The sequence below is a fragment of the Saccopteryx bilineata genome, chromosome 5 (genome assembly GCF_036850765.1).
Source record: "Saccopteryx bilineata isolate mSacBil1 chromosome 5, mSacBil1_pri_phased_curated, whole genome shotgun sequence".
Classification (NCBI taxonomy): Eukaryota; Metazoa; Chordata; class Mammalia; order Chiroptera; family Emballonuridae; genus Saccopteryx; species Saccopteryx bilineata.
The window spans coordinates 62,336,916-62,481,094 of NC_089494.1; the positions used below are offsets into that span (position 1 = coordinate 62,336,916).

Below are 144,179 nucleotides of genomic sequence, written 5' to 3' on the forward strand. Positions count from 1 at the left end.
GATTAAGAGCTGAGGGAGTGGGCTGTTCTTAGGGACACAGCCCTCAGACAAGGGAAGCTGGCTCTCCTATGTGCATTTGCTCCGCAGGTGTTTCTGTTCAGGACTCTACCAGTCACGGAGAACAGAGCACCAACTTGCTTGCATTGTGGTAGAGAAGCACTGACAAATTATTAGTCACTGATTTTCCTTTCCTAGACTTCATCTCAAATCCATGCACATCCCTGCCAGTGCACCCTTTCCAGGGAAACAGGGCTTGTGCTCTCCTCCTGACGAGGAAAGAGCTTAGCCGACATCGGTGGAACTCCAGAGCCAATGTTCTTTCATTTAGCATGTTGCTAGTTTCTGCCACTCAACTAAAATGATGAGAGACTCATATACTACTGTATAGAGGATGGTAAAACAACTTCTTAATCTCTCCCAATTTCGTATACATCAGACTCTGAGAATTAATCATTCTTCTGGAACGACTTCTCCCAGTATTCTCTGCCTACTCCTTTAGATCTGTCTCTTACCGTCTCCACTTCCCACCTCCAGCCTTGACGGAGTTTGTGGTCGGAACTAGGGAGCACGCACTGCCTGTGGCCATGGACTCCCTTCTGGCCCCGGAACCAGACTGGGCTAGAGCCGGGCTCAGCACTGGGCTGCCTCCAGGCCCGCAGAGAGAATGTATCCTGTTCCCAGGCAGTGATTCCACTGGCGGCATTCAACTGCCAGTACTTCCCTGGATCCATCAGGGAGGGGTAAGTCATCCCTTAGGCCGCTTGACAATGCCTGCCTGTTCTTTAGTATGGTCAGAATGGAGGAAGCGGGGTGCAGGCCAACTTAGAAAGGAGAGGATTCCCAGGGAGCATTCCTTGAACTCTAGGGATCACTCACTACTCATAGCAGGTGGTGGCTGCCCAGCCCTCCCTTCGCTGTGTGCCACCTGCTGGGTGCTGACGCCTTCACGTGTGCCTCTGGGTAGGCTGACGACAGCTGATGCCTTTATCTGCCTGACCATTTCTTACCCGCGTGTGCTGCTTCTCTTCTTCCCACAGCCCAGAGAGCTGGTGCCTTTTAGCTCTTCTTCAGAACAAAATCTTCCCCACCCCCTTTAAAGGCCCAGCTGAAAGGAGCCTTCCTGAAAGCCATCTCTGAGCCTCCCCCCGGGAAGGATCCCTCCTGTTTTTGTCTGCCATGCCCATTTTCCTGGGCCTGTTGTAAAACGCAGACAACTTTCTGGTATCTTGTGTAGCTACTGAGGTACATTACTTACCTATCCTATCCGGAAGTAAGTTAAGACATGAAGGCATGTCTGACTACCTTTATTTTTCCAGTAAGGTCCAGCAAATGGTAGGTATTTAATATTTGTTAGTGTATGATAAGTTGGAAGTTCTGTATATGTGTACAAATTTCAAAAGCCTGAATCTTTTACAAGTTTCTCTTCCAAAGCTGTCCCTAAGCAGAGCTTTCCTGAGATCCCTCTGATTCCACCCCACCCCCCAGCCAAAATGGCCTACTGCACAGGGAGGGAGCCCCCAGGTCCTTGACCCAGCAGTGGGCCAGTGTTCCTTCTGATTGGTCAGTGCTTAGGTCATACCAGTTGTGAAATATATATATATATATTTCACAATATAAAATATATATATATATATTTCACAATATAAAATATATATATATTTATTTATATAAAAAAAATATATATATATATATTTTTGTATTTTTCTGAAGCTGGAAACGGGGAGAAACAGTCAGACAGACTCCCACATGCGCCCGACTGGGATCCACCCGGCACGCCCACCAGGGGGCGACGCTCTGCCCACCAGGGGTCGATGCTCTGCCCCTCCAGGGCGTCGCTCTGTTGCGACCAGAGCCACTCTAGCGCCTGGGGCAGAGGCCAAGGAGCCATCCGCAGTGCCCAGGCCATCTTTGCTCCAATGGAGCTTCGGCTGCGGGAGGGGAAGAGAGAGACAGAGAGGAAGGAGAGGGGGAGGGGTGGAGAAGCAGATGGGCGCTTCTCCTGTGTGCCCTGGCTGGGAATCGAACCCGGGACCTCCGCACGCCAGGCCGACGCTCCACCACTGAGCCAACCGGCCAGGGCCAGTTGTAAAATATTTTGACTATCAGTTCTGCGTCTAAGACAAGTAGCACTCAATCAAAAGACTTACAAGAGACACTGGATCCAAATGCATGTTTACAGAAGTAAGATGTTCCCATTGGGTGTGAGGCCCAGGCTAGGCGTGATGAGGGGGGCGAGAGAGAGTGGGAAGTTGGGTATTGCTGGAAGCTGGAAAGCAGAGGCTTATTTTACCTTCTGTTAATTACATGTTGTCACCTTGGGCAAAAGAGCACAAGGAGCAGTCAGGAGACCTGAGTTCTAGGGCTGGTGCTGTGGCTGCACCAGGATCTTGGGCATGTTGCATCCTCTTGTCACAGTTAATTCCTTGACACAGTAGGGGGGTGGTTGAGGTTATAGTGAGATACACGTTTGCTCTGTCAATGTGGAAAGTCATGAGTGGAGCCATGAGAATGGATAAGTCAAAGAGAAAATATTTATATAGTGAATCTTCCTGTGGAAGAAAACATCCATTTTCTTCCTGTGCTTTAAACAGGAAATATTTATTGGTTCTACACCAAGCCTTGGAATTGAGTGTCTGTCAAAGGATGGAGAAAATAAACAGGGATAGTCAACATCAACCTGACAATGTGTCCAGTGATCTGAAATATTTTCGCTCAAAGCAGGAAGTGTTTCTTGTCAGGTCAAATCACAATGAAGCCATACTTTTTTTTGTTTTTTCGTTTTTGTCATTTAAGTTCTTTGTTATTTCCCCTCTGAAAGGGCTCACAACACACTGCCAGATGTGCTCAGTGACCATGGGTACTTTATGTAAATGTCTGGCATAGTTCAATTTATCATTACTTTAAGTACTTTGTTAAAAAAAAAAATCACTTGTTGGTTATATTTTTCTCTGCAAATAGAATTGCTTAATAGAAGAAAAGGAAATAGAGCAACTGTTACTAAATGATCCAAAAGCAGAAGTTAAGTTCCTTTCACATGAATATTCAAAAGTGTCTCAGCTGGGCATTCTGGTCTTGGCAGCTCAGAATAGGGGAAGGCCTGGCCTGTGATGAGCAGAGTCAGAACTGAAGATACATGAGCTGCTAGGGAAAGGCAGGCAGAAGGTGGATGCGTGGAGGTGGTGGTGTTGAGGATGAGTCTATGGGCAGAGCCACTCACAAACCCAGTTATAACCATGTAACACAAACACACACTATGGACTTTCTAATTTCTCAGACACGCATTGTGTTTCAGGAATCGTGAAAGCTTCCTACAGGAACGTTGTCTAAATTGGTTCTGGTTAACCTCAAACCCCTGACCAATAAGATAATTTTCTAGATTTGGGAACCATTTGGAATCTGAAAAGTCTTGAAAATAAGCATATTACAATAGCTTACAATCTGGAACAGAAGTTACAGTTTTTTTTTTGTTCTTTTGTTTTTTTTTAAAATTTTATTTATTCATTTTTTAGAGAGGAGAAAGAGAGACAGAGAGAGAGAGAGAGAGAGAGAGAGAGAGAGAGAGAAGGGGGGAGGAGCTGGAAGCATCAACTCCCATATGTGCCTTGACCAGGCAAGCCCAGGGTTTCAAACCGGCGATCTCAGCATTTCCAAGTCGATACTTTATCCACTGCGCCACCACAGGTCAGGCAGAAGTTACAGTTTTAACAATATGCACTTAAACAAGAATTGTTATCATTGTTTAGATAGATAGCAGATTTATCCAACACATAATTCCCAGCCTCTTTTTTCCCCATAAAAGCCAGAAGTAAGGCTAAAGTGAAGCTAAAGCCGGCTGGGTAAGTGGTGAAACAGCCGATCATTTCTCTGGGAAAGAGAGTTTTCATAACTCCTTCATATACTACTGAATTAATGCTAAGACTTGTTGTTGTCTTTTAATGATCTTCTATAAATTTTGGCTTCTGTTTTTAATCTTGACAGAGAGTAGTTTTATTGTAGTCTTCAGAGAAAGAATGGACCCTGAGAGAGTAGCACTGACAGGTAGGACCAGAATTTTAACAAGGGGAACTTTCTTACACAAAAATAGAGATGGTCTTTTAACATCTTCTGTCTCAGAAAAATTAAGTTTTCTGATTGCTTTTGTTGTTAAAATGGCAGTGTATAAAATATGTGTCTGATTAGTTTCATAATAAAAGGGCTAGTCTTCAATTTGACTTATCCCAGATATAGGCTGATGCTTTATTTTTACCTTAAATTTGCTGTTTTAAGAAAGATTAGATTTAAGTATTATAGTGAAGGGACACACAGTCTGTTATCTCCTTCAGGTCTCTGATCAAAGCCACAATTGAAATGAGCCCTACTCTATCTTAATCAAAACTGGGATACGGTCCCCTCTCCCCACACTTTCTTTTCTCCATAACACTTAGCACTTTCCAACCTACTCACTTATTTATTGTATTTTTTGTTTATTATCTGTTTTCTTATACTAGAAGGTAACTTCCATGAAGGCAGGACTGCTTGTGTTGTTCACTGATACATTTTAGTGCCATAACAGCGCCTGGTATATAGTAGACACAGCCAATATTTTGTTGAATGATTGAATGAACATTTGTAATATCTGCACTTTCGAATCCTCTTCTGTTCATAGAATGCCACCAACATCTAAGGGCCCTAAGTTTCATTTCTTAAAGGCAAAACCCCTGTGGGTATATGTGATCAAAGTATAGTCAGAGAACTGATGTTGGGCACAGATGTCTGAAGCTCCGGTAGCTCTTTGAGAATTTACTACAGGCAGCTAAGTGCCAACTCTGTATAGAACTTTGAGAGAAAGCTCTCTCAGTGACTAGGAAGTCAAGGCAGCGTGTATCTGTGAAGCATTAATTTCTGTCTACCCAGTGCTGAACCCCCTGTGAGATTCCCTCAAAAGGAGGAGACCTGGCCTCTCTACCAGGTGGCCCTCTGGCTGGGGAAGTTTCTCTAGTAATGGATATGGTTCATGACTCCTATTAGCAAGAGGATCCACCTAATTTGACAAAGAAACTGCTTTAAAAAAAAATCTCAAGTCAGTGAAGATCATTAAAAGTACTTATAGCCATTTTCTTAGACCAGTAGCCAATTCCTTTGACCTGGTAACCAAAAATTTTAAAAAATAATTATGCAGTGAGGCTGTGTTGGATAGTTTCCAGATATCTCCCTCTCTGAGTGTGCTGTGGACAAAGAGAGTTTGTATGTTTCCCTACTGTCTTCTGCTTGCTGTAAACAACTCAGTCATGATAAGATGCCTAACTCTCTTGTCTATTTAACTAAGACACAGGTCTGTGCCTGGCTCTTGCCCTAGCTCACCAATCAGAGACCCCCCCCCCCCAGATCCTTCACAGAGAGTTCCCCAGTTTTCTCACATGATCGAAGCAGGCATTTGCTGGTCTCCCTGACTCTGGTCCCTCCACCTCCAGTCCCTCCTGCTAAATCAGATTAATCCTTCTAAATCGTGGCTTTCACCTTGTCAGGCTCCTCTATAGGAATTAACTTAAAACAATGCATAGAACTAAATCCAAATTCCTTACCCTAGAATGTTAATCCCTCCATGAGGTTGTTCCAGAATCAAGTTGTTCCATCTGGCTGAGATGAACTCAGATCTTTGACACAATGTACTCTGTGCTTCAATTTTTGCACTTCTTTCCTCTAAGAGTTTTTGTTTTCCCTTTCCCAGCTCTTGCTCTTTATCCTCATACCCATTTCCTTGCTTTTGTTTGTATGGTTTCTCATTCATTCATCCATTCATTTATTAAATAGGCATTGAGCTTCTATCACATACAGTTGACCCGTGGTCAACGTGCCGACCCTCCATGCAGTCAGAAATCCATGTACAGAGGGTCCTCAGGTTATGACACAGTTCCGTTCCTACAGCTACAAAAATAGGAAGAGGACATAAATATACTGAACTGTGCACTGTATTGTAGTAACAAAAAAAAAAAAGACAAAAAATGAATGTAAAAAAAATTTTTCTTGCCCTGGCCAGTTGGCTCAGTGGTAGAGCGTTGGCCTGGCATGCAGAAGTCCCGGGTTTGATTCCCGGCCAGGGCACACAGGAGAAGCGCCCATTTGCTTCTCCCCCCCTCCCCCCCTCCTTCCTCTCTGTCTCTCTCTTCCCCTCCCGCAGCGAGGCTCCATTGGAGCAAAGATGGCCCGGGCACTGGGGATGGCTCCTTGGCCTCTGCCCCAGGCGACAGAGCGAGGCCCCGGAGGGGCAGAGCATCGCCCCTGGTGGGCGTGCCGGGTGGATCCCGGTCTGGCACATGCGGGAGTCTGTCTGACTGTCTCTCCCCGTTTCCAGCTTCAGAAAAATACAAAAAAAAAAAAAAATTCTTATTTTTATTCCTGTGGTTGGCTTGCACACTGGAAGGGGCATTGCAAGGTGGGAGAGAGTGACCTATTGGGAGGAGGAAGCTGGAGAGGCAGGAGAACCTGCAGAAGGTGCTGGAGATACTGGGTCAGGTGGATCAGGATTGCCTAAGGAACAACATGCAGGAGATGCTGGAGATGATTCTACCTGTACTACAGGTGTTTCATCTCGAGAAGCAGCTGATGTAGAGGGAACAGGATCTGTTGCAGGCCTCTCCACCTTCTTAAAGAATTGTTCCAGGCTAGTCTGCAAGGTTGATGTCTTCTTCCCTTCCAAAATCTGCCTATAGCATTGCAAGGCATCCATTACAGCTCTGTAGACCTTACTGAATCTGTCATCACTGGGGTCCTCAGCCTGAAATTTTGCCAACCCATCCTCTACCATAGAAAGCCCTTATGCTGAACCCCTGGTAGTAAATCTCTTGGGTTCTGGGGTTTCTATCTCTTCCTGGGAGTAAGCGTTGTAAACTTGAAACATCGTATGCTGAGACTGTCATAACCCAAGGACCCCTGTATAATTTTCATTCCTCTCAAATTTAACTAGTAGCCTACCATTGACCAGAAGCATTACTGATAACATAAACAGTCAACAAACACTTATTTTGTATGTTATATGTACTATATACTGTATTCTTACAATAAAGGAAGCTAGAGAAAAGAAAATGTTATTAAGAAAATCATAAGAAAGAAAAAATACATTTGTATTATTATACATATTTATTTTAAAAAATCTGGCCCTGGTCAATTAGCTCAGTGGTAGAGTGTCGGCCCAGTGTGTGGATGTCCTGGGTTCAATTCCTGGTCAGAGCACACAGAAGAAGCACCCATCTGCTTCTCCACCCCTTCCCCTCTGACTTCTCTCTCTCTCTCTCTCTCCCCCCCTCCTGCAGCCATGGCTCAATTCAAGTGAGTTGGACACAGGCACTGAGGATGGCTCCATGGCCTCTGCCTCAGGTGCTAAGAAGAGCTTGGTTGCTGAGCAATGAAGCAACACCCCAGATGGGCAGAACATCACCCCCTAGTGGGCTTTCCAGGTGGATTCTGGTGGGGGTGCATGTAGGAGTCTGTCTCTGCCTCTCCTCCTCTCACTGGATAAAAAAAAAAAAAAAAAAAAAAAAAAATCTGGATCTGGCCTGACCAGGCAGTGGCACAGGGGATAGAATGTTAGCCTGGGACTCTGAGGACCCAGGTTTGAAACCTCAAGGTTGCCAGTTTGAGTGCAGGCTCACCAGCTTGAACATGGGATCATAGACATGACCCCATGGTTACTGGCTTGAGCCCAAAGCTCACTGGCTTGAGCCCAAGTTTGCTGGCTTGAGCAAGGGGTTACTGGCTCAGTTGGAGCCCCCTGGTTAAGGCACATATGAGAAAGCAATCTAAGGTGTGGCAATGATGAGTTGATGCTTCTCATCTCTGTCCCTTCCTCTCTGTCTGTCTGTCCGCATGTCTCTATTGCTAAAAGAAGGAAGGAAGGTGGGATGGAAGGAGGGACGGAGTGAGGGAGGGAGAGAGGGAAGAAAGGAAAAGAAAGAAAAAAAATCTGCTTATCAGTGGACCTGTGCAGTTCAAACCTGTGTTGTTCGAGGGTCAACTAACTGTACTAAGCGGTGTTTTAAGTCCTGGAAACAGAAACTCAGCAATTTGGAATATGCCTGCATGTTCTCCCTCAATCCAAGGCAATCCAAACCATACGCTGCCAACAGGAGCCAATTCAAGCCTCATTTCCTTTTTCCTTTCCTACTGACCTTGGAGGACAAGGCAGCTGAGTGTAGTAGTGAAAAGCAAAGGGTTGGAAATCAGATAAATCTGGGTTGAAATTGTTGCTACCAAGTATCTATGGCCTATAAGTTATTCAGTCTTTCTATGCCTCCTATTACTTCATATATAAAACAGGATCGCCTGACCTGTGGTGGCACAGTGGATCAAGCATCGACCTGGAACACTCAGGTTGCCGGTTCAAAACCCTGGGCTTGCCTGGTCAAGGCATGTGTGGGAATTGATGCTTCCTGCTCCTCCCCCCTTCTCTCTTTTTCTCTTCTCTCTAAAATGAATAAATAAATAAAAGTAATAAAAAAATAAAAATGAATAAAATGGGGGTCATAATACCTCGTGAGTTTATTGTGAGACTAAAGAGAGATAGGAGTCAGTGGTTATGTTGCTATTATTCTCTTTTTCTACTCTGAAGCTGTATAGCAGATAAGCGATGCCTGGTCACTTCAGAAGTTGAATATTGCTTGTAATGCTTTTGTGTTTTCATGAAACTCCTTCACTCAGCACAACCTAACAAATGTGTAGTGAGTGAATGTACAGTAACAGTCTACATGGCTGTCTCATGTCTCTTTCCTCTTGGATCCCCAGTTCCTCTGGGACATCAGCTTCTGGTCGTGCTTCCTATACCAACTCCCCGTCAAGGGAACCCATTCTGTGGACTGAAAACGAGAGAGAAAGGGAGAAACTGCTACCTGACCTGGGGCTAATGAGACAGGGAAACTTCTACAAACTGGAGGATGCCTGAATTTCCAGCTAGTGTTAAGTGGCCATAGCAAAGAATAACCCGTGACTTCAATTTGGTCTGTCAAAGATGGAATTAAAAGTAAATTTGAAGTTTCACAACATAGTTCTCTCCATTACGGGTGCTGCTGTGCATTAAAATTGTCTGTGTGAGGCTCATTGGGGTGGGCAGAGATTCAATCACTGCTAATGACTTAGGGAAATGGGGTGGTGAGAATTAGGGTCATCCATCCCAATTGTGGCAAGAAAGAGAACCAGGAAATGTGTTTTTCAATCTTGACATCTTGCCAGCTGGAACTAGAGGGAAATGTTTTTTTGAACTCTTTGAGTGGCCTATTCACAAATCATAGAGATAGCGGCATTCGATGAGAAGAGATATAATTTTATGTGCTCTAGTTAAAGACTGGCACCACCCACTCAGAGTTGTGCAGAGCGCCCCTTTGGGACCCTCAAAACTATACCACAGCACTCGGTAGAAGCCCCTTTAGAAAATGCCATGAAATCTGGTTTTATGCAATGAGGCTATTTCTATATCCCCAGTAACAGTTTGGAATATTATAAGAAAAATTTAGCAAATGTGCCCATCAAATCCTACATATTGCTTGTAATGCTTTTGTGTTTTCATGAAACTCCTTCACTCAGCACAACCTAACAAATGTGTAGTGAGTGAATGTACAGTAACAGTCTACATGGCTGTCTCATGTCTCTTTCCTCTTGGATCCCCAGTTATCAATAGATAACAGATTTTTTTTTTTTTTGTATTTTTCTGAAGCTGGAAACGGGGAGGCAGTCAGACAGACTCCTGCATGCGCCTGACCGGGATCCACCCGGCATGCCCACCAGGGGGCGATGCTCTGCCCATCCGGGGTGTCGCTCTGTCACGACCAGAGCCACTCTAGCGCCTGGGGCAGAGGCCGAGGAGCCATCCCCAGCGCCCGGGCCATCTTTTGCTCCAATGGAGCCTCGGCTGCGAGAGGGGAAGAGAGAGACAGAGAGGAAGGAGAGGGGGAGGGGTGGAGAAGCAGATGGGCGCTTCTCCTGTGTGCCCTGGCCGGGAATCGAACCCGGGACTTCCGCATGCCAGGCCGACGCTCTACCACTGAGCCAACCGGCCAGGGCCAGATAACAGATTTTTAAAAAAGATTTTATTTATTGATTTTAGAGAGAGGAAGGGGAGAGAAATGATGGGGAGAAGAAACGGGAAGCGTCAACTTGCTTCCTGTATGTGCCTTAACGGGGCAAGCCCAGGGTCTGGAGCTGGCGACCTCAGCATACCAGGTCGATGCTTTAGAGACTGTGCCATCACAGCTCAGGCGGAGATATTATTTAGTAGGTATAATATTTAGGTGTTCTATCTGGTTTTGAATATCTATTGATGTTAAGTAGCCTTAAAAAGAATTAACAATCTAAACAGGTTAAAAATCAACTTCAGTGCTCGCTTTGACAGCACACACACTATAATTGGAACAATACCGAGAAGATTAGCAAGGCCCCTGCGCAAGGACAGCATGCAAATTTATGAAGAATTCTGTATTTAAAAAATAAATAAAGAAAGAAAAATCAACCTTGTAGTTTTCAAAAAAACTTCTGATCCGTATGACAACCCTGGGCAAGGGCAGGGCAGGTGATTACCACCGTTTAACAGGTGGAAAAAGAGAGGTGAAACTATTGAATACTTGCCCAAAGTCACAAAGCCTCTAAGCAGAATCGGTATAAGAATCCTAGTAGCCATTATTATTTTTTATTATCATTACAATGATTATTAACTCCCTGAAACACTCCTCTGAATTCTCTGCTCTTCTGCTCTGTACACAGAAATTTCTAGAATGCATGTGCCCCTTATGTGCTCCCGTGCACCCTGGGCTGGGGAGTAGGGAGGGTGCCCCTGTCTGGATCCTTAACTTTCACAGGGGCAGTGGGGGGCTGGAAGCCAGGCCTGGCCTTCCTGGCCCACTTTATTGTTTTGCCTGGGACTGATTAGAGTGGGATGGTTAGAACTGGAGCCCTTTTTACATTTCATGTTTTTCTCATTTCTAAAAAGGTACCAGGGTGAGAAACCCCTGCAGCAGGGGTGTGCGTTTCAGCAGGGCGTTCCCTGCCAGTCTCCTGCTGGAGAATCTGCCTTTGGGCATTCCTATTTTTGTGTCTTGGTATGTGATCACTCTGATAAGTTTTAAGGATAAATCACATTCAGTGTCCAGATCTGACTACTGGATCTGAATGCAAATGCAGTAGGTTACTGGGTTGCATTTCATTTAAAAAACTATTCTTGAAATAGGAAGGTGCTCATATGCTGACTCTTTAAGAAGGGACTGTCCCCGGCCCCTGAGGAGTCAGGGTTGGGCTGGATGGCTTGAGTTTGGCTGACAGGTACTGGTTCGGTTTGGTGGTGAGGCACAGCTCAAGCCGGGGTTCTGGTGGTTCATCATCTGAAAAACAGATCATTTACTCTCATTTGGTCTTTGCTTGAATTTCTTTTGAAAACTAACAAAACATGCCCAAAATTCCAAGTAGTGGAACTTTACTAAGTTGGCAGCACCAAGGTTGCATGCACGGGGAGAGCTTTTGTTGAACAAGAAAATGTAAAGCCCTCGCTCCTTCCTAGCGGAAACTCACCCCTGTGGCACGTCTGCAGGAGTCCTGCTCCGATGCTTCTCACGGTTGTTTCTGAGGGCAAGGACTTGAGTTTTGGATGCTCACACATCAGGACCGTGCCAGGGGAAAGCCAGAAGCATTTAGCAACTCTGCCCAGAGAATGCAGAATAGTCACATGCTCTCATTGAGTCCCTTCACAAACCTAGAGACAGGGGACTCTGAAGGCTGCAGGGGAAGGTGTGACTTTGAAAGTCTCTTTAAAAGGCTGTAAGAACATGATTTCCCATATAAAGTCTGAGACATCTGGGGAGAGACATTGGAAGAAGGGTGCGTGGAGACAGGGAGACCTTCTCTGTATGAAATAAGCCAGGAGCACAACAGCAGACATCAGCGTGCCAGTAGGAGACAGGCAGACAGCCACGAATCTCTGTGCAAGAGCTAAGCAGTCACCAGCCTAGAAGAGATAGATGGTGACCACCAGTTACCTAAGCAACCAGCAAGTGTTTGAAACACCTGTGGGTTGGTTAGGACTCTAGGTGCCCCCCTCCTTCTTTCCCAACTACAAGGTGAACAGCTAGGATTTGAAGGGACTGTGGTAGGCAGGGGCTTCAGTAGCCACTTTCCCCCTGGCTAGTGGAGTCCCTGGCCTTGTGACCAGGGCTGGACTGCGTCACAGCAGCTGCTATGAGTCTCTCCATTACAGTCTGTATGTATAGTCGTACTTGTTATTGTATCCTAACCCTTGCAGCATAAATGTGACTTCATTTCTCTTTTTGATGTGACTTCATTTTTAAATTGTCCTTTGCTGGCTAGGACTTGTCTTCATTTCCCAGTCTCTGCATCACAATTCCCAAGTCTCTCGTGTCCTCCATGACTTAGTTTTTCCCTTCTCCGATCCCAGCAAGAAGGAAACTGAGCATCATGATGCTTAAAGTATCCCATCTGCCGAGTCATGGGAGTGGAGGTGGCCTCCCGTGCACGGCCGTGCGCCATCACCAGGGAGGCTATGGCAGATGACCAGCAAGGCCGCCTCCTCCGGGCCTCAGCACCACCTCTCTTTTCAAACCTCTTCCTTCCAAAACCAAACTCCGTTCCCTGGCCACCATACTCCATTTCCTGGCTCGCAGAAATCTTTGGTGTGAGAATAGGCAGGGGAATCTCCTGGGGTGTATTTGGAAGAAAGGGAGTAAGCTCAGGGTTGGATAACATCCATGAGTGGAATCTGAATCAGGGGTTCTTAACCCTGCTGCACAATAGAATCATCTGGGAGCTGTTAAATAAATTGTGACGCCCAGGCCCTGAGATTTGGTTCAATGGGCCTGGACAAAAGGTGTTAGGTATTTATTCTTTTGACAAAGGTAGATTTGGGAACTATTCCCAGGTGATTCTGAGATGCAACCAGGGTTGCCAGTAACTGATGTAGAGCTGAGTAGCATGGGCCCGGGCACAGACAAGATCCCTGTGTGCAACACAACGGGTTCCATCCTTATTCATCTGCAGGAAGCCCCTCAGTGTGGGCCCGTCAGGCAGCTATGCTGGGTGGTGGAGACCTCCTTCCTCCTCTCTTTATTCACCAGACGACTTGCTCTAAACTTGAAGGAGGTAGTCTTGATAAAAGGAACCCAGTTCTGTGGCACTGTTATAGTCAGCAGAGGAGAAATACAACTTCAGAGCACTGGGGGAGAGGAAGTGGCTGGTTGATTTTTTCTTTTTCTTTATGTCTAAAATAAAACCCAGAGGAGGGGTGAGGCCAAGACAAAAGGTGGAAAGAAACAGAAGTGAAACAGCAGATTGAATCCGTAATGAAAATGAGAGAATCCAGGAAGGGTAAACCCTCCCACACACCTGTTCTTTGAGAATCTCAGAAGGTGGAACATTTGACTCAAACAATTCAAATTACAAGTGGCCTTCCTTGGAAATCTGCCCCAAACCTGTGAATAGCTATAGGCCTGGCAGCTGCTTTGGGACAGTTATGTCAGTGTCCCAGAGGAAAGATATTTTGCGGTTTAATTCTTCCCAGAAATCAGAAGCTAAGGGAAAAGCAGAAACATTACAGAATTTCCAAAAATATTTTGATAGCAATGCAAAACTTTGTGGAGGCTTACAGAAAAATCAGAGTGCACTCTTATTTTAAGGATGCCTAGTAGACTGGCTATGTATTTGTTTAGCAGATTCATTATGTTATCCTCTGTCATCATCTGTGGAAGGAACTGTAAAGGTGACAGGCATGTGAGAGTGTGTATGTGTGTACGTGCATGCATATGTACACTTACTTACAAATTTTACTTAGTGCTATGACTTGTATATATGGAATAGATAAGTATCCTTTCAGTTTTAAAATAATACAGAACTTTCTCTATTTGGGAAAATAAGGGAGATGACATTTGGTCTAAGTCTGACAAAGTAAAGCAGGGAAGGCTCCAGTTAGTGACTTAAAGTTGGACTACATATTTCTCAAGAAACGGCCATCTCAAATATGACCCAGCTTCTCTGTGGTCATCAGGATAGTCCTGGCCCATTCTCAGAAGTCAGGCACCTCGGGGGGCCTGCTGGGAAATAATGCATTCCTAATCAACTAATACAGTTTGCTCTTCTCTCCCTCCAATTCTTCCTCTACCAACTCCTGCTTCCACTGCATTGCCAAGAAAAGTCTCTCTCTCTCACTCTCTCTTAATTGATTTTAGAGAAAGAGGAAGAAGGGAGAGAAAGAGAAGGAAAGAAAAACACCTATTTGTTGTTCCACTTAGTTAAGCATTCATTGGTTGTTTCTTGTCTGTGCCCTGACTGGGGATCAAACCCGCAGCCTTGGTGTATCAGGACGATGCTTTAACCAACTGAGCTACCTGACCAGGGCTAACAGTCTCTTCTTTCTAATGCGTCCCAGTCTTAGTGGTTAAAGTGCTTTGCTTAGCAATAAGACTATTTTAGGGGTTCTTATTTTTAATTACTTTAAGCTATTAATTTTTTTTATTAATTTTAATGTGGTGACATTAATAAATCAGGGTACATATGTTCAGAGAAAACATCTCCAGGTTATTTTGACATTTAATTATGTTGCATACCCATCACCCAAAGTCAGATTGTCTTCTGTCATCTTCTATCTGGTTTTCTTTGTGCCCCTCCCCTCCCCCCCCATAACCACCACACTCTTGTCCGTGTCTCTTAGTCTCATTTTTATATCCCATCTATGTATGGAATCATGCAGTTTTAAGCTATTAATTGTTCTAGAATATTTTATTTGTTATAATGTGCTTATTTTCTCTACAAGCACCCTAGGACTGTGCTGAACAGGGTATGATATTAAAAATAAAATAATTATGTCCAGAAGATTAGCAGATGTGGACTTAAAATTATGACATTATGCGAGTGTTCTTCAGTTCAACATGTACTCATAAGAGTTTTCCCATCATTCAAATGTCTGGTGGCCAAATCTATAAAATTAATTTGGGATCAAAGGTGCAAAAGTGGCATAGTTTTGCTCATCCCAGCATAGAAGGTCTTCATGCAACATGGGACCAAGTAACACGCCTTTCCATGATAGAAAATGAAAGTAGAGCACCCGAAGGAACAGATTTCCCCAGCTGTCCCAAGTGTGAGCCCACATGAAAGGCGGGCGGCTAATACTGAATCTGGGTGTACTCCAGCACTCGGCGACTGAGGGAGCAGGCCTGTATCTAACACTCACCCGGTAGCGCTTTATTTTTAAACTTTTCCTTGATAAAGGAAAGAAATGTACTTTAAAAAAAGTTTTTACTTATTGATTTTACAGAGAGAGGAGGGGTGGATAATGAGAAATATCAACTCATAGTTGTTTCACTTCAGTTGTTCATTGATTTCTTGTGGTATGTGCCTTGACCCAGCAAGCCCGGGTTTCAAACGGCGACCTCAGCATTCCAGGTCAATGCTTTATCCACTTTGCCACCACAGGCCAGGCAGAAAGATGTATACTTTTTGTTTAAAGAAGAAAAAGTGTTTTTATCCATATGCTTATACCTGTAGGAATTTGTTTTGTTTCTTTGGATTTTAAAAGATTGATGTTATAACATGGAAACCCCCCCCAAAACAGAGTTTCAAATGCATATTGTTTCTAAATTTAATATTGAGTCTAATTCAGAAAGTCTTCGAGTTGAATATTAATTGATAAAAATAATTAAACTTTTACCGTTTTTTTTTAAAGATTTTTATTTATTGCCTGACTAGGCAGTGGCACAGTGGATAGAGTGTTGAACTGGGAGGCAGAGGACCCAGGTTTGAAACCCCAAGGTCGCCAGCTTGAGTGTGGGCTCATCCAGCTTGAGTGTGGGGTCGCTGGCTTGAGTGTAGGATCATAGACATGACCCCATGGTCGCTGGCTTGAGCCCAAAGCTCACTGGCTTGAGCCCAAGGTTGCTGGCTTGAGCAAGGGGTCACTCACTCTGCTGTAGCCCCCTGGTCAAGGCACATATGAGAAAGCAATCAGTGACAACTAAGGTGCTACAACAAAGAATTAATGCTTCCCTTCTTGTCTGTCCCTCTCTCTGTCTCTCTTGCAAAAAAAAAAAAAAAAAAAGACTTTTAGATATTGACTTTAGAGAGAGGATAGAGGGGGAGAAAGGTGGGGAGAGGAATGGGAAGCATCAACCTGTAGTAGTTGCTCTGTGCCCTGACTGGGCCAGCTTGGGGCTTCCAACTGGAGACTTCAGCATTCCAGGTCGAGGCCTTATCCACTGTGCTACCACAGGTCAGGCTGAGATTTTATCATTCTCTATAGTTTATAAAAAGTCTTCACGTGCTTGCTCATTTAATTTTCACAAATGTAAAGAGGAATATAAGGCAGATTTTATCTCCTTTTTATAGGTGGAGAGGCCAAGGCTCAAACAGCTCAGAGTGGTACTTCAAGTCATGAAGCTGATACATGGAGAATCTAAGTCTTCTGGTCCCAAAGCGAAGCTCTTACCTGCTGTTAATTGATTAGGCAATAAAGACTGTTGAGAAATAATGAACTAGGGATGTGTGTCTTGGATCATACGGTTTCTTATTAAAGTTTTAAATTTTGTGGGGGTTCTTTAAAATGGTAAGCAAGCTCAGGCTTCCCATGGCTTCACTCTCTCTGCCCCATATTCATCAGCCTTGTTGGCTCAGGCTGTTTGTTCCTAATTCCAGTACTGAATAAAATCTAGAAAACTTCTCTTTCCTCTTATTGTAGTCCACCCGGCTGTGACAACATTGAACCCTTTCAAAAGTGGCTCATCCTAGTAAACAGAAAACAATTATTAAAAACCATATAAATGGAAGCCTGACCTGTGGTGGGCGCAGTGGATAAAGCATCGACCTGGAAATGCTGAGGTCGCCGGTTCAAAACCCTGGGCTTGCCTGGTCAAGGCACATATGGGAGTTGATGCTTCCAGCTCCTCCCCACCTTCTCTCTCTGTCTCTCTCCTCTCTCTCTCCCTTTCTGTCTCTCTCTCTCCCTTTCTCTCTCCTCTCTAAAATGAATAAAACAAAAAAACATATAAATGGATTAGTTTATGGAACACAGATTTTTTTTTTTTTTTGTATTTCTATGAAGCTGGAAACAGGGAGAGACAGTCAGACAGACTCCCGCGTGCGCCCGACCGGGATCCACCAGGGGCGACGCTCTGCCGCAACCAGAGCCACTCTAGCGCCTGGGGCAGAGGCCAAGGAGCCATCCCCAGCGCCCGGGCCATCTTTGCTCCAATGGAGCCTCAGCTGTGGGAGGGGAAGAGAGAGACAGAGAGGAAGGGGGGGTGTGGAGAAGCAAATGGGCGCTTCTCCTGTGTGCCCTGGCCGGGAATCGAACCCGGGTCCCCCGCATGCCTGGCCGACACTCTACCGCTGAGCCAACTGGCCAGGGCCGGAACACAGATTTTTAAATTCTAACTTAAGTCTGGCTTATAGTCACAGTCGGTTACAGGACTTGCTTTAATCCTGTTCAGGCTGACAGAGAAGATATGAAACCAAGGTACTCAAACACCTAGCCCTGGGGTGGTGTTGATATTCAGCCCTTCCTAATACTATTCTCAAGTGTGAGCTCTCTCTGACCCTGTGTCCTGCTGCACCTCTGTTCTGTGGCCACTTTTAGCTCTTTTGGCTTGTTAGATCCCACAGACATGTCACTTATGATCTGCTGGAAAAGCACTAAGCTGGGAGGAAGGAGTCAGGGAATAAGCCCACATCTCTTTGTGTGACACTGGCAAAGCACTTTGCTTTTCTGGGCCTCAGTCTCCACATCTGGGAAAAATTAAGCCAGGTGTCTCATATTTTTCCCAACCTGTCCTAGAACTGTCTCTATAGCCATAGATTCCCAATGGCCAGAACCTAAGAAGATACGAGCTGAGGCGGTAAGGAAAATGCTCCATGGAATCAGTGCATGTTCATATGGGAGAGGTTCGGATTAGATCTGGGACCTGGAAGTGCAGAGACCCTGCTTCTCCAAAGACTTAAGAAGCTGAAAACAACTCATCTGGGGCCCAGAGCCGCAAATAACCGAGACAAGCAAGACCTCTAGGAGTTCAGACCAAGAGAAAATGCAAAACTACCACAAAGATTGACAGATGATACCCAGATGGGACCCTATTTTTGCTAGAATGTAAACTCTACAAGGGCAGGGAGTTTTGTTCTGTTTAGTGATGAATCCCACACATCGGCACTCAGTACATGCTGTTGAATGACCAATGAATACTTTAAACTTGTGATAGGCTAAATGAGCAATGTGAGAATATCTAATTTATCTAACTGCATTCACACTCAAATTACTCCTGTGTCCACGTGACTGGTAGTGGTGCAGTGCATAGAGTGTTGACCTGGATGCTGAGGTCCCAGGTTCAAAACCCCAAGGTCCCCAGCTTGAGCCCAAAGTTGCTGGCTTGAAGCCCAAGGCCACTGGCTTGAGTCCAAGGGCACTGGCTTGAGCAAGGAAGGGGTCACTGGCTGGCTGGAGGCCCTGCTCCCCGTCAAGATACATATAAGAAGCAATCAATGAACAACTAAGGTGATGCATCTATGAGTTGATGCTTCTCATCTCTCTCTCCCTTCCTGTCTCTTTCCTTTTCTCAAAAAAATAAAAAAATAAAATGACCTCCGTGTCCTAGGGTGTCTCTGCATAGTAGGGGTTCATTTAGAATCCTTAGCTAAGCTACTAGCCCTGTAGCCACTCATCGGCTTGCCTTTCCTCCTCCTACTCGCACTTTCCCTCCTTTGACCCCTGCCCATGGAATGTGTAGTCTGACATTTGTTACTCTGCACGTCACTACTTAATAAACATTGCCAGGATAACCACACTGTAACCATTCAGCTGTTAAGCTGAAATGGTTAGCAGGATAATGCAATCCTAGAGACTTTGATTGTAGAGAGCTAAGGGTGTGTTAATGTGTAGGTGAATATGTAAATAAATGTTAAATGAGAAGACAAGACGAAAAAGGGGAGAAAGCGGCCTGACCAGGCAGTGGTGCAGTGGATAGAGCGCCGGACTGGGACATGGAGGACACAGGTTTGAAACCCCGAGGTCGCTGGCTTGAGCAAGGGAGCTCAGTTAGTTGGAGCACTGTCCTAAAGTATAGAGGTTGTTGTTTTGATCCCTAGTCAGGGCAGGAACAGCTCAGTGTTTCTGTCTCTCTCTTCCTTTCTCTCTTACTAAAATCGATTAAAAAACAAAAACAAACAGAACTCTGCTTTACCTGTGCTCCAACTCTGAAAAATACATGCTTACTATGTAAAACAATTCCATGAACATCTTTTTACATGGACTAGTGCAATCAGGGTTTCTTGAACACAAGAAAAGCCTGACACAAATAGCATACAAACCAAATAGGGCGCTAGGGCTAGAAAAACCTGGCAGCTCCTGCAGAACCTGCGTGGGGCCTGGGGCCGGTGCCAGAGCTCTGCATGGCTGGGCAGCCACACCCTCCCGCGGGCTGGGCTGCTGCTTGTCCGCACTCTCCTTCAGCAGGTTCGGGCCGCTCTTTGCTGTATCTCCTCTTCAGAATTCAGTTCTACAATAGGTTGATTTTGCTCCTCTCCTTAGTTCCTACCAATGGTCTTTTATCTTCTTTTCTTTCCTTTTCTTCTCTACCAACATCTGTTCATCCAGGTCTATGCCTTCTTATGAAAGATTTCCTCATGGGTAGGCTGATCAGGGACTGAACACATCGTTAGCGCCATGTTCCTCCCGAGAGGCATGTAGATTTTCCCGGTTTGGATTATATGTGATCCTTGCCCTCTAAGCAGTTTACAACCAAGTAAACAGATAAGGCAGGTAAGCATCGGATAGTGTAGAAAGAAGTAAATCAACTGACTACAGTGATACAAATGACAAGGGATACATTTAGAATGCATACTTTGCAAGGAAATAGGACTAGTTGCTTTTAGTAGAGAGACGAAAGGTCTGGCAGATAGGATGAATTTATGATTTGTTCGTTCCCTCGTGCAATGATAACTAAGTAAAAATGCATTGCTGGACACGGTAGGAGAACATGGATGAGACCTGATCCCTCCTCTCAAAGAAGAGACATGAGGTGTGTACGCATATCTAAAATACAAGGTGTAAAGCAGGGGTCCCCAAACTACGGCCCGCGGGCCACATGCGGCCCCCTGAGGCCATTTATCCGGCCCCTGCCGCACTTCTGGAAGGGGCACCTCTTTCATTGGTGGTCAGTGAGAGGAGCATAGTTCCCATTTAAATACTGGTCAGTTTGTTGATTTAAATTTACTTGTTCTTTATTTTAAATATTGTATTTGTTCCCGTTTTGTTTTGTTTTTACTTTAAAATAAGATATGTGCAGTGTGCATAGGGATTTGTTCATAGTTTTTTTTATAGTCTGGCCCTCCAATGGTCTGAGGGACAGTGAACTGGCCCCCTGTGTAAAAAGTTTGAGGATCCCTGGTATAAAGTGTAGTGGAGCAGTAATTTTTGGCTGAGGAGGGGTGGAAGCATTTGAGGTGGGCTTGAAGCATAGGTGGGATTTCATATTTCCACACAACCAGTGTTTCACCAGGTCACTGATGCCGTGAGGAACATATGCCACGCTAACTGAAGAAACAGGAGCCTCCTCTGGCACAGCCCCTATCTGCCACCGTGCCACTCTCAGAATCTTACGAAATCAGCTTGCCCCAATATTTTTCTTGGCAGGTTTTCAGAATCACATCCTCTTTTCAGAACTTGAGAAACTTTTAAAACATATTTCCAGAAAAATAACTACATATACAAAGTAAGTTGCCTGCAGTTTCCAGGAGTAGCCTATTCTTGGACTCCCAGGGTCCATGGTACCCAGCTGAGGAGCTCCTGATGCAGACAGTCCCTGAAATGTGGAAGCCATTGGTGTTCAGAGCCACTCAGCAGGGCCGTGCTGCCAGAGCCTTGGGGACTCTCACATACAGAAGCCACCTCTCTTGTCTGGAGTCTGTAGTGTTCCTGGTACAGGCCAGTTTTGGTGCCAAAGCTGTGCTCCCTGCTAGTGTGCACCATGTACAAACACACACACAGAGAATGGGGGATGCATTTGTACAGAGTGTACATATTTTTTAAGTTTCCCTGGTGATTCTGATACCTGCGATGTGTCTCCCTACACCCACTGCCGGAGGATGTTCTTTTCCGTGTGCCTCTCGAATCCCTCATGCCAGGAGACTCCTGCCAAGCCCATCAGACTTGTCCAGACGAATGTGAGTCCTGGCTCTGAGCCCAGCTTAGGCTCAGGCTGGGACATCCCTTCACTCCCCTCCCATGCTGAATTAATACTGAAGCTGGATGGCAAAATAAGGTCACTAACAAGGAAACTCTTCAAGCAGGCAGCTTATAAGTGTTGAAGAAGATCTTTCTGTACACAGCTTGATTGAGCAGTTGCTAGGCTGGAGTGTTTTAGAATCAGGGATGTGACCTGGGGTTGCTCCTGAAAGTTGAGTTGTTCTGATCTGCAGCTTAAGAACTGGGCCAGCTTCTGGGAGTAGTGACTGGGTGTTCCCACACCCCTTTTCTTGTCTTTTTTTTTTTTTTTATACCATTTAACAGCAATGTGATATCTCCCTCAGGACCAAGGCTGGCTTACCCATTGGGAGAGTAAGTACTTGCTGAAGGCAAGTAGCCTGCCCTCCTGGTCCCCGCTCCTACCTTATCGAGGCCACATGGGATCTTGTCTCTATCTAGTCCCTTCCTCAACAGAGAAGGGCAAATAGGCAGAACTACAGGTACCATTTTATTTCTGGGGCACAGTCTGCATTTCTGAAGACTTGAGGACAAACACTTTAGTTCATAGGCTCCAGCACTTGCTAATAATTATTACATTTTAAACAGCTACTCACAAATATCCACTTTGTCTCGGGATTGGATAAGTGTAAGGCCAGTGGCCGCAACTGTGGCCATGCAGGTTCTTATTGGATTCGGGCAGACGGTAAAGGAACAGTGGAGCCGAAAAGTGGTGGGCCATTCCGTTTATTAGTCTCATAGCGTCAGAGGAGCAAACAGGCAGGGCTCTCAAGCCCCTCAGCATTCCAGACTCACCCGGACTCACAGGCCCCCACCAGCCTCAGCACTCCCCAGACAAACAGGCCTGGCCCAAATCTCAGGGCTCCCAAGCCCCTCAGCTCTTTTCTTTCTCTTTCTCCTCTCCTGCAAAACAGGTTGGGAGGAAACACCCCTACTCCAGCAAACAACAGCAAACAATCACCCCTCCCCAGCAGGAAGGCAACGTGCCATTGGCCAGGGCAAGCACGGCAGCCTTCCACAGTCTGTAAGTCTGTACACACAGTGGGCTGCCCCAGGACAAGCGAGCAAACCGAAAAACCCCACGTGTTTACCCACAATCTGGCACTTCAGAAAAGAACCATTTATGGTGAGGTTGTGGCGGGGAGTGTTCCGGGGAATGTGTGAGGAGGAGCCTTCCAGAGGCCCCTTGATTCACAGCACAAAGCACCTATGTTTACTGCCTGTGAACCAGGCCTTTTGCATGCTTTAAGTTTTTCTTTTTTTTTTTTTCTTGGCTTAAATTTAATGTAAAACTTTTGCTGTCTTAAATGTTTTCATTAAGGAAAAAAAAGAGGAAGAAGGCTTTTAAACCTTTGTGGTTGGTTCTAGTCATTTTCAGTCCTGACACTTGCCCTGAAATTGTCATGACTTGAGACTTCCTAAAACAGAGGGAGGAGAAGGGGAAACAGGAAGAGAACTCCGGCCTCCCTGAGTCTGACCTCAGAACCCAGCCTCTCTTCTCTGTTCGGAGGGAGCTAGGAGCCCGAGGGAAGGACGTGGAGGCAGGGGCGCTCACAGACAGTGGGCTGGGATCCTACTCTGTAGAGCTCTAAAGCTGTTCAATGGATGATTCTGAAGTTTGGGAGCCAAAATGCCTTAAAAGATGGGCCTTTTAAAATTATTATTATTTTTATGAGAATTACACTATCTTTGGAATTATTTCCTTGGAAGTTGGGTGGCAACCTGAATTTGGCAGCTTTCAAGGCAGCGTGCTTTTGAATTTGCTTTCATTCTTTTTTCTCTCCTAAAGCTTGGCACTGTAAGGAGTCAGGGCATGGCCTCATTTAAGGGAACATGTCAACCTGTACTGAAACTGCTGGGCTACAGAATTCCTAGACACAACTAGGAGCTTCCCAAATGGGAAGAACCAGGGGTCAGGACTGAGCTCAATATTCAAACCAAAACCAAACAAAATCTAAAACAGCTACCAAAGGCAGAAAATAAATGAGAATGAGTCACACCTCTGAATATCCAAATATTAAAAAGCAAATGAGCCTGACTGGGGGTGGTGTAGTGGATTGAGCTTGGCCCAGGACGCTGAGGGCCCATTTGAAAAACCGAGGTCTCCGGTTAGAACCATTTATGGGCTCCTCTGCTCGAGTGCAGGCTTGACAGCTTGAGGGTGGTGTTGCCAGCTTGAGTGAGGGATCATCAATATGATCCCAAGGTCACTGGCTTGAGCCCAAAGGTTGCTGGGGTCAAGTCCAAAAGTCCAAAGGTTGCCGGCTTGAACAAGTGGTCCCTGGGCTTGGCTTACCCCCCCCCCCCCCCTGCAAGGCACAAATGAGAAGCAGTCAATAAACAAATAAAGCAACTATGAGTTGATGCTTCTCATCTGTCTCCTCCTCTTTGTCTCCTGTCTTGTCTCTCTTTTTAAAAAAACAACAAAACAAACTAGAAAAATAAACCTTCATATTTTTATGTATTTAGCCAAACGGTGGTATATTTTCACCCTTTGAGCATGTTACCAGTGGAGAAGCCTTAAAGCTTCAAAGGTAATTTGGGCAATGTTTAAATAAGTTTTTCTACCATTTTCATGTTTGAGTAAGAAGATTTTTAATTGCAAGCAGTTTGATTTTGCCCTTCGTGGACTCCAATCTAAGAAGTATATCTAGACTCAAAAATGTAATGTGAGACTCTTGGGCAAGTGATTTAATCTCCTTTTAGAATTAAAATGATATATTAAGGCATTTAAAGTTCACATGGTTAATGTAAACATGAAAATAAGCACTGACATTTATAGAGTTTAGTAACTTAGGGTCCCAAAGCCCATAACACCAGTCTAAACATGAGAAAATCATCAAATACTAATTGAGGGACATTCTATAAAATACTTTGTAATTATTCTTTATCAGAGTCAAGGTCGTGAGAAGCAAGGACAGACTGAGACACTATCACAAGCCTGAGGGCACTGACGACTCAGCACAATGTGGTATCCTGAATTAGCACCTGGAGTGAAGGACATCAGTGAAAAAAGTGGCGAAATCCAAATGCAGTCTGGAATTTAGTTAGTAGTAATGTACCAATATTGGTTGGTTTCTTAGTTTTGATTAATGTACTGTGGTAATGTAAGATATTAGTTAACATTGTAGGGTGACTAACCATCTTGCTTTGCTTGAGACAGGGCTTTTTTGGGATATGGGACTTTGATGCTAAAACCAAGACAGTCCCTGGAAAACTGAGATGATTGGTTAACCCACATTAAGGAGAACTGAATTAGAGGTATATAGAAACTCTATTACCTTTGTAACTTTGTTTTGTAAGCCTAAAAGGTATCCCTAAAATAAAAAGTTTATTAAAATAAAATTACACACACACACATATATATTTTATTAAGTGAGAGGTGGGGAGGCAGAGAGACAGACTCCTGCATGCGCCCTGACCAGGATCCACTTGGCAAGCCCCCTACCAGGAGATGCTCTGCCCATCTGAAGCTGCTACTCCATTGCTTGGCAACCAAGCTATTTTAGCACCTGAAGCAGGCCATGGAGCCATCCTCAGTGCCCAGGGCCAACTTGTTCAAACCATTCGAGACATAGCTGCAGGAGGAGGAGAGAGAGAGAAAGAGAGTGAGAGAGAGAGAGAAGGGGGGGTGGAGAAGCAGATGGTCACTACTCCTGTGTGCCCTGACTGGGAATCGAACCCAGGACTTCCACATGCTGGTCTGATGCTCTATCCTTGAGTCAACTGGCCAGGGCACAAAATAATTAAACAATGCAAAATAAATTAGGGACAGCTGACTAATAATGGGTAATAGGCTAAAGAAGTTAATTATCCATCTATTTAATAAATTTATTGAAGTCCTACTATGTGGTCAGTTTTCTGCTGCTCCCTGCTTTCAAGTGGACAAAGTAGATACTACACCTAAATGAATACACACTTCTTTCTGTTATGTTGCTGTTAGGTTTTCAGAGATATGTTTTTGTGGGGAACCCTGTGGGTTTATTAATTTGTCTTTTCTATGCATTCACTTTTAACATACATTAAATGTTTTAAAAAGTTTATACTTCTCTCCATTTCATTGCTTTATCCATGAATTTCACCTACCTTCAAAATATTCTTTACTTTTTTTTCCCCTTTGATGAGAGAGAGAGAGAAAGAGAAGCACCAACTCATTCCACTCAGTTCCATTTAGTTGTGCACTCATTGATTGCTTCTCATACATGCCCTGACCAGGGATTGAACCCACGACCTCAGTGTGCTGGGATGACTTTTTTTTTTCTTTTGGGACATTTTATCCACTGAGCCACCTGGCCAGAACAAATATTCTTTTCTAATCTTTTATTTATGTATTTATTTTTAAAGATTTTATTGATTGATTTTACAGAGAGAGGATGCGGGGTGGTGGTGGGGAGTACAGAGTTGCGGAAAAGTAGTTGCTTCACTCTAGCTGTTCATTGGTTGCTTGTTGTAGATGCCTTGACCCAGCAAGCCCAGGGTTTTGAACCAGCAACCTCAGTGTTCTAGGTCAGCGCTCTATCCACTGTGCCACCACAGGTCAGGCTCTAATACTTAAATGCTCTGAGTTCTCCTCAGAAGTTTCCATGATTAAATTCTGTTCAGCCCTACTGTGTACAGTTCCTATGCTATTCTCATAGTCTTTCACTATCAGTATTCTATGAGATTTAAAAAAATGAATATTCTCTCCTTACTTTTTTCTTACATTTAAAAAGTAAGTTATAATTTACTTATGGTAAAATTCAGTTTTTTTAGGTGCCATTCTATGAATATTTGACTACTAATTCTGAAATATTTTTTTTCATTCTTAGGTGTTTGAATTCATCAATAAAGATAAAAGTGACATGAAATACTTGATCTTTGACTATATCTATATCGGTTATAATAAATAAAACCTATATTAAATTATTGTTCCCCTTTTCACCCGAGTACAAGATTCAGAATTAGTAGGTTAAACTTCAGTGGATGACAGGACATTGGTAAATTTTGTGGAAAAATTAATGATTGGACATACCAGCAAGTTTTGATTTAATTTAAAGGGCCAGCAAGGACTCACATCTTTTCTGCCTTGGTGATGTGAAATAACCTCTGGGTCTATTGACAAATCTCAGCTGAGGGAAGCCATGAACTAATTACTTAGGATAAAGTACCATGAAAAGAATACTACACAAACAACTAATCTAGAAGTTAGAGAACTTTGGTATTGGGATGAGCCACTTAAGAAGATTAAACATCGACTTTGATATCCAAGCGTGGCATAGTTTGGAATGGATGGATTATACAACTCCAGGGATCAATATTTGGACCAATTTTATTCATTTTATATGTCAGTGACTTAGAAGAAGTAACATTCAGTAAGCTTGCTATACAAAACCAGAGGGAGGGACAGTCAATACAAAGAAGGAATGAAATGGCTGGAGTAGACTAGGAACATAAGCAGATAAGTGGTTTATTCACTTCAGCATGGAGGAAATCTGAAGTAGGAAGATTATCTCACAGTAATGTGAAATCAGGATGTTCAAAATGATGTAAAAATGTAAAAACTTAAGAAATGAGTAAATAAGCAAACTAGAAATAAATTAAAATAATTCAAATGTTAAGAGTAAGATAGGTAGCCCAGACTGGTACTCAGTGGATAGAGCACCAACCCTGCATATGGATATCCCGGGTTTGAGTCCTAGTCAGGGCACATAGGAGAAGTGACCATCTGCTTCTCCCCTCTCCCTCTCTCCCCCTTCTCTCCCTCTTCCCTTTCTGCAGCCAGTGGCTTGACTGGTTTGAGCAAGGTCCCAAGTGCTGAGGACAGCTCTGTTGGAGCACATCAGCCTCAGGTGCTAAAAATAGCTTGGTACTTAAGCATCGTCCCCATATGGTGTTGCTGGGTGGATCCTGGTCAAGGCGCATGTGGGAGTCTGCCTCACTATCTTTCCTCTTCTCATTTAAAAAAAAAAAAAGAGAGAGAGAGAGAGAAGATAAGAATATTGACCATAGAATTTAAATATTAATCTTTTAAAGTAAAAGCTTAAGTATATATTTTAATACATTAGAGTAAGAGAATAACTCACTGAAGTATATATAATTAGTGCAAAAATAATGACATACTGTCAAGGATGATAGGACCCTTAAATTATGGGTAGTTAAAAAAATAATAAATCATAGGTAGTTATCAGAACCAGAAATATTTTAACTTAGGCGATAGAGTCATTTAATTTATTATTTATTATTTTAAATTTTATTTATTGATTTTGGAGCAAGAAGAAGGGGAAGAGAAAGAGAGAGAGAGAGAGAAGTACAGAAACACTGGTTTGTTCCTGTACGTGCCCTGACAGGTCAACCCACAACCTTTGTGTCTCTGGCCAAAGCTCTAACCAACAGAGCTATCTGGTCAGGCTACACATATAATATTTATATATATCAAATGGCTTATAATAAAAAGATTTTAAGATTTCCTTATAAGTTTTTAATAATTTGTTCAGTTGGTGAATACTAGTTTTCTGGCCCTTTTACAATTAACAGATCATATTACTAGTAGTTTCTCCATTAAAATAAGAAATCAGAAACTTCAATCTTTTTTTTTTTTTAAACAGGGACAGAGAGAGAGTCAGAGAGAGGGATAGATAGGGACAGATAGACAGGAACAGAGAGAGATGAGAAGCATCAATCATCAGTTTTTCATTGCGACACCTTAGTTGTTCATTGATTGCTTTCTCATATGTGCCTTGACCATGGGCCTTCAGCAGACCTAGTAACCCCTTGCTTGAGCCAGCGACCTTGAGTCCAAGCTGGTGAGCTTTTCGCTCAAGCCAGATGAGCCCGCGCTCAAGCTGGCGACCTCGGGGTCTCAAACCTGGGTCCTCTGCATCCCAGTCCGACGCTCTATCCACTACACCACCGCCTGGTCAGGCCAGAAATTTCTATCTTAACCCAAATTTGTGGCTTATTGAAATTAATGAATTGTTCAATTGATATTTGATTATCTTCTATTTGCTCAACACTGTAGAATTGTTTCTTGAACTCTTTTGTAAAATAATGTTTCATATGATAAAGTATAGAAATCTAACTTTTCCTTTAATACCTGATATTCAAATACATTAATGTCATTGTTTTAAAAAAATAGTCCCAGTGGGACAAATGAAGAGCTGTTTTGTTTGCAAACCCTTTCCTTCCTTGATAATCACTGCCACCTGACCAGGTAGTGGCGTAGTGGATAGAGAGTCATCCTGAGATGCTGAGGACCAAGACAAGAAACCCTGAGGTCACCAGCTAGAGCAGGTGTGGCCAACAGTTTTTGCCCCCAGGGCCAGATTAGAAAGAAAACTTTTTTCACGGGCTAGATGAAATATTAAAATTTAAAAATGTTAAATACAAAACCTATTTGTTTAAGTATACAAACTACTATGTAATTTGTTTATGAATAAATGTGAGTGAAAAAATTTTAATATACAATATTATTTTAATAAAAATATATTTTAATAAAAATATAATTATATACTGTATAATATCCAAACTGTATCACAATCAATCAAAACAATATTTAATTAATAGAATGAGCTTGAAGGGGTTATACGCAAATAAAACAATTATTTCATTTTACAAACAGCCTGGACACTTTTTCAGTTATCAACTGCAGCTACTGTCTATGCTACAATGCCACTTGATTCAGCACACTTGACCACAAAAATAACGAATTGTTTGACCATGGGAGCGCACTGGCAAACTCTGCCTAAAAGAATGTGGGTTTCACATCCCCGCTAAACGTCAAACAGTTCATATCGAGTACAGATGAGTACAAAGTTATAAATCTTTATAATAGAGTTTTTCTAAAAAATAAAGAAGTATCACGAATCCATTTGACCAATTATTGGAAGTTAACCCTAGATTAGTCACATGTGGAATTCTTTTCTGTGTATCACTATCTTCTTAAATATCTCAATTTCCAATAATCAAAGATGCTTCTGCTTCTGAGTAGCTGAGATTTTAAAGTAGTGGAGAATATTAAAAATTTAATTGTGGACCGCATAAACTCATTATGCAGGCTGGACTCAGCCTGCGGCCGCATGTTGGCCATGCTTGGGCTAGAACATGAGCTCATTCGGCTTGAGTGTGAGGTCATCAGCTTGAGCGTGGGATCATAGATATGACCCATGGTCACTGGCTTGAAGCCCAAGGTTGCTGCCTTGAGCAAGGGGTCACTGGCCCAGCTGAAGCCCCCCACCCCACTAAGGCAAATATAAGAAAGCAATCAATGAACAACTAAAGTGCCACAACTTTTTTTAATATATATTTTTAAGATTGTATTTACTTTCAGAAAGGAGAAAGAGAAAGAGAGAGAGAAGGGGGGAGGAGCAGGAAGCATCAAGTCGCATGTGTGCCTTGACCAGGAAAGCCTGGGGTTTCAAACTGGCGGCCTTGGTGTTCCAGGTCAATGCTTTATCCACTGCGCCACCACAGGTCAGGCTAAGGTGCCACAACTATGGGTTGATGCTTCTCATCTTTCTCCCTCCCCCGACATTCCCGCTAAAAAAAAAAGAGAGAATCACTGCCCTCAAGTCACAGAAGGGTGAGATGTGCTTGTGTACAAAATACTAATGATTGCAAACAGTGGTGACAATGCTGTCCTGAATTAAGTGTAATATTAAGGATACATACTCTCAATGTAATGGAAAGTTAAAAGCAAGGGAGTTATTAATCGCTGGAAGCAATGGCTTTATGGAAAGAGGTTCAGACTTGAACCGAAGTTTAAAGGCTTGTTAGAATCTGCATGAGGCCAGGGGGTGGGGGAAGAGAAAGGGAAGGACAATCCGGGTGAGTTAACTCGGGGGTAAGAGTGATTAAATGTAGGGCAGTGAGGAGTTGTGAGAGAGACCCTTGCATGTGGTAGATCATGGGAATCACTAACGTTTTCTGAGCAAGGTAGAGGAAGAGTAATTTGGTGGCAGAAGCAGAACAGAAAGGGGCAGGGAAATCTGGAGTACCCACTAGAGCTGCAGAAGTCCAGGCCGGGCAAGCATGCTTTGAGCTCTTTCCGAAGCAGCTGGCTGATCCCCAGTGGTTTCTGAATTCGGAGGGCATTTTTTAACACATCTAGTGTACGTTCTTTAGACTTTGTTGTTTCTCTTCTATATTATCTGAATTTATGTGTTTTTGTTTTGTCTTTTAATTGGATTCTCTGCTTCTTGTGAGTAGGGGCCATGTAATATCTTGCAGTGTGGGGTTCAATACATTTAGTGGTTTCAATGAAAGGGTAGTGAGAGAGGTTCTGCAGGAAAACTTGTTAGCACCTGGTAACTGGCTGCCAAAGGAACAAGAAAGAGATGTGTGAAAGGTAATTTCATGTCTGGGCGTCTGAGAAAACAATGAGGACATTGTTGTCAGAGACAGGAATGTCATAAGGGAGAGGGAAGCTGGTTCTGTAGAAAAATTTATAGGTTCAGCTTAGAATATTCTGAGTTTGAAGTAAAAGTGAGACATTCAACAGGAATTTATAATGCTTGATGATATGGAACTGGAACTCATGTGACAACTCAAGACCAGATTTGAGATTGATTTAGAGACAGTGCTGAAGTTGTAGGAATGGTCAAGCTTCTTTCTAAGAACTGGTAAAGAAAAGCTCAGGGAATCAAAAACTGAATCTAGAGTAATGTTTATATTTAGGGGCTGGCAGGAGGAAAAGAAAACTTAAAGCTGCACTGTCCAATAAGGTAGTCACTAACTACTACGTGTGGCCACTTAACATTTAAATTAATTAAACTAATTAAAAATTCAGTTCCTTGGTCACACTAGCCACATTTCAAGTGCTCCAGAGTCACACATGGTTAGTGGCTACTGTAGTGGACAGTGTAAAGAGACTGCTCCCATTATCACAGATAGTTTTATTGGATAGCATTGCAAAGATACAGAGAAACGCTCATTTGAGAAAAGACCAGAGAGTAGAGGACCTTTCAAGGAAGGACAGAGTTTTAAAGAGAAAATGTTTTCAGTGTCAAATGCTGAGAAAAACTGAAAAAGAATGAAAATCAGGGTGAGGGGGAATACATGGATTTGGCAATAAGAAAGTCATTGGAGACTATTAAAATAGCAATTTTGAGTAGCTTGGTAGGACAGAAACTGGGTGTAGCATTAAGTGAGGAAGGTAACAGGTAGCAAGTTATCGAGATCTTGGACATGGAAAAAAAAGAAGAAAAGAAGACAATAAGAAAACTTTAGAGCCACATAGAGTTTTTAAATTAAAAAAAACATTTTTTCATTTATTAATTTTTAGTGAGAGGAAGGGTGGGAGAGGGAGAAGGAGAGAGAAAGAGAGAGAGAGGAATATCAATTTATTCCTTTATGTGCCCTGACTGGGATAGAAACAGGAAACTCTGTGCTTCAAGATGATTCTCTAACCAACAGAGCTATTTGGCCAGGGCTTTGAAAAACATTTCTTTTTGCCTGACCAGGTGGTAGCACAGTGGATAGAGCATCGGCTTGGGATGTAGAGGACCCAGGTTTGAATTCCGAGGTCACTGGCTTGAGCGCAGGGTTGCTGGCTTGAGCATGAGATCATAGACATGACCCCATGGTCACTGGCTTGGGCTAAAGGTAGCTGGCTTGAAGCCCTAGGTTGCTGGCTAGAGCAAGGGGTCACTTGCTTTGCTGCCCCCCTTGACTGGGGCAGTCAGGCACATATGAGAAAGCAATCAGTGACAACTAAGGTGCTGCAATGAAAAGTTGATGCTTCTCGTCTCTCTTCCTCCCTGTCTATCTATCCCTCTCTCCCTCTCTCTCTCTCATGCAAAAAATAAAAATTTTATTAATTTTTAGAGAGAGAAAAGGGGGGTGGAGATAGAGAGAGCACATTGGAGATTTTTAAGAGGGAGAAACCTGTTTCTGTCTCAAGAGAAATGAACAGAGGCCTATGAATGGTAAGGGCTCTGTCTAGGAAAAAGTTCCTATTACTCTATATTTGCACACTCACTGAAATCAAAACACTTCTCTTCTGATCAACAACTCTGTGTTTACAGTTATCCCTCTCCATATCTCAGTTAACTTTTTGTGTTTACTGTATCGCGAATTTTTAATTTGTATATATCTAATTTTGTATTGTGGATTTTTTGCTATATTGCAGGATTTTGTGATATATAGGTATTTTAACACATTTTATTATTTTAATTATTTTTGCAGTAAAATAAGCATATTCTAGCCTAAAAAATTGAAAACAGTATAAAAATAATAAAACATATTAAAAGAATATTGAATCATTACCTTCATCATTCAAGTTGTAGTATATTCACTGGTGAGTACCCATATAGAATTTTATATGTTGTTAAAATTATGTAGGTTTAAGAGTGTAGAAAGTGTTTAAGAGCATAGGAAGTGTTTATAAGAGTGTGGGAAAGGTTAATAACAGTGTGGTAAAGGTTTATGAGTGTATGGAGGATTTATAAAGCCTTAAAATATATATAGATAATAAAATAAATATATGCTCGCCACTTTGTGGATTTTTGCCTATCATGGAGGGTTCTGGAACTTAACTCCCACGATAGATGAGGGAACCACTGTATTCCTACATCAAACAATTCTCTGACATCAGCAGCGTGTCCTACAGTTCAATTCAGTTCTGACACTGTCTACCAGGAATTAGTGTCAGCTCTCACAGGTTAAGTGCTCTGTCCCAGAAGACTGTCTCCATTTCAGGCACCAATCACAAGTCCCAGGTTGTTGCCAGTACTTTTGACCAACCGGCTAGAAATTGGGGTTCCAACTACCTACTCCTTGGGATGGGTAGTTTGCTAGAATGGCTCACTGAACTCAGGAACACACGTTACTAGTTTACAATAAGGATATAGATGAATAGCCAGATGAAGAGATATATAGGGTGAGGTATGGGGAAGGGGTGCAGAATTTCTGTGGCCCCCCTGAAAATGCCACTGCCCTAGCACTTTCATGTATTGAGTAACTTGGGAAGCTTTCCAAATTCTGTACTTCAGAGATTTTTATGGAGACTCCATCATGTAGGCATGACCATTAACTCATTTTCCAGCCCTTCTTAGAGGATGGGGTTGGGGCTGAAAATTATAAATTTCTAATCATGGCTTGGCCTTTAATGACCAGCCCCCATCCAAGAGCCTACCCAAAGTCTCCTCATTAGAACAAAAGATGCTACTGTCATTCCAAGGAGCACTGTGTCAAGATCCTGGGGCAAAGACTAAGTATTTTAACAAAAACTGCACCTAGTGCTCATCACTTACGCAATCACAAGAGTTTAAGGAGCTTTGTGCTAGTAACTTGGGGGAGCAGGGTAGGGTGGGAAATGGGGGTGTTGGGGGGCGGAGCAGAGACCAATATATATATTTTCGGTTATTTCACAGGTTCCCAAATCCATGCCCTGCACTCATGTAGGGGAGATACAGAGACAGACTCCCACATGCGCCCTGACTGGGGTCCACCCCAGCAATCCCCCAGCAATCCCTCAGCAATCCCTGTCAGAGGCCTATGCTCTGCCCATGTGGGGCTACTAGAAACCGAGCTATTTTTTTTTTTTTTTACTATTTTTTAAGCGCCTGGAGGCAGAGGCTCAGGGAGCCATCCTCAGTGCCCTGACATGCTTGTCAAGCCTTGGCTGCGGGAGGGGAAGTGAGAGGAGGGGGTAAGGAGAGAAGCAGATGGTCGTCTCTCCTTTGTACCCTGGCTGGGATGGAACCCTGGACATCCACACACCAGGCCAATGCTCTACCACTGAGCCAACTGGCCAGGACCACTTGCTTCTCTTTTGAGTTCAACTTTATAGTAAGTAGTCTTTTGGATATCTCATGAATATCCTGTTAGCACCTCCAACTCAATACATCTAAAGCCAAACTCATGATAGTTCATCCCATACTCATTCCTATCTTTTACATTCCTTACTAAAACTAGAAAGTTTAGTCACATGTAAATTTAGTCACATGTAAATCATTTTTTTCTTCTACTCCTTCAGTCAATAAGTTGCCTGAGCATGCTTATTTTACTACTTCTGCTATGGACTCATTTATTAATTTATTATATTTGTTTAAAATTATGAGGTATTTCAAGCAAACAGAGAAGCAATAGAGAACAATATCATAATGATATTAAACTTAACCTAGTTTAAGGAAACTTTGCAAATATAAACAAAGCCCCCTGCAATACCCATTCAAGTCTCGTTCTCCTCTTCATACCAAGGGTAATCACCATTTAAAATTTAGCATTTATCATTCCTATGCAAGATTTTAGTTTTACTCCACATGTATGTATTCACATATAGTATAGATATAAATCTGTACGTTTTAAAACTTTATATTAATGGTATTATACTGTTTATCCTGCTATAATCACTTTTTTAATCATTATTTTTGAGATTTATCCATGATGAATCATCTCTCTTTTAATTTATTTAGTTTTTTAATTATTGAGAGGAGGGGAGGCAAAGAGACAGACTCCTGAATGTGCCCCCACCACGATCTACCTGGCAAGCCCCATAAAGGCATGTTCTGCCCACCTGGTTGCACTGTTGCTTGGCAACCAATTTATTTTTAGCACCTGAAGCACACCAGGTAGCCATCCTCAGCAGGGGGGGTGGGAGGACAGACTTGCTCAAATCATAGAACCATGCTACAGAAGAGGAAGAGAGGGATAGGTTGAGGGAGGGTTGTAGAAGCAGATGGTCACTTCTCCTGTGGGCCCTGACTCAGAATTAAACCTGGGACATCCATACACCTGGCCGACTTCTACCACTGAACCAAACAGCCAGGGACTATTTTATTTCTTAATTGATTTTTTAGAGAGAGGAAGGGAGAAACAGCAATTTGTTGTCCCACTTATTTATCATTCATTAGTTGATTTTTATCAGGGATCGAACCCACAACCTTGGCATATCAGGGCATTGTTGTAATCAACTGAGCTGCCTGACTAGGGCTCTTTTATTTTAAATTTATTTAACTAGTATAACAATTTATGAATCATTGTGGATTACACTATATATTAAACTATAATATAGATATATATATATCTGTGTATAATTGTATTTACTTTTTACTCTATCTCTTGGGTTGAAATGCCGTGATAACACGGTGTAGTATCTCAGCCTTTTCAGGGGTAACTGGAAAAATTCTGTTTCTTCACAGCACATAAAAAGTTTTCAATATTTTCTACAGTTCTAGCCAACTTTTGCCCTGCCACCTTATTCTTTATTTCCTCCCCTTCCTCTTACCTTCTCTAATGAGGCCACGGATATGGTTTGCTCTTTTGAGACTAGTTGATGGGTATGACTAATTTATAGGATTAAAAGATAGAAAAAATTTTATTATAAGAGAGAGATTGAATCATAAAGTACGAATACACTTCGTGTTGAAGGTGGTTGCTCATCATTTAAGGACGGCACACCTTAGTGGCTTCTAAGGTTGTTTATTAAATAACCTTAGGTCATTTATTAGTATTATTTGTTAAATAAAGATCCTTGGTAAGGTAATTTACAACCAAGATAATTTATAGCATTCTATATTATTCAAAGGGAAGTAATGAACAAGGCACTTCACATTTTATATCATTCTAAGGCAGATTATTCACAAGGTAGAAATACGTAAACCATCTTTTCTCAGAAAATTGCACTGACTCAGAATCTGTCAGTAGACTAAGCTTCCTGGAATGACATGTCGATGACTTTAGAAGTGTTATTGCCCTGGCAGGATAGCTAATTTAGTTAGAGCATTGTCTCAAAGCACAGAGTTTGCCTGTCTCTCTCCTTTCCTCTCTCTAAAATCAATAAAATAAAGAGTAGGGAAAAAAAGTGTTATTGATAATTAGAAAATTTAGACCTAATCAGGGATATTGATAGCCTGGATGAAGAGAATTGGGTTTTTCTGAATTAAAAACATAAGTCCTTTGTACCGTGATGATATCATTGTTGTGGAGCTTGAATAAAAATGGGGGTCTAACTCACTTCAGAAACGTGATCTTGAAAGAAGTGAAAAGGTTGAAGAAATTTTATCATTATAATTTCCTATTCATCTTTCTTTTTCCCACAAGAAAACGATGTTGACAATCTTTCTGCTTCATATCAAACATCCTCAATATATTAAGAATTGACTAGAGCATTAAAAATGTATGATCCCTGGCCCTGGCCGGTTGGCTCAGTGGTAGAGTGTCGGCCTGGCGTGCGGGGGACCCGGGTTCTATTCCCGGCCAGGGCACATAGGAGAAGCGCCCATTTGCTTCTCCACCCCCACCCCCTCCCTCTCTGTCTCTCTCTTCCCCTCCCGCAGCCAAGGCTCCATTGGAGCAAAGATGGCCCGGGCGCTAGGGATGGCTCCTTGGCCTCTGCCCCAGGCGCTAGAGTGGCTCTGGTCGAGGCAGAGCAACGCCCCAGCGGGGCAGAGCATCGCCCCCTGGTGGGCAGAGCGTCGCCCCTGGTGGGTGTGCCGGGTGGATCCCGGTCGGGCGCTTGCGGGAGTCTGTCTCTCCCCGTTTCCAGCTTCAGAAAAATACAAAAAAACAACAACAACAACAACAACAAAAAAGTATGATCCCTAACACAAGGAGCTCACATTCTTAAAAAAAAAAAATGACCTTCCTTATAAATATGTACTTATTTTATCTACTTTTTATCTTTTTTATTTTTTACATAGTAGGTAGATGAATTTCTTAAGTGGATCATTTAAGAAGATTTGATATGTTGACTGGTGAAACTGACACATGTGGGTTTGGATCTGCCACTTATTTGAAAATGACTAAGTCCCATAATCTTGCTGAGCCTCCGTTTCCTCATCTATAAAACAATAAATCTATATATATGATACTTAACTCCTAGGGCTGCACAGAATTAAGATGTGAAAGAGGTGAGACATAGTAAAAGCTCAAAAATCTCAGCTCTCCCTTTTGGTAGATTAAGAAAAAGGAAGATGAGATACGACTTTTGAGGTATAAGTTTGAGAAAGCAGGAAAGATACGTAATATAAGGAGATACCTATTCAATGCCAACTGAAATGTGGTAGTAATTACGTAAACAGAACAAACTTGAAGATTCCGGAAATCCAATGTGAACAGGATAGAGACTCGGGGGCAGATCAAAGGAGGGTCACAATCACAGAAACAAAGGGTACGTTAAAGAGACATTAATTTAGGTAAAACTAAACAAAACTGTTACCTTTTTAGGTTAAAAATAGTTGAAGGTTAGCAATTCATGTGGTCCACTTAACAGATGCTCAGGAGGAAAGAAAAGGCAGTCCAAGTGTGGGGCATTAACCAGGGCTTTGGATGTTTTTAATACAGAATGGCTTGGCTCTTGCAGATGTGTCCCAAGGATTACTTAGTAGCCTCTTCTCTTTGTGGAGAACAAGGGGGTTGAAGATGGGTGAAAGAGTTCATATGGGTCTATAGATGTCTTTAAGACCCTTTGATATTCATCCAAAGGATTTAAGAAAATTTATAAAAACCCATAAAATAAAAAAGTGAGGAAGTTGGGGATAATGGAAAATAAAATGGCACCCAGGTTTTCTTCTGTTATGTAAACAGTGGCCAGCACAGAGTTTCCTCAAATCATCTTTGGAAAGGAGAAAGTAGAAATAGTTTCCAGTACAGTGCTTTTTTGATAGACAACTGCAATTCTGGATTCTTATGTAATAGAGCAGTAAGTGCCATTGAGAGGCTGACTTCTGCTGAGAAAACAGGCAACTTTTAATTAACATAAACTGTACTTCAAGATTTTACTACAGTACTGTAATAGCTAAGAAAAGGTGTTCTTTCCAGAGACTATTTCCAGCTTTCTTAATATTCCATAGCAATCACTTTTTATGCTTCATCTGTTGAATTCTTTTTCCCTTTTTATTGAATGTGTTGTGGTGACATTGGTTAACAAAATTATAGATTTCAGTTGCACAATTTTACAATACATCATCTATACTGTATTGTGTGTTCACCACCCCATGTCAAATCTCCGTCTACCACCATTTATCCCCCTTTATACCCTTCTCCACCTCTCCCCACCCCAGGGCAATCACTCTTTTAAGTGAAGTCTGAGAGGGTCCTCTGAATCTGATTATGATACTTAGGGTACATGTATCTCTCAAACCCTTGGCATTAAAAGTAGACTTGTTAGCTCTGGTAGGTTATTTTCTCTTTTCAAAAAGATTAGATGAAATGTTTTTGCACAGTGTTAGAATGGTCTAGGGACCAAAAAAGTTTGAAAATGGTTTTTCATTTGTTAAGTGGTATCAGTGAGGAAACGAATTAATTCTTGTGGCCAAGTACTTTGTTCTCTATAGGTGGCCGGACTAAGACTTTGTAAAAGGGCCATGGAGGTACTATGCTTAGACCCATGAAACATGTCCCCAGTCCCGGAAAAATACCTAAAAAAATCTCTTCTAGCTAGAGCTATCATCCTGTTTCCCACTTAACCATGTAAGAAGAGTGACAGTACTGTGACTTCCCTCCCTTCTCCAACTCCACCTGTTTCACCTGTCCTCATCTTCAGCCTCCTACCCCTCTTTTCCTACCCCCATCAGCTTATTTTACAACACACTTTTTCCTTTAAAATGAAAGTGTAAGATAGTACAGAGTTTATACTACTAACCTTTTAAAGTGATTCTTCTACTTAAATATGAAACTAAAAGGTCTTACTTTTGGAAGAGATCAACCTCATTCTTGGATTCATAAGTTCAAGTCTTGTTTTTTCCTGTTTGTGATTTTTAGGTCACTTCCTTGGAAGTTCTATCTTTTGTACAATTGAGTGCCAAATAAACTATACACATTTTCTGATCCTATGAAAGTACAAGTGCTTTAGAACTACGATGCAAACTTAAAAAATGGATTATGAATTCTTTTTAGTTGGTGCACACAGATGTAGTTCAAGTGCTGGCCTTAACAAACTCCATTCTCTCCGCAGTTTTGTCACACAAAGTATAATAACCACAGTAACTAAAACACTGATTCTTGAGTCAGATTTCTATAAAAAGGCTATCGTGAACAGCATTTCCACCTCTTGAATTAAACCTTTCTTGGTAACTAGATCTAAAGGTAATAAGCAGGGATAGATGTCTCTTAATTTGCAACACACACACACTAGCATTTTCTTCCCCAGGATGACAGCAAGACATCAATGATGCCAAAGAGAAAAGGAGTAAGTGAAATATTTTAAAAGTATAACTAAAATGTTCCAAGAAATAAAATATTCGCTGAGATTCACTATTTTAAAAATGTTGGCAAGTGTTGATGGTCTTTTTCATATTTGACTTATCAAGACGATTAAGGAGGGAATATGATTATGTGACTGGACTTTTTATAAAAAGAATTCTGCACCTTTGAATATCTATACACGCCACGTATTAAATAAAATTAAAGTGCCTGTGTTGGTGCCAATGGCAAGAAGGAATGCTCTGCTCTATGCGGGGTGAGTATCTTTTTTGCTTTAAATGCTTGCCTGCAAGGGTACGCAGAAATGGGAGATGAATTGTAAACCTGGGGCTAAGGGGGATGGGACCGAGATGGCTGGGACTGTGAATCTATGACCTGACTGTGTGTGAGAGAAAATCCTCCTCCAGCCTCGGAGGGGGTGTCTCCCCCAATACCAGCTCCCTCCTCCCGGGCTCGCGGGGCGGGTCCGGTTTGCTCAGTAGCAGCAGCGGCCGCAGCAGCAGCCCCGGGGCTGAGCGGCGGCGGCCTCCTGGCAGTGCAGGAAAACGGCGGTTCCGAGAACGCGAGGCCCTGGGGAGATCCGGCCGAGGTTGCCACCGAGATGGAGGAAGCGTCGAATGGAGCTGAGCGACCGGGGACGGATTTCCTCCCCAAGTCAGCTCCCCTACAGCTTGGCGAGGCCTATTTCGAGCGCCTGCGAGGTGGAAGAGGCCTGCGCCTCGGCCCTAGCAGCGGCAGCCGGGGAGCGAGTCGGGCACAGCGGGGTAACAGGCGAACCGCAGCCGCTTTCGGAAAACCTACACAGCTAAGGCCGCTCATTGTCTCTCCCTTTCCACCCGGGGGGCAAACAGGAAGCGCGCCGTTAGGCCGAGCGACGGACGGGCATCCAGACCAATGAGCACTGCCGACAGAGAGCGTGGCGGCGAATGAACGCGGAGAAGAGGGGCGGGACTTCCGGGCGGGCTGTCACCCTCTTCCCCCCTTTTGGGCTGGAGGCTCCACCTTTTGTGTTTCCCGCACAGTCAATCAAAATAGGAAAAAAAAATCCCCGGACCGCTCCGGCCGTGTCCGCCGCCGCTTCCCGCATCCTCTCCCGCCGCCGCCGCCTTCGCTCCTCACCATGTGTAAGGCGGCGGGGAGCCCCGCCTGAGGTGCCCTAAACACACTATGACCGGTACGTAAAGCCGAGAGAGCCACCCTTGCTACTGCTGCCGCCGCCGCCGCCGACCACAGCCAGCCCCGGGCCGCTGCCGCCGGCTCCCGGCCCCGTGTGTGAGACGGAGTGTCTGTGAGAGGCAGAAAGCCGTACTCCCCTCCGCCTCCCTCCCCTCCCCGCCAGCCACCGTCCACCCTTCAAGCCCCAGCAACGCCGTGTCCCCGCCGGGCCCTGGGGTGGGCGGCCGGGTCCGCTGGGAGCGCATCCCCCTGTGTGCGGGCGGCGGGCGGGCGGGCGTGTGAGTGACTGACGGTGCGAGAGGAGCGAGCGCGAGTGAGAGCGAGCGGCGCGAAGGGAAAGGGGAGGAGAGGAGAGGAGAGGGGGCAGGGGCAGCGCGGGGAGGAGGAGGAGGGAAAGAGGAGGAGGAGGAGGGTTACAGACAGCGGCGGGCGGGGGCAGCAGCAGGAGGGGAGGAGGGAGCCGCCGCCGCTGCCGCCGCCGCCGGGGGGCGGGTGGGGGAGGGGAAGGGGATCCGGCCCGGGCTTTCGGAATAATTTCGACTCGGCCCGCGGGCCCCCTCCCGCTCCTCCACCCGCCTTTATCCCCACCCCCGCCCCCCCGCGCTGTGCCTGCAGCTCCCGAAAAGCCCGTGAAACAAGAGGAAATGGCTGCCTTGGACGTGGACAGCGGCGGCGGCAGCGGCGGCGGCCACGGCGAGTATCTGCAGCAGCAGCAGCAGCAGCAGCAGCAACAACAACACGGAAACGGCGCGGCGGCGGCGGCCCAGGTGAGGAGCGGCGGAGCCCCGGCCGGCTCCCCCCTCGCGCCGCTTTCTCCTCCCCTCGCTCTCCCCTCCCTCCGCGCCTCTCTCCTCCCCTCCCCCGCCCCGGGAGCTGCCCGCCCGAGGCGCCAACGCTCCGACCCCGCCCGCTCTCCCCTCCTGCCGCCTTTGTGTGTGTGCGTGTGTGTGCGCGTGTGTGTGCGCGCGTGTGTGTGTGCGCGTGTGTGTGCGCGCGCGGCCTCCCGGAGGTGGGTTCCGGGCGGAAGGTGGAGGCCCGGCGCGCTGCCCGCCGGCCGCCTCGCCGCGGACGGTGCAGCGGGGGTACGTGCGAGCGGGAGGACGCGAGGCCGAGCCGCGGCGGAGGCGGAGGCGGAGGCGGAGGAGAGCGGGAGCGCGGGCTGGCGCTCGCCCCGGCTCGCACTTCCTGTGTGCCCGGCGGCCGGCCCTAACCGCCACCCCTCCCCTGTCTCCCTCTCTGAACCCGCCCATCGGGGGTAGGACACTCAGCCGTCACCGCTCGCTCTGCTGGCCGCTACCTGCAGCAAGATTGGGCCGCCATCGCCGGGCGACGACGAGGAGGAGGCGGCCGCCGCAGCCGGGGCCCCCGCCGCCGTTGCCGGAGCGGTAAGTTTCGCGCGCGCGCGGCCCGCCCCCGCCGAGGCCCGGCGCCCGCCATCCTGGGCCTGCGCTGCTCCCGCCGCTCCCGGGGCCTCCCGGGCGCCCGCGCCTTCCCGGGGACGGACGGGTCGCGCGGCCGGGGCGTCCTTTCCTGCGCTTTCCGCACGTTTGAGTCAGAAGCCAGCCCGGGGTTCCTAAATTGTCACTTCGGAACGTGGATCCAAATTCACTACAAAATGAAGTCTGAGAGGGCGGGGGTGGAGGACTCCAAAATGGATGTTTGAGCAATTCATATCAGTGCTGAAAACTCCTTCGCTGAACACTACAGATTTTCAAGCACAGCCTATCGGCCATAGATAGTATCAACTACAGAGGCAGCAGTGTGTTTGACTTCTAGTATTTTTGAACCTGGAGTTTTTTTCTGTTGGAAGTTACTAGATCTTACAGATTTAAACCGTAAACCGTACCTCCCCCCCAACCCCCCCCCCCAGTATTGAAGGTTTACTCTGAAGTATTTTGCGTGCAAGAGTGGACACTTTTTGAATGCTTTTTCAGTGGCCGTTCTAAATTGTTGAATTGTAGTTTTTGCAGACTGTGCAGTAATTTTTCATGAGTGGAATAAATGAAATTTAATTAGGGACTGTTGAAATCGATTGATTTATTTAGATAATATTTGGGATTTTGAAATTGAACATTAATACCAGCGTAAGAAACAAAATACATGTAAGAAATTGTACTTACATGCATGCTAATTCACACTGCACTTAAAACAGCTGAGTTTGGTTGACAAAGCCGTTTTTCCATTTTATTATGATTGCTAGTCTGATGGGAGGTAGTGGAATCCTTGTTGAGTGTTTTTAGTGTGTTTGAGGCAGGGGGAGGAGCTGACTAGTATATGAGGGCTTGATTCAAAAGATCTAGAAAACAGTTTTTAGGATTGTTACTTGTGAATTTTGTATTTGAATCATTGCTGTGTGAGTGTAACAGGTAGTGTGTTACTTATTAAAATAATTGAAACGTTTCTCAATCTTTTTGAGGTAGATTGTAGGAATGGATTTGTGTTTAGTGGTTTTTTGAATAGTAACTGTAGACAAAAAAAGTTTGATATTTGATACAGTCTGCAGGAAATTTTTAGGATTTCTAAGTCATTAAAAGTGAAGCTCAAGTTAAGCTATATTGTCAAATATATTTTGTAATTGCAATGCTTTGAGTTACACTGTAAAGGAATGTGGATGGTTTTAGTGCCTTGAAAGTATGAGTTTAGGTTCTGTGCTTTTGTAAGCACATTAAAATGTAAAAGTACAAAATTATGTTTGTGTGAGTCATTGTTACTTTTAAACAACTTATGGGTTGTTAAACCATTTTTATGAACTCTATGCCTCCAGCCCTATAGTGCCAAGATAAATTGAAACCAGTGCATAAGTAAAATTGCAAATCACATTGCTTCTACAGTACTTACCTACATATTTTCAGTTAGAACAAGAAACTTCTTGTAACTGCAGTTTACCAAGTTTAGGTTATCAGCTCACTGATGGGGGAAGGGAGAAGTGAAGGAGGAAGTTATGAGCATAAAGTATATATTATATACATGTATATGTGAATCTCAGCCCAGGGAATGAATAGTATCTCCAACTGTGGCCACTATCACTGGTAGAAAAGTTGTTTCCATGCCTCTTCAGCTCCTCCTCTACCAACTCGATTGATACACATTTCCCTCCAGATAAACATGAACTGAATATGTTTGTCTTAGCAAATGGGGAAATTATTTTTCCTGTTCAAATTGAGACATGTACATCTCAGAAGATGAGAGAGAATCCAAGTGATTTCATGGGCATGTTTTTTCCACTTAAAAACATACTTAAGACAATCTTTATGCAAAATATTGGGAATCATGAATGGTCTATAGAGAACTTTTTTGTAGCTGTGTTTGAAAACATTTTTATTTAGGAAGAATTTTACTTTTTAAAATATTTTATTGATTGACTTGAGAGAGAGAGAGAGAGAGAAACATCAGTTTGTTGTTTCACTTCGTTATGCATTCACTGGTTGATTCTTGTATGTGCCCTGACCTGGGATCAGACCTGCAGCCTTGGCCTATTGGGATCATCTCTAACCACCTGAACTCTCCGGCCAGGACTGTTTTGGAAGAATTTTTAATTTACAGAAATGTTACAAAGATAGTACTGAGGGTTACCTTATACCCTTCATCCAGCTTCCCTTAATGTTAATATAACAATGGTGCAGTTGTCAAAATTAGGAAATTAATGATACAGTATTAACTTCATACTTTATTCTGATTTTTTCCCCACTAATGCCCATTTTCTGTTTCAGGATTCAGTTTGGGATACCACATTTTGTATATATGTTTATGTTATGTTTAAAATGAAGTGAACTGTATACATACGTTTCAGTTTTATGCCAGTTTAGTTTGGTATTTTAAGATTAAAAGGTGATTGAAAAGCCAGTCCACCTGCACAGAAGATTTGCTTTAAATATTTTGAATGTAGAATTTATTATAACATGGTATGGGTTCATTTTGCATCCTGGCCAAGAATGGATAACTACCCTCAGTACAAAAGCAGTCTCACCTGTATAACTACAACATGGACTCCCAAGGCTGGTTTGTTGGCAAGGCTCCTTTCTACTTTGTTATTGAAAGTGGTGTAGTTAAGCCTGACCTGTGGTGGTATAGTGGATGAAGCATTGGCCAACCTGAAATGTTGAGGTTGCTGGTTCAAAGCTCGGGGCTTGCTTGGTCAAGGTACATATAAAATGCAGTTATGAGTTCATGCTTCCCACTCCCCTCCACTCCATGCCTTTCTCTCTCTCTCTCCTCTCTAAAAATCAATAAATAAAATAGGGCCACTTGAAAATAAAAGTTGTGTAATTTTTGTAATTAAGAAATGGAATAAAGTAGACCGGGCAGTGTTAACTTGTTCAATTAATAATTTCATTTGTACTGTAGTGTAATAAACTGCACAAGGAAATATTATGAAGTTTTTGCCTGATCTTCAGTTTAGGTCATAAATTTGGTGTTCATTAATTTAGTATATAAATGCTGGTGAGCTAAAAAATGAAACTAGCTTATTTTTAAAAAGTTATTTTTACCATTACTTAAAATAAGACCTACTTTGTCATTGTAATGAATTCATTGGGTAAATGTTTTTATTTGGTGTCTGTTTGAGTTCTTTGGTGTTCCCTGGAAGAATTTAAGAAGCTTGAGTATGTACTTAAGAATGGTTTTTGGTTTGTTTCCACCTCAGTTTTGCGCTTGTTCTTGTTTCTTGTTACACTCTTGTCGTTGCCTGTTTTTGGCTTTCATAAAGCCATTTATTTGTGTGTACTGAGAAGTTAATGCTATACAGTAAGTGGTATGAATTTTTTCTTCTTCCCTTCTATCTACAAGTATTATATTATCTGGGAACATAAGGAACCTCTTACTCTTTTCTCTCACCCCCCCCCCCCCCATTTTTGTGCCTAGTTGTACTGGAAAATGCACTTGCAATGTATTGTTACAGCAATGTTCCAAGACTACCCTTGGTTATGTTTTCACTGTGTGATTATGTCTAAACAGAGGGAGCCTTACAGTAGCTTTGGTTACAATTTTAACAATAATGCCAACTTCCATGTTAGATAGTATTTTGTTTGTTAATTGTTCGGTGAGAATATTAGAATTACTAGAGAAATACTGGTGGATTTTTCGTTTAGTATGAAGCTTACATAAAGGGTTGTCTTGAATCTAAACCAAATACTAGTTTTTGCCTGGGTTATGTGATTTTATTTCTCTTCCTTTGTGTAGTGTTTCCAAATAGCCTAACAGCAAACGTTTTTACAACTTTTTTTTGGTCTCAGATGATTTTCTAATTTATCCCTTTCCTTTTTGGTATTTAGTGTACTGTATCTCTTTTATTGATATGCTGCTGATGAAATTTCTCATAAATGAATGGTCTTAGTAGGCTTTGTAATTCGAAATATTGGGGCTTATTCATTGTGTAATTATGGAAGCAAAACGGGTTAAAATTGATGTAGAATTTTTCATAGAAGACAATATCTCAAGATCAGTTTTATTGATCCATTCTTTCTATAATTTTCTTTGCAGATATTTTAAAGTAAGATACCTTTCACTATTCATTCAACAAGTACTCATCTTTGTGCCAGGAATTAGCTAGGCATTCAATGGAGGTTTTTCAAATCAGTCCTTGAAAGCTTAGTAATCATGATGATAACCTTAGGGTTGTATAGTGCTTTCTAGTTTATAAAGCTTAACTGTTTTGGTTTTTATAACCTCACAAGATAATATTTTCTTCATTTTTAACATAAGGAAATTGAGTCCTGCTCTAAATCATAACAGTTCTACAGAGTTCTAGTTTGGACGAGAACTCAGTTCTTATCTCTAGTGTAATATATTACCCTTCCCCAACCATAGTCTTTTTTAACTTAAATCATGAATGTCTGTAGTAGTTTTCTGATTGTTTTCCCCATTCCATAAAAAAGACTTAATACGGTACCTAATAGTTAAAACTGTAAATTACTTTATTAAAGAAAAGTTGTTATTTTGTTTGTTTTGGTGCTTCCACCCTCTCCCTTAAATGATCTCTTGCTGTTTCTAGCTCCTCTTCCCCAGGCTTGTGCTTCATTAAAAATGTTTTTTGCCTTAGGTTTATTTTAAAAAATTCAAATACAGCATTTTATCTTTGACTAGAAAACTGTTAACTGATAGTTGAATATCTGCTCTTTTTTGTAAAGAGAGCATTTTAGATTTCATAAATTAACCCTTTTAAGATGAAAAAGTGTCTAAATGTCTGAGACACTATATTCTTTGATATAAGTTGAATAATTATAAATTAAATACTGTTCAGAAAAAATTGAACAGCTGATATTTAAATGTGATGTATGACCTTTAAGATAAGGATTGGACTTCAGACTTAATACTTTACTGGAAATTTCCATATAAAGTATAGATTTAAGTATTTTTAGTTTATTTAAAATGCCAAGAGACTGAAATGAAACATGAATTGTTATTGAATTGTTACTTTAACATAGGGAAAGATGACTTAAGCTTGTAATTTCTATACCAGATAGAAGTTGAAGAATGATGTGTGACTTAAATGTCTCGTGCTTTATTTTAATAACTTAAGTTTGATAACTTTAAAATATCATTATCTTGGTTCAGGCTTAGATGTTTGTACTGGATCCCACAGTTTCTTTACTTTTATTCTCTTCTGCCTTTCGTTTTTTCTTCTTCTGCCTTTCTTTCAGTCTCCTTTACTGGGCTTTAGTTTATCTTTAAAAAACAGATCTGATTGTACCATTCACTTGCTTAAACTTTTTAAAGTTTTCATTTACTATCTGCAGGATAAAGTCCAAACTCCATAGCAGGATCTACAAAGCCATTTATTACAGGCCCTGATAAAAATGTCTAGTTCTGTTTTCCATTACTTTTCTCTGAATCTGAGCCTTTTCTGGATCCTCTCTTGAACACCAACCTACATATTTCTTTTTGTTGTTTGTGACTTTATTGTTTTTATACCTTTGTTAATGCCTTTATTTTCTAATTGCCTATAGTTCATTATTAAATTTTATTCTAAGATTACTTTATTTTCTTATAAGATTACTTTAAATATCTCTTATGCAAAATCTTTTTTTTCTTCGATATCCTGTTTCCCCAAATAGCTTTTTGATCATATGGCTACTTTATACCATATATAATAGCATGTATGTACATGTCTGCTTGGATTGACTGTAAATCATTTGATGAGAAAGATTGTGTATCTCATGGGATTACATATACACTTATTTCATTTTGACAGATATGCACTAATAAGATTCTTGGGTCAATTCTCTGGTTTATCCATTGAAATACATATATACTTTTAACTATTCATCTACATAAAAATTAGGTAATTTCTTTAGTAAACTTTAAAGATCTTCTACAGTATTTGTATTAAAATGTGGAATGATGTATGTTGAGAAGACAGTATTTGTCTTAACTTTTTTATGGTCACAGACCCTCTGAGAATATGATGAAACTTCCCCCACCCCATACCCCCAATTGCACTCTGTCAAAAAGTTGTTAGGCAATTTTAGGAGATTCAAAGATTCTTTGAAACTCCGGCATGGATGCCCAGTTGAGAATGCTGAGCTAGATATACAGTGTGTCCGTAAAGTCATGGTGCACTTTTTATTATTTTATTTTTTATGGTGCACTTTTGACTGGTCACAGGAAAGCAACAAAAGACGATAGAAATGTGAAATCTGCACCAAATAAAAGGAAAACTCTCCCAGTTTCATACCTATTCAGTGCAGTTTGATGTGGGCTCACGCACAGATTTTTTAGGGCTTCTTAAGTAGCTATCCCATATAGCCTCTACAGACTCGTCACTGACTGATGGCCTACCAGAACGGGGTTTCTCCACCAAACTACCGGTCTCCTTCAACTGCTTATCCCACAAATAATGATATTCCTATGTGGTGGTGCTTCGTTATAAACGCGCCGATATTCACGTTGCACTTTGGTCACGGAATCGAATTTAGTGAGCCACAGAACACACAGCTTTCCTCTGTACTGTCCACATCTCGACTGGCATGGCTGTGGGCTGCTCCGCTGTATACACGGTGTTACGTCATTATCTGCACATGCGCACATGCTGCCACATCATCCTACAGGAACCGGGAGGGTTTTCCTTTTATTTGGTGCAGATTTCACATTTCTGTCATCTTTTTTTTTTTTTTTTTTTTTTCCATTTTCCTGAAGCTGGAAACAGGGAGAGACAGTCAGACAGACTCCCGCATGCGCCCGACCGGGATCCACCCGGCATGCCCACCAGGGGCGACGCTCTGCCCATCCTGGGCGTCAACATGTTGCGACCAGAGCCGTTCTAGCGCCTGAGGCAGAGGCCACAGAGCCATGCCCAGCGCCCGGGCCATCTTTGCTCCAATGGAGCCTTGGCTGCGGGAGGGGAAGAGAGAGACAGAGAGGAAAGCGCGGCGGAGGGGTGGAGAAGCAAATGGGCGCTTCTCCTGTGTGCCCTGGCCGGGAATCGAACCCGGGTCCTCCACACGCTAGGCCGACGCTCTACCGCTGAGCCAACCGGCCAGGGCACATTTCTGTCATCTTTTGTTGCTTTCCTGTGACCGGTCAAAAGTGCACCATGACTTTACGGACACACTGTACTTATGTTCTCATTGTCTACTGATAGATGGCATTTTAGGAAATTACATGAAGATCTAGAAGGAAATAGGATAGCAATGGTTTTATTTTAATGGTGAGTGATTAGTATAGGGTCTCATTCCCCATGCCTTTACCACTGGTCTTAGTGGGAGACAGTATGGTATAGTATTTAAGGTTCTGGGTTCTGGAGTTAGACTTGACCTAATTTATATCTTGTTTTGGCATTTGATAGCTATGTGATTTTGTCCCTTGATTTTCTCATCTGTGAAATGGAAATAATGGTAACATTTACTTCATAGGATTGTTGTAAGGCGTAAATGATAAAATCTTATAAACTTGCCCTGGCCTGTTGGCTCAGTGGTAGAGCTTCTGCCTGGCATGCGGGGGACCCGGGTTCGATTCCCGGCCAGGGCACATAGGAGAAGCGCCCATTTGCTTCTCCACCCACCCCCCTTCCTCTCTGTCTCTCTCCTCCCCTCCTGCAGCCAGGGCTCCATTGGAACGAGGATGGCCCGGGCGCTGGGGATGGCTCCTTGGCCTCTGCCCCAGGCGCTGGAGTGGCTCTGGTCGCGGCAGAGCGATGCCCCGGAGGGGCAGAGCATCGCCCCTGGTGGGCATGCCGGGTGGATCCCTTTCGGGCGCATGCGGGAGTCTGTCTGACTATCTCTCCCCGTTTCCAGCTTCAGAAAAATACAAAAAAAAAAAATATATAAACCATGATTATAGTACTTGGCATATAAAAGGACTCAAATAATAAACATTGCTGTTATGCTCTAAAAAAAATCCGTCCTTTGACATTGACATGTAGGATTTTAATTGCTTTTTGCTTTCATACATATATTTCCAGTTTTACTTAATCTGAATTATGGGGATGATAACCTGAGATTCCAACAGATCACAGAATACAAAATGTATATGCCTAGTACTTTACTGCAAATTTAAATAGAATAGCAGGTAAAGCCAGTCTATAGTTTCCAGCCCTTAGATTCTAGAAAAACTTTTCAGATGGGGTGAGTTTGCCATGTGGTCACAAGGCAATAATCTCCACATTAATTTTTTTAAAGTAATTCATGGGAAAAGTAAAGAATTGGCTGATGGAATACCCTAGCCATAAGTTTGCACAGGAGTACATTAATGCATGCCATCAAAGGAGTTGCTTTAATTGTTTGATTTAAGGTTTATATCAGTAATATGCAAATCTCAACTTTTCTAATTCAAATAATTTGATAACACTTCATTAATAATGCTTTTTCCCATATGTAATGCACCCAATTTAGTAATATATTTTTAGTGCATTGTATTTTTTTTACCTCTTTTCAGTATTTGAGGTATGGCTGGTTTGATCTGTTCATAATTTTTTCTAGCCACTTATTTACATATACTTATTTATTTATAGAGAGGAAGGGGGATGAAAGGGAGAGAGAGAAAGAAAAATACCACATTGTTCCACTTATTTATTCATTTATTAGTTGATTTTTTTTTTTTTAAGTGAGAGGAGGGGAGATAGACAGACTCCCACATGCACCCCGACTGGGATCTATCTGGCATTGGTTGATTCTTGTATGTGCCCTGACTGCAAATTCAACCTGCAAGCTTGACATGCTGGGATGATGCTCTAACCAACTAAGCTACCTGGACAGGGCTATTGATTATTTTTAACTGGATAGCATTAGATATTATAGATAAGGGATTAAACAACTAGTTTGTGGCCATAAAACAAGGATTATTATTGAAGTCTTTATCTTGTTCAAATAGCATAGCTTATCTTAGCAATAACTACCAAAATTGGAAATCATAATTATTGTAGTTTATATAGTATTGCTTCTATATTTGAATTCCATTCTGTTATTAAGATAACTTTTATTTTCAGGTAGTAGAATTTATATCAGTTTCTAGAGTTTTGAGGACTGGTTTAAATATACCACAAATATATATCACAAAACGTTTTTTGTTTTCTTCATCCAGACAGGTGATTTGGCTGCTGCACAGTTAGGAGGAGCACCAAACCGATGGGAGGTTTTGTCAGCCACACCTACAACTATAAAAGATGAAGCTGGTAATCTAGTACAGATTCCAAGTGCTGCTACTTCAAGTGGGCAGTATGTTCTTCCCCTTCAGAATTTGCAGAATCAACAAATATTTTCAGTTGCACCAGGCTCAGAATCATCGAATGGTACAGTGTCCAATGTTCAATATCAAGTAATACCACAGATTCAGTCAACAGATGGTCAGCAGGTTCAGATTGGTTTCACAGGCACTTCAGATAATGGAGGTATAAATCAAGAAAGTGGTCAAATACAGATCATTCCTGGCTCTAATCAAACCTTGCTTGCCTCTGGAACACCTCCTGCTAATATCCAGAATCTCATACCACAGACTGGCCAAGTCCAGGTTCAGGGAGTTGCAATTGGTGGTTCATCTTTTCCTGGCCAAACCCAAGTAGTTGCTAATGTGCCTCTTGGTCTGCCAGGAAATATTACCTTTGTACCCATCAATAGTGTCGATTTAGACTCTTTGGGACTCTCGGGCAGTTCTCAGACAATGACTGCAGGCATTAATGCCGATGGACATTTGATAAACACAGGACAAGCTATGGATAGTTCAGACAATTCAGAAAGGACTGGTGAGCGGGTTTCTCCTGATATTAATGAAACTAACACTGATACAGATTTATTTGTGCCAACGTCGTCTTCATCACAGTTGCCTGTTACTATAGATAGTACAGGTATATTGCAACAAAACACAAATAGCTTGACTACTTCTAGTGGGCAAGTCCATTCTTCAGATCTTCAGGGAAATTATATCCAGTCGCCTGTTTCTGAAGAGACACAGGCTCAGAATATTCAGGTTTCTACAGCACAGCCTGTTGTACAACACCTACAACTTCAAGAGTCTCAGCAGCCAACCAGTCAAGCCCAAATTGTGCAAGGTATTACACCACAGACAATCCATGGTGTGCAAGCCGGTGGTCAAAATATATCACAACAGGCTTTGCAAAATCTTCAATTGCAGCTGAATCCTGGAACCTTTTTAATTCAGGCACAGACAGTGACCCCTTCCGGACAGATAACTTGGCAAACATTTCAAGTGCAAGGGGTCCAGAACTTGCAGAATTTGCAAATACAGAACACTGCTGCCCAACAAATAACTTTGACACCTGTTCAGACACTCACGCTTGGTCAAGTTGCAGCAGGTGGAGCCTTGACTTCAACTCCAGTTAGTCTAAGCACTGGTCAGTTGCCAAATCTACAGACAGTTACAGTAAACTCTATAGATTCTACTGGTATACAGCTACACCCAGGAGAGAATGCTGACAGTCCTGCAGGTAAGTCTTAAGTCATCTTATACCATAGATAGGTTCAGTGATTTGTTAACATGTAGGGAAATTTTTTGCTTCAGGTGTTTATCAGTATCTACTTATCTTAAATGTGATGATACATTGCCCTAAGTTTGTATGAAAAGTAGACATCAGAGTGTCTTATAAATTGTTCTCCATTGAAAGTTTTCAGTTTTTGAAGTCAAGGATTCATTTCTGTATTATGCCAGTATATTTGTAAGTTTTCCCTTACTCAATTCTGGATTTGTTTTCACATCTGGTTGGTATTGTCCAACATTATAACATTTTTATTTGGTACACAGAGTGTCTTGGTCGTCCTTGATGTGATATAAGTTAAGTGTCTTCTGTACTATATTTGTTTGGGGAATCTGGTTGGCATATTAAAATGTGGTACTAGAAGTAAAGACTATGCTCTCTCAGCCGGTAGCTAACTGTGATTTTGGCCAAGTTAACTTTTTTTCTTGCAAAGTCGATTTCCTCAACATGTAGAATTGGGTTGTTGGACTAAGTAACTATATTTATGGTAACTTTCAGACTTTGATTCTATGATAGTTTATTCTTATAAGTATATTATGGGCATTGTACTTACCTGTGCTAGACATGTTATTGATAGTATGGGTAGAAATTTCAGAAGGCTACTCTTTGCAAGAATTAAATAGTATAGTTTTAAAAGAAATAGTATTGTCATTACCTCAATAATGCTATTTATTTGAATGACATTTTATTGACTGTTTTGTTGTGTACTAACTCCTTACTGTCACTCTTTTACTTTTTATCTTTTTAAAGATTTTATTTATTGATTTTATATGGGGGGGGCAGCAAGAATTAACCAGCTCATAGTTGCTTCACTTTAGTTGTTCATTGGTTGCTTGTCTATGTGCCTTGACCAGGCAAGCCCCAGGGTTTATAACCAGTGACCTTAGCATTCTAGGTTGTCACTTTATCTACTACACCACCACAGGCCAGGCACTCTTCTACTTTTATTTTGGTTTTGTGGAGATTTTTACCTTCCAATAAGTCAGTGATTCTAAGCTCTTAAATTGGGACACTTGAGTTTGTTTTTTGTATTTTTCTGAAGTTGGAAATGGGGAGGCAGTCAGACAGACTCCCGCATGTGCCAGACCGGGATCCACCCGGCATGCCCACCAGGGGGTGATGCTCTGCCCATCTGGGGCGTTGCTCTGTTGCAACCCGAGCTATTCTAGCGCCTGAGGCAGAGGCCACAGAGCCATCCTCAGTGCCAGGGCCAACTTTGCTTCGATGGAGCCTTGGCTGTGGGAGGGGAAGAGAGAGACAGAGAGTAAGGAGAGGGGGAGGGGTGGAGAAACAGATGGACGCTTCTCCTGTGTGCCCTGGCCAGGAATCAAACCCGGGATTGCTGCACGCCAGGCCGACGCTCTACCACTGAGCCAACCAGCCAGGGCTTGAGTTTGTTTTTGAAATAATTTCCATCACAATAAAGGCTTTTTCCTTTTGAGAAATTTGTGGTATATGCTTAGAAAATTGGAATTGTCTTAAAGCCTCAGGTCTGTCCTTGGAAAACCCTTAATTGCATTCGAGTCTTCTGAAACTGTGGTTCAGAGCAACAGTTCTCAAAGTTTGATCTGGGGAATCTTTGAGACTCTCTTAGAGGTCCTTAATGTCAGACTACTTTTCATAACATTAAAAGTAATACTGAAGTTATTTGCCTTTTTCTTTGTGTTGACATTTTCACCAATGGTGACTAAAACCTCTTGGTTTTTAGCACAACTCAAAGCAGTGGCACAAAATAATACTAGTTGTATTCTTTATGACATTGCACTTGCTGTTAAAGAAAAATGCACTTTGCTGAAAAACGACCTTGTTAAACCAGTCAAAATAGTTACTTTTACTAAATCTTCAACACTTGAGTGCTGCATTTTTTTTTTCCTAAGTGAGAATGGGGGAGATGAGAGACACCCACATGTGCCTTGACACTGGGATGTACCCAGCAACCCCCATCTGGGGCTGATGCTTGAATTAACCTAGCTATCCTCAGTGCCCACTGATGCTTGAATAAATCGAGCCATTGGCTGTGGGAGGGGAAGGGGGAAGGGAATGAAGCAGATGGTCCTTTCTCATGTGTGCCCTGACTAGGGATTGAGCCTGGGACGACTGCACGCCTGGCTGATACTCTATCCACTGAACCAACCTGCCAGGGCCTAGTGCTGCATGTTTTTAAAAAAATAATAACTTTATTTGAAATTAACTCACATACCATAAAATTCACTCTTTAAAATATACAATTCAGTGAATTGTAATACAGTCACAGAATGGTGAACCATCACCACTATCTAATTTTAGAGCATTTTCACTCCATCCCAAAACCCCATTAGCAGTCACTCTTCATGCCTCCTCCAAACCTCCACGTCTTAGCCCTTGACAAACACTGATCTCTTTCTGGATTTGCCTTTTATATCAATGGGATTTTATTTCATATTAATGAATTAATAATAAATGGCTTTTTGTGTCTAACTACCTTCATTTGCCACAGTATTTTTAAGATACTTTTTGTGGTTGAATAATATTCCATCGTATGAGTATACCATGTTTTATTCACTTACCTGTTGATGGATAAAGTTTCCACATTTTTAGCTATTATGAATAATGCTGCTATGAACATAACATGTACATTTTTTTGCGTGGACGTGTTTTCATTTCTTTTGGGTATATACTTAGCTGTGGATTTGCTAGATTGTATGGTAACTTAACGGTTTACATTTTGAAGAACTTCCAAAATGGTGTTCCATAGTGACTGTACTTTGTACATTCTCACCAGCAATGTATGAGGGTTCCAATTTCTCTACCTCTTAGCAACATTTATCATTGTCCTTTTTTATTGTAGCTATTCTAATAAATAGGAAGTGGTATCTTGTTTTTTTGATTTGCAGTTTCTGCTGCTTGTCTTTGTAAATTTTTTGGGCAAGGTATGCTTTAATAAAGCACTTTTAAGATGATTGTATTAAAAAACCTTTTTTTCGATTGTGTAGTTGGGTGAGTTGTAAGCTGAACTAGATACTGTTTTCATGAAACGCTTCTTACTTGAAAGATTAACTGACAGGCTAGCATTATTGGGAGACTCATGTATTTATGTGACAGATGTTTTCTTTTAAAAAATGAATTCAGTAAGCATTACTTAAAGGAAAAAACAATAGTATTTGTTATCAATGTTAAAATTTGAGTTTTATAGTGAAAATGAGAATTTTAGGAAAATCAAATCTATGAACTGCATAATTTGTTAATAAATTTCTGATGAGATGGATAGTGATATTAATAAATAGGATTTTTTTTTTTTGGAATACTGTTTTAAAATAAAGTGTATGGAGATCTGTATGTGGTTACTCAGTGAACCAGTAGTTCTCAACTGAAAACCATGAATCCATTTAAAATTAGAGGTAGACTAGTAACAAACATGGAAAGTTTACCAATATGGTTTCAGATTCTACATTGTTACAAATCTTTAAGAAACTGTTACTTGTCAAGTTTGGTATTGTATCAAATACCCACAATTGGCTGAAAGGCTATCAAATTACTTCTTCCTTTTCTAGTCATATATCTTTGTGAAGCTAGATATTCTTGAGACCAAAGGTCACTGCCTTGAAGCCCAAAGTTGCTGGCTTGAGCAAGGGGTTGGTTACTCTACTGTAGCCCCCTGGTCAAGGAACATGAGAAAGCAATCAGTGAACTAAGGTGCTGCAACGAAGAATTAAGGCTTCTCATCTCTCCCCCTTCCTGTTTCTCTCTCTCTCTCTCTCTCTCTCTCTCTCTCACACACACACACACACACAGAGAAACTATCTTCTACATCTTCAGAAGTCTGTCATTCTACCAGCAGTTCTTCATATGCTTCAGCCCAAACCATATATTGCAACAGATTGAATGTAGAAGCAAATATGAGACTCCGTTTGTTGTCTATAAATGTAAAAAAACATGGCTTCTCTTATCAGTTACATGTATATTTTTGGAAAATAGTTTTTTATAAAATGTTAATTTGTGTTAACATGTAATAGATTTATTTTTAAATGAGTTAAAATGGAAATTCATAATTTCTTATATAGTATATATCAAAATATGTAACCTACATGAGCAAGAGTTTAGACAAAATACGAATTTTGATATCTTACCGATGTCTTTTCTAGTTGAAAAAACTTTCCCAAAATTTCAGTCAAGATTTAGTCTCAAATTTTAGTCCTCCACCAAATTTTGTTTTATCTAAATACAGAGTTATCCTTTAAGACTGGGCATATTTAAAATGTAGTTTTGTGTTTGAGGTAGGAAGAGAGGTTTTATAGAAATCAATACTTTTTTAAAGCAAAAAATCTAATGTTTAGAATTTCCATTATTCATGAAAAACTGCTTAGCTGTGGACTAATTGATAGCTGTGCTTTTTATAAAATTAGTAGTGAGAGAATGGGAAGCACTACAAAACACTGGGTTTTTGAAGCTTTATACTTAAACAATTGAAGGGCCAGAGGGACAGAGCTCTGATGTACTACTGTGGTGTCAGATACTATTTAAGTATTTTTACGTAATCCTTTCTTGCAATAATCCTGTTACTAATCTGGCATTTGGGTAGGGAAGGAAACTGTCCCAAGGCTTCATAACTAGCATTTTTTTCTCACTTGACTACAGTGACTTGGTCTATTTAATTTACATCAATAGTATAAATTCCCCTCCCCCTTTTTAATTTTTGCTTCAGTTTTTTAATTTGGGGAGGAAAGATACCAACCATATGTATTTGTTTTATGGTAAGTGGAAGAAATGTCTTCAGAAACTTTTTTTTGAGAGAGGAACAGATAGGGACAGACAGACAGGAAGGGAGAGAGATGAGAAGCATCGTCTTCCTGTGGCACCTTAGTTGTTCATTGATTGCTTTCTTATAAAATTTTTTTGTGTGTATTTTTTTGAAGTGAGAAGCAGAAAGGCACAGAGACAGACTCCTGCATGCGCCCAGTTGGGATGCACCCAGCATGCTCTCTGCCCATCTGGGGTGTTGTTCCATTGCAACAGGAACCATTCTAGTACCTGAGGCAGAGGCCATAGAGCCATCCTCAGTGCCCTAGCCTGCTTTGCTCCAATGGAGCCTTGGCTGCAGGAGGGGAAGAGAGAGACAGAGAGGAAGGAGAGGGAGAGGGGAGGAGAAGCAGATGGGCGCTTCTCCTGTGTGCCCTGGCCAGGAATTGAACTTGGAACTTCCACACGCCGAGCTAATGCTCTATCTACTACTGAGCCAACCGGCCAGGGCCTGATTGCTGTCTCATATGTGCCTTGACCAGGGGGCTACAGCAGACTGAGTGAGCCCTTGTTCAAGCCAGTGACCTTGGGCTCAAGCTGGTGAGTCTGTGCTCAAGCCGGCGACCTCAGGGTTTTGAGTCTGAGTCCTTTGCATCCTAGTTCGATGCTCTATCCACTGTGCCACCGTACCACTGCCTGGTCAGGCTTGAGACATTTCTAACAAAATAAGAATAATTTTTATTGGTTTTACCTAAGGAATCATATGTCAGAACTGGCTGATCATAGAAATGTTCAAGTATTACTAAAAGGCCAAACCTATTTCATGAAAAGCAGAGTGTATGGTGGAAAATGCAGTCTCTTTAGAGCAGTGTTTCCCAACCTTTTTTGTGCCATGCCCCACCTTAACCTTTCTAAAATTTTTATGTCCCCCCCTATGTAACATACATAATTTTTAACATTAAAAAATTGATTTGTTCACTTAATAAACATAAATGATAGGTTCTAGGAAGAAATCACTATGAAATTGTTAACAAAACACAGTAAGTAAAATTTCAAAACATATAATGAAAAACAGAAATTTAAATTCCAAATAATTTTAATACAGATTTTTCTATATTAATTTATTATTTTAATTTAGTGTGATCCTTGCGCTTGATGCTTGCTGCACAGAGATTTTATATTAGGTTCCAATTTGGTTAGCTTTAGTCTCAAGTCTCCACGTTGTGTTCTATCCAGCCGATTTCTTTTTTTTTTACCAGTAAATCATTTACAGCACTAAATCCACATTCAGCTAAAAATGAAGATGGAAACGGTAGCAATAGTTTTCTTGCACATTTGGTTCAATTTGGGTATTTGATTTCTGTTTCCTCACAAAGCCATGCCATCGCTCCTTTGATATTAAATAAAGCTTTAACTGACTCAACATTTTGCAATTCTGCGAGTTCTTCTTGATACTGCATATTTGATATATCAGACAAATCCACTAACATTGGCTGCATCATCCATGTTGGGAAATCAATTTGTTTTAAATCAGAAAATCTTTCTTTTAAATCAGCCGATAGAATATTCAAATGATTGACAATAACAAGTAAAGCGGTATCAGTTACTTCACATTTTTGGAGCCAATGAAACTGTTTAAAGTTTTTGTTGTTAATATGTTTCTGACATAACTCAATATTGGTAATGAAACCAAATATCTTTGCTTTTGCATCAACAAGAGTTTTATTCCTTGAAGTTGCTTATTTAATATATTTAGTTTTTCAAAGATATCGGCTAAATAACTCACAAATGCTTTACCTTTACCATCTATTGTTAACAGATAACTTCATTTCAGGTTTGTCGCTTAAAAAATCACTAAGAGTATCAAACAGTTCCATAAATCTTTTCAAACAGTTTCCTTTAGATAGCCATCTTACTTCAGTATGAAGTAAAAGTCTCACATGGTCTTCATTTTGTTCTTCATAAAATAGCTTGAAAAGACGCTCACATTTGGCACTAGCTTTAATAGCATTAACACACTTTATTACTGTATGTAATACTTCATTCAGAACAGGCGAGATGTTTTTAGCTACCAAGTTTTCCCTATGAATAACACAATGCACAAGAATCATTTCTGGATTCGCATCTTTCCTCAATTTTAAGCAGCCATTTTTCTTGCCCATCATATTGGGAGCACCATCTGCAGCACAAGATGTTATATTTTTCATTGGTATATCATTGACATCTAAGTAGTTTTTTAGCTTATTATATATATCGTAGGAGGTAGTGGTGCTTTCTAATCTTTTACAGAACAACATTTCTTCAGCAAAATGTCCTTTATCAATATATCTTATGTAAGTTATCAATACTGCCTCACTGTCTTTCTAAGTTGATTCATCCATTTGCAAGGAGAATTTTCTTGTTTTCAGCTTTTCAATAAGTTGTTTTTCAATATCCTCACTCATTTCGTCTATTCTTCTGCTAACAGAATTGTTACTGAGTGGCATAGCTTTTACATCTTTGTCATCTTTTTCAAGAACCGTTTTAAGAAATGCTGATATTGATGGTTTTATTAAATTCTCTCCTATAGTGTGATTTTCTCCAGTTTTAGTGATGAATAAAGAAATTTGATAACTAGCCTCAAGAACATGATTATTAGTTGAAGTATGAGCAGTAAATAGAGACTTTAATGTTCTTTTTTCAAAATTTTTCTTTAAAGTTTTAAAGTAACTCAAATCTGAATTAATATGAGCACTATGTTTTGCCTTCAAATGCTCCTCAAGACCTCGTTTCATTGATTCGTTGGTCAAGCATTGCTGGCATAAAAGACAAAAAGGAATCCGCTCATCGTGAACAGTGGGTATGAACCCAAATTTTAAATATTCCTCCGAATATTGACGAGTTTTTTTCTTGCTTGCACCACTCATTTTACTATGGGCTATAATAAAAATAAGATCAATTAAAAACTAATATTAAAATATGTGTTAAAATATATTCAGTGTGACATAGAGTAAACGTATACTAAAACTTCATATTTATTTAAATATATATAACACATTTACTACACTACCACCGCAAATCAAAAGGTATCTATATTTTTTCCACTTGACAAAATTTTCTGGAAAGTTATGCTTCTAAAATTAAAATTGTTGTGCATGCACTATTATAGCCCCAATAATATTTATAAAATATTATTGCTTTCTAGCCCCGATGCAAGAAGTACTTAATAAAGAGTTTAATATTGATAAAAATAATATAAAATACTTACCAATTATATCTATACAATATATATGTATATTTATTAAATCAACGAGCTTTTACAACAGTTTTGACTGACACTTATTTCAAATTAACACCAACTGAATGATGTGAAACACTACAGAAGTTGCGATGGGCCAATTAGGTGAGAATAACTGCGTTGTTTAGCGAGTTTTTAAAACGTCCGGGGTTCCCCGCGGCAGACGGCACGCTCCGCGGTGAACCCAGGACGAAGTTTACTTGATGACGCCAATCACCCAGTTGATATTTTGGTCTCGTCAAACGAAATTATACTTAATAATTATTTACCGCAATTATTTAAGAATTGCATTTTTTGTTAAATTTGGCACCTATATCTAGCATTGTATTTAAATGGCCCGGGGCGAAAGAGTTAAAGTCGTGTCCAGTCCATTTTCAAATTGCCCCCCTTAACTATCGAATTGACCCCTGTGGGACGTGGGCCCCACGTTGGGAAACACCGCTTTAGAGCTAAAGAGTGGGTGGAAAGAGGAATGTGAATATGATCTGTACTGATTTAAAGTAATTGGTAGGTTGTTTAGCCCTCTTAAACAAATAGAGGACAACCAAGCTATTGTTTTATGTAGACTTAAAGTTTTATCAGTAAACATAACCTGAGGACATTTTAGGTATTGTACAGTGTACTTTGCTTTGTTTCCAATTTTGAACTCTTCATTTGGGAATGCATATATGTGCATGCCATCACATAGGAGTTTTAGAAAAAGAGTAATGGCAAAAAAAAGCATATTTGAAGAGATAATGGCTGAAAAATTTTTTATTGTATTTATTTGTATTCTTCTGAAGTTGGAAATGGGGAGGCAGTCAGACAGACTCCCGCATGCACCTGACCGGGATCCACTCGGCACGCCCACCAGAAGGCGATGCTCTGCCCATCTGGGGCATCGCTTTGTTGCAACCAGAGCCATTCTAGCGCCTGAGGCAGAGGCCACAGAGCCATCCTCAGTGCCCAGGCCAACTTTGCTCCAATGGAGCCCTGGCTGCGGGAGGGGAAGAGAGAGACAGAGAGGAAGGAGAGGGGGAGGGGTGGAGAAGCAGTTGGGCGCTTCTCCTGTGTGCCCTGGCTGGGAATCGAACCCGAGACTCCTGCATGCCAAGCTGACGCTCTACCACTGAGCTAACTGGCCAGGGCCCTTATTTTTTATTTTTTAAGATTGCATTTATTTCAGAGGCTGTGGGAGTAAGAAGTATCACTCATAGTTGCTTCACTTTAGTTCATTGGTTGCTTGTAGTATGTGCCTTTACTGGTCAAGCCAAGGGTTTCGAACCGGTGACCTCAGCATTCCAGGTCCACGGTCTATCTACTGCACCACCACAGGCAACGCCGCAGATAAAAACTTTACTTACGGTATTAAGAGAAATAAAAATGAGTCCACCCCTGATTAATACTAAAATTACAGAGAGGGGGATAATTTTAAATTTTAATACATAAAAACGATTACTAGCAAAGAAATTACAGGCCTACAAACTCCTATCAGCCACACAGATGCCAGAAGATTGTGTAGTAGTATCTTCATAATGCTGAGAGAAACTAATCAGCAGGCAAGAATTCTATATGCAGTTAAATCCGGAGGTGGGATTCAAATAATTTAACAATATTCTCTGCCTTAATGACCATTTTAAGTATAAAAAAAGATACACCAAAAGGTAGTTTTTTTATTTCATGCATTTAATACTTAAATAAGAACAATAAAAAAGGTACACAAAACCTAGATTGTTAGTTTTAAGATATTAATGAAAAATATTATTAACTGACAACAATAAAACTGTTATTTAATATATTTCCATATTGCTTCTTGATTGGAATCCTTACTTGGCAATTTTTTTTTTCACCTATGGACAGAATGAATATTACTACAAGCACTTAGAATATGCTGTTGAGCAGATGAACGTTAAAAAAGAATCAGGAATGTAAATTTGTGATTCCCATATTTGGCAGCTGTCCAGGCGTCGTCTACCGTAGAGAGAACCCTGAATACCAGTGCCATTTTAACGACTGGTTCACCAAACTCAACAAAAAATTAGGTATTTGTTCTGCTGAACTGGTGCAAACCAGCTGAATCCCACCACTGGTTAAACCTCTACTTAAGAATTAGGATATAATGAAGATATATTTAATATACTCAAGGACAGAATATTTATTATTCAAAAATCTTACTAAACTAACTCCAAAAGGATTAAGTAGAAAAATGGATCCAAAGGAAATGAGTGGGAAATAAGGAAATAATAGTGATCACAGAAAGCAATAAAAAAATTAATGCTTTAACTAACTGTAAAATACCAGTAACTTCAAAAGTTACAGAAACTTTGAAAAATACACAATAGCAGAGATAAGGATAATGAACCTTAATGTAACTACCTCCCAGCTTCAAAGTTACTGACATTATGCCAAATCTGCTTTTCTTGTTTCCTCTTTTCCACTTAAAATTTTATTTTTGTTGGAATATTTTAAAGCAGGTCTCACGCATTGTATAGTTTTATCCAAAATTTCTAATGGAGTGGTTTTCAAAAAGTGTGTGGTCTGGAGTCTCTGAGACCCTTTCATGGGGAGGTCATTGAAGTCAATAATAATTTTATAGTAATACTAAGATGTTATTTGTTCCATTCTCATCTCACAGGTAGCATACAGTGGAGTTTTCCAGAGGCTGCATGATGTGTGATAACACAACAGATTGAATAGTGACAAAAGTCATATAATAGATTTGCAAACATGTCAAACTATTCTAAATTTTTTGAAAATATATATTTCATAAATGTTAACTTATGTTAACATTTAATAAATTCTAAAGTTCATGCAGCTTTAAATTGTTTTGATTTTTTTTTTTTTTTTTGTATTTTTCTGAAGCTGGAAATGGGTAGAGAGAGTCAGACTCCAGCATGCACTTGACCGGGATCCACCCGGCACGCCCACCAGGAGGCAACGCTCTGCCCACTAGGGGGCAATGCTTTGCCCCTCCGGGGCGTCGCTCTGTTGCGACCAGAGCCACTCTAGCGCCTGGGGCAGAGGCCAAGGAGCCATCCCCAGCGGCCGGGCCATCTTTGCTCCAATGGAGCCTTGGCTGCGGGAGGGGGAGAGAGAGACAGAGAGGAAGGAGAGGGGGAGGGGTTGAGAAGCAGATGTGCGCTTCTCCTGTGTGCCCTGGCCGGGAATCGAACCCAGGACTTCTGCACGCCAGGCCGACGCTCTACCACTGAGCCAACCGGCCAGGGCCTAAATGGTTTTGATTTTTAATATTGTAAATATTTATATATGTACTTACGTACACAAAGACCCTTTTTGATCCTCAAATTAAAATTTTAAGTTTAAAAAGACATAATTTCCATGTAGTAAAATTGACCCTTTAGAAGAATTATTTTTTATTTAGTGATTTTAGCAAGAGACAAACATACATAGAAAGACAGAGACACCTATATGTGCCCTGACGGAGGACTGAACTGGCAACCTCTGTACTTTCCAGACAGTGTTCTAATCAACCAAGATATCTGGCCAAGGCAAATTCAACCTTTTTAGTGCACAATTCTGCACCTTTTGGCAGCTATACACACATAGTTGTGTAATCACCATAAACAAGATATAGTATCATTTCATCACTCCTCTCCATTACCATGTGCCACTTCAGTCATTTTCCCTCATGCCCATTCTCTGGCACATAGATATAACTCACAAAAACAAAAGCTCCTTGAAGTTGAAGTCTTTAATGATTTTTAAGAAATAAAGTGATCCTGATATCAAATTAAGTTTTAGAACTGCTGCTCTAATTAATAAGGGATTTTAAAAAACATACACAAAAAATGTGTATTCACAGTACCATTTATTTACAGTATCCTAAATTATAGTAATCCTTTTATATTACCTAGTATTTTTGCAATGTTAAGTTTTCCCCAAATGATTAAATGTCTGTAGAATTGATTTGTTGTAATTAAGATTTGAACAGGGACCATGTGTCTTATTGGTTGATGTACCACCAAGTCTCAGATTTTCTTTTTATTTTTTCATTGATTTGACACTGAGAGGGAAGGGGAGAGAGAGAAGCATCAACTCATTCCATTTAGTTGTGTACTCATTGATTGCTTCTCCTACATGACTGGAGGTGGAACTTGTGATCTCTGTGTGCATGGAGAGCACTCTATGCACTGAACCACCCTGCCAGGGTCCAAGCCTCATAATTTCAACTAAAGGTTTTAGCAACTTTTCATGGTTGTCATTTAGACTCATTTACTTCATTGAGGTTTGCAAAATGGTGATTTTTCTAATTTTTCTCAGTCTATCTGTGATTCCTCCATTAAGAACTTTTGTTCATTAGCCATTTATAGTTAGTATTCTAAAGTATAGTTTGTACCAAAAAAAAGGCAGAATAAATGTTAAATTTGGTGTTTTTATTTATTTTCAGAATGAGTTGGTGTCTGAACAGTTGAGATTCTTTTTTTTTTTAATATCATCATGAACTCATGTTGTATTTATTGTGTTTTAATTCATGGCAGTCATTCTTGGTAGTTAATGTTTTATTGTTGAAGAAATGGAATGCTAGGCATGAAAACAAATAGGAGTATAAGACTTGGGTGAGGATGTTGGTCTGTGGGTAAAGGTTCTTGTCATTTTTAGGAAGATTATAGAGAATAGTTTTAGCTGTTTTACAGAAAATTATGTGGATATAAGTAACAAAAGAATAAAAGTATAATTTTTAAGTTCTAATTTTTAAGTTCTAAAATGAGGTAGGACAGAATTATCAGTCCAACAAAAAGAAAAAATAGGGAAAGAGAAGAAATGCAGCAAAGAGAAAGAACAATTGCAGATGTAGAAATGCAGGACAACTCTAAAAGAAAATAGGAAAAAAGAATTAGTAATTTCACAGATAAGTAAAGTTGTAATTTATCTGCTTGTGTTTTGCTGTATAATCTTCATCTTTTTCTGTATATGTATAATGTGTCTTTATGAAATTGCAGTCATGTACAAACAGCTTTATAACTTTTTTTCCAAATACTGTATTGTTTGTATTTTCCTATAACAGTAGTTTTCTACCATATGACTACATTTAAGGCTTTTATGTATATTTCAAAAGTGCTCTTTAACCGGTATTGTATGAGAGTATAGGGCATCAAATGGACAGTTTTTGCAGATTTAAAAAAGAAGACTCATGCATTTGTTTATGATTCAGGAACTTGATCATTTTTCGCATGTTTATTGGCAGTTTGTGCTTCTTTTTTTTAATGATTTTATTTTGACAGAGAGAGAGAGTGATAGGGAAGGACAGGAAGGGAGAGAGATGAGAAGCATCAATTCTTTGTTGCGGCATCTTAGTTTATTGATTGCTTTCTCATACGTGCTTTGACCCGGGGGTGGGGTACAGCAGAGCAAGTGACCCCTTGCTCAAGCCGGTGGCCTGAACCTGGGTCCTTCATTTCCCAGTCCTATGCTCTGTCTACTGCGCCACCGCCTGGTCAGGCTGTTTTTGTTTCTTTAGTCAGTTACCTTTTATGTTTTTTGCTTATCACCCCCCACACAACTAATTTGTAAGAGACTTTAAAAAATGACATCTTTATATGTTAAGGGCATTAATTTTTGTCTCATACCATAAATATAGTCTTCATTTGTTTGCCTTCAAAATTTGGTCTTGGTGAGTTTTATTTTAGTACATATAAGTTCTTCCTAGTGCCCCTGCCCCTTTTTTTTTTAAACAAAACTGAATTTAGAAACTTTGAAGCATAGTTTTTGAATTTAGTTTCTACAATTTGGAAATCATTCGATGCAGTTCAACAGTTTGTGGAAGATACCTGAAATGCATTGTGTATCTTAAAATAATTTTAGCTGTATGTTATTGGTCACATGTTATTTTTTTTAGTATTCTATGGAAAAATAGTGCTCACAGATCCCTGAGCAGTTTCTTGAGGATAGTACTTATAGCAGTCTCAAATACCTATTGAATTGAACATTGTAAATATAGTAACTATTATTTGATGGAGCAGTATGATTTAAACCATGGAATCTTAGAGAGGTCAACTGATTAAACTCATTAGATGCATCTTCACAAATAGCTGCTCAATTCCTGCTATATATACTTTTTTTGTTTTTAAAATTTTTATTTATTTGTTTTTTATAGAGCCAGAGAGTGAGTCAGAGAGAGGGATAGACAGGGACAGACAGACAGGAATGGAGAAAGATGAGAAGCATCAATCATCAGTTTTTTGTTGTGACACCTTAGTTGTTCATTGATTGCCTTCTCAAACGTGCCTTGACTGCGGGCCTTCAGCAGACTGAGTAACCCCTTGCTGGAGCCAGCGATCTTGGGTTCAAGCTGGTGGGATTTTGCTCAAACCAGATGAGCCCATGCTCAAGCTGGCGAGTTTGGGGTCTCGAACCTGGGTCCTCTGCATCCCAGTCTGACACTCTATCCACTGCGCCACCACCTGGTCAGGCTGTAAATCTGGGGTCCCCAAACTATGGCCCACGGGCCGCATGCGGCCCCCTGAGGCCATTTATCCAGCCCCCGAAGCACTTCCGGAAGGGGCATCTCTTTCATTGGTGATCAGTGAGTACTGTATGTGGCAGCGCCACAAAGTGCGGTGTTGCTCACGTAATACTTCCAGTGATGTGGGACGCAACGTGCCACAGCTCCAGAAATACATCATATTACTTGTTACGGCTAGCAGTGACAAATATGGAACCAGACATTGACCATCTCATTAGCCAAAAGCAGGCCCATAGTTCCCATTGAAGTACTGGTCAGTTTGTTGATTTAAATTTACTTACTCTTTATTTTAAATATTGTCTTTGTTCCCTTTTGATTTTTACTTTAAAATAAGATATGTGCAGTGTGCATAGGGATTTGTTCCTAGCTTTTTTTATAGTCTGGCCCTCCAACGGTCTGAGGGACAGTGAACTGGCTCCTTGTGTAAAAAGTTTGGGGACCCCTGCTGTGAATACTTTTAAATTTGTTTTTATTAACCCCTCCACCTTTTGCTGAATTTTCCGAATTAGTACATACAATTTGTGATTAAACAAATTTATTCTACATAATATAGTCAGTAATGCAAATTAGAATTCAGAATGGACATAACAAATGGAAATCACTTAATGGGTGATTTTTATTAGAAAGTTTTCTTTGACACATTCTTTTATTATGCCATAACCTTTTTATTTTTTTGGAGAGAGAGAGACAGGAAGGGAGAGAGATGAGAATCAACTCATAGTTGTGTCACTTTAGTTGTTCATTGATTGTTTCTCATACATGCCTTAACCAGGGGCTCAGGCCGAGCCAGTGACCCTGGCTCAAGTCAGTGACCTATTGCCTTAACCAGCGACTTTGCAGTCATGTTGATGGTCCTGTGCTCAAGCTGGCAAGCCTAATCTCAAACCACTGAGCTTAATCTCAAACTGGATGAGCCCGTGTTGAATCCAGCGACCTCAGAATTTCAAACCTACTGCGCCACCACAGGTCAGGCAGTTGTGCCATAGCACTTTGAATCTAAAAGAATAACTTGATTAAAAGTAATCTACATTACTTGTCATTTTAGTGGTTTTTGAAGACACTTTTTGTATCCAGCTTTATTTTGTGAGAGTACTTGACGTGTGACACTTAAAAATCTCATTGTTTTCCTCTAAGGAATAGTGCCATTCTCCTAGCAACCTGGATTAGAGAAGTCATGTTTGAGGGCATACTACATTTTAACAGGTAATGTTTTTTATGATTTTAGCAACAGTGAAAGAGACAAAGGCCCCACTCTTACAAATTTTGTGTTTTAATAAATGAAGGCAAATGAGAAAACAGTAATATTAGAATGTTATGAAGAAGATAAAGTTGGCTTATGGAATAGTAGAGAATATGGAAAAACCATGGGGGATGCCGGTTATTTTAGGTAGGATGGTTAACAAATATACCTCCTTATAAAGAGATGAAATTGAAGTACAGATCTGAACATTGAGATAGAAGCTTGTCATATTGAGATCTGGAGGAAAAGGTATTCCAGGAAGAAAGAATGAGCCAAGGTGGCTGGAGCTTAGTGGTGTTAGAAGATGATATTGGAAGTAGGCAGGAGTTATATAAGTCATGGTAAGGAATTTGGATTTTTTTTTTTTTTTTTCTGAAGCTGGAAACAGGGAGAGACAGTCAGACAGACTCCCGCATGCGCCCGACCGGGATCCACCCGGCACGCCCACCAGGGGCGATGCTCTGCCCACCAGGGGGCGATGCTCTGCCCATCCTGGGCGTCGCCATGTTGCGACCAGAGCCACTCTAGCGCCTGGGGCAGAGGCCACAGAGCCATCCCCAGCGCCCGGGCCATCTTTGCTCCAATGGAGCCTTGGCTGCGGGAGGGGAAGAGAGAGACAGAGAGGGAAAGCGCCGCGGAGGGGTGGAGAAGCAAATGGGCGCTTCTCCTGTGTGCCCTGGCCGGGAATCGTGGATTTTATTTTTAATAGGAAAACATTGGAAGGTTTGAGTAGGGAAATGGTATCCTTTCATTTATGTTTTAAATAGATCCCTGTGCGAGATACGGATGAAGGGGTAGGAATTGGAAAGGCTAATGCAGTAATACTGGCTAAAGAGGATAGTGAGATTGGCTAGGCTGGGAAAGGATGGGGTAAAGGGAGAATTAAGATTTCTCTTTTGGCTTTAATAAATTTGAAATGCCTGTTAGAAATTAAAGTGTATGGTTCAAGAAAAGAGTTGAAAATCAGCATCTGGAGCTTTGGTTGGGCTACAGATAAAACTTTGGAGTCATTAATGTGGTTAGAGGTGACCGGATGAAATAATTTGAAGAGTAGCTTTGCAGCATTTGGTCACATGGTAGAATCTCACAGGGAACTTTTAAAAAATGCCAACAGCTTGTGGTGTTCACCTTCCTCCTAATTCTAATTTAATAGCTCTGCCTGTGACTTAGGAAAGATGTATTTAAAAAGTCCCCAAGTGATTTGAACTGAAGCTGGTTTGAAAATTAGTAACTTGATAGGGAAAGAATATAGCTAGAGAAGAGATTAGAAAATAGTATCATTCTGAGCCTCAAAATTTTTTTTTAGGTTTTCCAAATGCAGTGTCTACCACAGAATTAAAGGTGACCAGGCATTTGAAACAATCAGACACATGAATGAGAACCAGGAGAAACAACAGACAGCAGAAATAAGATTTATTGTAACTACAGATACTAGAATGTTACTGTGGTCTAGGTCAGTGATTTTCAACCAGTGTGCCGCAAGAATTTTTAAAACATATAGTAAACTAATTTAATCAGGGGCACGGACCTCTTTTCCCTTATTGTATCAAATAAAAAAAATGACAACAGCCAACCCAACAATAGCCGACTGATGTGAATGAATCAAAATTATATGTATGTGTATATTTTTTTGGTCAGGTGGGCAAAAAATATATATTTTTGATATACTGCAGAATTTTAGTAGTGTGTGCCATAAACTAAAAAAGGTGAAGATCACTGGTCTAGGTAATAAAACCCAAGCTTGAAAAACTTTGACAAAGGACTGGATACTGTAGCAAAAATTACTTAGCAGATTTGTGAAAGAACCAAATAAAAATTTAACCAAATTGAGGGAAATCCTTAGGGCTGAATCCTAGAACAATTTCAACATTTAGAGGGCAAGAACTAGAGAAGGAGCCAGCCAAGGAAACAGAAGAAGCTCCCAGGAGAGAGATAGATCCTGGAAGCCAAGTGAATAAACTACTTAAGAAAGTAGGAGAGAGTTCTTAACTTGACAGATACTATGGAGGGTATGTAAGAACAGGATTCTGATTGATGGTGACAAGTGGTTTCAGTGGAGGAGTAAAATCTGAGTAGAAAAAGATTTAGGGAAGACGGGACATCAAGTCTGAGTAGAAAAGGAGAGTAAGGGAAGAGAAGAAGTACAGACAGTAATTATAGACAGATATACTAAGGCTTTTTTTTTTTCTGTTGAGAATAGGAACACTGAAATACTGGATGGTAACTCAAGGTGGAGTTGAGGTTGTGGGACAATTTTTCTGCAGTATCTCAGTAAAGGGTGAGAAATTGATGAGTCAAATAGAAGGTATATAGAAGTTTTTAAGAAGACAAGGTGAAATATAGAGATTGGCTACATAAGATTGCAGATTATTATATTTTAATGAAAAAGGCAGAGAGGATAGAGCTTTGCAGATGAGATAGGTTGGTAGGAAGATAAGGTAATTATTGTCAGGTTACTTCTAATTTCCTTTTAGATTGGTGAAGAGGGCAGGTGTTAGAAATTGAAGAAGGAAGATGGTCATTTGAGAAAACTGGAAAGTGAAATTACTGGTGAGCTGTAGAATTGCAGGGTTACTGGGTGCCCACTGGTATAATTAGCACAATTGTGTGTGTGTTTAAAATTTTTTAGTTTATTTGAAAGAGGGGGAGAGGGAAACAATGACTTGTTGATTTTTTTAAAGAGAGACAGAGACAGGAAGGGAGAAAGATGAGAAGTATCAACTTGTAGTTGCAGCATTTGAGTTATTCACTGAATGCTTCTCATACGTGCCTTGACTGGGGGGGGCTCAAGCCCAGCCAGTGACCCTGTGCTCAAGCCAGCAACCTCAGGGTTTCAAACCTGGAATCTCAGCATTCCAGGCTGATGCTCTATCCACTGTGTCACTACTGGCCGGCCAGGCAATTGGTTGATTCTTTTTTTGAATTATTTTCATTTATTTATTTATTTATTTATTTATTCATTCATTCATTCATTCATTTTTTTAGAGAGGGGAGAGAGAGGGAGAGAGAGAGAGAGAGAGAGGAGAGAGAGAAGGGGGGAGGAGCTGTAAGCATCAACTCCCATATGTGCCTTGACCAGGCAAGCCCAGGGTTTAGAACCCGCGACCTCAGCATTTCTAGGTCGATGGTTTATCCACTGCACCACCACAGGTCAGGCCTGATTCCCCCCCCCCTCCCAAAGTGAGAAGAGGGGAAGCAGACAGACTCCCACATGCGCCCGATCGGGATCCACCTGGCATGCCCACTAGGGGGTGATGCTCTGCCCATCTGGGGCATTGCTCCATTGCAACCGGAGCCATTCTAGCACCTGAGGTGGAGGTCATGAAGCCATCCTCGATGCCCGGGCCAACTTTGCTCTAATGGAGCCTTGGCTGTGGGAGGGGAAGAGAGAGACAGAGAGGAAGGAGAGAGGGAAGGGTGGAGAAGCAGATGGGCGCTTCTCCTGTGTGCTCTGGCCGGAAATCGAACCCAGGACTTCCACATGCCAGGCCGATGCTCTACCGCTGAGCCAACCGTCCAGCGTCTGGGTGATTCTTGTATGTGCCCTGACTGGGGATTGAACCCACAACCTTGGTGTACTGGGATGATGCTCTAATCAACTGAGCTACCTGTCCAGGGCAGCACAATTGTGTATATTTTTCTAGTTACTTTTGGCTGCTTGAATGTAGTTGCAGGGTTAACTTTTCTGTTTCCTGTTAGAAAGTTCCAAGTCCTTTTGCTTTTCTTCTGCCATATTTTTGTGATCTGTTGTTCTTATTTATTTATTTATTTATTTATTTAGTGAGAGAAGGGGAAATCGTGAGGCAGACTCTTGTAAGTGCCTGACTGGGATCCATTTGGCAACTCCATCTGGCGCAGATACTTGAGTACTGAGCTATTTTTAGTGCTATAGGCTGATGTGCTCCAGTGGAACTACCCTTAGCACCTGGGGCCATGCTCAAACCAATCAAGCCACTGGCTGCAGGAGGGGAAGAGGAAAAGAGGAGAGGGAGGTGCAGAAAAGCAGATAGTCACTTCTCCTGTGTGCCCTGACTGGGAATTGAACCTGGGACATTCATACGCTGGGCTGACCCACTATCCACTTCATTCTTGTTTTGTTAGTCTGGCTTTTACTGTTCTATTGTAGTATCTTTTAATCTGTTTTCCACGCCTCTCTGGTACATATAAAATTTAAAAAAATTTATAGTAGTCCCTTCTTATCTGGAGGGGATATGTTTCAGGACCCCCAGGGGATACCTGAAACTGCGGATAATACCAAACCCTCTATATACGATGTTTTTTCCTGTACCTACATTTATATGGTAAAGTAATTTATAAACTAGGTACAGTAAGAGATTAACAACAGCAATACCATAGGACAATAACAGTATACTGTAGAAGTGAATGTGACCTCAAAATATCTTACTGTACTCACCATTCTTCTTGTGATGTGAGATGGTAAAATGCCTACATGATGAGATGAAGTGAGGTAAATGACATAGGCACTGTAACTAGTGTTAGGGTACATTTGAGAACTAACAATGAGTGAAAACCAGTGGAAACAAATGATAATATGTGAGAAGAAAGATTATCTGCTTTGTGTGATCGTAGATCATTGAATTATGATTATGTTGGTGGTTGGGGAAATTTAATATTTTCAGACTGCAGTTGACCTCAGGGTAACTGAAACCTGGGAAAGTGCAACTGCAGATAAGGGACAGGGGCTACTGTATTTCTTGAGAAAGCAATACCTGCATAAGGTACAGATTCAGAAAGTTTAAAAGGATAGTCATGCCTGACCAGGCGGCGGCGCAGTGGATGGAGTGTCAAACTGGGACACGAAGGACCTGGGTTCGAAACCCAGAGGTTGCTGGCTTGAGCTCGGGTACATCGGGCTTGAGCATGGGCTTGAGCACAGGTTCACTAGCTTGAGCAAGAGGTTACTGGCTTGAGCCCAAAGGTCACTAGCTTGAGCAAGGGGTCACTCACTCTGCTGTACTCGCCCCCCCCCCCCCATCAAGGCACATATGAGAAAGCAATCACTGAACAGCTAAGGAGCTGCAATGAAGAAATGATGCTTCTCGTCTCTCTTCCTGTCTGTCCCTATCTGTTTCTCTCTCTGCGCTTTAAAAATAAATAAATAAATAAAGCAACATTTGTTTATGAAATATTAACTGATATATATGAACAACTTCCAATATCTTCCAGAATTAAACCCAAGAATTTTGCTTGTAGGTATATATCCTTCACATACATATTTTCTTTAAGGAGGTGAGGGGGGCATGTATAAGGAAATCCACTATAGTATTATTTGATGTAAGACTGAAAATAAATACCCATCAGTAAGGACCTTATTAAAGCAATGAAAAGATCATTTGTTAAAGAACACTGTTATTGCCATTGCTAAGAATGAGATAGCTTATACTAATCCAACAACAAACTAATGCACAAGAATGGGAATGGTATGGCACAATTTCAGAGAATGGCAGAGAATAGCGAGACAGTCCACACATTTAAAAAAATAGTTGGTGACAGCAGCTAACTCTAGGGAGGGGAACTAGAAGTTAAGATATGAGAAGAAGAGACTTTTTAATTACTACCTTTTTTGTGTGTGTGTGACAGAGACAGAGGGACAGACAGACAGGAAGGGAGAGAGATGAGAAGCATCAGTTCTTCGTTGCAGCTCCTTAGTTTCTCATTGATTGCATTCCCATATGTGCCCTGACCTGGGGGCTACAGAAGACCTAGTGACCCCTTGCTCAAACCAGATGACCCCATGCTCAAGCTAGCAACCTCTGGGTTTCCAGCCTGGGTCCTCTGCGTCCTAGTCCAATGCTCTATCCACTGCAACAGTGCTTGGTCAGGCTGTTGTTGTCTTCTTTAAAATTTTCATTGACTCTTAATTGCCAAAATTTTATTTTTTATTTCATCTTTATTGAGGTTTTATTGAAATGTAAAATTGTATTCCATTACTTTTAAATTGTGGTCTGCAAATACTTATAGAGTTCCTGCTGTGCCAGATACTAGGAATACAAAGATAAATGTGATACTTGCAGTAAAGTTAGTTGTTCATAAGCTCACATAGGATGTTTAGCAACATCTCTCACTTCTACCCATTAGATGCCAGTAGCACCCCCATACCTTTTAGTCGTGACAATAAAAAACGGCTTCAGATACTGCCAAATGTCTGCTGTATGACAAAATCCCCTCTTCCCTTTGAGAACCATTGGGTTAGATAGACTTGTAGAAGATTCTAATATAATGTGGTAAATAGTTTTTAATACGAACTTTAGGAGCGGAGAAGAGTAAAGGAATAATGTTCCTGTTGACCTCTTTGAAAACGTAGCTCAGATACTTTTGTCTTTCTCTTTCCTGACTCCTGCCTGCTTTAAATAACTGCTTTTTGTATTGTTTTGTGTTTTACTTAACATGTTTGTTTCCTTTTGGAATTCAGCAGTAATTTCTTATCTTTTTGCCTTTTATTTATTTTTTAATAATAAAGACGTATTCATGTTACAGAATAAGCATAGATTTGTGTGGTAACATATGTAAAATTTGCCTGTTTGCTTCTGAAATAATTAACTTTGTTCAGATGTCTGAGGTGCATTGGCGGCTGTTTATTTCATACCCCTACCACTTCTGTAATTGTATTAAAAAGACTCCTGACATAGTTGTTTCAGAAATCATCCTTCCCTGTGTGGGGGAGGGGGCAAGAAAAAGAAGGAATTTTAGATTTAGCTTTGCTTGCATAGGAAGAAATTAAGGAGATTTAAATGTTTCCCAGTCTTTTAATACTGTACATTTTTCATGAATTCTAAGAATAACATGATAGATTTAAAAAATATAAGTTCTTTATCTTTGAATAGTACATATTGAAATATTTGTGGATGAAATAGTATGTCTGGTGTTGGTTTCAAAATAATGTAGAGGCAATGTGTTGAAGTGAGGTGATGGGTATATTGGGGTTATATATTCTACTTTTGTATATATTTAAGGTTTATCTATAATAAAAACCTATAATAAAAAGGTTTTATCCTCTTCTGTTTTTGATTAGTGGACATTTTGAATTGTAATTTTTAAAAAGAAATTTAATATAGAAGTAAGATTGGACTTTAATTTTGGTGTCAAACCCCTTCTAATGTTTGGTTTAGTGAGCCTTGTCCATAGTAACTGCTTGGTTTTGGTGTGCATATGAGGTGTTTCCCTAGTGTCAAGAGCATTTTATGGTTCTCTGGAAACCTTGAAGATGGATTTTGACTGTTTCGACTGTTTCCCTACTTCTTCTTGCCTATAATATGAAGGAAGGTAGTTGATTAATCTCAGAGATTACCCAGTCACACCAAACTACAGTGAAGTATTGTTTTTTCTTGTTTGTAAAGTGGAAAGCCAGAAACATTTTTTTATAAATGCCCTTGGTGCTTAAATTTTGGCAATCTGCTTGGGATAAAGGGATAATAAAAGCTCAAAAACTTGAGAGAAGGGAGGAATTGAACAAGTTTCTTAGAGTGGAACTGTATATAATCAAATAAATAATTATCACTCTTTTGATACTGTGTCATTTGTAAGAGAAGTATGTACATGTTTATTTTCCCTAGAGACTTCCAGATTTGTTGCAGGGTATTTAAAGCAGACACATGGAACAGTAATCAACACTATAAAAACACTATATACCGATGTGTAATTGACAATATAAATCAATGCAATGTAACTAATATCATGATACACATAATTGTGTAGAAGTTCAGAGAAGTGGAAAATGTTATATAAGAGCATCAGGGAATGCTATAGAGAAAAGAGAACTCAGTGGTGGAATTTATATTTGTATAGGTAGATGAGGGGAAGATGTTTACTAACAAGGCAAAAAGCAATATGAGTGAGAATAGAGGCAGCCTATACAGGAGACAGTGTAATAACCTAGCAAACACCCCCTCCCTGCTAATGGTTAGATATTAATAGGCATTATTAAATAAGTTACAAAATTCTGTGAGAAACTGCTGATTGTTTAAGGAAAGGAAGCAGCATTCTTCTTTTTTAGGTTATACATTTCTAGAGATTAGTATTTCATTGGGTTGTGAGGAACACTTTGGGAAATGTTGTAATAGCACGAGTTAGAGGGTTGGGATGTTTGGGGCCTAGTGGCTGATGGGACACATTCTATAAGAGAGTGGAGAGCATTGAATACTACTAGTGAAAATTTTAATATTTTTAACTTTAGGAGCCCTTAAAGGTTTTGAGTAGATGAATTATATGAATAAATCAGTGCTTAGAAGATATATTCCAGGAATAGATTACAATAGGAAGAAACTAGCTCTAAAGAAGATAGGAGGCTATTTCAATTAAGTAGGGATATGAGAAGTAAGAAAGAATACTAGATATTTCAAAAAGAGTAATCTTGGCCCTGGCTGGTTGGCTCAGTGGTAGAGCGTTGGCCTGGCATGCAGAGGTCCCGGGTTCGATTTCCAGCCAGGGCACACAGGAGAAGCGCCCATCTCTGCTTCTCCACCCTCCCCCTTCCTCTCTGTCTCTCTCTTCCCCTCCCGCAGCCAAGGCTCCATTGGAGCAAAGATGGCCTGGGCGCTGGGGATGGCTCCTTGGCCTCTGCTCCAGGTGCTAGAGTGGCTCTGGTCGCAACAGAGCAACACCCCGGAGGGGCAGAGCGTTGCCCCCTGGTGGGCAGAGCATCGCCCCTTGTGCCGGGTGGATCCCGGTCAGGCGCATGCAGGAGTCTGTCTGACTGTCTCTCCCTGTTTCCAGCTTCAGAAAAATACAAAAAAAAAAAAAAAATTAATCTTCAAGAATTGATGATTAGCCATTGGGAATAAAAGATGAGTCCCTTGTTTTTGAAATGGTCATACAATTGGCAGAGTTGGAAGGGAAACTGATCTGGAAGAGGCAGAGAAAACTGGTTTAGTGGACTGAATTTGTGGAGCTAGATTGAAGTGATTATTGGTAGTAGAGAAAAAGAACTAATCACAAAATGACTGAGATTATATAGGTGATAGCATAATTGAAGTCCAGAGAGTAGATAAACTGAACAAGAGAATTACAGAAAGAAAGATGTTTTGGAACATTTGGTGGTGTTTGGGGGGGGGGAGACACAACTCTTAGCATTAATAAAACATTAAAAAAAATAAGGTAGTAAGTCTGAGAGACATATCTAGAAAAAAATACTGTTCTAGATATTGGCATTTGGAACTGGTTAGAATCAAACAGATAAGAAACCTAAGTTTTTTTAGGGAGTGGAGATTTAATGTTCTTAGTCTCCATCCCTTAACCTTATACCAGCAGGCTGAGAATTCTTAGTGTAGGAGGCACACTCTGTGTCCACTTCATTTGTAGTGGAGGAGGTTAACGAAGAAAAACCTGCTGGAGGATAGAGCCCAAAGGCACAGAGAACACTGGACTGAAACTTCTCCCAGTGTTCAGAGCACTTCCTGCCCCTAGAGTAGAGAGCCCTTGCATTATCTGTGTAGCTGGGTTTATGAATTGATAGGAACCACTCACTGTTGTGTCTGTCTCCTGTTTATACTTTCATGAAGAGGGAGTGTTTTTTAATGGTTATACTTACTCTGTCGTATATTGTGTGAGTAAAGAGCGTATAACTTGTTTTAGTAAATAGATCTCTGTGAAGAGGGACCACATCTGGACCTGAAAGGTTCTTTCTTTTTTTTTTTTTTTAAGATTTTTATTTATTCATTTTATGAGAAGAGAGAGAGAAGGGTCAGGGGAGAAGCAGGAATTATCAGCTCCCATATGTGTGTTTATAGGGCAAACCCAGGGTTTCAGACCAGCGACCGCAACATTCCAGGTCGACACTTTATCTGTACCAGCACAGGTCAAGGCTGGACCTGATAGATTATTTTCATGTCATCAACACATCCTTGCCTTTGAGCTTGATGCTGTAACTAGATGGGATTTTTGGGTTATCACTGCAGGGGGGGACAGGTATGTTTCTAGGGAAAAAAGTAAATTGAGTATTTCACCAGCAGGAGGATTTGGAAATCATGAGTCATCAAAAATACTGTACTTCTAAGCATATGATAGGATTGTCCTTTTCTGTCATTTTAGAAGTCAGGAATGACCATGGGACTTAACGGTGGCCAATAGAATGTGAATGAACTTGTAAGAGCAAGATGTGATTTACCACATGGCCATTTATTGTTCTTAGCAAGGCAGTCTTGGAAGCATGTATCAAGTGGAGCCTAGGTTCCTGAGGGACTGATGAGATGTTTCCTGCCAATCCAAATTGGACATGGAAAATTAGGAAAAAAAACTTTCAATGTGTCAAGCCATTGAGATTTTGGGATTGTTTGTTACTGTAGCACAGCCTCACTAATCCTGATTGACGTGTTATTAATAGGTTATGATTTTAGTCACAGGAGGTGCTTAGTAAATATTTGAATTGAACAAATTGACTTTTGAGGGCAAAATAAATTGTACAAATTCTAAAACTGCCAAAGATACAGCCTTTTGGGCTTATATTCCTTAATATAATATCTAGCCCGTACAATGACTAAGTGCCCTTTTTAATAGATAATATGGCAAAAAGATTATGTCTGTAGAGGACACAGGAAATATTAGAACACAATAAAACATAACATTATAACTAGAAATAACTGTTTAAAGCTGTGTGTGTGTGTGTGTGTGTGTGTGTGTTTTACTAGGTCATTTAAAGCATTTTTTTCTGTTTCTGGTGTGTTAGCAACTCAAAACTGTTGAGAATTCACAGAAAGTGTTGCCAATATAATCCTTAGAAAAAAAATAATACACACTTCTAACATAGGATAAAGAAAGGGAATCTTTTGCTTAAAGTGAGTATTTTTATTTTTTCTTAATTAGGGGGCAGGGGAAAAACCTCAAACTGCTATTTTTTCTAGCCCTAGCAGTGGTGGCAGTGACATTAGTTTTAGTCCAGTGCTAGGATAGAATCCATTCCTCAAGTGAAGTCTGAGGTATAGAATCCCAGTGTATAAAATTGATCTTATGGGACTGCTCTGATTTATGTAAGGACTTGGGACCCCATATATTTGTCCTTTCTGTTAACATGGTGTCCTTTACGGAAACAGCTTGAAAGTCTCTGTGGTGGTCATTTTCATTTTGGGGGGATTTGGATTTCTTAGGAGAAGCCTTGGATTCTTTCTTTAGGCCTAATTTATGTACTATTTATATGCAACTTTAACAAATCCTGGCTGTTAAACACACACATACACCTAGAAGATATGTTTATCTACAGAGTAGATGATATGAAAATAGATAATAATACTGTTAGAAGTTAGGTTAAAATTTATTGCTGTTTTTGTATATTTCTCCTTGATCTTAATAGACTATAGAAGGAGACTATAAAAAACACGAATGTATTTTGTTACCAAGTACTTTGACTAAGGTGTTTGCTTATTCCAATGATAGACCGTTTAGAAGATTAGGTGATAGGGTGGTAAACTACTGGAGGATCCAATTTATATTAGGGTCATAGTTTTTTTTTTGTGTGTTTTTTTAATCAAGAGCAAGCACTATTATATTTCCCAGTTTAAATACTTAACACTATGTGACTTCAGATTGTCTTTAATTGTCTCTAATAGTTGAATCTACTGTTAGGATGAATGTTTGGTACTGTTAGGATTTGACTAGTGACAGTTATGATAGGTGTTGGTAACATCATTTTCTTGTTCTTTCTTAGATAGCAACTAGAGATTATTGGGAATTGTCAACCTTTTTTGGTATTTTAACCTGGGTGAATGATGGAGGAAAACTTTTTTTTTAATGAGAGGAGAGGAGATAGACACTCTTGCATGTGCCCTGACTGGAATCCACCCAGCAACCCCTATCTGGGGTCGGTGCTTGAATCAGCTGAGCTATCCTTAGTGCCTGAGGCTGATGCTCAGAACAACTGAGCTGTATTCAGCAGTGGGGACAACACTTGAACCACTAGAGCCACTGGCTGCAAGAGAAGGAGAGGGAAGGGAAGAGAAGCAGACGGTCGCTTCTCATGTGTGCCCTGATCAGAGATCGAACCAAGCTCGCCTGCATGCTGGACCGACACTTGATCCACTGAGCCAAGTAGCCAGTGCCAAGAGTTTCTTGTCTTTGAAAAAACTATATGGTAGCTTTTTTTAATCTGCGGGAGAGAGAAAAATTAACCTCTAGAGTTTGTGGGGAAAGGAGGAGCCTTAGGAAAGAATCTGTGCAATGATATCTTGAATATCATGTATCTGTCATAGTTATCCTAAGCTTCTTGTCTGTGACATTGATGATTTTATATGTGAGATTTCTAAAATAAGTTTCTGTGGGAGAAGCAACAAGGGAGATATTCCTAGATCATCTTTTTATTATGGTAAAAACATAATAAATTTGCCATCTTATCCTTTTTTTTTTTTTTTGTATTTTTCCAAAGTGAGAAGCGGGGAGGCAGAGAGACAGACAGACTCCCACATGTGCCCAACTGGGATCCACCTGGCATGCCCACGAGGGGACGATGCTCGGCCCATATAGGGCGTTGGCTCTGCTGTAACTGGAGCCATTCTAGCACCTGGGGCAGAGGTCATGGAGCCATCCTCGGCGCCTGGGCCAACTTTTGCTCCCATGGATCCTTGGCTACAGGAGGGGAAGAGAGAAATAGAGAGAGGTAGAAAGGAGAGGGGGAAGGGGGAAGAAGCAGATGGGCACTTCTCCTGTGTGCCCTGACTGGGAATCGAACCTGGGGCTTCCACACACTGAGCCGACACTTTACCGCTGAGCCAACCGGCCAGGGCCCTTCTTAACCATTTTTAAGTGTGCAGTTCAGTTGTGTTAAGTATATTCACACTGTTGTGCATCTTATCTCTAGAACAGGGGTCCCCAAACTTTTTACACAGGGGGCCAGTTCACTGTCCCTCAGACCATTGGAGGGCCGGACTATAAAAAAAACTATGAGCAAATCCCTATGCACACTGCACATATCTTATTTTAAGGTAAAAAAACAAAACAGGAACAAATACAATATTTAAAATAAAGAACAAGTAAATTTAAATCAACAAACTGACCAGTATTTCTTTCTTTTTTTTTTTTTTTTTTGTATTTTTCTGAAGTTGGAAACGGGGAGGCAGTCAGACAGACTCCCACATGCGCCTGACCGGGATCCACCCGGCATGCCCACCACGGGGTGATACTCTCTGCCCATCTGGGACATCGCTCTGCCGCAATCAGAGCCATTCTAGTGCCTGAAGCAGAGGCCACAGAGCCATCCTCAGCACCTGGGCTGCAGGAGGGGAAGAGAGAGGAAGGAGAGGGGGAGGGGTGGAGAAGCAGATGGGCGCTTCTCCTGTGTGCTCTGGCCTAGAATCAAACCCAGGACTCCCGCATGCCAGGCCGATGCTGTACCACTTAGCCAACCGGCTAGGGCCCTGACCAGTATTTCAATGGGAACTATGCTCCTCGCACTGACCACCAATGAAAGAGGTGCCCCTTCCGGAAGTGCGGCGGGGGCTGGATAAATGGCCTCAGGGGGCCGCAGTTTGGGGACCCCCTGCTCTAGAACTCTGTATCTTGCAAAATTGAAACTCAGTATCATTCCCCCTTTTACTTAGTCCTTAGAACTACCTTTCTACTTTTTGTTTATATAAGTTTGACTACTTTAGATACTTCATATTGGTAGAATCTTAACAGCATTTGTCCTTTTGTGACTGGCTTATTTTACTTAGCATAATGTTCTCAAGGCTCATCTATGTTTTAGCATGGGGCAGGATTTTTTTTTAAAGGCCACACAGTATTTGTTGTATGTATTTACATTTTCTGTCCTCCCCAAATTTTTAAAGTTAATTTAATTTGATCAAACTACAATTAAAATCACATTCATATGTAGGGATGCTAATTTAAACCTGCTATTCCTGGGAACTCAAAATCATAACCTATTCTTTGTCTTATATGTCCTGGCTTTATCCATTTTCAACTGTGTGGCTTCAGGCAAAGTATAGGTTAACTTTGTTTTCTCATAGAAAGAAGGGAAAAATATTATTAATCTTAGGGTAGTTGGGAGCATGAAGTAAGTTAATGTGTGTTAAGTGCTTACAATAGTATCTGACAAGTGGTAAATCTTATGTGTAAGTTATCACCATCATTACATTAGAGTAGAATACTGTTTTCTTAGTAAGTACAGTACTTATCTAGTACTTCAGATTAAATAAAGTGAAATCAGTATTTCACTATTTACAGTGTAGTAATTGTAAGTCAGTCTTTTTCTCATATATTTGTGGTATGCCTATAAAATGAGATCCTCTATAAACCATATTAGAGAAACAGCTATTTTCAGTTTTGTTTATATCTGTGTATCCTATAAAAGTTTGTATTTCTAGATTTAATAGGAAAAATAATCCTATTGCATAATCTCTAATTGGCTAGATAACTTTGAAGACAATTTGGAAAACAAAAAATAGAAGGAGATTTGGAAAAGATTAGTAGAGATGAAATTAAAGATTAATTTTAAGTGGGGAAGGGACAGTCACAAGAGTAATGATGAAATCTAAGGAGAAAAGGTTTGTGGGAAAGAAATTGCTTAATGTTAAAGCAGAGATGATATGACAGAGAGATAATTTAGAAAAAGGAATAAAATTTGGTTTTAAAATCTTCCCCTGAAGTATTAACTTATTTTGATTAGACTAGTGAAGTTATCTTTTTAGGGATCCATGTCTGCAATTTAGAACTATTCTCTTGAAAGAAAAGTCAGAAGTAAAGACTTTGGGGATCTCTGAAATGTTAATAGGAATCTGAAAAGTTATGAATGTGGAAATCTAATTAAAATAATATATGAGATCTTGTAGGATTATCCCTTAATTGTGTTTAAGTCATTTTTATGGAAGGTGAAACTGATTTATATTTATGTAGTATCTGTCTATATATACACAGAGTACATGTGCTTTGTTTAAAATTGACCTTTATTCTGTTGTTGCCTTTAAGTTAATTTTCATTGTTTTAACATTCCATTGTATGAATAAATATATTATGAGTCATTTTCCATTTCAATACTAGTGGATATATGAGTTATTTCCAATTTAGGGTGAATTTTTGTACTTCTGGTGTTATGTATATGCATTTCTCTTGGAGTGAATTGCTTGGGTTATAGGTTCAGCTTTAGAAGATATGCTCACAAGACTTTCTAAAGTTGTTATACTGCTTTACACACCCACCCACAATGTGAGAGAGTTTCCAACAATTGGCTTTAATCTGTATTAAAATTTTTAGCCATTTTGGTGGGTGTGAAGGATATCTCATTGTGATTTTAATGATTTTTTCTGACATCTAGTAATATTGAATACCTTTTAATACTTAATGAGCCATTTTAATGGGTTATTATTTTTCTTTCTCCTGAGTGTTATAAATGGTAGATTTCTAAGAATAAACAGGGACCATACTGAACACTGATATAGCACAGGAAAAAAATTTTTTCAATCATCTATACTAAGATGTTGAGGAAGAAAGAAACTTGACTACCTAGTATTGAAGACTTATTTTTAAAGTATCTGTATTAAATTGGTATGTAGTTGGCAAAGGGAAATTATTTAGGACTTACTAGATTAATTTTATGATTAAGATTCTAAAATAACCCAGATGTGAATGAACAAGTGAAATGATTAAAAATTGTGATATATCATATTTCCCCATGTATAAGATACTGCCGTGTAAGACATACCTTAATTTTGGGGCCTGAAATTTGGGGGGAGGGAATGTATTATATAAAGTTATTGACCTCAAGGTTTATTTGTCATAAAAGTCAGTGAGCACAAAATAAGCATGAAAAGGTGGGAAATGCAAGTAAAAAACAATCTACAACCACTGTATAAGATGCACCCAAATTTTTTGGTAAAGGGTGAGTCTTATACATGGGGAAATACGGTAGTTGTTGGGCAGTTAACTGTCTTTAGTGAGCACTGTGTGGCCCTGTGACTCAAGTTATAAAAATTTTCTCTTTATGTGTTAGTTGCAGATAGAAGGAACATAGAAAAGCAGAGAGCAAAGTCTTTCTAAGAACTTCCTATATTGGTTACTCCCTAGGAAAAATTTGTTCATTTAGTCAGATTGTATTTTCTGAGTACTTTTGAATGAAGCATTCGTTGTCTAAAGCAGCGGTTCTCAACCTGCGGTTCGCAGGTGGGGGTCGAATGACCAAAACACGGGTCGCCTAAAGCCATCGGGAAATACATATTTTATGTATTTTCCGATGGCTTTAGGCGACCCCTGCGGTTTGGTCGTTGGACCCCTGCTGGGGTCGTGACCCACAGGTTGAGAACCGCTGGTCTAAAGGGATATATGATTCAATAAATATAATTAATTCTAGCCTCACTAGTTGGCAGTGCATTGGATAGAGCGTGGGACTGGGATGCGTGTACCCAGGTTCGAATCCTTGAGGTCACTGGCTTCAGTGTGAGCTCGCTGGCTTGAGTATGGTACCATAGACATGACCCCATGGTCGCCGACTTGAGCAAGGGGTCACTCACTCTGCTGTAGCCTCCCGGTTAAGGCACATACAAGGTCACTCACTCACTCTGCTGTAGCCTCCCGGTTAAGGCACATACAAGAAAGCAATCAACGAACAATTAAAGTGTCGCAACTACGAGTTGATGTTTCTCATCTCTCTCCATTCCTGTCTGCCTGTCCCAATCTGGCTGTCTCTGACTCTGTGTCTGTCAAAAAATAAAATTAAATTAAAAGAAATATATATAATTAATTCTACTAGGAGCGTGTATAAGGAGATCACTGAACTAGTCTTAAAGGATAAGTAGAGATTAGTTAGATGAAAAAAGAAAGAACTAGAAAATAGTCCAGGCAGAAGACACATACTAAGGCATGACATTCAGAAAGGACATGTGTTCTGAAAATGAAGAATATTTCAGTGTTTTAATGCTCAAGTTGGAAGAGCAAGTTGGGGCCAGATTGAGAACATTCTTGAATAACAAGTTAGTGAGTTTGGACTTTATACTATAGAAAAAAGGGAATTAGTGCAAGTGTTGAATCAGGAAAGTGATATAATTGAATTTTTATTTAGGAAGAAAATTTTTGAGGCTGTCAGAAGATGGATTGGCAAAAGAGAGATGAGAGGCTGGGAATGGACTGACAGGACTTGCCTGAAGTTGATAGTTTGAGCAATCAGGTGACTTGTAATGTTAAACTAAGGGGAATGCAAGAAGTTTCGGGGTGGAGGGTAGACAAGGTGTGTTCAGTTCAGACATGTTGACATCTATATGCCTATGTATTCAGATTCAGTAAGAAAGCCAAGTTGTAAGTATCCACGTCCATGACATGTTCTTGAAAACACGTATTTTGTAGGTTCCAGTAAGAGAATTAGCAGTAGGAGCAGGAATGTCCTGTAGTAGCTTCATCCCCTCTGTAAAGTTGCTCTCTGTCATCAGTTTTTTTGTTGTTCTTAGTGTTTCTGTCTCTAAAATGTTTATTTCTATTTGTTTGTTTATTAATGGGGGGAGAGAAAGAACAAAGCATCAACTCGTTGCTTCACTTTGGCTATGCATTGATTGCTTCTCATAAGTGCCCTGACTGGGGCTTGAACTGGTGACTTCGGGCTCATGTTGAGCCAGTGACCTCTTACTCAAGCCAGTGAGTGAGTGACCTTGGGCTTCAAACACATACTAAGGCATGACATTCAGAAAGGACATGTGTTCTGAAAATGAAGAATATTTCAGTGTTTTAATACTTAAGTTGGAAGAGCAAGTTGGGGCCAGATTGAGAACATTCTTGAATAACAAGTTGATCTCAATGTTCTGGGTTGACATTGTATTCACTATGCCACCACTAGTCAGGCTAACCGTTCTTGATATTAGTTTTTTTTACCTCTTTTTTTCTGCTTTCTTGTCACAAATAATATTGGATGAGCAGTTTTTTTTTTGTTTGTTTGTTTTTTTTAACAGAGGCAGAGATAGACAGGGACAGACAGACAGGAACGGAGAGAGATGAGAAGCATCAATCATCAGTTTCTCGTTGCGCATTGCGACTTCTTAGTTGTTCATTGATTGCTTTCTCACATGTGCCTTGACCGTGGGCCTTCAGCAGACCGAGTAACCCCTGCTGGATCCAGCGACCTTGGGTCTAAGCTGGTGAGCTCTTTGCTCAAGCCAGATGAGCCCGCGCTCAAGCTGGCAACCTCGGGGTCTCGAACCTGGGTCCTTCTGCATCCCAGTCCGACGCTCTATCCACTGCGCCACCACCTGGTCAGGCTGGATGAGCAGTTTTAAAAATACTTGATAAAAATCTCTCATTTTGTGGACTTAAATCAACCAAATCTGGATATGTGATCTCTATAGGCTATATCTTTTTAACTTATAAAAAGCTAATACTGTGCAGTATTTGTACAAGTACTTAACTACACATTAGTTTGCATTTCCTAGATATTCATATAAAGGCAATCGTGCCCATATATGTCCTTTTATCTGGCTTCTTTCAGCATAATTATTTTGATCTTGATTCATATTGTAGCATGTATCGATAGTGTTTCTTTTTTTATTCTGAGTAGAATTCTGTTGTGTGGATATAAAGCAGGTCCTTGAATAATGAATGTTCTTTTGTTCAATGTTGTTTCCTTATAACAACAATGAGATGCCACAGAAACTTCAGTCTTGTTTATATAAAAATTTGCCTGTGGTAAAACTGGTTTTGTTACATCATTTTGCTTTAAGTCATAGAAACTATTGACAACTTTAAGTGAAGACTTACTGTAACATAGTTTATTATCAGTTCACCAGTAAAGAAAGACATACCTAAGTTTCTAGGTTTGGTTATTACAGTCAGCTGCTATAAACATTCATATACAATTAAATGTATAGACATATGCTTTTATTTCTCTTGGGTATATACCTAGGAGTAGAATGATTGGGTCACAGCATGGATGTTTAACTTTTTTTGACGATGATTATACCACTGTGCTTTCCCACCAATTCCTTGACATCCTTGCCAACGCTCAATATGGTCATTCTTTTAAATTTTATCAGTCTTAGGTATGTAATGGTATCTCATTGTAGTTTTAATTTGCATCTTCCTATTGACTGATGTTTTCATGTTCATAGTTTGTGACATGCCTGTTGAAAACTATTGCCCATTTTTTTTACAGGTTTTTTAAATTTAGTTTTGAGAGTTTTTTTAGATATGCTGGGTACAACCTCTTTTTTAGCTGTATCTTTGTAAATATTTTATCCCAGTTTGTATCTTGTCTTTTCATTTGCTTAGGTAGGTGTCTTTATTATTATTATTATTTTTATTATTATTAAGTAGGAGGTGGGGAGGCAAAGAGACAGACTCCCTCATGCGCCCCCAACCAGGATCCACCTGGCAAGCCCTCATGGGTGCTGTTCTGCCTATCTGGGATGTTGCTCCATTGCTTGGCAATCACACTGTTTTAGCACCCGAGGCTCAGTCATGGAGCCATCCTCAGTGCCCAGGGTGAACTTGCTTGAACCATTCGAATCATGGAATGCAGGAGGAGAAGGGGGTGGGGAAGCAGATGGTTGCTTCTCCTGTGTGCCCTGACCGGGAATCGAACCCAGGACTGCCACAGCCTGGGCTCATGCTTACTGCTGAGCCAACCTGCCAGGGCCAAGTGTCTTTCAAAGAGCAAAGATTCCTAATTTTTATCACATCCAGTGTATCATTTTGTTCTTTTATGAATTATGCTTTCAGTGTAATACCTAAGAATTCTTTTCGTAACCCAAGGCACAAGATTTCCTTGTTTTTTTCCTAAAAGTTTTTATATATTTTTTTAAATTAAATTTGTTGAGGTTAGGTTTTACATTTAGATTTATGATTCATTTTTGTGTTTGTTTTTTTGGTGACAGAGGGACAGATAGGGACAAACACATGAAGGGAGAGAGGCCAGAAGCATCAACTCTTCGCTGTGGCACCCCAGTTGTTCATTGATTGCTTTCCCAATGTCCCAAAACTGGGGGCCACAGCAGAGCAAGTGACCCCTTGCTCAAGCCAGCGACCTTGGGCTTAAACTGGTGAGCCTTGCTCAAACCAGATGAGCCCGTGCTCAAGCCGGTGACCCTGGGGTTTCGAACCTGGGTCCTCTGTGTCCCAGTCCGATGTTTGATCCACTGCACTACTACCCGGTGAGGCACTTTTAATTTTTTTAATGATATGAAACATTGAACAAATTTAGATTTTTATATATGGATATTCAGTTCCAGCACTATTTATTGAAAAAACTGTCCTCTCACAAATTGCCTTTGTAGCTTTTTCTTTTTTCTTTTTGGTAAATTATTTAGTTAACCAACGTCTGTGAAACAGTTTCTAGACTACATTCTGTTCCGTTGATCTATGTGTCTGTCCTTTCACTAATACCATATTGTCTTGATCTCCATGGCTTTATAGTAAATCTTGAAGTCAGGTACTGTGTGAATCCTTTTCAAAGTTGTTTTAACTATTGTAGCTACTTTGCAGTTCCATGTGTTTTGGAATCAACCTGTTAATGGTATTTTTTTAAAAAGCCTCCTTGGAATTTAATTGGGACTGCAATGAACCTGTAGATCAGTTTGAAGGGAGCTGACTAGTTACCAATTGGTATAGTTAATTTTCTATGTCAACTTGGCTAGGCTTTGGTGCTCAGCTCTTTGGTTAAATATCAGTCTGGATGTTGATGTGAAGGCATTTTAAGATATGGTTAACGTTTAAAACAATTGGCTTTGAGTAAAACACTCTAAGTAATGTGGGTGTCCATCAACCCTTGCTGGAATTGTGAGCTTTCCCTGTGGGTTTTAGACTTTCTAGTCCCCACAGCCTCTAATAATATACATATTATTGGTTCTTTTTCTCTGGAGAATCCTAACACACCAATATTGAGTTTAGAAATCCATGTTCACGGCTGGGTAGAGAGGCCAGCACAAAGGGAAGAGGTAGCATCTTTTATACAGAGGCCCCTAGCCCCTAGTAAGCCACGTGTAAGGCAAGCTGGACTTTCCTGGCAACCTGGTTCTACCACTAGCGTATGCACAGTGCTACCTCTGAGTGGTCTGGTAGCCTCTTCCCTCCCCACCCCTGCAAGGACACATGTGGGAGCTGCATGTTATGGCATGTGAGCAGGGTTACATATATCTAATAAATCCTTATTACATCATTATTTCACGGAAGAAGGGAAACTTTTTCCCTTCATTTTCAGACATTACATTTTCTCTACATCTCATGTCTAGCACAATTTGTGGTACATAGTAGCTAATTATTTATTGGATGAATGAATGGGCCTTTATCTTTTCTTGAAAGAGGTGGCCGTGCTCCATCAGCTTAAATTTCTTAAGTGTTCTAGATCATTTCTCACTTCTTAGGGACTTGACTCCAGTGTTTTTCAATCTCTCCCTCTGTAATAGATCTTTCTTATAAGCATTTAAATATATTCAAATCTTTTCTATCTCTGAAAGCAAATCAAACCAGTCCCTCCCTCTTAACTCTCTTTCTTGGTCTCCTTTATCTTCTTCTGCCATGTTTGTCTTTTTCTCAAGCTAGACTTCTTTTTTTATTATTTTTAAAGATTTTACTTACTGATTTTAGAGAGAGGGAGAGAGGGTGGGGAGGAGCGGGAAGCTTTGTAGTTACTTCTCTATGTGTCTTGACTGGGTAAGCTCAGGGTTTCAAACTGGCGACTTCAGCGTTCCAGGTTGGTATTGTATCCACTGCACCACCACAGGTCAGGTTCTAGCTAGACTTCTTGAAAAACTTAACTGTACTTGTTACTAAACACTTGATTGCTTCTTGTCCACTTTAAGTCAGTTTTTTTCTTCATTTATCTGCAATATTGATGTTGACCACTTCTCTCATTCTTGAAACGTGTTTTTTCCCTTTTCTTTAATGTAGCACACTTTCCTGGCTGCTTCTGTCCTTTGCAGATTCCTCCTCTTCTGTTTTTAAATGTTTGTGTTCCTCATAGGCCACTTTCTCTTCTCATTCTACTCAATAGTCCTTGAGTATTTTAATCTACTTCCTTGGATGAGCTCCATCAATGTATAATTGATAACTTATATATCTCTAGCACAGTGGTAATCAACCTGGTCCCTACCACCCACTAGTGGGCGTTCCAGGTTTCATGGTGGGTGGTAGCGGAGCAACCAAAGTATAAATAAAAAGATAGATTTAACTATAGTAAGTTGTTTTATAGAGATTTATTCTGCCAAACTTAGCGAAAATCCGACATAAAGTACTTGGTAAGTAATTATTATTATATGCTTTCACTTGCTGTAACTCTGCTTTATAAATTTTATAAAGTAAAGTTACTTCCCTACTTTATAAATCACCATTACTGTGGAACTGGTGGGTGGTTAGAAAATTTTACTACTAACAGAGACACAAAAGTGGGCGGTACGGATAAAAAGGTTGACTATCGCTGTTCTAGCACATACCTCTTTCTGAGTTCCAGGCATTAGGTCCAACTTCTTTTCTTGTATGTCACAAACAGTTGAGACTCTATGACCTTCAACCTTGAGTTCATTAACTGTCCTTCATTCACCTAGTCCTTCTCAGTCATCTACACTACTGTCTGCCTACTTTGTTGCCCAGACCAGAGTTCCTTCTATTCCTATATTTCCCCTGGATTCTTGGTTGCAGTTATTCTGATAAAATAAACTAACTTAAAACTGTTTGAGTCATTTTTCTTGATTGGTGGTTATATTTCTTGTTTCCATTAGTATAAAATTAGGAGTTTTGGATATATTTGATACTTTACGTCTATTTTTGCCCAATTATTAGTGAGTGACATAGATCTAAAATTTTATTAAGATTTTTAGTTTGTATAAATCAAATATTTGTAGGAATTTGTTTTACAATAAATGATTTTAGTCAGTGTTTATTGTAAATTAGGTATTGTTTTTTTAAAAATAGAATCCATTTTCTAAAATTAAAAAAAAAACCTCTTAGTTTCTAGTAGAAAATGATACGTTATCTCATTATTGATTTAAATAAAGATGTTTAGCTCTGCTGAGAAAATGACATAACTTCCTGCCATATTCATTCTTCTTCACCATTTTGCTCATTTTGTTTCCCAGTCTGGTTTATAATAAAGCTCATGGAAAATAGAAACTGTCTCATACTTCTATATCTCCTTCTGCAGTGATGTTGTGGCCATTCTAATTATTTTAGTTAAAGCTTAAGATTAAAGCTGAAGTATGTAACAGTTTCAAGTGAGTGCCACCTTCTTTTTTCATTTATTAGTACCTAAAGACTAGGCATAACTGATGCAGATTGTGACAGAGGTTTAAGATATTAGAATTTGTTCCAATCTGAATTGACCATTTGATTTCTAGTCTAATCGAACAGTTATAATTGAAGTTTCAGATTGTTTATGACGGAGCTTGCTCAAAGAAATTACGTGTTTTTCTTAATGACTCTTTTTTGAAAAGCAAGTTCACGCTGGCTTTATTCCCCTTTGGGCTTAATCTTTGATATTTAAAATAAAATAGATGTTTTGAAAGAATAAGCCACAACAAGGAGCAATGATAATACTTCATATACAGATGCTCTTTGACTTTATATAGAATTCACTTTACTTTAGTGTGGCTCAGATCTCATGACATCTTTTTTGGCCAGTGGGCTGCTTCTCATCTGTATTTGTTTTCTTCTTTAGATATTAGGATCAAGGAAGAAGAACCTGATCCTGAAGAGTGGCAGCTCAGTGGTGATTCTACATTGAATACCAATGATCTAACACACTTAAGAGTACAGGTGGTAGATGAAGAAGGGGACCAACAACATCAAGAAGGAAAAAGACTTCGGAGGGTAGCTTGCACCTGTCCTAACTGTAAAGAAGGTGGTGGGAGGTATGCACACATGAAACATATATATTTTTTAAGAATGCTATTCTCGTCACCCTAATTTTTGAAATACTGCATGCCATATCACTATTATGGAATATTATTCATTACATGATCATTTTTGTGTGTATGTATGTATGAGTGTGGCAGAAAAAGTTAAGGGAACAAAATATATAAAATCAAAACCTTAGATCTAAACACCCTTTTTAAAACAAAACAAACAAAAAAAATAAGCTCACCAAAAATCCAGTGTAATATATGCCATTTAACGGGCCCATATCAAAATTAGGCAGTCTGCAAATCGGCAATGGGATTTGTCTAAATAGATAAAAAGTTGATTCCTAGTTTAAGAATAGCAGTTGTATAAACATATGTTTAGAAATAGTTGATAACCATAAGCATTTCCATTTTCAACAGAAATGATGAAATTATTTTAAAAATAGAACTGTAATATTTCAATGTTTTTAAAAATAAATATTAAGACAATAACATGACAAGAGTATACTCAAAACAGATCAGTAATTACATTAAATGTGGACGGATTAAGCCTAGTAATTAAGGGATAGAGACTCAGATCATATTAAAAAACAAAATCCAGCTTTATTTTGATTATAAGGAAAACCTCAAAAAATTGTATAGGAATGTTAAAGCTAAAAGAATGGGAAAAGATTTGTAAGGTAAATGTTATTAACAAAAAGGGAACTTAGATAGCAATGTTAATATCAGGTAAGGTAAGATTAAAGTGAAAATCATCAATTGGATAGATAGGGGTATATTTCTTAATAATATGACGTTTTCACCAGGAAGATTTAGTAGTCATGGTATCTTTTCCCCACATCTTTGAAATATATAGAGCAAAACTGGAACTGTAAATACATACTATCCAAATCCCCAATCATTGATAAAAAAGGGCCTTAACATTCCTCTCTCAGAAATGACACTATTTAAATACACACACAAAAAAATGCTATTGATAACAGTTAATAAGTTTGATACTTTATCTGCTTTTGAGTTGGTCTTATTAGTTGACTTGTACATTGGTCAGCCAGTTAGCAATAATAGAAATGATAGCAACTACTAATATTGAGAGCTTACTGTGTTCTAGATAGTCTTATAGGGGAGGCATAGAGAGGTGAGTGATTTGTAGGAGCATATGGAACTGCAGGTATCTAGGCCTAGTTTCTTACTCTATAACTTTACCATTATACTGTACTGATTCCTAAAAGGATTTGTTTCTGCACCTGATACTTAAGGTATTTATGTTTACTGCTAATTATTTAGTTGTTTGAAATTTTATTAAAATGGTTTGGTCAATTTAAGTAAGTAAATGGAATTTTAGGTAGGCAATAACTTCTGAAATAGATGGTCATTTTTAGAGGAACTTTCAAGAAAACTGTTTATGAAAGTCAAATCTAATTCAGGATCAAGGTCTGGCCTGTTTTATTTATTCTTTAAAATGAAAATCTTTAAAATATATGTTTATTAAACTAATGCATGCTCATAAAGATTTATAAATATAGACGATTTATAAATATAAAAAGGATAAAATTCTACCCCACTTTAAGATAACCATTGTGACATTTAAATATATATCCTTCCAGACTTCACATGTATTTTAAAGTCCAGTCATTTTATTCTCAGTGCTTTACATGTCTGTTTTTATTTTGAAAAATTTTGTGACCACATTTCCAACTCTGTATAGTTTGCATCGATTTTTTTATGGCTGTATAGTAAGTAGTCTAATGTATGGATGCATAAGAATTTAACATCTTTTTTTGGAGTTTATTGTCATTCTAATCCACACAACATACATCTTTTTGTACATTTGTCTGATTATTTTATTCAGTGTAGGTTGGCAGAAGTGAAATTCTTGGATCAAAAGGAATTATTTTAGAAAGGTTGTATCAGTTTATACTTCCACCAGTGGTGTATGAGAGTATCTGCTTTTCCATACCCTTGCCAGTAATATATTTTATCATCTTTTAAAAAAGCCTTTTAAAGAGTCAGAGAGAGTAAAGTATGGTTTTATTTAGTATATTTTTATTACTTTGAGATAGAACATTTTTTGGTATATTTTACCATTTAAAAATTTATTTTGTGAATTGCCTTGTTATGTCTTATGAATCTGTTAATTTATGTGTTTAGCTCTGTCGTATGCATATATTTTTTCTAGTTTTGCATTGCCTTTGAACTTTATATCAGTGGTTTATAAAACGTTATACAAGTAAAGAATGAGTTCCATCACTTAAAAGTTTTTAAGCACAAAATTAAAAAAAAATTTTGGAAAATTTATTAATTTTAGAGAGACAGAAGAAGGGAGAGAGACAGAAACATTGATATGTTTCTGGGTGTGCCCTGACTGGAGATCAAACCCACAACCTTTACGAGGATGATGCTCCAACCAATGGAGCTGTTCCGCCAGGACTAAACACAAAATTTTTAGTTGGTCCGTGTTTATGAGATGCCTTACCATGCTTTTTAAAATCTTTCCAGTTCTAAAGATTATAAAAGAATACATATTTTTTAGAAGTTTTGTGAGTTTATTTTAAAATAAATTATTCTAAGCAATTAAACTTGATGTTCTTAAGAAAAACACTATATTGTTTCTTAGAGCCTATTAAACAAAATTTAGTGTATGTATGGCAGGCACAGTTGTATCATTGACAATTGCTGCATCTAATTAATAAAAGCATAACATATAGTAAATCCAAAGTGTTCTGCAAAAGTGAGATAGGTGCTACTTTATTATAAAGCCTTTTTTTTTCTCAGTAAGGGCATTAATTTAGAGAACTAAATTTCATTTGTTTACCCTTTTGGGCAAGGTGTAAAATATAATTAAATATGAAAAATAGTTTTTGTCCATTAGCCAATATTTATTAAGCAGAACCAGCCTCCAGAAAGTTTTTACTCTTGTGGAAGAGACAAATAATTTTAATAAAGTGAAATACATTTTAAAGTCATTGTTTAAGTAAGTTTTGTGTGGATTAAACATCAGTTCATATTTTAAAAATGAAATAATTTTGTAGAATCTTTTCTTTGTCAGGATTTCAGTTTGTAGCATGTTTCTCCCATTTCAAGCAAAAGAAAACTGATTTCTTTAGCTTTTTTAAATTCTACCTTTAGTTTAGTTATTCAGTGTCACTCTATCTGGGCATTATTAAATTAGTTGGACACATGTAGGCACTCAGAGAGTAGAAACTTAGAATTATTTGATTTTTTTTAGGTTATGTAACAGGTATTAGTGGAATGATTATGAAAATCAAGAAAACATATGGCTAGATCTTTTGTTACCTGAAGTTTGTTGAGAAATTTACTTCTATTTTTTTTTCTCTTTTACCTCACATGCCATAAATCCATATCTAACATATTTGGATCTTATCTGGAATAAAATTTTCTTTTTAAATAGAAACTTGGATCTGGGTTTGGAGCTTTTCCCTTAAATTATATATTTGTGTGCGCCTATCTCTATTTTTATTTTCTTTCTTAGATGTCTGTTCTATTTCCAAACAATGATGATTTATTTTCTTTTAATGAAGAATACCATTAATATCTTTAATAATGAGGAATATCTTTATCTTTCCCTGGCTTCTTGGTTCTTTGAGAACCCAGATTTGTTGCTGTAATATATTTCAGTGTAATATGTTAGTGTTCTCAAGCTAAATTTTTCTAAGTTAGTAAAACAGCATTTTTGAGTCTATAAAAGCATGTTGATTCACCTGAGTGGTAGGCTCAGAAGAGAAGCAAGAAGTCAAGAGTACAGCAGTAAACTGAATTGGGTTCTCTGTGAAATTGCTATGGTGAACACTATATAGAATTGGTTTGTACACCACTAGTCACAAGCATTGCTTTTTTTCTTAGGACTATTTAAGAATATAATAAATTTAAGAAGCTAAAATAAATGGAAACCGTACTGGCTTTGGTTAAGATTTTAGAATTACAGGTGAGCCAGAAAACCTGTTTTCACTCAACTCAGCTCTTTGAAGAGAGTTGTAGAAATTGGGGGTGGACTGGAGCAGAAACTAGAATTGTGTTAGATTATGACATCCTTGCCCTTGAGACAACAGCATGACTCCTCCTTGTCTTTACTTATGCTATTCCTCTGCCTGGAATGCCTTCCCTCCTTTCTATCTAAATCCTACCCACCTCCTCCACGAAGCCTTCTCTAACTACTGGAGTCCACATTGATGTCTCCCTGTTCAGAACACCTATGGCATCTAACAGCCAGCACTGCACCGTTTAGCACTGTTTGTCCTATGGCAATTTCACATGCTACTGAGTGTGAGTACATTAAAATATAAATGTGGGGAAATACGCATTTTTTTCCAATAAAATTTGAAAAATGATAGGTGTATTATATACATGAGGATTTTTCAGGCTTATGGAAGTTTTTAATAGGCTGTAGCTTAGACTGAGATTGGGGGAGGAGGGGAAGTTGGGGGGTTCTTAAATGTACCTGTTTAAATCTCAGAGAAACATTGCAAAATTTTTATGTGATTTTGATAATTGTGAGTCTAAAATGTCATATTTTTTATAAACTCATTTTTATTCAGTAACTTGCCTAATATATATTTTTTAAGCTTGAGTAATGACATTTTCAGTAGTGTTTACTATTACTTGACTATGTGTTCTGGAATGAAAAATTTTTTCTTCTTGCTTAGGCTAAGATACCTCTGTTCATCCATCTAAGTATATATTTCCCAAACCCTGTTCTTGGTATTACTGAAATGTAACAAATGTCAAATTTTGCGATGTGGAGAAACTGTATTTTTTTTATATATATATATGTATAATTTTGAGTATTTTTGCATGGTTAACATAAAGGGAATTTAAACTGGAAAGATAATTTTTGTTTGTATTTATTTTATGTGTAGTGGTAAGGGAGCCTAAGACATGCATTGTCTAGATTTTTAAAAAAATTTCTCCAGTGTTTATTTAGGTTGTAGCTATACAAATATATGAATAAATATGCTTAAATCATGTTAAAGTCTGCGTAAGGTGCTTATCTATCTTTTAATTGTACCTGTGATTAGTGATGCATTCATGCTTGGTTTACTTCCTTTTTAAATTAGCTGACAGCATGACTTTGAGTAGATCATGTAGTTTCCTATACAATTAAATTGGATGGGGCCTTATGTATAGAATTTGTGAATGGTTCTGACAGAGTAACAAATAGCTTTATTATACATTGTTTTATATGTGAAATGTTCTTTTAAATTCTATAAATTCTTAAATAAGTTCTATAAATTTTTAAGTTCTGTAAAAGTATATGGAAAGCAACCACATTAATTTTGGAGTAAAATTAATATATAAAACTTACATGTTTGAGGTATATAAGTTTTTATTTAAATTGATTTTAATTGGTCTTGGTTTCTGATTGACCTTATGGTGATAATGTCTTGTATTTGAAATTCAACATGGGGATATATGATATAAGTGGTAATGTTCATTTGAATATTTTCATGTAAGTATATATTATTCTGTGTGTGTTTTTTAGAGGTACCAATCTTGGGAAAAAGAAGCAACACATTTGTCATATACCAGGATGTGGTAAAGTCTATGGGAAGACCTCACATCTGAGAGCTCATCTGCGTTGGCATTCTGGGGAGCGCCCTTTTGTTTGTAACTGGATGTTCTGTGGTAAAAGATTTACTCGAAGTGATGAATTACAGAGGCACAGAAGAACACATACAGGTTACTAATATTTACTTTTAACAGACCAAAATGAGTTAAAAGGGCTACATACTATCTTAAATGTTTTTATGTGTGTGATTTTTTATCATATCTTACTGAGCTGAATTTTAAAAACGTGGCCAGTCACAACAAATTTTATTTTCAGTAACACCAATTTAAAAACATTAATTCTAAACAAATCAGTATATGACTTATCTTTTAAAATAACATTTTATATTATGCAGACTTTGGTTACCTTTTTTTAAAATCAAGTTTTTTTTGTTTTGACATTTTTGAATGTCTAAAGCTACATATGTGCTATTATTGATGTTAACAATTTAAATCAGTTGTCTTCTTTTACTCTTGACCTTTCTTATTCTTTCATTTTCCACCTTAACACTAATGAAGAATAATTCCTTTTCCTCTGAATTTCACCTTTTCTCTTGTTTTAGTATCTGTGAGGTAAGCAAAAGACATTTCATTGAGGAATAACCAAGGCATTGTTGATGTCAAGATTCTTTTGTTTGTTTTTATATAGTGTGTAGTTGTTATATGAAATGGACCTAGGAATGACCCAAACTGAGTCCTAATTTACTATAACTTAGAGATAGTTTTCTCCTACTGTATAAATAAATGATCAAGGTGTTCATCAGTCTGTGCTTAATACTGAATAATTGAGAAGTATGTAATATATTTATAGTCCCTAGAGAGCTTAAAAGGAAGAAGCATGGTAAAATGGAAGATATTATTGGATTTTGAAGTCTCCCTATATTTGGATTCAAATCCAAGTGCTCTCTGTTAGATTAAGTAAATAAGCTGTTTCTTACTGCTTTCATACTTCTTGTATTGCTCTCTCTTAGTTCCTGAGATTAGCATTAAGAGGAGAGAGCAGAGAGCAGAGAAAGGCCACGTGGAGGAAGCCAGTAGAAGCAGCCAAGATGGCAGAGTGTTGAGTGAGAAGCCAGTTTGTGCAGAGTTTGTGCAGGGAGAAGGAAGGAGATGGGGAACAGAGATGAATAAGTCTGGTGAGCTAGAAACCTTTGATTCTAGGAAACTCGGATAAGTCAGTAGCTTTGTGAGCACTGAATGTGAGTGGGTTTTGGAGCCCAGTGTGTGTTTTTTACTTGCCCGCCGGGTGCAAGCTAGGATTACAGATAATGGCCCACCAGTTTTTGGCTCCGTTGTTTCTTTACCGACTGTCCGAATCCAGTGTGAACCTGCATGGGCCAAGCGGCTGTGATGGTGGCTGTGGCTTCTGGCTTTACATTTGGTGTAGTCGGCAGGAAATTTTACATAAAATAACCTATCAAGTATTTAGTAGTATACATAGTAGGTGCTCTGCTTGTTTTAGCGTCTGTCTCATCAGGTAGGTAGACAGATGAGCTGTTTATAACTGCAACAAACTATATGAGTAGATGATTAAGTGTGCTCAGAGGTAAAGATCATCATTGCTTGGGATAGTAAGGCAGTATTTGGTAGTAGATTGGGATAATAGACCTTAAGATGGCCCTAAAATTTTCCTCAGTGGAATTTGATTAGCAGGACATAAATAAAAAGCAATGTAAAAACGGTGGAAAGGGTCTATGATCAAATGTGTGGGAAACATGGAGTTAATGAAAAGGTACTACACGTACCTTCAAGGCAGCACCTCTTAGGATTTTTAACTGAATGTTAGCACCATGCATCTCTGTGTAGGGATGTAGCATTTCCCAACTATCTTTGATCAGTGTGCCATTTGTGTGAAACATTTCAGGACTAATGTCCCAAGAGAAACTGGCAAATACCTTCTCAGAAGAATAGTATGTGAATAAAAGAGGTGAAAAGAGAGCATTTTACATGAGTGAAGATGAGATTTTCTGTAACATATTTCTGTTAAGAAGTATTCAGCCATAATCCTAGTATCTGCAAATTAGTCTTGCATTTCCATACCACTTATTACAGTGGTGAAGTTTTGTACTGTAACAAAATTTGGTATTTAAGGAAGATTTGTCTGGCATTGATTTGTTGGATTAGAGAGGGAAAGACAAGGGTGTCACTAAAGTATAATTCAGACATGAGGTCTGATGAGCACCTTCTTAGAAATGCTGGAACAGAAGATGGGTGAGGCATATTGAAGAAAATAAATTAAGAAAATAGATTTGTTGATGGATTTCTCTCTGGATTCCTTTTAGGGTTGGCCTTTTGCTTTTTAATTCTTTTATATAGTAGGTCTTTAACATAATAGAATTCAATCTTTTGTGTTAAATATTTTATTCGTGTTGGGAGATAAATTTGGTAAAAGGATCTTATTTACTTTAACATTATAATCTGTTAGGCTTGTTCTTAATTATTCCACCTGAAGTCATATCAGCTAGGCCTCTCTTGGGATTCAATCTTAGTGTATTTCAAATTTGCATCTGTGCTTTAATCTAGAAGTACTCTGTGTAGTTACTTGAATTCAGTCAGATTTAAGAGCTAGAGGTTTAATATGGATACCACATGTTGATAATACCTTAAATACAGCTTAAAACTATACTTTAAAGAAAAACAGCAAGTATTGGTATGTTCTTGGAAACTGAGACTTTAAGTGAAATGATATATAACAAAAAGTTCTACCAAAGGTTAATTAATATAAATAAGAGTTAAGTTCCTATGGCATGTTTCTGGTCACAAAACAATACTAAACTAATAAAGGCCCAAAACACTTCTAATATTAAACATTGAAATACATGTGATACACACACATATACACATATATATACATACATATTTAATGAAAGATGAATAAAAACAGGATTTTTCAAGCTGCATATCTTTGACTCAAGGTTATGGGTGGCTGATGCCTTTAGCAGCTCTGGTACAAGGCAGGAACCAGCCCTGAACAAGGAACCCTCTTCCATCGCAGGGTGTGCTCACACCCACACCCCTACTTACTCAGACTGGAACAATGTAGACACCATTTCACCTCACGTGCACATTTCTGGGATGTGGGGGGGAAACCAGAGTACCTGGAGAAAACTCACATAGATATGAGGAGAACATGCAAACTTCACTTAGATGGTGGCCTGCTGGGAATCAGTTTTTTTCTTCTCATTGTAAGAAATGATGCTGAACAAAACCATTTTATTTGAGGACCTTCTGTATGTTATAGATGATCAGGTTTTAGCTGATACCCTGTAACACATTTCAAAACAAACTATTAGCATAGTTGGGGTATTAAAATAACTGAATGACAGTATGTAATAAGTTTGAAGCTTGCTTTTCATCAAAAAGTAAATATGACATTTATTTTGAGTAGAAATATTCTTTTTTTTTTTTTTTTTTTTTTTTTTTTTTTTTTTAAAGATTTTTTTATTTATTCATTATAGAGAGGGGAGAGAGAGAGAGAGAACAGGGGAGGAGCAGGAAGCATCAACTCCCATATGTGCCTTGACTAGGCAAGCCCAGGGTTTTGAACCGGCAACCTCAGCATTTCCAGGTTGACGCTTTATCCACTGCGCCACCACAGGTCAGGCTTGAGTAGAAATATTCTAAGAGAAGTTTTGCACAGGCAGCTCATGAAACTAATACAATTTTAATTGAACTCTGTTCCCTGTCCTTACCTGTCAATGTTGGCTTATATTCTTTCTCAGAGAATTATCAGTCTGTTTGTGTTGAATTTTGAAAACTAAGTAACTTAATTTTATTTCTGACAGGTGAGAAGAAATTTGTTTGTCCAGAATGTTCAAAACGCTTTATGAGAAGTGATCACCTTGCCAAACATATTAAAACACATCAGAATAAAAAAGGTATTCACTCTAGCAGTACAGTGCTGGCATCTGTGGAAACTGCACGAGACGATACTTTGATTACTGCAGGAGGAACAACACTTATCCTTGCAAATATTCAACAAGGTTCTGTTTCAGGGATAGGAACTGTTAATACTTCCACCACCAGCAATCAAGATATCCTTACCAACACTGAAATACCTTTACAGCTTGTCACAGTTTCTGGAAATGAGACAATGGAGTAAATATTACACAAATACTTATTCATTGTGGTTATTTTTATACAGTAGTGAGAAGAATATTGTTCCTAAGTTCTTAGATATCTTTTTATTGATGTGCAAAAATTTTTGGATTGACAGTAACTTGGTTATACATGACACTGAAATGCCTTACTTTGTATGATATTCCATAGTATATTAAAAATGGTAAAATTGCATGGGTTTTGTAGGTACTTTTGGAATCTAGAAGAAATGAAATTTTACCAAGTTATATAAAGAGAAAATTGAATTTAACAACACGAATGGTAGTCTAACCAAATGCATCAATCCTGTGTGGTTTAGTGTAAAAATGAGAACATGTTGGTATTTATCTATTGTAAGATAAAAGAAGTTGGTGGGTGAAAGAAATCATGTTATGATAAAAAATTTTTTGTAATTTTCTTGATGACTGGAATTTTTATTATGCATAACTGACAAATCAAGTTTCCAAGCAAATGTTACATAGTGTAGGCTTTACTTAGCTTATCAATTTGTCATTTTGAAGCTAATTATTTTAATTAGGTTAACTATGTACAATATTTTAAGCATTACTCTTGTAAGATTTTGAAAACTACATTTTAACATGGAACTCTAGGGAATAGTCACCTTTTAAATCCTGTTGAAAAGCCATGTTTAAGATTTAATTTGCCAAAATAATGTCTTGTTAATATCCTTTCAATAACGAAGTTGGGCAATATAACCAATGTTTAAAAAAGTTTAAAATGTATAGATTGAGGCATTTGGGTGGTAAGAAAATGTTATAGTGAAATATCCCTTTTCTTGCATATTGGAGGACCAAAAAAATAAGGTGTATTGCGTCTTAGCAGTAACTTTTTTATCCAATCTTGTTTCCAAAAACCATATGTCTGCCAGGGCCTTAAAAAAGCCATCATGTAAATTACCAGTAAAGTATAACATATGCAAACATAAAAATCACTTCCATAGTGACGATACTCCAACCATATGGATATTAGTCATAGAAAACTAGTGGTTTTATGATATTTTTTTAAGTCATTTTTTTTGTTTTTGTTTGTTTAGATAGGCAGTCTGCACTTAAATATCAACCATTTTCCTTTCTTGCTTCTTCTCTTAAAATTTATATGTATTCAGTACATTTAATTGAGAAACATGTTTTTTATTATGCTGTATTTTCTTTTTATTTTTTAATTATTGTTTATATTTTCAATTATTAAAAAATGTACAAAATAAAGTTTCATTGCTGATCTTGTAAGAGCTATACAATTTTCCTCAATGTATACCTATAACTGCGGCAGTTCACCTATTTCAAAAACTTGGAATTCTGTTCATTTGTTATTCTTAAGACCACCTCAGATTTAAAGGCTACCTTATTGTACGTTTAAAGTGTATTATAACAGTGTGGTAGTTAATAAAACACTATTTTTTTTTCTTTTGAGTTTGTTGTATTCCTATGCATTTAAAATATTGCAGTGATATGGGGTAAGAAAATCTGTGGTTTTCCTTCGTTTAGCCTTTTGACTATTCTTAATTTCAGACCAGAATTATCTTAAACAGGTATATTTATTTAAAAAGAAAGGACAGAGGCACCAGAAATTGTTAATTTTTACCTAAGAATAAGTAAACCTTTTGAAAAAAAACTTTTAACTCTTTGCCCACCTTGAATAATATCAATTTTATCTGCCATTTTGCAAACGTTGTTTTGTTTTTCCTGTTAAAGCAATGCAGAATATTTTGATTTATCAAAAACTTGAATTTATATGAAGATTCTTGAAAATGATAACATAAGACAAGCTTTGGTTAATGATAGCAAGAATTAGTTGAAAAGGTTATCTTTTGCCCTGGCTGAATACCTCGGTTGGTGAGAGCATCATCCTGAAGTACAGAGTTTGCTGGTTCGATCCTGGTCAGGGCCCATACAGGAAGAGATTTATGTCCTTGTCTCTCTCTCTCTTCCCTCCTTTCCTCTCTCACTAAAATCAATACATAAAAGAAAAGGTTATCTTTTGAGTGTGTGTATGTCTAATTATGATAAAGGGAGTGTAGGAGGAAAGGAAAAATTAACAATATTAACATGATTGTTAGGTATTGTTAAATTAGAAATTCAATTCTCCACTTGTATACAGTGGGGTGTGTGTGTGAAGATTTCCATTGTCTGTTTTCCAGGCTTAGTCTGACACTGTCAGTAATATCTTTGAATGCATAGGACAACTCTAATATACATATAAGTACAAATGAAGTTTTTCTGAATAAAACCTAAGCTTGTGATATGAAATAAGACTTGGAATTATACAAATTAATCAATGGAATGTAAAGATATTTTGAAGTTATAAAAATTAGAATTTGAATCTTTAAACTCCTGTAGAGAATTAAAATTTTTTTATTTAGTATATAGAGAATATATAAGATGATTGCTCACTAAGCAAAATACCCATTAATTCAGGAGATTAGAAATTCTTCTAGTGATAGTAGAGATGTTTTTAAATACTGAAACTTTACAGTAAGTTTGTAGAGTGTTTTTGATCCTTGAGTTTCTAAGCATATTTACTGGTTCTTAGAGCATGAATGCATTGAAGAAAGAAAGTAGTCTTGAAAATTACTTAAATGATGTTTTTGATTTGTTTTGAGTGCTCATTAGTAATTACCAGTGAACTTTGGATCTTTACCTAACAAAGAAATCAAAGTTAGTATTCCACTTCAGTGTAGGTGATTTATTTTTTGTATTATTATTTTTTCTTCTTTTCCAAGTGAGAAGAATGAAGACTGGCAACCCCTGTCTGGGGCCGATGCTCTGCCCATTTTGGGCCATGCTTGCAACCAAGCTATTTTTAGTGCCTGAGGCAGAGGCTCCGTGGAGCCATCCTTAGCTCCTGGGGCCGATGCAGTCGAACCCATTGAGCCATTTCTGCAGGAGGAGGCGAAGAGGAGGGTGAGGGGTAGAGAAGCAGATGGTCGCCTCTCCTTGTGCCTTAATTGGGAATCAAACACAGGACATCCACATGCTGGGTCAATGCTCTACCACTGAGCCAATGGACCAGGGCCTGATTTTTAAATATTTATATTTTTAAAAAAATGTTGAACATACTCTAGAAACATAATACTTAAAGAATTACCCTTGGAATTATTTTTTTCTAGTTATAAAATGTATTGTGTATAAGTAATATTTATTGTAAATACTAGGGTGAGGGAAAGTAAGTTAATAGTTCATATGGTAAACAGTACAATAATTAATAAAGAATAAACTCGCATACTCACAACTGTATAAACCTATTTTTGCCCACACCTGTATAGTCTAATAGTTATTTTCTTTGGTTTATTTTTATAAAAGCTAGAGTTAATATACAGTATATTTATATAGAAATCCTGTTTATCGGAACATACTCATCTAGTAGATTAGGTAGCTGTAGTCTATACCTTAATTTAAAGAAAGTATCACTTAAAGTTTTATTTTCTATAGATTGAGAGTTAAGGACTTTGAAATGTAATTTATTTAACCAAAAAGCATATAAAGCTTTAAAAGAGTACACCTATTGCAGAAAGGTTCCCTGTAAGTAACTGCTCAGACTAGTGAAAATGCTTATGCTATTTCCAATATTGAAATTGCTTAAATATTAAACATATATATACATGTAAACTGAAGGCATGTCAAGCATATTTCATGGGAAATAGTTCTTAGCTAGTATTCTTTATCAGAAAATACTGAGGACAGTTAAAAATGTGCACAGGCCTAGCTTCATCCTTGACCCACTGAATCTACATCTCTGGGAAATGGGGTGTGAAGAGTATATATGTATGGTGTAACTTACAGCTTTTCAAGTGCTCTGATAAACAGTCCTGGATTAGAATTATTTAAATAGTGCCAGCATTTGCTTAGTGGTTTGTTTTTTCTTACTTTTTGTATTTTTCTGAAGTGAAAAGCAGGGAGGCAGACTCCTGCATGCACCTGACTGGGATCCACCCGACATACCAACCAGGGGGCGATGCTCTGCCCATCTAGGCCGTTGCTCCACGGTATCCTGAACCATTTAGCACCTGAGGCGGAGGTCATGGAGCCACCCTCAGCACCCGGGCCAACTTTGCTCCAGTGGAGCCTTTGCTGCAGGAGGGGAAGAGATAGAGAGAAAGGGAGGGGGGGTGGAGAAGCAGATGGGCTTCTCTCCTGTGTGCCCTGGCCGGGAATCGAACCCTGGACTTCCACGTGCCAGGCTGATGCTCTACTGCTGAGCCAACTGGCCAGCTCCATCCACTTAGCATTTTAATTGTAGTTCAGATCCTACTACTGACTGGTTATTATTCCAAAGTGGGTTTTTTTTTTTTTTTTTTTACTTTAAATTCTGTTTCTCTTTAAAAATTTTTTTCAAAATTTACTGATTTTAGAGAAATAAGGAGGGAGGGAGACAGGAACATCAATCTGTTCTTGTGTGTATCCTAACAGGGCTGAACCTGCAACCTCTGCACTTGCAGACAAAGCTCTAACCAACCTAGCTGTCTGGCCAGGACAATCACAAAGTGTTAAAATTTTTATTGTATTCAGTAGTTTGAAATTTGGGGGTTTTACTATTAACATTCGGTTTAAATGTAAGTTGAACATATCTATGTTATACATATATGTTCACATGTTCATGCTACTTATTCAATTTGGTTTTCAGTTTTAGTAATAGTAACTTGGTAAGAATTGTTTTCAATGTAAAAACTTTGTTTCACTAAATAGTATGTTTAAAACTTTTTGCCATGAATGAGTAGTAATTCTTTTGTCTGAAAATTAGCACAAAATAATATCTTGGGCACAGGGTTTAATATTTTAGTGAAATTGCTTCCTTTATTTAGTGTTGGAGACAAAAATATACTGATTTGGCCCCTTTTCTTGTTCAGATAGATTTGCCTATCATCAAATTTATACTATTAACAGGTATAAAGTGCTCTAGAAACTTGGATAATTCTGCATGGAGAAGTTTTAGAAACTCAGGCAGAAGAAATGTCATTAGCGAAGGTGCAGTATGGTTTGTTACGGTGGTGAGTTTGTGAGATGGAGTGGCACAGTTTTTTGGAGGAGGAGTAATCAGATTGCAAAGGAATTTAGAATTAATCTCTGTCAGTGATTTCCTAATCTTTTAAGGGTCGTAGATCTTATGCACCTTAAATTCATTCCATTTCAGAGTGTTAAAATACTACCTGGCATGTTTGAACTAAGGTCTGAACCTAGGAAAACAGCCACACTTAAGGAACTGGTGGAGGAAGAGGAGTCATTAAGGAGAATCAAACCACAGAAGACATCAAGATGGTGATACACACCAAATGCAGTGTAGAGGTTAAATCGGATGAAAAGCAAGAAATGGCTACTGAGGCCTGACCAGGTGGTGGCGCAGTGGATAGAACGTCAGACTGGGATGCGGAGGACCCAGGTTCCAGACCCCGAGGTCGCCTGCATGAGCGCAGGTACATCTGGTTTGTGCAAAGCTCACCAGCTTGGACCCAAAGTCGCTGGCTTGAGCAAGAGGTTACTTGGTCTGCTGTAGCCCCACGGCCAAGGCACATAAGAGAAAAGCAATCAATGAGCAACTAAAATGCCACAACGAAAATAAACTGTCTCCCTTCCTGTCTGTCTCTCTGACTCTCTCTTTGCCTTTGTAAAAAAAAAAAAAAAAAAAAGAAAAGAAATGGCTACTGATTTTGACAATGAGTTGCCTACTGGTTTTTGTAAGCAGCTGTGAATATTTTGGGCACAGGAGAAGAGGCAAGCATACAATATTAAGTTTGGGAGTGAAGAGAAGAAAGATGGGCAGATGCGTAGCTGAGTCGGGATTGAGGAAATTGTAGAGATGTCTCTAAAAGTGACACATTGTTAAATATTAAGAAAATAAGAATTTAAATTAGAAATGTATAACAAAATTGGAGTTGAAATTTTAAAAAATGCATGATATGCTTTTATGTAATATGATTCATGCCATTTCATTATTATATAAGATAAAAATTTTGTGTTAAAAATGATGTACTGAAAAAGGGGTCTCTGTTTCCTTCAGCTTTTCCTCCTCACCTCCCAACTTTTAACCTCCTCCTATTCTAAATCCACATTGAACTGCATACTAGGTGTGTGATATTGGGTAGATTTCTTGCCTTAAAACCTAATTTTCATTATTATAAAAGGAATAACAATAGTATCCATCAGGATTGTTGTGACTTTTAAAATGTAGGCATTTAGCATAGTTGTCTGGCTTATAGTAGAGATTCAGTAAATGGTATATATTTTTTCCACATCTGTTTATTAACTCTGGAGGCTTCATTTTTCTGTAATGAAAGGACCAGTATTTTGGAGTTTCCATTGATTGACTATGGTTCATGCATTGATTTTCTTTTTCAGAATAAAGGGTAGTATTTTAAATCAAAAACGTGGACTACACAATTTAATAGTGGACAGTGTCTGAAGTGACTGCCTCTTAGAAAAGATGGAATAAGAAGAGAAGAAAGCTAAAAAAAAAGTGTCATGAAGAAATCACACTGATACAGAATTCTATTTTAATGTTTTTAGGAGCCAGGCAAGGAGTCTAGGTTCATTTCAATTAAAGATAAAAGCATTTAGTGGTTTCAACCTTAAATTGGAAAAGGCCATCAAAGAAATGCAGCTTATTTCACCAAAAAATGTTTAAGCCTCCAGTTACTAGGCAGCAGCAAATACAGAAGTGGTAGAGGTTAACTTAAGGTATCTGCCCAACTAGGTCTTGTTTTTTGAGTGTTGTTTCCTGCCATCTTTAGGGTGACCTTGTTTAGATGATTGGACAAGGAGTGGACAGCTGGTCAAATCTGAGCCTGTTAGATGATTTCTCCTGAGGATTTGGAATCAGAAAGCTGGTAGGTTGCATTTGGAACACAGTTACGAAGCAGAAAGAATAAAGCAAAGATGAGAGAGATACAACCCCCCCCTCCAAAAAAAAAAGATGAAGAAAATGGCCGCCTGAATTCCTAATAACTATTTTTTGTTCCAGTGCTTTTTATCTGTTTGCATTTTCTGCTACTGGGTTCTTGAGTTAACTATAATCCTTACAGTGACTGCTCCATTTCCACTTTAAGTTTTTTCTCAGGTTTGCGAGGCTTTTACTTGCTACCAAATAATGCGACCTGAAACATCTGAGATGCAGTTCTTTCTTGCATGAAATACAGTGGTTTGAAATAGTTGATGACTTGGTCCTGTGGAAAATACCAATAAAGAGTCATGGTTAGTGCCAGATGAGTCAGGTTTAGATGAGGGAGTATTTCATACAGAGCCTGAGTGAGTCAGAGTGGATGGACCTCGAAGAGCCAGGGAAATGGTCCCAAGAGAACTGATTAAAAGGCTTAGAAGTTCATCTGCAGTCTGAGCACACTCTGTTATCAAAGGGCTGTGTCTTTGTGTTTTGTCTTGAGGAATGACTACTGGCACCATTAGCTTTATAGTTAATACCTCACACCACATAATCTTCGCTTTTTATTTTCATTAGGTATTTGGGACTCAGGTTTGGTTTGGACCTTATTTTTAATTGGGTAAACTCAGTCTTCCTTACACTCATTTAAGAAAAAATCTTAGGTAATTGGCTCATTCTCATTTTTACTCTTGGTGATGTTCTGTGGCTTTTTCATCTTGAATCATTTCGTAACTTTCACAGTATAATGTAATGCATAGGTTTTAGACATACCACACATGGGTTTATGTCCTGGCTGTGCTGCTTACTAGCTATGTGACCTTGACTAACTTCCCACTCTGAGCCTCAGCTTTCTAATACATAGAATGGGGATAATAGGAACATCTTCATAGGGTGTTAGAGGAAGTTGAGTTCATGCATTAAACCACTTCCCCCGATGCTTGCCACATAGTTAAATTAAGTATTATTAGTAAATAATTGGAGAAATTAATATTACTTCTACACTTGGAAATAATTATCTTCATTCTGTATTAATATGTTCATTCACTTTGATCCACCTAGTTGTCAGCAAACATTTATTAACAAAATTGCTAGCATTTGTATTGTGCCTTTTTTTATTATGAGTCATTTCAAATGTACAGAAAAAATATAGACTATATAACAAATACCTGTGCTCTTACCATCCAGCTTTTGCAGTTATTTTATGAAATTTGCTTGTATGTTTTTAAAAGAAACAGAACTATAGTTAAAATCTGTATAGCCCTGTCTCATTCCATTTCTCTCTATTCACCCTCAGAGATTATTGCTATTCAGAATTTGATGTTTTTCGGAATGATACCATGAATGGATTTATATGCTTATGTATGTGCATATATAGGGTGTTTTCATGTGTATAAGTGGTATCATACTGTACATAACCTTTGGGCCTTGTTTTTTCCCTCATTTTTGAGATGATGTATTCATATTAACACATTTCTCTAAGTTATTCATTTTAAATGCTGTAGTTCACTGAATTAGCATATCACAATTTGTTTTCTTACTGATGCACATTTAAGTTATTTTTAATTTTTGGCTGTTATAAACAATGTTACAATGAAATACTTATGTTTCCTTGTACACCTGTGTGTTTCTCTGAGGTATGTATCTAAAACTTCAAATCACTGGCCAATAGATTAGTCTTCAGATTTACCAGATATTGCCAAATTGATCTCCACAATGTACATACAAAAGTATACTCCTAGCAGTGTATAGCTCACATTTCCCACACTTTCCCCAATCCTTGGTCTTGGCAATATTTCTTTCCAATGAAAAGCACAATTTTATTTTGGAGTCTGACAAAGTGATTTAAAATTTAACTGGGAGTAAACAAGCCAGTGTAACTAAGCAGTTAAAAAGGAATTGGGCACCTGAAACCTGTATAATTATGTTAACCAGTGTCACCCTAATACATAAAAAAAAAAAAAAAATTTTAAAGGGATCAAAAGCTAAGCCATATATAGACAGTCTAAAGAGATTAATACAAGCAGGCAGAACTAAACGTTTAACTGTAGCAGAAACAATGCATGTTTTTCTTACTTGTTCCACCTTTTTAACTTCTTTCAACTCCTGCACTAGGGTGGTGCTTCCCCAGCCTCTCACTGCAAGGGTCTCTTCACACAAGCCAGCTAGTTCACTCTTGTCTGCCCTGTTCTCTCCAGATCCCCCTCCATCCCCACCCCACCCCACCCCAACTCAAGTAGTCATTGATAAAGCTGGTCAACTGCATAAGCTGACTTCAGATGGGAAATGCTTTCTTGGAGAGACCCCCAGTATTGCCACATATATATTGCGTGTTTATCTGCACACAATGGATGTGAAATGATAACTCCTGATTTTGATCTCATTTCTCTGTGTGCTGGTAAGGGGGAGCGAATTTTCATTAAGTGTATAATTAGTTTCCTCTGAAGGGAATGGCCTATTTGAATCCTTGGTCCTTTAGCTTTTGGGGGTTATTTGTACTTTTGTATTGATTCTTAAACATTTTTAATAAATTCTGGGTACATGTTTTTCTTTTCCCAGTTTGAGGCTTACCCTTTAACTTTGTTTGTTTATGGTATTTTGTGTGTGTTGTTTTACAGTGTTATTGAATCTATGAATTGGAAGATTTTCTTTCTGAAGAAATTCTCTGCCTGGTGTCATAAAATATTTTCCTTTAAAATGTTATAATTTGCCTTTCAATTTAATTTCTTAATCCACTTTGAAATAATTTTTGCTTGGCAGTTTATTGAATGACCCAACTTGCCCCTACTTGTAATGCTACCTCTGTCATTTATCAAGTTTTCATTTATATGTTGATCTATTCCTTTATTCCTTCCTGTCTTCCTTGTGCTGAGACCGTAAGATCAATACCATCCATGTCTTTCACGTTTTGACATTTGATAGGGCAAATGCCCCTTTCCCCCAACCTGTTCTAAAACCTTTTTGACTGTTCTTAAGCTCTGTCTCTTTCTATGAGTTTTAGGATTAAATTGTCAAGTACCATGGAAGAGTCATGTTATGATTTTAATTTTTTTTTTTTTTAATTTTTCTGAAGCTGGAAACGGAGAGACAGTCAGACAGACTCCCGCATGCGCCCGACCAGGATCCACCCGGCACGCCCACCAGGGGCGATGCTCTGCCCACCAGGGGGCGATGCTCTGCCCATCCTGGGCGTCGCCATGTTACGACCAGAGCCACTCTAGCGCCTGGGGCAGAGGCCAAGGAGCCATCCCCAGCGCCCGGGCCATCTTTGCTCCAATGGAGCCTTGGCTGCGGGAGGGGAAGAGAGAGACAGAGAGGAAAGCGCGGCGGAGGGGTGGAGAAGCAAATGGGCGCTTCTCCTGTGTGCCCTGGCCGGAATCGAACCTGGGTCCTCCGCACGCTAGGCCGACGCTCTACCGCTGAGCCAACCGGCCAGGGCTATGATTTTAATTTAAATTACATTGAGTTTGTAGATTAATTTGGAAGAAGAATGTTATTTTCCTGTCCATGGACATTCTTTATCTCCATTTACTCAAATCTATTTTAATATCCTTTTATAAATTATAGTTTTTTTTCTTTGAAAGGTCTTACATATCTTTTCTTCCATTCCTATGTAGCTTTTGCTGTTGTTGCTATGGGAAAGTCTTTTTTTAAGTTAAATGTGTAAATTGATCAATGCTGGTCTATATAAAGCTATTGATTTTGTCTAACAATCCTACATGCTTCTTTTGTTAGTTCTAATAATTTACCAGTAGGTTCTACAAACTTTTCTGTGGAGACAGTTACATTGTTCTCAAGTAAGAAAATGTTTGTTTCTTTATTTCCAATTCTGATATCTCTTAAGAAATATATCTTCTTGCATTGGCAGCCTGATGTTAAATAGAAGTGGTGTAACAGACATCTCTGTCCTCTTTCTGACTACCATTTACTTTCCCGCATACAACTTTGATCCTTCTGGAGTTAGGAGATAGGCAGAACAGGCGTTGTCTCCATTCAGGCTTAGGAGTATCACGCAGTCACAACTAGCAAATACTAGAGAATGTGGACTCAAATCCAGATTTTCTGACTCCAGATCCTGTGTGATTGTCTCAAGTACCACATCTGTCTTCATACAATTTCTAGGGATGATGGCATTTTTTTTTCCTTCCTTCAACAAACTTGGGATAAAATGATGCCCAATTCATAGTTTCTATTCTGAAGAATATAATCAGAGAGGCTGTTGACAGTCTCACTACAATTACCTTTCTGACTTAAAATTTTTTTATTTATTGGGTTTTTAGAGAGGGGAGAGAGAGAAAGAGGGGGAAGAGTAGGAAGCATCAAGTCATAGTTGCTTCTCATTTGTGCCTTGACCAGGCAAGCCCAGGTTTTTAAACTGGCAACCTCAGTATTCTAGGGCTTGCTTTATCGACTGCGCCACCACCAGTTAGGCCCTTTCTGACTTTAAAAAACTTTTTTCCATTGATTTAAGAGGGAGAGAGAGGAAGAAAGAGAGAGGCATCAACTCATTTCACTTAGTTCCGTTTAGTTGTGTACTCATTGATTGCTTCTCATACATGCCCTGACTGGAGATTAACCTGTGACCTCTGGTGAACCAGATTGATGCTTTATCCACTGAGCCACCCAATCAGGGCCTTTCTGATTTTTAAAAATAAAAAATTTTATCTGGTTTATCTAGTTTTCTTTCTATTAGAACAACATATTCCCTTTTATTTCAAAGTTTGGGGAAGAGTAGCTTTCTCCCCCTAAACACTATCTTCTAAGAGCTAAGTGTCTGCAGATGCGGCATCTGGAACATTGTACTGCAAGCATGCAAGAGCCTGAGTGAAGGCCCTCTGTCTACTTGGCACAAAGTAATATATGTGAAGGCTCCTAATAAGCCTTTTATGACATTCAAAGAAAGAATATAGGATAACCTAGTAGGCCAAACTGAGGCTAGGGAAAAACAAAAGTAAGAAAAGTTGCTTATGGGGTCTGTTTTTCTGGCCAAAGTTTCCTCAAACTTACTCTAATACTGGAGATAGTGAGTCAACCCTGAAATGGAAACTAGAGACTACAAGGCATTAACATATGCATTCAACCAACATCCTCATCATAGCTGGTGAAGGAGGAAACATACTATTTTGCCCTGTAAAATCTGACTAATGACACACAGCAGAAGGGGCAGGAGCTATAAACACCACCCACATCAGGGGCTTTGTATGATCTGGGTTCCTCTCTATTGGGCTGGTTCCCTTTCAGTTGTCAAAAGATAAAGGGATGATTTTAAAGATATTCTTGTATTCCAGAGGAGAAGTTTTTGGGGAGGAAGTGAGCAGTCAGAGCAGTGGTGTGGAGGAATGTTCAGGAGAACCAGCAGGCTCAGCCTTTAGCTTCTAGTGCTGGACGTCCCCTTACTCTGCACACGAAGAACTGCGAAGTTGGTCACGGGAGGGAACTTCTGGCTTTTTGAGTCCACATTATTTGAAGATGGCTATTTGGACTCTGACCCAGTGTGATCATACCTTTTCTGTTTTTGAGGCTTTTCCCTAACACTTGAGAGCTGCTAGGGAGCAAGTGGTAAAACAAAACTCTGGTTGTGCTCTGCAAGAGCAGAGAAAACGATCCCTTTGCAGTCATAAAATGAGCAGGATCACAGTGTGATTTCTGTCAACTGCAGAAGGGGCTTGGTCATGCTTGTCACTGATCTCTAAGAACGCACTAGGTGGCTAACTCCTTTGTTTTAGGCAAAGTTTCTTCTGCCTTAGTTTTTCTCTTGTGAGATGGTTAGGCAGCTAGGCTGAGTGAGCTCGGGGTTTGCTTGACTCACTGTCACCTACTCCTCAACAGGTAGCTTCTTGAAAGAGTTGTCTACACTCTTTCCAGTTTTTCTTCAGTTTACTCTCATCTGGTTTCCGTTCCATCACTCCACTGAAATGCTCTTGAAAAGGTCAGAGATGACCTCCATTCACTAAACCTTGTAACAGTTAAACATTCACATCCTGCTTGACCTCACAAGTATTTGGGTCAGTGGGCTGTTCTGCCCTTAAAGTCTTTTTTTCTTTTTTTTACGGGAGTGTGAGAGAGAGACAGACAGGGAGAGACATGAAGGGAGAGAGATGAGAAGTATCAACTTGTTCATTGATTGTTTCTCATATGTGCCTTGACCAGGGGGCTCCAGCTGAGCCAGTGACCCCTTGCTCAAGCCAATGACTTTGGGTTTCAAGCTGGTGACCATAGGGTCATTGTATGATCCCACGCTCAAGCCAGCGACCCTGTGCTCAAGTTGGTGAGCCCGCGCTCAAGCCAGAGACCTTGGGATTTTGAACCTGGGTCTTCAGGGTCCCAGGTCGATGCTCTATTCATTGCGCCACCACCTGGTCAGGCAGAGGAAGTCTCTTTCTGTGACATCTGTGACCCTCCTGACTTTCCTTCTGCCTCTTTCCACTTCTCTCTCTTCTTTGCCAGCTTTTCTTCTCATACCTGACACTTAAATGTCAGATTTTCTCAAAGCTTGATCCTGTGGTGATTTCTCACCTTTTTTTTTTTTTTTTTTTTTTTACTGGGTGACCTCATTCATTCTGAGAATTTCCTTTTACTCTGGAAATGGAAAGTTTCCAAGTTTTCTATCTCTACTCCACTCCTTACCTGAGGTGTAGCCAAGATATTCAACTACCAATTTGGCCCCTTTATTGGATGTTTCACAGGTACCTCAAATTTTATGTGTGCAAAGCCTCATTTCTGAATATCTGCCCCTAATTCAGTATTTACCTTAATGAATAGCATCATTATATTATCTAAATGCTCATGCCAGAAAAGTGAAAATCAACCTTGACAGCCCTGTCCTTCTCATCCTTTGTATTGGTTCTGTTGGAATTCCAGGTGCTTCAAAGGTCATGCCCTCTACATCTCCTCTGTCAGCAGCCTGGCCAGCGTTACCCTCTAACTGGGGCTGCCCAGGACTGCTTATCTTGACCACGTGCTAGTCACTGTCTGCATAGCAGTCCGAAGTGATCTTTTAAAAATGTTAATCTCCTTAAAACTCCACTGGCACTTCAGATAGCACACCGAGTCCTTGCTGTGGTCTGCTCCGTCTTTGGCCGATGTCATCAGCCCCTCACGTGAGTCTGTCCCCATGTGCTGTCTGCCCGCCGGGCTGCCTCCTCTCACGTTCTCAGATATCACGTACTCCTTCCAGCTGCTCCTGGGCTTTGTGTGTTATGTCAGCGCTGCATCGACTTGTGGGCTCTGGCACTTTTGTCTTATGGCCCCTTCCTAAATTTAAAAACAAATTATATTTTATGTCTATATTTGTACAAAGATTAATATAATCCAGGTTGGGTTCAATTTTTTTTTTCTATCAAGATAAAATTCACATAACATAAAATTGACCATTTTAAAAGGTACACTCCAGTGGCATTAATACAGCCATAATATTGTGCAACATCGCCTCTATCCAGTTACAAAACATTACCCAAAGGGAAACCCTGTACCCAGCTAAGCATTGCTCTCCATTTCCCCCTCCTCCCAGTCTCTGAGAACCACTCATCCAGTTTCTGTCTCTAAATTTATTTATTCTGGACATTTCCTCTAAGTGGACTCATACACTATTTGGTCTTTTGTGTCTGGCTTCTTTCACTTAGTGTAATGTCCTGGAGGCTCACCTGCGCTGTGCACGTGTCAGGACGTCATTCCTTTTATGGCTGAGTAATACTGCATTATCCGATATACCACATTTTGTTTATCCATTTATCCACTAATGGGCATTTTTGCTATTGTTAAGAGTACTACTATAAATGTATACAAATATTTATTTGAATGCTTGTTTCAATTATCTTGAGTATATATATGCCTAGGAGTGGAATTGCTAGATTAATGATTCTCCTGATTTTAAGAGAAATTAAAACCATTTTTATGGACCCCTAAGGTGAGTCTAGGCACTGTGCTTACTGTGTCTGATGATTAAATGAGATGCTTCTACTTCGTTTTCCCTGCACCAGGAGAGGGGCAGCCTCAGCTAATGCAGTGTCCATTGGGAAGACCTATTGTGGCTTGGAGAGCAGGTGGGACCCACTGCGTAGGATTTGTTCTCAATTCCCATCCCAGAGAGAAATATGAATTGATGGCAATAACGAGTCTGCTCAAAGCAAAGAACTGCTCTATGCATCTGCATAATCAACGCGCTATCTGGCTCCACCAGCCCATGCCGTGTCCCTTGCTCCTGGCACCAAGGTCCTCTTGGTGCTCATGCTTTCACCACTCCTCAGCTGCCTCCCCTTGGTGAACTTGACCTCAAAAGAAAAATAACCGATCTCTCTAATCTTGAGTACTACATTGGTGGTGTGCAGTAGCAAAATATGACCTAGTTATGCTGACATGATTATTGTTTCAAGACCTTGGGATTATACTGTATTAATTGGAAAGTCTTGAGTAAAATTTGATCTGCCATCGTTTCACGTTCTTTGCATCAGTATACTTCTTTGTGCTGACATAGTAACTACAGAAGATTATAGTCAGTCAGGAAAAGTTTCTACCCAATTTTTTAGTCAAACCGCAGTATTTTCCATTGCCCCTTTTCATTACATTTGCCCTGTGGTTTGGGTAAGTAGACCACATCACTTGCTGCCTAAATTATTTTCCAACTACCAAATTGCTACGTCCCTGAACATATCCCCAAATCATCTCTTACATGTTTTCAGGAAAGCTGTCTTTAGGACATTGAATTATATCCTTTATTATGATATATAATTACAGCATCAATGTCTGCATACCTTTTGTTACAAATAGGTGCTAATTATTTTTTCTGTTTCAAGATTATTAAAACAGTTCTTAGGTATTTAAGGGTACTGTCAACAGAATAAATATTGAAGAGAAGATAGGGTGGAGGGGAAACCAGAGAAAACAAAGTTTTGTAGATGACTAACAACTCCACACTTGCTGTGATGCCTCTTAATGTGCTTTTGACAGTTAGTAATTGGTTAGATTTCCCTACCTTTCTTTGAATTGTTTTGTGAAATCAAATGGGTCATTATAAAGCCTAGATACTCAGTAATCTTACTTTATTTTATCTTGTCAAAATTAGCTCCACTTAGAGATGTGCAAATGGTATTTGTCAGTACTTAGCAAATGTTTCTCTGTGCTGGAAAATTGCCTGTACTTTTGTCAAGAGCTCAGGCTGATACTAAATACTATGGTGATACAAAATGCCTAATGGGTCTGGGAAACCTGAGAACATAGGCTGGGACTATCATGGATTTAAAAATAAATGCAAGGAAGAGAAAGAATAAAACGGGCTTTCTGAATCCTTGATACTGAGATTTTCCCCCAAACTCCATATTTTATGAGATAAACTAGATATAAAGGCTTTTCTTAGCCTGTTTCATAATTTTTCTCCCCTCTAGTTTCACTTTCATTTTACGACTTTCCTTATGATTTATAGGTCTGGTTTTAATTTCAAAGTTTGAACATTGGACTTGGGCCTTTGAACAGTCTTAATTCTCAATTGTAAGCTCTGTTTAGCGAAATCATCCTATTTGGTAAGTGGGAGATGTGCAGGAAGACATGAGAAAGAACTACATTGTGAAAGAAAATAAAATCCGGGCTGTGAGTCTGGTGGCAGGAAGTCTAGCTCTGCTCATCAGCACTGGCGACTTGGGTGAAGAAGGCGTGTGTCTCGGGGTGCAGTGTTCATGCCATGCCTAATTAAGATAATAAAGCAGAGGCTATCAAGTCTTTGCCAGAGTTAATTAGCTCTCCCCATTATCTGCTGTTTCATTACCTTCTAAAGTTTCTTATGCAAAGTCTCGCAAGAGGTGTTTTATGAACAAGCTGTAACTATTTTTTATGAATTTTAATGATTTAGACCAGATTCATGACCCACAACCACATTTGCCATTATGAACAATAAAGACTTTATTTTTTCCAGATTTTGTGCAATGAATATCAATTTTTCCCTCCTTTGAGTAGTGCTTAAGAACGAAGTTTTAAGAGTTATTTTTTTGCGATCTTTCTATTTTTCTCTTCTTTTTCCAAGTAAGAGGAGGGGAGATAGAGAGACAGATTTCCGCATGCACCCTGACTGGGATCCACCCAGCAACCTCCATCTCACAACCATGTTATTTTTAGTGCCTGAGATAGAAGCTCCATGGAGCCATCTTCAGCGCCTGGGGCTGATGCACTGGAGCCAATTGAGCAGTGACTGGGGAGAGGAAGATAGAGAGAAAAAGAGAGAAGGGGGAGGGGAGGATGGAGAAGCAGATGGTCGCTTCTCCTGTGTGCCCTGATTCAGAATTGAACCTGGGACTTCTGCACACTGGGCCAATGCTCTACCACTGAGACAACTGGACAGGGCTGTGATCCTTTGCAACTGAAATGCAAATGAAAGATTTGAGGTGTAAACTAACCTTTATTTCTATTTAAGATCCTGGGAGCTAGGAGTTCCCTTTTAGCGGTAAGTGCCACAAGGTATGCATAGCACATTATGGGAGAATAGAAGAGGGTCATTTCAGCCAGAGATGGAGCTCATGGAAAGCTTCCTGGAGGAGTTACAAAAGCTGAAGGTGAAAAACAATTGGATAGATGAGAAAGGCCAATTAGATAGGAGACTCCACTTGCCTATTCTGGTTACCACTGTTTCCTCCGGCTCAGCAGAGACCTGATTCAGTATAGTGGGCAGTCACTAAATATTTATTGCATGACTGAGGAAAGAGCTACTAATGTGCTATCCTTCCAAAGAATCCTGCTAGCATTTAGCAGGGCCATTTGGAGACATGGTACCTTAACCCTGTGCAAGTATTTCGGGCAAGAGCAGACTGTTGGGAGGCAAAGCTTAACGGCAGATGGTACCTCAAATTAAAAGCTCTTAGGTGGCTGCCTCCTCTGTATTCGGCACCTGCCTTATGTCATCGATTGGGAAGACTGAAGAAAAACTCAAGGAAATAAGTGCTAGTGACAATCTCCTAAGCTCCTGTTATGAGTAGAATTTGGGCTTTCACTTGGGCTCACCAAGGATGTGCAGGGCTCTGAAGGTGGCAGCAATTTTATCAGCTCACTGGTCCAAAATGAGTCTCAACCAGTGGCCGAAGAAAAAGCTGCAGGAAAGGGTTTGGGCAAAACCCACATGAGCATTTGCTCATTATCTTCACCAGGTGAGATACTCTAAGGCCAGACTGGATTTTCTCCAAGCCCGTCTGTACTGCTCTACAGAAAGATAATGTACTCATTTGTCACTTTCTCTTGTCAACACAAGTTAGAAGCTGTTCTGCAAAATGACTCCATTCTGAAAGCCAGAGGGAGAAATAACTTATAGGGCACAGTGATTGTCCTAACTCTGAGTCTAGTTTTTATTTTTTTTATCTTTTCAGTAAATAATGTAGCAGAAAAATAGAAAGATGTTCTATCTTAAATTTTCATTGACTAGGACTCTGGTAGAATGGAAGCTCCCTCCATCGCCCTTCTCTAACCACCCCGAACAACAGGTCAGTACGCAGATTCCAGTAGGGATTTTGCTCCAGTAGCCCTGTCATTGAAACTACTGTAAAGTTACAGCCTCCTTTCCTCTGGCTCCTGACTCCTCCAAAACAAGCCTGAGTACCAGGAGGGTGAGTGTGGTGACAGTGACCTGGCGTGCACAGTTCAAGTGGAAGGCAATGAGGTTCCTTGTCACATTCCCCAAAGAGGAAGAAGATGCTACCAGAAAGTATCAACATGCTCTTGTCTCTCCATGGGTGAAACAGGCTTGAAAATGACGTTGATGCTGGGCTGTCACTGCAGAGCATCTGAACCATTAGAGAAAGGCATTGCTCTGGGTAGAGGCAGCCCCTTCCAAGACGCAGGGCTTGGCAAGGGGAACCTGAGCTGGATTTCAGTTCCTGCTTGTGCAGAGCAACCTGCATAACCGTGTATGGGGGCCCTGCGCTGACATGCTCCTTACTTAAATCGTGTCGATATTATTGTGGCTATAGATGGGAGCGTTTGGTACGTTTGTTCCTGGTACAGTGGCATTCTTCATTTCCTACTTTTTTTCTCTCTGCTCCTCTCTCTTCTCTCCACCTGGTACCTTTGAGGTGGGCCAAAGTCAGCACACTATCCAGGTCTTTCTTAGACTTCAACTTCAACTCCTGCCTTGTCCTTCATTACAAATTACTTGTCCTATTCCTCCAAAACCCTCCCAGGAGGAAGAAATTAATCTGGTTAATAAATTGATGCTAAATTGCTAATGGCTGATAGTATATTACTCTTCCAACAGAACCTGGATGAATGAATATTTATAGATTGGGCCACAGCATTTACCCTTTATTAGAACTTTCAAGGCCTTAACCCAAAAGGAGATGGATGCTATGAAGCTCACGTTCTGTGGCATGGCCACTAGATAGATGTTTTAGGCTGAGTTTTCTTGCATATCTCAGGCACACTACTTAGGTTGGTAGTTCCCTATGTGAGAAGTGAATTCAGTTGATAACCCAAAATGATCTTCAGAACTGTTGAGTAAATTAAAGAGGCATATTTACAAACATTTTAAGGTTTTATTTCTTTTAAGTACTAATGATATTATTCTAACATTTTGTAGAATGCAAATCTTACCTGCTTTTATTGCTATACCCTTTTTCTTTTCTTTCTTTTTTACTCAATGGCCTGTGAATTTGCTTTACTTATTTAAATTTAATATATCGTTAGGTATAGCAAATTTGTTTGCACTTTTATCCCTAACCACGTCAAAGTCCCGGAGTTTCTCTTCAGTCAGAGCTTGGTCCAGGAACTCACACGCTGTCATCAGCCCCTCCCCACCTCCGTTGCCATTTCATCTTCAGTGATGCTCTACTTTTACCCTTGATAGCTTTTGAAAAGTTGTTTTGAAATAAGTTTAAACTTAAAGAAAATTTGCAGAAACAGTTCCTCAAGTCTCTTTACTCAGCCTCTACCAACATTGATATCTTGCATGACAACACTACAATGATCAAAGCTAGGAAATTAACCCTGGGGACAATGCGACTACACCAAGGACTTGATTTGAATTTCACCAGCTTTTCCACTAAAATCTTTTCCAGCATCCCATCAATGATCTCACATCATATTTAGATGCCACGTTTTCTCAATTCTGTGACATTTCCTTCATCTTTTTTGTTTGTTTGTTTCTCATGACCTTGATCCTTTTTAAAGAGTACTGGCCAATCATTTTGTAGAACATTCTTCCATTTGGGTTTGTCTGATGTTTTCTCATGATTAGCCTGAGGTGATGCGTTTGTGATAAGTATACCTCAAAAATGATATACTATTCTCAGTTCACCATGTGATGTCAGTATGTCATACTCTGGTAGATGTCTTCTCTAATGAAAAGTTATTACATCTCCCTTTCTAATTAATAAATATATCAGGGGAGATACTTTGAGACTCTGCAAATATTTTATTTCTCTTCAAACATGTGCCCACTAATTTTAGAAACCATAGGTGAATATTGCCTGCAACGATTATTACTATATTATTCTGAGAGTAATTTTCTATTTCATTTATTCCATCTACATTGTTGGTTGAACGTTTATAAGAAGAGCTGTCCTCCATTTATTTATTCAATTATTATTGATTTCTTTATGGATTTATGGACTTTTGTTTATTCTAGGATTATAATCCAGTACTCTCATTATTTATTTTCTTACTCATATTGCTCCAGCTTTAGCCACTGGGAGTTCTTTCATGCCCTTACATTTTTTTAGGGGGTCCTTCCCTACTTTTTAGCACTATGAGATACTATAGACTCATGCTTTCTCTTCCCCAGCCATGAAATCAATCACTTCTTCAAGAAGCTCTAGTTCCTTTTATTGGAGAATTTTTAGAATCCAAGGTCGAGGTGGTAGGTGTGCTCATTACTACTGGGGTGTTGTTGCTTCTAGGCCTCCTCAGAGGACAGGGCTAGGAAATATATATACTAACATATGCACGCATACACATCTGTGTTTATTTCTGTGTCCGTCTACCTGGGTATATATTTTAAAAACATGGATTCATACTACTACTTCTAATTCTAATCCCCAATCTCAGCATTGTTCAGTTAGCCTCCCCTCTTTTCTTAATTTTAACTCTCTGACAGTGAGAAACCTGCCTTTCTTTATCTATACTGCTCACAAAAATTAGGGTATCAAGGAACACGCAGATACTCCAGTACTTTCAGCCTTTTGTACAGTGCATTTTCACCATTGAAATAAAAGTTGGTTTTGCATCTCATTTGCATAATTGAACAACTTTCTTTGACTCGTCATTTGCTTTTCTGATGTTCTTGTTTAATAAAAAAAATCAAATGCAAATGTTTATTTTATTGCTTCATATTCATTTTGAAATATCCTCTCATTTTTGTGAGCATTGTATAATATATTTGCCTACACTATTTGCTCAACCCTAGTAAAAACATACTATAATCAAATTGCTAACCTGTGCTGTAAAACCACCCTTTCTATCTTAGCTCTGCTCAAATCTGTGTAAGCCTTTCCCCATGTGGTGGCCCCCAACATCTTTTAGCTTACATTCTCCTAATAACCCTTGAAGAAAGTGCTTCTTTCTTTTTCCTAGGAGTTCCAGAAAAAGTTCCAAGATGTGTTCTTACTGGACTGATGGGGTTCAGTGTTCATCCTTGATCTTGATCGTTTTACTGTGGCCAGAGGCATGGAACAACTTGGCTGGTCATACCTGATAGGTGACCCCACTCCTGAGCCTGGGAGCGGGTGAATGTCCTACTCAATCAGCTGGAAATAATATATATAAGAGGTGGTTCTCCAAAAGGAAATTAGAGTCAAGTTATCAGAAAAAAAGAGAAGATAATTCTGACATGTTAAACCCACTTATGTCCACCAATGCCATCAAATGGGACAGTAGTGCTCATATTGAGAAGCATTGGGACTGATGGGAAAAGTGTGTGTATACTGCATAGATGCAAATAACCATAAAAAGGTGAATTTTAAAATGTGTATGTATAGTTGCCTGACCAGTAGTGGTGCAATGGATAGAGTATCAGCCTGGGACGCTGAGGTCCCAGGTTCAAAACCCTAAGGTCACTGTCTTGAGCATGGGATCAACATAATCCCGTGTCACTGGCTTGAGCTCAAAGGTCACTGACTTCAGCAAGGGGTCACTGGCTTGCCTGGGCCCCACCCTTGGTCAAGGCACATATGAGAAGTAATTATTGAACAACTAAAATGCTGCAACTATGAATTGATTCTTCTCATCTCTCTCCCTTTCTGTCTCTCTCACTCACTAAGAAACAAACAAACCAAAAAACAAACACAAAAGTGTATGTATACTTGATAGGAAAAGGAATATTATTCTACTTTAACAAGAGTTATTGCCAGGCTTGTTAGCTTGACCTAATTTAAGAGGAAATAAAGAGAAGCTTGATAACTTGAATGCTTTTTGTCCAGAGTCATGCAGAAACTGTGCTATGGCTTCTAAACTCTGTTTTGTTTCAACAGGTCACTTAACCCAAGATTTGGGCAGCTGCCGTCTTGTGGCCAGGACTGCCCCAGGAGACTAAAGGGGTCTACTGGGACTTGAGTTGCTGCCTGAAAATCTTGGGATCTCTCTCTTTCTCTTTCTTTCTTTCTTTCTTTCTTTCTTTCTTTCTTTCTTTCTTTCTTTCTTTCTTTTTGAGAGAGAGAAAAAGGGAGGGGGGAAAGAGACAGGAAGGAGAGAGAGTTGAGAAAAATCAACTTGTAGTTGTGTCACTTTAGTTGTTCATTGATTGCTTCTCATACATGCATTGACCGGGCGCTCAAACTGAGCCAGTGACCCCTTGCTCAAGCCAGGGACCTTGAGTTTCAAGCCAGTGACCTCTGGGCTCAAGCCAGAGACCATGGGATCGTGTTGATGATCCCATGCTCAAGCTGGTGACCTCAGGGTTTCAAACCTGTAACTTTAGCACCCCAGGTCAATGCTATATCCACTGTGCCACCACCAGTCAGATAAAGATAACTGTTTTATGTTACTAGTCAAATGGCTTAAAGTTTCTATACTGTAGAAAAACTTTGAAATTTAATCTATTCTTGCAAGATCACAGAACTATAGAAAACTTAAGTAAGAGGTGAACTTCTTTTTTGTTTTAAGATGTAGAGCTAACCCTTGCTATTTAGTCTTGGGCTATGAAATCTAAATCTTTCAGGACAGAATTCTTTGGGGTTGTACTTGCTCTGATCTCTAGTTCTAAAAGGAAATTATCTCTGAGTTTGAGAGAGAGTTCCAGAGACAAATGTGGGGTTCTGTTGGCCTTATTCTAGGCAGGGCTAATATTTTCCTTGGTTTGCTCAGTAACCATGCTGTTAACTCTCTCTCCCTCCTTTATTGCCTTCTGTCTAATTAATATTTCACTTACATAGAGAGAAACTCCTTTAGTTGAACGTTGCATTACATTAATCTAGCATTCTGTTAAAAATCACTTTTTTAACAAGACTTCGCTTCTCCTAGCCTCTTTCAAAAGTCATCTATATCTTTAAAGAGGCTTGTCCCTTTTGTCCTCTGAGTAGTTGGACTATATCTACCATAGAGCACAACAGTTTTTATGCAGCTACTCAGTGGTTTAATCATCATGCAAAAACAACATTGCTAATCTGAACAATCTACATGGATGACAACTCATTGAAATAACTATCAATTAGCAACATAATTGTCACTTATACATTGCCAACACTAAAATAGGCAATTGCTATTTCTATGAGGCTTTGTGCCCCCCACCCCCTCTCTTTACAGGCTTTAAATATAGGGCAGGGGCCTGGATTGAAACGTTTAAACTGATGACCAAGTTCATTGTTGTTTTAATCATTGGGTCATCTTTCTTATGAGTTGTTCGTAAGTGAAAACAGTGGTGCTAGTCATAAAATTTCATTGCAGGCTTGGTGAGTTGGGTCAACCACTTTGGCTCTAAAATCTCTATAGCATCAAATGTGTTGCTACATCTATATTCTCTTTAATAGGGGGCCATTGTAGACAGAGTGTGACATGTGAGTTCTCTCCTATTTTGTTTATGAAGATTGTGTCAAAGAAAAACCTGCCCCTGTATGAAGACCAAGTCTACTTTTGCTAAATTAGCTGAGAATTTAGTCCAGCATCAGCAGGTTAATGGCCTCAGTGTCTTCCTCCCTACACTGTTTCAACATAGAGCATTGCCACATCCCCACCCAAATTCTGTGAATGAGTGTGCGAAAATAATGGAAGGAAAAGAATCAGATTCAGTGGAGAAAGGGTGCTATGAAGATCAAAAGTTCTGTGAGCACCTTACATGTTTAATATCTCTCACTTGGTAGAAGACAAGCATCAGGGTAGAAGTATTTTCTAGTTATTCAGGAACACATTCAGAAAAAACTGCTAAAGCTAAGACTCCAGCTCATGCTTGGGCACAAGTCACTTCATGGTGCACAACCATGTTCCGTGAGCCAAGCCTGGGAACTAGCTAAAACCGGCACTAGGACATAAATCCACTTCATCAGGTGGTACTTCTCCATTTGAAGACAAAAGTTAGACTTGGAACTTGCAAGGAGCTCACTTCCTCTTGCAGGTTACTGCAATAGAGTGGAGAGGAAACAGGCTTTCTAGCCAGACCCTGGGATTGGAACAGCAATTCTTTGAGTTATTGCCAGGTTGGCCAGGCTTCTTCCTTAGATCTTTAATTTCTTACTTCCAAAGTGATGAGAGCAATTCCATTTTGCAGGGTTATTTAGAGGATTAAGTAAGTTGACACAAGTAAATAAAGTACCAGTGGTATTGTTGGTGCTTACAGGTGGTTGGTTGCTATTTAAAGAGACAGCAACAAAGACTCTTCTACCTAAAAATGTATGTTAATGAAGTAGCTTTGTTTATTTGATCATAATGAAAATAAATTTAATTTCTTTTCTTTTTTTTTTTTTTTTTTTTTTTTTTTCCATTTTTCTGAAGCTGGAAACAGGGAGAGACAGTCAGACAGACTCCCGCATGCGCCCGACCGGGATCCACCCGGCACGCCCACCAGGGGCGATGCTCTGCCCACCAGGGGGCGATGCTCTGCCCATCCTGGGCGTCGCCATGTTGCGACCAGAGCCACTCTAGCGCCTGAGGCAGAGGCCACAGAGCCATCCCCAGCGCCCGGGCCATCTTTGCTCCAATGGAGCCTTGGCTGCGGGAGGGGAAGAGAGAGACAGAGAGGAAAGCGCGGCGGAGGGGTGGAGAAGCAAATGGGCGCTTCTCCTGTGTTCCCTGGCCGGGAATCGAACCCGGGTCCTCCGCACGCTAGGCCGACGCTCTACCGCTGAGCCAACCGGCCAGGGCCAATTTAATTTCTTTAAAAAATTTAAGAAGTCATCAATTAATGTTAAAAACTCACTTTTTAAATTCTGTGGGCTATGATTATTACTATGCATAATAATTTCATTAATCATCAACTTCTGAACCAGGCTTTTCTGTGCAATTTATTAGGTGCTGTTAGTAAGTGAGTCAGTTTTGCAAATAGACTGTGTGACATGTGCAGGTGGGGTTTAATAATAGTTTAGCAAATATTCTTTGTCTTTCCCTCGTGGTTACATGATTTGACTGTTTATAGTACAGTCAGCATTCCAAAGACAGCAAAAGTGTCCTATTATACTAATTTAATAGTCATGTCTTACTTGGAGAAGATATGGCTCTGCTCTTCATGCTCATTGGCTTAGGGGTGTGGGGGCACTTTTTAGGTGCCAAAAAACAAGGTTTCCAATTATTTAAAGTTTTACGTATTTTCCTTCTCTAAACGTCTCCCTTATGCCAGCCCATCACTGTGCTTGTCACTGACTGCTTCGGTGATTCTAGACATGCTATGTTTTTTTTTCAGCTGCGTGCGAGAGGCACTCACCTTCTGGCCCCGCCCTCCAAAGATTACGTTTGCTGCATGGAAGAACAGTTGACTCCGCCGATATGGAACGTCTCATTGCACCCCTTTTCCACACCATCTGTCTGACCTGGACCCATTCCAAACACTACGGCTTTGCTGGCAGAATGGTCTTCCTGCTACAGAAGTTTTGTAATCTACTAATTGACAGGGTAAGGAAAATTTATATTTGGGTTACAGCTGAAAAGTTGGATGTCTCTTTGATGGGGATTTAAATACTGACATATGCTGCATAGGTTTTTGATTTTCGGCATTCCCATTTGTGCACGATCACGCACTCTCCCCTGTGTTCTCTGCTTCATTGAGAATATGGCATCCTTTGGAGAAGAACATCAATATGATCTACCAGGGAATTATCCTCTACTTAGTTTACTCATTAAGCAATGGTTTTATTATTATTATCTCTTTGTAGTATGAGACAGATGGCAAAGAAGGGGTTTGCTTTATTGAACAAGATGCAGTATCGGCCATGGCAGATCTCCCTGAATGATTAATACTTCAGTAATCATTCTTCCTCATAAGTATCTTTACTTTTATATAGGCCTGGTCCTACACTCAGCTCTTAATTTAAGTGCAAAGTTGTTATCAATCCTTTTGGTGTGTGTGTGCACATGAGCTCAGGGTAGAAGAATCTCAGGAAGGAAAGATCATTAAAATTGTGCTGTTCAAATTGGCATTTATTGTTGTCCTCATCTTAAAATTGTGTTGTGAAACTCAGGGCGGATTCCTTCTCTCTGTCTGTCTATCTTCTCTGTCTCTGTCTCCCATAAAAAAAATAGTAATAAAAACAAAACTCAGCATGGACTAACCTCCCGTCTGTGAGTGGGGTCACACTTGCTGATCCAGAACGGCGTCCCTGGAGCATTGTCCTCCCTACACAGAAGCTGCACACATGTGCTGGGGGCAGTGCAGCCTGTGGTTTGACGCTGGGCCTCTGGTCTCCGCAGACCCCCTCTCCCAGTTGCAGCCCCTTCAACTTGCCCTGAACAAGGCTCGGCATGAGGAAAGATGAGAATAAAAGAGCATTTCTTCCCTACCTTTAAAAACTTCAAACAAATCTTTCCCAATCTGGTTCTGATGATCCAAGTCTTAGTGCAAAGCAAACGTAAAGATCTGAAATCCGCACACTGATCGGAAATAGTTTTTGGAAAGTCGGATTTAATCCCATGAGCCAAATGATCACTACCAACAGAGACCAGGAAAAACCAAAGTCCACAGCGAATTTTAATTTGGCAAATGCATAAAATGTTCAAAAGAGCAGAGGTCTCATTTACATTCCTCCCTCTTATATGGGATTTTCTTCTATATTAGTAATTAAAGGATGCAGGCTCTAGAGCGCAACTATATCGCATAATAGCCATCGGGGACACCCTAACAACTTCCTTGAAGTAACGCACACTAGGGTGTTTATGGTTCAGTGTCACATAGACTCTCTTTGATCTAAATTAGGATTCATTGGCAAACTCACAATAGGCTCCACATGTACCCCTCTCAACCTCTTTCTTTTAATCATGGAAATTAGAGATGGAAAATACCCATTAAGTCGCTTAGTCCACTTCCCTGCCAGGGTGAAATTGTTGCCTGTGATACATGGGTAATGCTTGGTCCAGCTTAAATTTAAATGTCTCAGGGGATATGTAGGCTCCTGATTTTATAATTTTCCCCTTCTGTGAAAACTCAGAGGGGGAAAAAAATATATAAAACAGAAGAAAAGATTTCCTTTGCTTCTTTGGGGCTGGAGGTAAATGTCGGTGGGTAAGTGAATGTGTTCATATGGTGTCAGCTTTCTAGAAAGAAACCACACCTCTCACTACAGCGATTTTATTACTCGTAAGGTACACAGTGAGATTCAACCCTTGTCCCCAACAAGTTCAGCTCATTGGAACTCTCCAGATTCCTGTCAAGTCGGGTGAGCCAGCTCCCGATCTGGGGGCCCTGCGAAGGAGAAGCTGCCTCTTTCAAGCTTCCTGGTTGGTTGGCTATAAACTGCACAGGCCGCCCTGGTTAGAGTTTGAGGTCACTTGTGTGGTGTGAGCTCATGCATGGAACACTGCCAGTCTTACTCTGGTGAGTGACCAGCTGAGGCATTTTTATTTGAACATTTGGCATCTGGAAGATGAGAAACGTGTGTTGTCGCACAATGACTTTTCTCCCTGACTCATGTGCAGCAGTAGAAGACTGTCACTCAGCATCTGCCCGCATCACCAGCTGTTGAAGTCAGTAGATGAGAACGAAGCAAAAACCCTATGACCGTTTCCCCAGTGGGATCTGCATGAGACACATGGCAGCAGCTGAGGTGAGGCTTCAAAAGGAAATGATGGCCCCTTACGAGACTATGTATTCTGGCTTTGTTTGAGAGGCTTTCGTTTAGTTTGCTGCAGTCATCGGTGAATTTGCACAAACTCAGGAAAATCTGGACATTTCAAAATCTGATATGGATGTGTTAGAGTGTGATTATTCACATTATAAGATGGAGATCCTGACCCAGCCTGCGTGGTTGTTATTAAATAGGTAGCTTCCTAATGTATTTGAAGGGGGATCAGGTTTGCACCATCTGATGTACAATATCTTAGGAAGATACCTATTCTAGTTCCTGTCAGACAGGAAAAGTCTCTGGGAATGTCTGTAGTAACTGTGCATTCACAGGGACATTTTCAGGGCTTCCATAATGTGTGATATATTTCTGGGATGAGTCTTATTTTAAATACCCCTGGGTGAAAATAGATAATGGGTCTGGTATGAGGAAAAAAGATCAGAATCACTTCTAAGCTGATGGTCTAGAATTAGAATTCTACTGAATGCAATTCTAATATTGAGGCCTGTGCTTTGCTGATGGAAATCTCAGTTTTTAAATCGGATGCGGCAGACTGCTTGTTGTTATCCCATATCCATTCTCCCTGAGTTTTAGTGCCTATGTTTCCCCCTCACTGGTAAGGCCAGCTCCCTGCAGTCTGGCCAAGGTGATGTGAGGGAAGGGATGCGGCGCCCCCTGCAGTGTGTACTTAAGAGGCACCTCCTTCCCCCTCCTTTCTCTCATTGCTCCTTGGGAAATGGATGTGGTGGTTGGAGCTCCAGCTGCCATCTTGTATCACAGGGAAGAAGACCACATCCTAGAAGTGCCTGAAGGTGGCTGAGTCCCAGATAATTTCCTGGAGCTGTCAGCCTAACCCTGAAGAACCTGCCTCTGGACTTCTTTTGAAACAAAAGAATAAAATCCAGTGTGTTAAAGTCACTGTGCTCTATTATGAAAGCTATCGCCCAACCTAGCCTGATTTGATAGATCCTTAACATCTTAAAGTCTAAGTAGTTCAGTTTCAGTCAATAACCATTGCTAGCTCACATTTATTCCTCCGAACATGACCTTGAAATGTTTGTAAAGATGGGGTACATGAGATAACCCAAAACTTACAGATTCCCAAACATATGATTGGTGAAAATAACAAAATGGACATTGAGAAAGAGTTCTTGTTCAGTGTTTTTTGTATGTTCTGTTCACAACATGTCAACATGTAGGGAGGTACATTCTCATTCCATAAGGATTTAATGAGAACTAAGGGCAAAAATAATGGCAGTGTAAGTAAAAATTGAGTGAGGGCAAGAATGAGAGTGCATAGGAGGTCGGGACCAGGAGAGGGTAAAGAGGACAGAAGTATGAAAAGACAGGTTCCAAAGGGGTGTGTATACCTGTGACCAATGATAGTATGGGAGAAAATATATTGGAATGTTTAGAGCAGGGGTCTCAAACTCGCGGCCCGCCGAACAATTTTGTGCGGCCCGCAGACTAATCCACGAAGTTCAAAATATTTTGAATAAAATTAAGTAAGCCTAGGGGCCTACTTGTATTTTTCATTTCTCTAGCATCCTAGCTAGATATTAGCTTAGTTAACAGCAGTTGTGATGCGAACTACAGTTTCTGGTCGTTTTGTGACACTGAGTAAACTGCATGTACAATTGTGCTTGTTGTACTGATTTTTTTTTTTGTTTTCAACTGCAGTGAGAAAAGTTGCGTAACAGTTACCTTTTGTAGACCTAGTGCGGCCCGCCGAACGGCTGTGATCTTGCTCTGCGGCCCACATGCTGAGTTGAGTTTGAGACCCCTGGTTTAGAGACATTTTTCATCCTAAGATTTAGAGCTATTTAACATACACTTGTCACTTCTTTCCTTGGCTGGCCCATGACACTTCCGGAAGGTATCCTGAGGAACTCTGGGCCAATGACTACCCCCAGGGAGGCCACAGAACCTCCCTGTTTGCTTGGTTGCTTTCAGCAAGCTGTGACATCTTGCTCCACACAGGTGTCCAGTGGCAGGGGTTTCTGCTTTATACCATCCATTTAAGGACAGCAGGACAGTAGCTTCAAAATATGTTTTGCAAAGAAATGGCTGATTTTGCTTGTCATTCTAGTATTATCTTCACGTGAAGAAGAAAATGGCAAAGCTGATACTTCTCATGCCCCTTGGACGAGCTCCTCATCAGCTGCATTAAAAGTAAATATAATGACAGTTCAATCTGTTTGGGCTGAGAGAAGTGAAAGCAATTTTGAAATTATTAGAAGTCCCTTTGACGTATGAATTTAATGATGTCTCAGTCATTAACAATGAACTTTGGCCGCTGTATATATTATGCGTTAGAATATCAGGGAATAATATATAATCAGTTACTTGCTTATAATTTAAAAATAGATAAATAAACATTTATTGGGGTTGTCCTTAAGTTTTTCCCTATGGAGATTGTGAAATAGAAAAAAGTTTGAGGCCCCAGGTATAGGCTACAAAGGCCTATAGTGTATTTAAATTTAAAGTTTGACTCTGAGCTTCCTAACAGCTTTAAAGAATGAGAATGGGAGGGAGAGAGAGAGAGAGAGAGAGAGAGAGACCATTAGGGCATAATTTTCATCCACAAAAATGGCAAAAGATATTATTTTCTTAAGGTAAAGAAAACTTTCTCAGCTTTAAAAGTTTTTTTATGTGGTCTTTCCTGTGGGGACTGGGTGATACAGTAGACCCTATCTCCCCAATTTTTCCCATCGCAGATACTGTAAGAGTTTCATTTGACTGCTTCACAAAGAATCTTTGGGTAAATGTTCACAATGAAATATCTAAACGCCACTCTAAGGAAGATGTTTTGCCGGAGACCAGAACAACAGCACCCAGGTACTTCGTTTCCGGGTGGCCCATATAAACCCAAGGATTGGTTGTAGAGTGAGCCTATCCTGTAATTGGCACTTCCTCCAGCAGGGGTCCGGGTGGGTTGGCTGGCAGTCAGCCTGATCTTAGGTTCTCTGCTGAAGGCTGCAGTGCTGTCACCTGAGGTGCTGGTTGGGGCAGATCCACACGCTGGGGAACTAGCCAGAGAGACTATCTCTTTGAGACGACGAAGGGAATGCCCTGAGCTGGGTGGAGCACAATCCCACCTGTGCTGAGAGGGTGGTACCCAAGGCAAAACCACACCTGCACACCCGGGCCCCTGCTCCCATGGCAGGGACACCAAGGAGTGTGTTGATTGTATGTCCCTGTGGTTCCTGTGTCCCTAATGTGGGCAACCAGGTAAAAGTTCACGCCATTCATGACCTTGATCAGATTTCAGGCGACGGAATTCTTGAATGCTTTCAGGTCTCAGTGATTGCTCCGCCTCCACCCCGACGCGCGTGTTTCTTAGGCAGGTCCCGGCTGGTCAGGAGCATGAGGCCTGGACCCAGCCCGCTGAGTGTTCAACCCTGGCTCCACCACCCACTAAGTGTGAGATCTGGGGAAATTTACCTCTCTTCTCATGCCTTAGGTTTTCCATTTCTCAAAAGAAAAAAATAATAATAGAAAGAAAAGAGGAGGATAGTATCTCATAACAATGAAAATGAAATGAGTTAATACCTGTAAACTACTTAAACCACAGTGTCTGGAACATCCTAAGTACTCAGTAAATGGTAGCGATGAATATTGTAAGCGAGGCCCTGGCTGGGTTGCTCAGTGGAGAGAGCATCGTCCCAGCCTGCCGAGGTTGCAGGTTCAATGTTTGGTCAGGGCACATATGAGAAGCAGTCAATGAGTGCACAACTACGTGGAGCAACCAAGTGAAACATGAACTGATGCTTCTCTCTCTCTCTCTCTCTCTCTCTCTCTCTCTTCTTCTCCTCCCCTCACCTCAAATCAATGAAAAAATTAAAAATAATATTATAAGCAAAAGGATATATTATTTAAGGAAATGGTGGGCTCTGGAATCCGGCTGTCTGGATTCAAACCTTGACCCTGCCACATACCACTGTAACATGGGATTAGGGCTGGCACCTTGCACACAGCGTTGCCATGTGGGCTCCGTAAGATAGGTCTAAACGCGGTCAGGACAGGTTCGTGCGTAGCGAGCACTCAGTCAGGGTCGTCTGTTACTGCTGTAAATGCTGTGTCCATAACTGGGATCTTTGCGGTGCTAGCTGTCAGCTTTCAGGGGGAGTTTACATCCAAAGAGCTCAGTTTTTATTGTTACCCTGTAACTATTGACTGATGGTTGATGCTCGGCTTAAATTCAAACCAGGGCCCCTCACTTGTTGGCCTGACGTAGGCACTGGCACTGAATGCCCCCTTTTCTTGTGCTTTGAGTTCCTTCAGTCTGTGCAGAATGATTGCCAGAGCATTGCCTCAACAAGATATACCAGTCCATATTTTTCTTTGCGAATTTTTATTCCAGAATTTGGTTAACATCCCTGAAGCAGCAAACTTTTGATTTGTTTTTACTGTATCGTCCTGAGACACCCAGCTCTGTCATAATCCTGACCTTCCTGTGGGCCTCCTGCCTCCCTGCCTCCCTCCCTCCCTGCCTCCCTCCCTCCTCCTTCTTCCCTCTGTCCTTTCTCTTCTTTGTCTCCCTTCCCCCTCCCTGTCTCCTTCCTTCTTCCCTCTTCCCTCTCTCCCACTCTCCTCCCTCCCCCCCTCCTTCTTCTCTGTGCCACCCCCCTTCCCTGCTGGATGACATTTCTAGAAAGTTGCCAAAACTGGGACACTCTTGCCCAGCAGACTGAAAGCTTGCCATACGAAGCTGCTCCTGTTGGTTTTATATTGGGTGAGTTTTTCTAGCTCAAATGTGAAGTTTGAGATAAATCTGGGTAATGTTTTAAGAACCTCTTTCCCTCTCTCCCTACCACTACACCTGCCAGGTTCTTTATATGAACGATTACTGGCCTCCCCTTCCAGACAGAGCCCCAGGATGGCCCTGTGGTGGAGGGAGGGGAAGCCACCCCTTCCAGATGCACTTAGATGTGTTTGCCCTGGCAGCCCAGGTGAGACATCTGGGACCTCATTAAAGATGGATTAAGGAGGATGCCAAAGGGCTTTTTATTTTTTATTTTTTTACAGAGACAGAGAGAGTCAGAGAGAGGGATAGATAGGGACAGACAGGAACGAAGAGAGATAGATGAGAAACATCAATCATCAGTTTTTCGTTGCGATACCTTAGTTGTTCATTGATTGCTTTCTCATATGTGCCTTGACCGTGGGGCTACAGCAGACTGAGTGACCCCTTGCTCGAGCCAGCGACCTTGAGTCCAAGCTGGTGAGCTTTGCTCAAACCAGATGAGCCTGCGCTCAAGCTGGCGACCTTGGGGTCTCGAACCTGGGTCCTCTGCATCGCAGTCCGATGCTCTATCCACTGTGCCACCACCTAGTCAGGCCCAAAGGGCTTTTTAAAAACTCAAATCTCCTGAAACACAAAAACCTTGTGGTCTGTATCTGCACCATGTTAAACCAGGACTCATATCTTGCTGGTACACACTGATGTCCTTGGAAAGTGGAAATGTGTTGTGCCCATTGGTAGATTGCCCTCTGCCCGAGCCCTTGAACCAGACCTTCTTCCCAGCAGCCCTGGCTGCTCTGGCCCCCACAGAATCCCCCTCATTGTGTCCCCATGATCCACAATAACACACGTGGGCTAAACCAGATGGTGAAGCTGAGTTTTGAAGTGCCTCACCGTGCTATAGATCTGACCCTGCAAGCTTCTGGAATCCTCCATCTGCCCCCAGCATCCTTGCTTCCTGTGTAGCCTTTACATCTGGTCTGGTGAGTACTTCTGCCACTGACAGGTGCACCCAGGGGCAAGTTCCTAACCTGCCCTGGCCTCAGATTTCCCATTGCCCACTGTCCACTGTGAAATGGAGTTGCTGTGTGAGGTTAGACAGGAAAATGACTGAGGCCCTCAGCATATGGGGACCTGTCAAGGAGGTTAGCTTTCCTCCCCCCTGGCCAGCCCTCCCCTTCCCCTTTTCCTCCTCACCATCGTCATCACCAACATTCTGCACCTGGGACCCTGTCTGATCAGTAGCTATTTAGGGAGTCACATGGTAATTAAAATGAATGCTAATAGTGCTCAAGTGTGTTCAGAAAGGGCCTGGGGTGTGGGAGAGAGACGTCATCCTTTCTGTTTTGACCTATCCACTTCCTGCTGATTCTTGAGGAACATTCAAGGGGAGGAGTGTGTGTTCCCAATTCTCCAGTGACTTCTGGGAAGCAGCTTTTAGTCTTTTTCATCCCATAAAGGACCTTTGTTGTGCTAGGCCTGCCTTATGCTACCCTCGCCTCTTGTCTGTATTTTGTAGTTCTTATCTTTTCTGGCAAGTCTGACCTCAGGGGCTTTGTTGGGTGATTTGACAGTGGTTCCTAAACTTCTCTACACATGAATCATTTGAGCACTTTCAACCAATACTGATGTCTGGCTCCCACCCCAGACACTCAGGAAGTTTTCATTTGATCTGCATGGGGTGCTACCTTAGTAGCAAGGTCTGGGAGCCACTGTCACAGCAACACAACACTGGTCAGACACAGGGATACTTTAGATATTCTTGCTGAGTTTGGGGTGTGGGTGGGGTGTGGGTCAATGAGTGGGCATTTAGTTGTCATAAGAAACTTGTCATTTTCTATTTATTATTTCCTAAAGACAGTGGGTTTTCAACTTTAATGTGTATTGGAGTAATCTGGAAGGTTTAGTAAAACCCAGATAACTGGGCCTGACCCCGAGAGTTTCAGACTTAGTAGGTGTGAAGTGGGTTGATTTTTTGCATCTGTAGCAAGTCCCCAGGTGACCTTGATGCTGCTGGTCCAGTGACCACACTTTTTCAGAATTGAGAGTTTCCCTTCTTTCCTCCCTCCCCTTGGCACTTATTAAAGAACAAAAAGACTCCTGAGTCCCACCCCTACCTGCTGAACGTGACACTCCAGGGGAGGAGCCTGGCATTGGTTTTGTTAACAGGCACCTAGTGGGTCTTAGACGATATTCAGAACCAGGGCCTTAAAGCACCAGCAAGTGAGGAAACAAACCCATGAGCCTATGTTGGAATATCAAATATTTGAGTTTGGAGTTTTGGCATTGCTAGTGGTTTTGTTGGTAATTATATACATTAAAAAAAGGCTAATGTGATATATTTGTAGAAAGATGCTGAAAGCCTTCCTTTCTGGTGTTGTAGGACCTCCCTCCTGTTTCCATCTCATCTCTTGATATCCTAAGTAAGAGGTTAGGGAACAACATCCTTGTGTGCAGGAAGGATGGAAGACTTCATTGAGGGGGTAGGTAATTTTTATTTTTAGCAAGTGAGAGAGAGAGAGAGAGAAGAAGGGAGAGAGAGATGAGAAAAGCATCAACTTATAGTTGCATCACTTTAGTTGTTCATTGATTGCTTCTTATATGTGCCTTGACTGGGGGTCTCCAGCTGAGCCAGTGACTCCTTAGTCAAGCCAGCAACCATGGGATCATGTTTATGATCCTATGCTCAAGCCAGCAGCCTCAGGGTTTTGAACCTGGGACCTCAGTGTCCCAGGTCGCCGCTCTTTACATTGCACCACCACTGGTCAGGTGAGGGGGTGGGTTTCTAGTTAGGATCTGGGCTGGGTCAAAGCTCAAGGTGGTGAGAATTACCTGGCAGGTATTAAATACATTTAAAAAAATATTTTATTAATTGATTTTACAGAGAAGATTGGGGAGGAGTGAGAAATAACTCATAGTTGCTTCCTTTTAGTTATTCATTGATTGCTTGTCAGATATGCCTCGACCAGGCAAGCCCAGGGTTTTGAACTGGAGATCTCAGCATTCCAGTTCAATGCTTTATCTACTGCCCAACCACAGGCCAGGCCTAGCAGGCATTAAAATACAAGATGCTGTACAAGATGCCAAATACCTCAGAAGGTGAGGAGTGTGGCCACTGCCATTAGAAGCACACATGGCGTCTAGGGAAATGGGGACTTGGGGTAGATGAGTTCTAGTAAGTTGTCAGACATCATAGTCATTTACAAACTGGAGGAGCAGAGGAAGGACATGAGGACATTGAATAAAGGGATAAGGAGAAAGAAGAGGGGGTGGAGTTTGATTCCATGCTACCATGAAGACATTACATTTCACATTATTTTATCAAGAACAGATGTTGATGTGAGTCAAATTGATTCAAATACAAAGAATGCTAAATCTTAGATGTGATAAACTTTCTAAGCTTTGGGAAAAACGGGAATTTTACGATCTCATCATTTCAGTTCTCCATTGGTGTAGTAATCTTACCAAAGAGATTATAATATGAAGTCTATTTTTTTCTTGTAAAACTTCAGGATGAGCTGTATGAGGGAAGACAATATAGGGAATATTTTTGTGGGACTAGTAGTAAATTCACGTTATCCATGCACAGCTGGGTGTGTTCATTGGCCTGGCTTCAAACAGTCATAAAGGGAATATGAGCAAGTGCAGGTTTTGCTCCTCGGAGTTCATCAAAATCCAGATCTTTTACAATTCTTTTTATGTGAGCCCTAAAATGTTACTTAACTGAAATAATCTTCCCCTCGATAGCAGAGAACATCTCACACTCTGCAGATTAATTGCTCAGCCTGACAGTCTAGGTTCCCAAAAGCTAATTCTGGCCCCCTTTTTTCTAGACTATGGATCTCATGGGCGATTTATGAGTGGGAGTGATTTAAGGCTCAATTACCCTCCTTTTAACAACCCTGTAGTGCTTCTTACTCCGAATTGTATAGCATTTCACATCCAGTTCCCTGTGCTCCAAATAATTTTCCTCTCTGCTTGAACATGCTGACTTCTTCCTTGACTTTAAGACTCACCTTGACAGAAAAATGAACATTTATTGACATTTCATATACACCAGACACTGCACCAGCCTTTGATACTGGTCATCTATGTAAAATGACCAATGGCTCTTTGAAGAAAGCATTGCTTTTGCTCCCTTCCAACATTTTCATTTTGTGAGACTCAGAGAAGTTAAGGAAGCTGCCCATCACCCCAAGGGTGGGAGACACGAATTAAGGGGACTGCAGGGTCTTGCTGATTTCCCCTCTTCTGAGAAAGGCCTCCTATACCCCAGGGTGAGGGTAGGTATGTGGCCTTGTCAGGCCAACCGAGTCATTTGTTGGGGCTTTTGCAGCTGGAGCTGGGAGAGAGGAAGCTAATCTCTCCTTGCTGGTTAAGCTGCAGATGAGGGAGAGCTCACGGTTTCACTGAGTGGCCTGAGAGAAATAATGCTGATTCAGGGAGAGCTGTGGAGGAGGAGTCTCCCGAGGGCTGCGGCCCCTGGTCCCTGCCTGGTCCCTGCCTGGTCCCTGCCTGGTCCCAGCCTGGTCCTAGCCGTCGCCAATGTCCAGCGCAGCTCTGCTCTTCCCAGATGAGGATGTTAGCCTTCACATAATGTTTTCCCTTTCACTCAGGCTGGTTTGGCTTTCTGTCTTTGACAATCGAGAGTCCTTAATTTCCTAGGAAGTGGGACAGAGTTTCTAGAACGCTTGACTTTTCTGTGCCATTGGCTATGAATGGGGTCTCCTCATCGGGCCATTGCTGGCTTCGTCTCATGGACAACCTGCAAGTGATTTCATCTGGTCACTCCTGCCCCATGGCCTTCTTCTTATATTTGGAGAAACAGGAAGAAAGGCAAGAATTTGACAATACAAAACCAAATTCCAAGCTGTGGCCACAGTGAATGCTGCGTTTTGCTCCGTGTGAATTACCTGAGCACAGAGAGCAGGACTTCTGAGTTATTATTATATGTGATGATAGGACATCTTCACTGTAGACACACTGGATAATGTGAGCCTGGAGACTGAATTTACATGAAGTATTGGAAGGAAATCTGGAATTAAACTGTCTTTGAGTTAACAGGCAAGCACCCAAATGTCCAAGCTCACAGGGTGTGCACAAGGCTAGATTTGGCTGAGAGAGAAGAACATCGCTGGAAAGGAGGTAAACTAAGACAAGAACGTGTGGAAGACTAAAGCCCAATGTGTCACCATGAATATTTATCTGCCCTGAAGGTTCCTGAGAACTCAAGAACAGAAGATAGAAGGCACAGCTTCACCTGAAGGAGCACTCGGTCTCTTTTGACCATTAGGGCAGCTGAGAAATGTGGATTTAACAGATAGGCTCAGTGATGAGAAGGTGGGAATAGAGAGCCCTCAAGAGGCTGGACCTTCTTGGTCACGTCCTTCAACCTCCCTTGGCCTTAGGCTCCTTCCTGTAGTCACAGAACATGTAGGAAAGCTTCCTTCCAGCTCTAAACCGCAGTCATTCTGTGAGCAGGACCGGAACAGGAAGAGCAGCATGCGCGGTGCTCTAATGGAATCCCAGTAGACATCTGCTGGGACAATGTGCATCTTCTAGAAAAGGCAGAGGAGACTCAATTAGTGTTGTTGCTTCTCTGCTCAGCTGCTGCTGACGGAGGAAATACGGGAATGGGAGCCAGTAAGACACTGTGACTCCTGTTATTTCCATGACTGAGCTGTCTTTGTCATCTGCTTTTAATTAAAAGAAAAAAGTTCTCCTCATCCCCACCCCTGGCCCTTCATATTTTTAAAGTAAAATCAAATCTAAAAATAACAGGAAGGGGCAGGCTGAAACTGACAAGGAAACCCTGGGAAATCAAGCCCAGCCTGATTTTAGTGGGAATTGCCTGTGTGGAGGACGGATACAGTCTCTGAGACTGTCCTGGGGACCTCAGGACCGCTTTTCGGATTTTGGCTTTGGCTCTCAGTGGGAAGTGGTCGAGTCGTTTAGGGTAGAAGAGAGAGAAATGCAGAAATACAACTGTTTACTTACGAATAGAGGGAGAAAATAACACTTTTAGTAGGTGCTGTGATGAGTCTTCGTCTACTTGTTAGAACACCAGGCTGTGAATTGAATGCATTGAGTGGGCTGGAGAGGAGGCAGGAGGCCAGCTAAGGACGGGGCAGTATTCCCAAGGGAGCTGGTGTCTGGGCATGCACTTCCTGGGAGGAGGGTCCTGGCAGTGAGCTCTGGCTGCACTGGGAATACCAGTGATTGTCTTCCCAGAATGCCCAGGAGGGTGATTGGGAAGAGCAGGAGAGGTATGTGAGGCGGGCCAGAGGAAGGTGGTGTTTCTTGAGGTAGAAGGCACCTCCTGGAGGAGTTCTGGTTTTGTGCAACTGAGTTTATGTGTCATTCCCCAGGCGGATGAGTGAGGCTTGCTGGAGAGTGTGCAGAACATTCACAGGGGGAATACCCGGTCCTAGGGGCTTTGAAACAATGCCAGCTGCTGTCATGGGCTTCCTGAGAATGCTATAGAGACAAGCAAGCACAAAGCTCAGTGGTTTCACACAGTGACCTCATTTCTAGCTCCAGTTACATGTTCCACCCAAATTGGCAGGAGGCTCTGCTCCACACAGTACTTAGAAACTCAGGATAACAGAGGCCCCGCCGAGCATGTTGCTTCCTCATCACCCTGGAGGACCCCACCTGGGCTGTTCTGTGCTTCATCCCAGAAATGACACACCCCTCTCACAGCCCACTGGTCACATGGCCATGCCCAACTGCAATGGGGCTGAGGCTTGTGAAGTTATCTGTATGCTCCAATCAAGGAATAGTGAGGTTTCATGTGGATCCCGGCACAGTAATGTATGAAAGGACAGCTTAGCATAGTTTTTAACAATAAAGAAGAAAATGGAAGGATGGGTAAGCAGTACAAATATGTATTTATAAATACAGTATAGCATTCCCAGAATTTCATTGACAGGCATAAAATTGTTGTTTGTGTGTGAAATTGGTTGTATGTTAAAGGGGCAGGAAACCAGGCTAGAATAATTCTTATGGTATTGTTTTGGTGAATATTCAATATTCACCAAATTGACTAATTTGGTTAATTTGTAGGGTGGTTAATTGACTAATTAGTTAATTTTGACTAATTTGATTGTGTGTATGTGTATGTGTGTGTTTGTATGTATGAATGCTCACTACTGAGTATTCAAAGAGTAACAAATGCTTGTTCTTATAAAAAAGCGTATTTTTAAAAGTTATTTGGGGTTAACATTGATTGCATATCCATATGGCATGACACCCTGTGGACCTCTCATTTCCCTTTAGAAAGAAGTAGAGGAGCTTAAATATAAGCGTAGAGGTGAAACTTCTAAGTACATAACTCTGAAATAAATCAAGTATGTAGCATACAATCTTCCTCATAGTCATGAGAGTTCATGGTGGGTCAAGGTGTGTAAGCTGATCTAGTTTACAGTTGCCGTTTCTAGCTAGAGGTCTTCGCCAATGTTTCAAATGTTACAGTAAGTGCAGTTTTACATCACCCTTGGACACAATAATAAAGCATTGATTGAGACATTCTACCATTTGGTTGTTTTGTGGATTATTAAAAAAACCCTCTACCTATCACATTGCACTATTCTGTTGATAAAGCATTATGGTACCTGTGAATTCCATCTCAGTCAATCCATTGTTTAAAACAATTCAATCACTTAACTTTTCAAAACCATTTAACATTTTACAAAATACTTCCTGTTTTGTTTTGTTGAATGAACTCATTTACTGTTTTTCTTGCAACTTAGGAAACTCCTCTGTACCGTTCAGTTAAAGGCAATAATAAGCATGATAACATCTTATTTTGTTGTATGACTTATAACCTTTAACTATGGTAATTCTTTCAACACATATTTATTGAACACATTCTTCATGCCAGCTTACACAGTCTGATTCCTGAGATTAAAAAAAAAAAAAGGAATCTAGAAGACTTAAGAAAATGGACCTAGAGCAAGGGAAGAAAGACTTCAAGAAACGCTACAAGTATTTTAGAGTTTCAGAGCAATTTTATTTATTTATTTTTAAAATTTTTATTTTATTTATTCATTTTAGAAAGGAGAGAGAGAGGGAGAGAGAGAGAGAGGAGACAGAGAGAGAGAGAAGGGAGGGAGGAGCAGGAAGCATCAACTCCCATATGTGCCTTAACCAGGCAAGCCCAGGGTTTTGAACCGGCGACCTCAGCATTTCCAGGTCGACGCTTTATCCACTGCGCCACCACAGGTCTTCAGAGCAATTTTAAACATAGACTACGAGAAAATCAATCGCAGTTTGAAGGGTGTTAGGTTTCCGCCTTCCTCATAGAGCCCAAGTATACCTGACAGAGTCACGTCACGGTGAGGCTGATGCCTGTGATGGACGTTCTCTCCGTTCCCACAGCGTTCCACACCGAGCTTCCCCACTAGCGCTGGAGTGGGGATGGGGTCTAATATGACCCTCAGCCATGCTTTCTAGGTCACATGAACTATCGTCAAGGGGTTGATGGGGCTGCAAAGTAGAGGTCACCAACATTGATCTGTTTTAAGGTTATTATAAAAAAATAAAATATAAAAAATAATGGGAACCTTCTCAACCCTTCTCATATCACGCTACTGACGAAACCCAGTCATGGAGAAGCGCGACGGAGGAGGTGCTGTATAGTGTGACCACACGCTCTGGGGGTGGCAGCGACTCTGAAGTCTCATAGGTCAAAATAATAATAGCAATTTAGGATGTTTCCAGAGAGAGCTATAAAAGTCTTGTTCAAACATCATTTTAACTAGATCTATAAGGAGCAGGTTCACAGTCTTCTCTCTGCAAGGACTGGTGGGCTGTGCTATTTCTTGGCCCACCTGTGGCCTGTGCTGAGTGCACAGCATGGTCCTGGAGGTCCGCTGTGACGGTCAGCAGGGTGAGGATATTTATTTCAACTCTGCCACCAACTAGCTCATAACTCTGGCTAAACTATGGACTCTTTCTCACCATCTGTAAATTCATTAGCTTGATGATTTTTTAAAAGGAGCTCAGTGCTGAAATTGTATAATATAAGCCAAATGTTCTTCAGAGGGCAGTGTCTAAATACAGTGATTTTTTTTTCCCCAGAAGACAAACGGATTTGAATGTCAGGTAGTCTTGGCATATTTCTTGTTGATTTTCATAAAGGTTCAATGAAGAGGTCTCTAACTGCCAAGAACACTCAGTTGGGGAAGGAATAGTCTCTTCAGTTTGCCCAATGATGCTGGGAAAATTGGACATCCACACGCACAAGAATGAAATGGACCTTACATTATATCACTTACAAAATGAATGTGAGATGGATGGAGCTTAGACATAAGAACTGAAACTGTAAAACTAGAAGAAAATATAGGGAAAAAGCTTCTTGACATTGGTCTTAGCAATGATTTTTTTTTTTTTTTGGACATGACACCAAAAGCATAAGCAACAGGAGAATTCAGAAAGTGCAACTACATCAAACTAAAAAGCTTCTTCAGGGCAAAAGAAACGATGAAAGAGATGAAAAGGCAATCTATGGAATGGAAGAAAATATTTGCAAACCATATATCTGATAATGTTAATATCCAAAATATATAAGACATTCATACAAATCAATAGCAAAAAAACCTGGCCTGACCTGTGGTGGCGCAGTGGATAAAGCATCGACCTGGAAATGCTGAGGTCGCTGGTTCGAAACCCTGGGCTTGCCTGGTCAAGGCACATATGGAAGTTGATGCTTCCAGCTCCTCCCCCCTGTCTCTTCTCTCTCTCTCTAAATGAATAAAAACAAAAACAAACAAACATAAAAAACCCAATCAGGTTAAAAAATGGGCAGAGTACTTGAACAGACATTTTTCCAAAGAAGACATACAAATAGCTAACATGTACATGCAAA

At 40.3% G+C, this 144,179-nt stretch overlaps 1 protein-coding gene and 2 non-coding genes across 3 annotated transcripts; 2 read left to right on the forward strand and 1 right to left on the reverse strand.

Moving 5' to 3' along the window:
* Window positions 1–9,953: 9,953 nt before the first annotated feature.
* TRNAA-GGC (transfer RNA alanine (anticodon GGC)) lies at window positions 9,954–10,029 on the reverse strand. Its single transcript has one exon. It is a non-coding gene; the product is annotated as a tRNA-Ala (tRNA).
* Window positions 10,030–10,341: 312 nt separating this feature from the next.
* Window positions 10,342–10,448, forward strand: LOC136307108 (U6 spliceosomal RNA). Its single transcript, XR_010725798.1, has one exon. It is a non-coding gene; the product is annotated as a U6 spliceosomal RNA (small nuclear RNA).
* A 29,386-nt stretch (window positions 10,449–39,834) lies between these two features.
* Window positions 39,835–102,951, forward strand: SP3 (Sp3 transcription factor). The gene is made up of 7 exons (XM_066279256.1): window positions 39,835–40,496; window positions 41,114–41,265; window positions 41,758–41,883; window positions 51,014–52,373; window positions 91,678–91,870; window positions 97,359–97,555; window positions 101,209–102,951. Exons 1-7 carry the CDS (start codon window positions 40,490–40,492, stop codon window positions 101,523–101,525), a joined length of 2,352 nt encoding a protein of 783 aa, XP_066135353.1. The 5' UTR covers window positions 39,835–40,489; the 3' UTR covers window positions 101,526–102,951.
* The last annotated feature ends 41,228 nt before the right edge of the window (window positions 102,952–144,179 follow it).

Excerpts from the sequence above, each read along its gene's own strand:
- SP3 (XM_066279256.1), top strand. Across the intron at positions 41,884-51,013 it reads CCGCCGCCGTTGCCGGAGCG|ACAGGTGATTTGGCTGCTGC; the intron begins GTAAGTTTCGCG and ends TTCTTCATCCAG. Across the intron at positions 52,374-91,677 it reads GAATGCTGACAGTCCTGCAG|ATATTAGGATCAAGGAAGAA; the intron begins GTAAGTCTTAAG and ends TTTCTTCTTTAG.